Genomic DNA, 144,179 nt, shown 5'->3' with positions numbered 1-144,179 from the left:
AAAACTTGCAGTGAACTTTCCTGGTGGTCCAGTGGTTAAGACTTCACCTTCTAATGCAGCAAGTATGAGTTAAATGCCTGGTGGAGGAGTTAGCATTCCACATGACTTGTATCCAAAGAAACCAAAAACATAAAACAGAAGCAATATTGTAACAAATTCAATGAAGACTTTAAAAGCTGTCCACATTAAACAAATCTTAAAAAAAAAAAAAAAAGCTTATTGAAACTATTTCAAGTAATGAAAAGCACACAAAGGTGAAAACCAGTGAAGGCATTAAAAAATTTGGAGAAATTTTATTAGCAAGTGAAATTTAGTGAAGAGAATAATACATTTAAGATATATATATATATATATATATATATATATGTATATATGTATAAATAAATTAAATCTGAAATGTTACTTTTTATATTAAGGCTACAATGCTTCTTTTCAAATTAAATATTTCCCAAATACAAAGTACTTAGATTTCATTTTAAATAGTAATGCTCATATACAATGATCTTCATTTTTATAAATACTTATGATCAAACATATGAAGATATATGATATTAGCTAAAGACTCATTTAGTGGTCAGTTGCTTCAGAAAAGAAGTAACTCCTCTACAAAATCCAATCTTTAGTGATCAGGTCAGAGAATTCTAAAAAGAAAGTTTATTTAGGATAAAAACATATTGTGGTAGGCAATAAAATAACTGTAAACAAAAACAAGAAAGAGGAATAACCTAACATAATTTTCTATGAATTTATAGGGAAAATTTTAAAATATATATTAAATATGTATATAGTTTTTAATTGGAAGATAATGGATTTATAATATTGTGTTGGATTATGCTATACATCAACATGAATCAGTCATAAACCATAATATACATATATACCTCATAATCCAAAATATGAAACAGTTTATTCTGAGGAAATCACTAAAAATGACCTGGTGTCACTTGCCTTATGGTATCAAAGTTATCACTTCATTATCTATTTAGAAGGACCTCATCTCAGAAAGGAACTGTAAAATCATGTCTTTATTGAACCTAGGTACAGAGGTACTTCCCATGGTATTTTACAATAATTACTGAATCCATAAAGATACAGTATTTAGAGACTGACAGAGCTAGTGGCATTTACTTTCTGAGAAAACTTATGGAAAATCAGTCAAATTGATTAGTTTGTAATGATGCAGAATGCAAATGCTAAATGGGTGCCTGGAAAAATAATTTAATAAAAAAGAATGAGACATGACCATGTATAATCATAATGGCACATGGAACATTTGTAATTAAAGTGATTACAAAGAGTAGGCTGATGTGGAATCAGTGGAGGACTAAGCTTCATAAAGTCAGGATTCTACAATGGATACTTTTTGCCTCCTATGCCAGTACACCTTTGAAAAGTACTACCAATCATTCCCTGTACTTAATGCTGAAGCATAACTGGAATTACAAGAATAACAATCCTCAAAGAAAATTTATACAAGTAGCTCAGGAATAGGAATGACATGTATTTTAAAAGGCCTAAAATTCAATGCATAAACTAAATATTTATTTTTTTTTCTTTTTTTTTTTAGTTTTTTATTTTTTAAATTTTAATATCTTTAATTCTTACATGCATTCCCAAACATGAATTAACATTAGTCTAAATAGAAAGCATCTAATACATGTCATATGTCTCAAATACCAGCTTACTTTTTCCCTGAAAACAAAATTTATGTTTTTGTAAACAGAAGGATATGGTTTCTATTTTTACATATAATAATAAAGATGTGTACACAGAATATGATATGTATTTTTGCTTGGTACAGTTTTACTAAGTGAATTTTCTTTAACAAAATCTGTTTTATGTCTTTATCTCAAGATCAGAAATCTCTATGAATGTGATAGAACAATAGCTTTTTCTTATGTATATAAATTGTCTTCCAAACTTTGGATTGAAGTGGTTAATATAAAACTTTAAATTAGAATATCAAAATAAAACCCATAAAACCATTAAGGATAATGATAATTCATTGATAAGAAAGAGGAATAAGCATAAAATATAATTATTGAAATGAATGTGGAGAATATCTTTTCAAATTGCCAGATTTTTTTTTAACATGATCACTGTCAACATGCTAGAAAATGTGAACAACCGTTAGTTAAAGGTGAATGGTAATTCAGTCTCACTAAATTGAGTTAGTCACATTATAGTTGTCCTTCATATCAACTCCAATTCTGACTTTTCCCTGCTTACTTATATGCTATTCACTTATATTTCTATAGGTCTCCCTGCCTCTCCCATAACTTGCCCTACTCCCAACACCTAGAATAGTATTAGTCATGGAAAAGGCACTCAGTACTTATGTGATGAATAAATGTGTAATAGTTAAGGCTTCTCTAAACTTGGTGCTAGGTAGTTAGAATAGGAAAAAGGAGTCCAAAATACCAGTGGCTAAAAGACAAAGAAAGGAAAAAGCCCACAAAAATAGAACAAAAGTATGTCTGAGGACTGGAGTGAGAACTTCCAGTGAAACAAACAGCCCTCCTGGATTGCCCAATTTACATAGGGCAGGTTCGGGAGAGGAGAACAAACATATAAAAAGAAGAGCCATAATTGAGCTCCTCTCTTCTTTTGGGTCAGCCCACCCTCACGCCTTGAGGATGTATTTTCCTTTGCTTGCCTAATAAAACTGAGCTGTAATCAAGCTGTAACACTGGTCTGCCACTTCAAATTTTTGCTGTGGCAAGACGGAAATGAGGAAATTACACACTCTCGCAACTCTCTGGTGCCATTATTTGGACTTAACCTGGCTGAAACAACCTCAATGGGGCCAAGAACACCAGAAACCCAACTCAGCGAAAGGTCTCATGATGGAAGCTGATCGCAAAGAAAACCCAGCACAGGGGAAGTGACAAGAAGCCCAGTGTGCTGGAAACCAGGACAGCTAAAACAAACTCACCAGAAAGCTTACATGGCTCAGTCTCAGATTCCAGAAGATCTTCAGTTAAAGCAGGAGGTCCTCACTCCCATAGCTGGAAGGACATATGGCTAACAAAATCTTAATTCCTTTACAATCTCTTGTTTCTTGTTTCCTCAAACCCCCTTTGAACAGGAGGGTGGCAGTGGATGCAACTGAGGGACTCTGGTAGGGGATAATCCCCAGTGTGTCCTGAAGGTTCTACTATCTGGCTGAGTGCTGAAGAATTGATGCGTTTGAACTGTGGTGTTGGAGAAGACTCTTGAGAGTCCCTTGGACTGCAAGGAGATCCAACCAGTCTATTCTGAGGGAGATGAACCCTGGGATTTCTTTGGGAGGAATGATGCTAAAGCTGAAGCTCCAGTACTTTGGACACCTCATGCGTAGAGTTGACTCATTGGAAAAGACTCTGATGCTGGGAGGGATTGGGGGCAGGAGGAGAAGGGGACGACTGAGGATGAGATGGTGGATGGCATCATGGACTCGATGGACGTGAGTCTGAGTGAACTCCGGGAGTTGGTGATGGACAGGGAGGCCTGGCGTGCTGCGATTCATGGGGTCGCAAAGAGTTGGACACGACTGAGCGAATGAACTGAACTGAACTGAACTGAACTGATGCCTTAGTAGCTGTTGCTTAAGTGGGTGAGGGTCCTTCTGTCCTTAATCTTCTATGTGCCAAGGATCAGGCCAATGAAAACTGTGAGCATGGGTCAGGTATTTAGCAGAGTTTCTGGCAGGTTATGAAGTGGATTCCTTGGCACGTTTTTCCCATTGCTTTTTCCTTCCATCCTTCAGCTCCTCTCTCCATCTATGACACTGCTTACAAAATATTGGGCAGGTAATCATCTTTAGGAGAAGGCAATGGCAACCCACTCCAGTATTCTTGCCTGGAGAATCCCAGGGATGGGGGATCCTGGTGGGTTGCAATCTATGGGGTTGCACAGAGTCAGACACGACTGAAGCAACTTAGCATCATCATCATCATCTTTCCATTTCTAAAAAATGTGCTTGAAACCGTTTGCCTAAGATTGGGACTCAAACCCACGTGGCAGGGACTCTGTTCATGTCATATCCAGCTCAGGTTCTTGATGTCTCATCAAAAAAATTCAGTGAGAGACACAGTGATAGGTAAGAGGTAGATTTGTTCAGATTCAGAGAGACTCACACTCCACAGGGTATGGGGAGTTGCAGGAGGGCGAGTGGGCAGCCATGGAATGTGGTGTGTTCAGTTTTTTATGAGCTAGATGATTTCATATGCTAATGAGTGGGAGGAACATTTCAACAATTGGGGAATCACCCAACTGACAGTGCCTTGGAACTGTCCTGGCACTCCTGGGTGTCATTTAGCTTGCAGATAGAGGATCAAAGTTTAGTTGAATTTGACTTGTCATCTTGGGCCCATTTGATTTTAATCAGTTTATGTTATGCCCTTGAGCTATGTCATGTTTTCAAAAGTTGTGCCCTACCCTCTTCCCTCCTGTTTAATGGTCCTTTCCCTAGGCCCGTCCAAGTCCACATGTTGCTTCTACAATCTACTGGAAGGATAACTAGAAAATAGCTGGCCCTTGGGAGGGAAATACTGTGTAATATCCAATCCCTCTAGATATTCAGGCCGTCTTCCATGTTTCTTACAACATGTGCAGCAACAGCATCTCTCAGCAAACCCGCTAGGGCAGGCACACAATGCCTCTAGAAGTCCATCCGTGGGTTGCATTCTTTCAAGGGCAATTTAGCTTCCAGGGATAGTGTTTACCACTTTGAGAGTTTCCCTGAAGGCCTTTTTGGCCCAAACCCTTACCACCCTTCTCCTGAAGTTACAAACATACCCCTGGATCAAATCTCCACTCTACTTTTATGAGACATCTGGTTTGTTGTCTCTTATCAATTTGTCCTTAAGCCAGTTACTAAATCTTACAACAAGGACCCTGCCCCACTGTAGGCAACATAGCTCCACCCAACTTATTATTAAAATACTCTTAATGCCCCTAACAGGACCAGAGACAACCCACTTCTTTGTCGTTACTTCTGTTATTACCTAATGCGGGTCTATGACAATGAAATTTTACCATTGGAAACACCCCTCTTTACCATTGGAAACACCTTTTAGGAGGACTAGGGAAGAAATCAGTGGCTCACATTCCCTCAGAGCAATAAGAGGATAAGGCTTATGGCTGTTTCACCAGGTTCCCAGTCTCAGGGTATAGGCTTGGATTGCTTTACATCATAATATCTATTCCCATCCACGGTGCACAAACCAGCAATGAGTTAAGATTACAACCCTTAATCCTACCCAGCACTGGTCATGCTGGAAACCTTGGGGACTCCCAAGTCTAGTCCTGGGCTCCCAGACGGTTGACCTGCCTCAACCTGCCTAGGGATCTGGTCCTTGGAAGGTGTGACAACCTGCTGCTTGGGGATCTGCTAGCCCAGGCGTTTTAGGAGATCGACACACCTCAACATGTCCAGGGACCCAATTCTTGGGAGGCCGACATAACTCAACCTGCCCAGGGATTCGATCTCCCAGAGGTTGTCATGCCTCAACTTGCCTGGGGATCTGCACACTCACCCGAGGATACCCAGCTCTCAGGTTGCAACAGTACTGGGTAGGGTAAGCTTCAGGAAGACTCACCCCTAAGGAAGTCCACCCAAAAAAATAGGAGGCCTATTAGTCGTTTTTTTGTTTTTGTTTTTGTTTTGTATTAGAACACCTTTATTTTTTTTTAATTTTTATTTTTACTTTATTTTACTTTACAATACTGTATTGGTTTTGCCATACATTGACATGAATCTGCCACGGGTGTACATGAGTTCCCAATCCTGAACTCCCCTCCCACCTCCCACCCCATATCATCTCTCTGGATCATCCCTGTGCACCAACCCCAAGCATCCTGTATCCTGTATCAAATATAGACTGGCAATTCGTTTCTTACATGATAGTATACATGTTTCAATGCCATTCTCCCAAATCATCCCACCCTCTCCCTCTCCCTCAGAGTCCAAAAGTCCGCTACACACATCTGTGTCTCCTTTGCTGTATTGCATACAGGGTCATCATTACCATCTTTCTAAATTCCATATATATGTGTTAGTATAATGAATTGGTGTTTTTCTTTCTGGCTTACTTCACTCTGTATAATCGGCTCCAGTTTCATCCATCTCATTAGAACTGATTCAAATGTATTCTTTTTAATGGCTGAGTAATACTCCATTGTATATATGTACCACAGCTTTCTTATCCATTCATCTGCTGATGGACATCTAGGTTGTTTCCATGTCCTGGCTATTATAACGTGTTTTTTTTTCTTCCTCTACCTGTCACCACTATCTTTCAGATAGGGCATAACCAATCCACTTCCCGACAGACACCCTTGAGATGCCTCCTTGATAACTGGAAGTTGTTCGATCCTCTAACTCTAAGGATAAGTTGCTTAAAATTCTTTTGTGCCACTGTGTGGCCATGGTATCCTCTGGGGGATGAGGAACACTGGCCTGAGGATGGGAGTTTAAATTACAATACCATTTTGCAGCTAGACTGATTCTGAAAAAGACAAGGGAAATGGACAGAGATCCCTATGTCCAAATTTTCTTCCCGCTAAGAGATATGAAGGAACTCTGTCTTAAATATTGGATTGCTGTATACCCTAAAAGTGAGCCTACTAGACAAGGGGTGTTAGGCACAAACAACCAAGAGAAGGAAGCCTCCCATGAAGGGTCTCCTCCCATAGTTCCTGAGTTGCCTGGTGTTCCTTCCTTGTATCCAAACATGCCCCCATTTCTGGAAGCACCCCCTCCACAAAAGCCAACTTGAGTATGTCCCTTAGTTGAAACTGGAGGAGAATTTGGACCAACCCAAGTCCATAAGCCCTTCTCCCTCTTAGAACTAAGACAGATCAAACAAGACCTGGGAAGCTATACAGATGACCCAGCCAAATATATAGATACATTCCAACACATTACCTAGGACTTCCCTGGTGGCTCAGAAGGTAAAGCGTCTGCCTACGATGCAGGAGACTCAGGTTCAATCCCTGGGTTGGGAAGATCCTCTGGAGAAGGAAATGGCAACCCACTCCAGTATTCTTGCCTGGAAAATCCCACGGACAGAGGAGCATGGTAGGCTACAGTCCATGGGGTCGCAAAGAGTCGGACAAGACTGAGTGATTTCACTTCACTTCACTTCAACACATTACCTTGGCCTTTGACTTGACATGGAAGGACATCATGGTCATATTTAGTCAAACTTTATCTGACCCTGAGTGTCCTAGGGTTTTAAAGGAAGCCAGAAGTTATGCTATGGGGCTTCGCATGTTAAGTAATAAATACCCAGTGGGGGAAACTTCAGTCCCCTTCTCAGATCCTAATTGGGATTATAATGACCCTGAGCACATCTGGGAAAGGGATCATTTTCTGATCTGTATAAAGGCAGGACTAAGAGCAGCCCAGCAAAAAGTAATCAGCTCTGTCCGAGTCTCAGCAAGAACTCAGGAGCCCAGTGAGAACCCTATTGCCTTTCTGGAAAGGGTAAAAGAGGCCTTACAAAAGTTTACCAATCAGGACCTAGATTCTTATGAGGGACAGGTGATTTTAAAGGACAAATTTCTATCCCAGTATGCATCAGATATCAGGATAAAGTTACAACAGTTACAAAGAAGGACCCTGCTGCCTCTTTAGATGAGATGGTCCAGACAACCACCAATAAATACCTTTTATAACAGAGAACAGGAGAGGGAGGCCAAGTCCCAGGACAGGGAGAGGAAAAAAAAAAAAAATAAGGCATGCCCAGATGCTGGCCGCCTCCAGGGAAGCCCTATGGCAAACCCTGAGTTCTTAAAGGACAAGGCACAAGGCAAATGCCTAATCTGTAGACACTGGACCAAAGGGTCCAAACAGTGACAAATCTCCTAAAACAGCTTGCTACAAATGCCATCAGTTGGGACTTTGGGCAGCATTTAGCCCTTGGGACCCAAGAGCCTCAAGGTCAAACACCAAGCTTTCCCTCAGGATGGTTCAACAGGACTGAAGCTCCAGTCAACCTGCTGGTTACAGATAACTAACAGAGGGCTGGTGCAAAGGGTGCAGCTGGATGTGGCAGATAAGTCTGAGAATTTGGTTGGCACAGGGGCTACCTGTTCTGTCCTGACCTCCTACTCCGGAGGCTTCTCCTTGCAAACCTGTACCATTTTGGGTGTTACAGGCAAAACCAATTACAAAAAGATTCACCTGAGCGTTTCTTTGCTGGTGCTGGGATGGACAAATATTTTCCCACCAGTTTCTGGTGGTCCCTAAGTGTCCTACTCCGTTATTGGGAAGAGATGTACTCACTAAACTGGGGACCACCCTTGTAATGGGAAACTTTTCAGCCCCTAGAGCCCTACAGCATCTGGTTACCACCGAGAAACCCATTACACCCTCTCCAATAGGAAGGGACCAAAAACTATGGGAGTGCAAAATTAACCCCCTGGTGTGGGACCAGGGGACCCCTGGACAATTGCACCAACCAGAACCAGTCATAACCTACCAGTCATCATTTTCCTCCAAGATCCTACTCAGTTTCCAAACTGGAAACAATACCCCCTCAGAAGAGAAGCTCAGGAAGGACTACAGCCTTTAATAAATAAATTCCTTGCCTGTGGGCTATTGATCCCACCATTTCACCGTGTAACACCCCAATCCTCCCTGTAAAGAAAAAGGACGGGAGCTGGCAAATGGTTCAACATCTCTGGATCATAAATGAAGCTGTAGTTTCCCTCCATCCCACAGTACACAATCCCTATGTAATCTTGGGGAAAATCCCACCCAGTGCCAAGTGGTTTATAGTCCTGGATTTCAAGAACGCATTCTTTTGCACACCATTGGCTAAAGAATCCCAATATCTTTTTGCCTTTGAGTGGAAGGCTCCAGGAGAAAAACACAAACAGATGATTTGAACAGTATTACCTCAGGGGTTCAGAGATAGCCCCCACCTTTTTGGGCAGGCTGTTAGCTGGGATCTCCTAGATCTAGACCTGGGACCTAATAGGAAAATATTACAATATGTAGATGACCTACTAATCTGCTCTCTGGATGAGAAAAATGTCCAAGGACATGCAATTCAGGCTCTAAACTTTCTGGGAGAGAGGGAATATAAAGTCTCCCATGCTAAGGCGCCGATTGTCAAGACAAAGGTCACTTACCTGGGAGTTCAGATTTCACACAGGTCCGAGAGGCTGTCCTCTGATTGAGTAGAAGGAATCCTCCAGTTACCCTCCCCCATGACTCAAAAACAATTGAGATATTTCCTGGGGCCTACCTGGGTATTGTAGAATCTGAATACCCAACTATGGTCTAATTGCCTAGCCCTTATATGAAAGCTTGAAGGGACAGGATGATTCAATCACATTGATGTGGGGAACTCTGCAAAAGAAGGCAGAGGCTACACTAAAATAACCTTAACTCAAGCACTCATCTTGACTTTGCCAGACCCAGAAAAAGCATTCCAACTTTATGTCCATTAAAAGAAAGGAATAGCCTTGGGAATGTTAACTCAAAAGTTGGGACCTGAGTCCCAGCCTGTGGCTTACTTATCCAAGAGGCTCAACCCAACTGCCTCCCTGGCTTTGAAATCTTGCCGTTATTGCAGTCCTGATAGAAGATGCTTTAAAACTCTCTCTTTTTTTCTGGGGGCGGGGTAACAAACTAGTTATTTTTAACAGCCACTAAGTGAAATAGCTCCTAAATGGAAGACACCATTTATGGATATCTGATCAAAGTATCCTCAGATATCAAGTAGTGCTGATGGAAAATCCAGGCCTAATTATATCCCCTTACGAGGTTCTTAACCCAGCCACCCTCCTGCCTACCCCTGAGGGCTCTCTCCCCTTTCATTCTTGCTTAGAAACCTTGGACCACTGGACAAAACCCCGAGAGGAATTGTCAGAAGATCCTCTGACCAATTGTGAGGAAATCTGGTACACTGATGGAAGCACCTTTGTCTTGGATGGAAAAAGAAGGGACAGATATGCAGTAGTCTCTAATTTTGAGATGAGAGAAACTAAACCTTTGCCACCAGGTACTTCAGCCCAATTAGCTGAGCTCATAGCCCTGACTCAAGCTTTAGAGCTGGGAAAAGGAAAAAGAGTAGCCCATTTACACTGTCTTCAAGTATGCCATTCTGGTGCTATATGCACATGCTGCTATTTGGAAAGAAAGAGGTCACTTGACCATCTGAGGGCCCCCAATCAAGTATGGTGATCAAATCCTCAGGATCTTGGAGACAATCCATCTGCCCACTGAAGTTTCAGTCTCCCACTACAAAGGATGTCAAAAAGGGAACACAGAAGTGACACAAGGGAATCAAGTAGCCAATCAGGTAGCTAAGACAGCAGCATTACAAAACAGCAACCTAATAGTGGTTGCCCCTTAGTTCCACAGACTGATTTTCCAGAAACTCCTTCATATACTGAAAGTGAGGCTCTTAAAGCTAAGAGTGAGGGCTTTCAAGAAGATCATATGGGGTAGTTTCAAAAGGAGGGACTCTTTTTCCTGCCTGGAAACTTCCAATGGAAGTTGTTTAACTCCTTACATCACTCATTGAGGGGGAAAGGCCCTCCAAAGATTACAGGAAAAGTCCTTCAGAGGAACAGACCTCCAAATGATCATAGGGCAAGTGGTCTCCTGTCCCACTTGCCAATCAAACAACCCCCAAGGAGCTCTAAGACCCCAGCTGGCTCAGCCCGGCAATGACGTGGGACCTACCCAGGACTGGCAGATGGGATTCAGACAGATGCCAGTTTCTCAAGGGTATAAATACCTATTAGTCATGATAGATACATTCACAGGATGGATTGAAGGTTTCCCACCTGGACTGAGAAGGCTGAGGAGGTGGTAAAAAATGGCTCCTTGAAATCATTCTGAGATTTGGTCTACCCAGGTCATTAAAAAGTGACAATGGGACATCATTTACTTCTAAGGTAACACAAAGGGTCTCTAAAGCATTGGGCATTACTTACTATCTCCATTGTACCTGGAGGCCTCAGTATTTAGGAAAAGTAGAAAGAGGCAACTAATTGTTAAAACCAGCGATAAAAAAGATAACCCAGGAGACCTCCATGGGATGGAAGGAGGCTTTACCAATAGCTCTCCTCAACACCCATATTGCCCCTAAGGAGCAGGTTGGTCTTAGTCCATATGAGATGCTATATGGGAAACCTTTTGTTTATATCAATGACCTCTTCCTAGATCCAGAGGCTGAGATCCTCTGGTCTTATACCAAGGCCACTGGGAAATTCCAACAATTTATATGCTTGGGGGTGTCAACCAGGACCCAAAAGACTAAAGAGCCATCACTATATGCTCCAGAGATTCAAGTCCTAATTTAAGTCTGGAAAGATGGGTCCCCAAAGGCTCAACTCTAGTTCACATGGAAGGGCCCCTCCCCTATAACACTTTCTACCCCCACAGCAGTCAAGGGTACCAGGATATGACTCCTGGATTCACTATTCATGAGTCAACCATGGAAGAAAACAGAAGAGGACACTCAATACACCTCTGAGCCCCTGAGAGAGCTCAGATACCTATTCAGGACTATAAATGAGTACCATTCTAATGAACACCCTCAAAATTAAGTTTCTGGGGATAAGATTTCTCAGGATAGCTCTGAAGAGCCAACACAGGTTGGCAGGGGTTGTACTCCAAAATAGACAAGAGATAGATCTCCTAATCCCTGGACAAGGAGGAACTTGAGCCATCTTGAATGAAATGTGTTGTTTCTGGGTAAATAAAGTTAAAGAAAGTCTTAGTTAAGCTAAGTTAAAGAAAGTCTCACAGTCAAGAAAAACATTCAGATCATGTACGATCTCAAAGAATGAGCTAGAGAATTCTTGAGGTCGCTACAATATCTCTTTAGGGGCTCCTTCTCCTGGCGAGATGTAATTTGGGGTTGGCTAATGCCCCTACTAATCCCTGTTATCACCATATTGATCTTGCTTATGATTGCTCCATGTATTATCAATTGTCTAACCCGTTTTGTCTCTGCCCAGGTCAACAAACTACAACATGCAAACCAGTTCAACAAGGGTATATCAAACTACCTCTGACCATGGAAAATATCACTCACTCTTGGATGGACACCACTATAAGGACTCTGAGGCTTGAGACTAGCAAGAAGGGGAGGCCCAATGCCTCTCACCATCCCAGCTCACCAGGAAGTAGCCAGAGAGACCTCAATGCCCCTATTTCCAAAGAATTGGGTCACCTGTCTCTTGAGGGGGGATGTTAAGTTGTTAGAATAGGAAAAGGGAGTCCAAAATCAGTTCAGTTCAGTTCAGTTCAGTTCAGTTCAGTTCAGTTCAGTTCAGTCACTCAGCGGTGTCCGACTCTTTGCGACCCCATGAATCGCAGCACGCCAGGCCTCTCGGTCCATCACCAACTCCCGGAGTTCACTCAGACTCATGTCCATTGAGTCGGTGATGTCATCCAGCCATCTCATTCTCTGTCATCCCCTCTTCCTCTTGCCCCCAATCCCTCCCAGCATCAGAGTCCTTTCCAATGAGTCAACTCTTTGCATGAGGTGGCCAAAGTACTGGAGTTTCAGCTTTAGCATCATTCCTTCCAAAGAACACCCAGGACTTATCTCCTTCAGAATGGACTGGTTGGATCTCCTTGCAGACCAAGGAACTCTCAAGAATCTACTCCAACACCACAGTTTAAAAGCATCAATTCTTTGGCGTTCAGCCTTCTTCACAGTGCAGCTCTCACATCCATACATGACCACTGGAAAAAATAGGGTCGCCTGTCTCTTGAGGGGGGAATGTTAGGTTGTTAGAATAGGAAAAAGGAGTCCAAAATAGCAGTGGCCAAAAGACAAAGAAAGAAAAAATACCACAAAAATAGAACAAAGGAATGTCCAAGGACCAGAGTGAGAGCCTCAAATGAAATAAACACCCCTCCTGGTTAGCCCAATTTACACAGGGCAGGTTCAGGGGGAGGAGAAAAAAGGTATAAAAAGAGGAGCCAAAATTGAGCTCCTCTCTTCTTTTGGGTCAGCCCGCCCTCATACCTGGAGGATGTATTTTCTTTTGCTTGCCTAATAAAACTGAGCTGTAACCAAGCTGTAACACTGGTCCACCACTTCAAATTTTTGCTGTGGCAAGACAGAACTGAGGAAATTACACACTCCCCCAACATTAGTATACCCAAAAGAGAATTTGTAATTTCCCCTTCAGTTTACTCCCAAATCATTGTTACTATTCATGAAGACAGAAGTCTTGGTGTCATTCTTGTACATTTCTTTCCCACTCACATCTAGTCTTTCTATCTGTGGATTGTATCTTGAAATCTATTGATAATCTAAACACCTATTACTGTCTCTACTGCTACCACTCTGTGTCCTGCCTGGACTGTAGTAACTTCTAAAATGTCTTTCTTTCCCTCTGTTGCTCCTTCTATAATCCATTGTTCAAACCAGAGTTACACAAATGTGTACAAACCTTCCAATGGCTGACCATCTCATTTAGACTATAAACCCAAGCCTGTTCTGACTCCTCCTTCCCCACATATCCTACCCGCCCCCTCCTCCCCACCTCACAAGTACACTGGGCTCCATCATTATTGCCACATGCCCTCCACAAGCATACCAATATAACTTTCTCAGGTGCTTGATACTTCCATTCTGCCTGGGATGCTCTGTCCTCAGGCATCCTCATAGCTAGAAATCTCACTTGATTCAGGCTTCTGCAGGAGGGTCACCTTATCAGGGAAGCCTGCCCAACTACCTCACCTAAAAGAACAACTCTCCCCAGGCTGGTTCACTGTGCTCTTTGCTCAGCTTGTTTTGTCATTCTTTTGACAGTTATGGCCAGTAGATATTTACATATTTATTCAATTGTCCTTTTATTTTTGATCCCTATCTTCTGCCTGAGACTTTATTCATTGCAAAACCTATAGATCATATATAGTACCTCCTACATAATAAACATTCAAATAAATAGTTGTTGAATGAGGAAATAAATGACTGAATGAATTATGGGAAGAGCTTCTCAAAGAGACTAGCTAATATTTTTGAGAACTCCCTAAGTGTTGTCTTGGTGGGTGGCGGGAGGTGGGGGGGTGGTGCAGGTGGGCACTATATGTTCTGCTTGGCTAACTACTACTACTGAACATTATATTGCTTTTCTGCTGGACAGAATTTACTCTACTTCTGGATATAGTTGGCTGCTATTACTACACTATCAGAGAGGGGTTGGTCCGTTGCCCATCAGTCACTCTTATTTTAAGCCTAACTACCAAAACTGAGACAAGACAGTGACATTTAACCTTAGATTATTGAAGACTGGATGACAATAAACAAGATATCTGATACAGAAAGTACTACTAAATTAGGCTATATTAGCATGAGAATCAAATATTGTTTTATTATTAGTTATATATTTTAAATATTATGGCTTAATATTTACCTATTTACTATTTAATAGAATCTATAAAAACACTTTGACCACTTCCTGATCAGTGCTAGGATCCTAAAATAATTTAGGTCCACTTACCACTTTTTTGGCTTCTGTGCTTTCCTTAATGTGTGTGTGGGTGTGTGTGTGAAAAATTCAGTTGACACTTGAAAAACATGGATTTGAACTGCATGAGTCTATTTATTTGTGGATTTTTCTCCAGTAGTAAATAACACAAGACTGAAAGGAAGGTCTGTGGTTAGTTCAACTGTGAACATGGGACCATGGATGTGGGGGAATGGCTTGTGTGGAAGGCCAACTATTAATTATATGCTGATTTTCAAGTATATTGTTCAAGGTCCACTGTATATTAATTCTACATATATTTAGCTTCCAGGAAGTTATGTTTAATGCTTTGAACAGATATATTTATTTACATTTACCCTAATGCTTACCCTTTTAGTTATTATATTCTTTCATGCAACCAAGGTTATTTTCTTCTAGTCTGAAAGAATCAATGTTATTTTTACAATTGGTTTATCGGCAGTATATTTTAATTTTTCTGAAAACCTCTTTATTTTGCTTCTCTTTGGTAAAACATATATATTTCTTGAGTTGTTTCTTTTAACAACTCAAGATTGCCTTTTGATGTCACTAATTTTTATTTTAAAACTCAGCTTTTATTATTTTCTTATTTTGAAAGTAATTTGCTTTTTAACACAGGCTATTTATATTTGTGTCTTTAGTTTCTAGCAGTTGCATTATATTTTAAATGCTTATTTCTTAGAATTTAAAGTTTGAAATTTGTAATGTTTCTTAACTAGTTTGACAAATCCAGTCTACTATTTTGACAAAATTGCTGCATCTTTCTTTCATTGGTATTATGTGACTCTACATTTACATGTTTGCTAAAGCATTTCAACTTATTTTATATGGAACAACAGACTGGTTCCAAATAGGAAAAGGAGTACATCAAGGCTGTATATTGTCACCCTGCTTATTTAACTTATATGCAGAGTACATCATGAGATACTCTGAGCTGGAAGAAGCACAAGCTGGAATTAAGATTCCCGGGAGAAACATAAATAACCTCAGGTATGCAGAGGACACCACCCTTATGGCAGAAAGTGAAGAGGAACAAAAAAGCCTCTTGATGAAAGTGAAAGAGGAGAGTGAAAAAGTTGGCTTAAAGCTCAACATTCAGAAAATGAAGATCATGGCATCTGGTCCCATCACTTTCTGGGAAATAGACGGGGAAATAGTGGAAACAGTGGCTGACTTTATTTTGGGGGCTCCAAAATCACTGTAGATGGTGATTGCAGCCATGAAATTAAAAGACGCTTACTCCTTGGAAGAAAAGTTATGACCAACCTAGATAACATATTGAAAAGCAGAGACACTATTTTGCCAACAAAGCTCCATCTAGTCAAGGCTATGATTTTTCCAGTGGTCATGTTTGGATGTGAGAGTTGGACTGTGAAGAAAGCTGAGCTCCGAAGAATTGATGCTTTCGAACTGTTGTGTTGGAGAAGACTCTTGAGAGTCCCTTGGACTGCAAGGAGATCCAACCAGTCCATTCTGAATGAGATAAGTCCTGGGATTTCTTTGGAAGGAATGATGTGAAAGCTGAAACTTCAGTACTTTGGCCACCTCATGCGAAGAGTTGAATCATTGGAAAAGACTCTGATGCTGGGAGGGATTGGGGGCCAGAGGAGGAGGGGACAACAGAGGATGAGATGGCTGGATGGCATCATTGATTCGATGGACATGAGTCTGAGTAAACTCCAGGAGTTGGTGATGGACAGGGAGGCCTGGTGTGCTGCGATTCATGGGGTCTCAAGGAGTCGGGCACGACTGAGTGACTGAACTGAACTGAACTGTGCCCTTTTTATATTTTTCCATCTTTTTATAACTTCTTTCTGTACTTCAACTTGATAGTTTTTTTGTCCTTTCCCAGTTCCCTAATTTTCTCTCCTCCTTTGTCTGTTATTTATATTGTACTTTTTTGTTATTTATGTCATACTTTTCAGTTTGAGAAAATCCATTTGATTCACATCTATAGATTCCAGTTACCTAATTAAAATGTTCATCTTTCTGTTTTCTTGATCATATCTTTTATGGTCATTTTAAACCAGTGGAATCTGATAACTCAAATATCTGCATTTCCTATGATTTTATCTCTACTCATTTTTTGTATTTTGGTCATTTAATCCTGCTTTCTATGTGAGATGATATATGTTTTTGAATTTTGAACATTTTTTATGAAAAACTAATACTCCAAATGAAGGTATATCCCTCCAGAAAGAATTTGATTTTCTCCTAAAGTTAGAATACTGGCAGCTCATCTTAATGCAATCAAGGCTGAGTTTCAGACTTTGTAAAGGGATGTTCTTTCTCTGATTTGCCTTAGTCCTGAGGCATATCCGTGAAGGGGTCTCAGCTGAAAGACTAGACTGCTGCATAGGACTCTCTCATTTTTCATGCTCTGAACTTTAATCTCCAGCTCGTCTTCATTTGTAGACTGTAGGAATTCCTCCTCAGACTCTTAGCACCTTGCCAGCTCATTTTGCTTTTCTCAGGTCACAGAATGCTGGAGTGGGCAGTCACCTTGACAAATGATTGCAGGTAGAATACTAGGTTGAGCTCCTTTAAATTCTGTCTCTCCAGCCCAGCAAACTGTGAGCACTCTTTTTGATTGACCTCAGTCTCCAGTGTAGTGTACTGGAATATCTCCTAAGGGAATAGAAGAGCCTAGAAGAGCCTTAGGAAGCACCTTGATGTGCTTCCATTCTCTTAAGATTTTAACCTATCCATATCTGGTTGTACTGTTTTATCTGGACATCTCAAAGAGCTTACCGGTTTTGTTTGTTTTGTTTTATTTTTGCATGTTTGCTTGTTTTTGGTTGCTTAGTTTGTATTTTATTGAGACTTGTTGCTCACTCCAGGAAGGCTGAGGAAAGCTGACCAGACAATTTGGATTTGAATAGTATTTTATACAGGTCATCACATCTCCAGTTCACATTTTTCTAGAAAAATAACTAGTTGTGGTTTTTAGTTTTGCTAAAAGAGACTTCTTAGACATTGAGTGTAAACATCTTTTAAACTTTTATTCAGTTTTATTTTCCCATTTAATACATACTGATAAATTTTAATTTTTGTGTTGTTAAAGAATCTAGTGCAGTAGTTTTGGCAGATATATAAGGTAGGTGGATTCTATGGGAAAAATACTATTTACAATTTAAAATTAATAGTTTCATCTTATATTTATCAAGGCTATACAATTCTGAGGGCCTGCTATTATCAGGAGTCCCCTGCTTTGTATATATCTATTCATATTTATTTTCTACCTCTTTTCATTGACACAGTTTCTTCATAGACTTTAACGGAGGAGCTCCCAAATTTGTAAAGTCACTGTCACTATTTTTCCCTAAATTAAGGCCATCTCTTCTTTTGGAACTAAGGTCAGGCTTGGGAACATAATACTAATCTTTAGTATGACTTTCTCTCTGCATGACCATGAAGCTGCTGGAGAGGAAAAAAGCAAAGCAACAAAGCAGGTCAATGGCATTAGATATGAAAGGAAAATCCTCTTTGCAGGCTCCCTAGAAAATCAGACACCATGTCAGGATTAACTTGACACCTGATAAAGCAGAAAGTTATTGAAGTGAACTTTCCACATGTTTTTCTCATTTTCTGATTTTAACTTTTCTCCTAAAAGAATAGATTTTCAGCTAAACAAGGTTAAATTACTGAGAAAATGAGTCAAAGTAAATAAATATCAATTAAGAATGGTGAAGAAATTACTAATAATGATTAATATCTGGCTTTAGAATAATAGTGTTTAAATTTAAATCTTCAATTTGAAACCTATTGACTTTAATAAATTTATTCAAACTTTCCTTCTAAACTTCAAAATACTTCTTTCAAAATAGGCATAGAATACCATCCATGTATAATGCTCTATACTGTTTAAATAAATAAAGCCCTGAATAAAATAACTAACACATAATAGGCTCTCAACAAATGTTAGATATCATGTTCATTATCTCCTCAGTGCCCATTACTAGGGATATAAGTGGTAAAATATAAATTACCTATTTTCAAAAAATCAAATATGCTTCTTGTAGTTTCAGATTCCTTTTACATTCTATTTCCCAATTAAGAGTGTTATGTTAGGTTTAATTTGCATCTTCCCTTAATCTTTTTTTTTTTTTTTTGAAAATCAAGTCAATAGAAGTAACATTTGATTTTGATTAAGGAAGCAGTAACTATTAAAATTTTGTTTTCTCTTTGCTGATGCACAAATCATAATTATCTTGTCATGTGTCACTAAAAGCACTGACAAGGTGGTAATAAAGCTTTGCAAGTTTAAAATAAACTCATTTTTTTTTATTATCAAGCCTGTGAAATCTTGAGATTTTAGTCAAGTAATATTTTAAGGAATAATTGAAATAAATAAAATCTAGTGTCAAAGCACCTTGCTTTCAAAGTTATGGTGTTATTTGGGTAGGTATTAATAATGCCTTCCCACACCCAATACAAGGTAGAGCATATGGTGCTCACTAAACTATTGTAAAATCTAAATTAAATGAGGTTTCAGACAGCTGTAGCTAGGACATAAATGACAATAAAAGAGATATAAATAAGCAATCCTAGAACGATGTTTACATTTAAATATCTTGGCTTAGGCTAAGAAATAGGTGTCAATCACCGTGTATGTGTGTGTTCAGGTGCTAAGTCAAATCCAAGTCTTTGTGACCCCATGAACTGCAGAATATCAGGCTTCCCAGACCATCATTATCTCCCATAGTTCGCTCAAACTCATGGCCATTGAGTCAGTGATGGTATCTAAAATCATCTCATCCTCTACCACCTCCCCTCTCCTTTTGCATTAAATCTTTACCGCATCTGGTCTTTTCCCATGAGTCGGTTGTTTCCATCAGGTGGCCAAAGTATTGAAGCTTCAGCTTCAGCATCAATACTTCCAATGCATATTCAGGATTGATTTCCATTCAATTCAGTTCAGTTGAGTCGTTCAGTAATGTCCGACTCTTTCGACCCCAAGGACTGGAGCATGCCAGACCTCCCTGTCCATCACCAACAGCTGGAGCTTGCTCAAACTAATGTCCATCGAGTCAGTGATGCCATCCAACCATCTCATCCTCTGTCATTTCCTTCTCCTCCTCCCTTCAATCTTTCTTAGCATCAAGGTATTTTCTAATGAGTCAGTTCTTTGCATCAGGTGGCCAAAGTATTGGAATTTCAGCTTGAGCATCAGTCCTTCCAATGAGTAACCCAGACTGATTTCCTTTATGATTGACTGGCTTTATCTCCTTGCAGTCCAAGGGACTCTCAAGTCTTCTCTAACACCACAGTTCAAAAGCTTCAATTCTTCAGCACTCAGCCTTCATTATGGTCAAACTCTCACATCTGAATACTGGAATACTGAATACATGAATACTGGAAAAACCATAGCTTGACTATATGGATCTTTGTCAGAAAGTGATGTTTCTGCTTTTTAATTTTGTCTAGGTTTGTCATAGCTTTCCTTCGGAGGAACAAGCATCTTTAATTTCATGACTGCAGTCACCATCTGCAGTGATTCTAGAGCCCAAGAAAATAAAATCTGTCACTTCTTCTCTTTTCCCTCTTCTCTTTACCATGAAGTGTTGGGGCCAGATGCCATGATCTTTGTTTTATGAATGTTGACTTTTCAGCCAGCTTTTCCATTTTCTTCTCTCACCCTCATCAAGATGTTCTTTAGTTCCTCTTCTGACATTAAAATGGTATCATCTGCATACCTGAGGTTGTTGCTATTTCTCCCAGAGATCTTGGTTCTAGCTTGGGATTCATCCAATCTGGTATTTCATGTGATATACTCTTCAGATAATTTAAATAAACAAGGTGACAATATACAGCCTTGACAAGCTCCTTTCCCAATGTGGAACCAATCCATTGTTCCATGCCCAGTTCTAACTGTTGATTCTTGGCCTGCAAACAGATTTCTCAGGAGGCAGGTAAGGTGGTCTGGTATTCCCATCTCTTGAAGAATTTTCCATAGTTTGTTGTTATCCACAGTCAAAGACTTTAGCATAGTCAATGAAGCAGTAGTAGATGTTTTTCTGGGATTATCTTGCTTTTTCCATGATCCAGAAGATGTTGACAATTTGATCTCTCATTCCTCTTCCTTTTCTAAATCCAGGTTGTACATCTGGAAGTTCTTGGTTCATGTATTATTGAAGTCTAACTTGAAGAATTTGAGCTTTACCTTGCTAGCATGTGAAAAGAGTGCAATTGTATCTTAGTTTGAACAGTCTTTGGCATTGCCCTTCTTTGGGATTGGAATGAAAAATGATCTTTTCCAGTCCTGTTTCCATTGCTGAGTTTTTCATATTTGCTGGTGTATTGAGGGCAACACTTTAACAGCATCATCTTTTAGGATTTTAAATAGTTGAGCTGGAATTCCATCATCTCCACTAGCTTTGTTTGTAGTAATGGCTCTTAAGCTCTGCTTGACTTCGGACTCCAGGATGTCTGGCTCCAGGTAAGTGACCACAGCTTCATGATTATCTGGTTCATTAAGACGTTTTTTGTATAGTTCTTCTGTGTACTCTTGCCACCTCTTCTTAATTTCTTTCACTCCATTAGGTCCTTACCATTCCTGTCTTTTATTGTGCTTATCTGTGCATAAAATATTACCTTGGACATGTATTTCCAATTTTCTTGAAGAGATCGCTAGTCTTTCTCATTCTATCATTTTCCTTTATTTCTTCTCAGTGTTCACATACAGAGGCTTTCTTATTTCTCCTTTCTATTCTCTGGAATTCTCTATTCAGTTGCGTATATCTTTCCCTTTCTCCTTTTACTTTCACTTCTCTTCTTTTCTCAGCTATTTATAAGGCCTCCTCAGACAAGGACTTTGTCTTCTTGCATTTCTTTTTCTTGTGACAGTTTTGGTCTGTCTACCAGACCTAATCCATTGAATCTATTCATCACCTCTACTGCATAATCATTAAGGATTTGATTTAGGTCTTACCTGAATGGCCTAGTGGTTTTCCCTACTTTTTTTGAATTTAAACTAAATTTTGTAATAAGGAGCTCATGATCTGAGCCACAGTCAGCTCCAGGTTTGTTTTGGCTCACTGTAAAGCTAGTGGAGGTGATGGAATTCCAGTTGAGCTGTTTCAAATCCTGAAAGATGATGTTGTGAAAGTGCTGCATTCAAAATGCCAGCAAATTTGGAAAATTCAGCAGTGGCCACAGGACTGGAAAAGGTCAGTGTTCATTCCAATCCCAAAGAAAGGCAATGCCAAAGAATGCTCAAACTACCACACAATTGCACTCATCTCACACGCTAGTAAAGTGATGCTCAAAATTCTCTAAGCCAGGCTTCAGCAATACATGAACCGTGAACTCCCTGATGTTCAAGCTGGTTTTAGAAAAGGCAGAGGAACCAGAGATCAAATTGCCAACATCCGCTGGATCATGGAAAAGACTCTGATGCTGGGAGGGATTGGGGACAGGAGGAGAAGGGGACGACAGAAGATGAGATGGCTGGATGGCATCACTGACTCGATGGACGTGAGTCTGAGTGAACTCCGGCAGTTGGTGATGGGCAGGGAGGCCTGGCGTGCTGCAGTTCATGGGGTCGCAAAGCGTTGGACACCACTGAGTGACTGAACTGAACTGAACTGATAGAGCTTTTACATCTTTGGCTGCAAAGAATATAATCAACCTGTTTCAAATGCTTATTTTCCATCTATATATTTTTTCAGTGAGGTGTCTATTAAGATCTTTAGCTTATTTTCTTAGTCTTTTGTTTCCCTATTGTTGAATTTGTGGGGTTTTATGTATTTTGGATAATAGTCCTTTATTCAATAGTCTTTTGAAAATACAGTTGTCCCTGGAACAATGAAGGAATTGGAGGTCCAACCTCCATGCAGTCTAAAAGCTTTGTACAGTTTTACAGGTAGAATTTTGTATCTACAGCTCTTCATCCATGGATTTAACCAACCACAGATCATGTATACTGGAGCATGTATCTAAGTGAAGAAAAAAAAAAAATCCAAATGCAGTTCAAAATTGTGTTGTTCGAGGGTTCACTGTATTTTCTCCTATGATTTACTTATAGAATTTATTTCTACTTACTTGAAATGCTTTGGAGAAACATGCAAACAAGTCTGAAATGACACACTCTCACCTATTGACTTTGATTAACTTGAGATTTCCACTTCCGGGGTGTCTGTATTAGTTTCCCATTGCTGCTGTAACAAATCATTACAAACTTGGTGGCATAGAACAATACAAATTTATTCCTTTATATTTCTGGAGGTTGGAAATCCAGAATATATCTTATGGGACTTAAGTCAAGGTATCAGTTTTTAGATTTTCTAGGCGATAACATATTTACATAACTTTTCCATAGCTCATAGTCTATAATACTTTAATTTCCTGCTTCTGTTGTCTTGTGTCTTACTGCTGACTCTGATTTTCCACCTTCCTGTTATAAAAAATCTTATGATTACATTGAGTCCACCTGGAGTATTCAGGATACTCTCCCCAACTCAAAATCTTTAACTTAGTTATATTTGAAAAATTCCTCTTACCATAAAAATAACTTTCACAGGATTGAGATATAAACATCTTTTGAGAGAGTTCATTTTATTTAAGTTTTTAATTAATTCTTATTGGAGTACAGTTGCAATGCAGAAACCTGGGTTTGAACCCTGAGTCACCTCAGAAAAGGGAATGACTACCCACTCCAGTATTCTTGCCTGGAGAATTCCATGGACAGAGGAGCTGGGCAGGCTGTAGTCAATAGAGTCGCAAAAAGTCAGACATGACTGAGTGACTAACACTTTTTTAACATGGTTGCTTTACAAAATGTGTTAGCTCCTCCTGTGTAGCAAAATGAATAAGTTATATGGTGGCTCAGACAGTAAAGAATCTGCCTGCAATGCGGGAGACCTGGGTTTGATCCCTGGTTTGGGAAGATCCCCTGGAGGAGGGCATGGCAACCCACTCTAGTATTCTTGCCTGGAGAATCCCAGTGGCAGAGGAGTCTGGTGAGCTACATACAGTCCATGGGGTTGCAGAGTCAGACATGATTGAGCGACTAAGCAAGCTCACACACACACACACACACACACACACACACGCACTCTTTTTTTTATTTCATTCCAGTTTAGGTCACCACAGAGCATTGGGTAGAGTTATCTGTGCTATACAGTAGGTTTCCATTAGTTATCTATTGTATACATAGTAGAATATATATGTCAGTCCCAATCTCCCAATTCATCTCACCACCACCCCTTTCCTGACAGGGTTCATTTTAAAAGCCTCCTCTGTGGTGACAGAGACTCAGGTTACATAATTAAATCTGGAGAACTGTGGTGGTGGGAAATTTGGCCAATTTTTCTCATAGGACATGTTTTCCTGCATGTTATCCTAGTAGAGAGGTCATTGATCCTCATTCAAGTAGTAATGCTAGTGTCTGAGGCAAAAATCACAATTTTGGCCATGTAGGGTGAGAGATGTTAGACACAGAGGTGCACTCTGATGCCAGGGAAAGAAATGACAGAGAGCAACTTAGGGACGTATGTGTTTTGGCTATGAAACCAGGCTGTGGCTGTGCTAGTACATTCTAAGCACCCAAATAACATAAAATTACTTGCTAAAATATTGATATTACATTAGACAAAATTCTTGAGACTGTCAAGGAGCACTACAAAATCAAGATGGTTTTGGATATGAACAGAGAGGAAAAAATTAATTTTGTATTAGAACCAAGCCTAGTTATGTGAGTAGCCAGAGTAATTTAACATTAGGGGAGAGTGAGGTTGCAAGGTGGAAAAGGGCACACTTAAGAGCCTTATTGAGGGAAGAACTGTGGCCAGCAATTTTTAATCTTCTAATTACAAATCTTAACATTCTCTTTTAACATTTTACTTCATTATAATTTAATGTCTTATTGCAAGAAGAGTATCAATAGGTATTTTTCTTACTCATTAAATTTTCTATGGCCATTTAATTTTAGGAAAATTAAGTGTTTTGAAGAAATAGTCAATAAATTATCATTTTATTTACCTGTCAGAAAAATTAGTTCATTTCTTAGAAATTATTAATTATGCTAACTAGAACTTATGAATACATACAATTAGCTGCATATGGCCTAATTTCTTTCAGCAGGAATCATTTGCAGTTTTCATGGAATTTATGTTAATTATTCATAACTTTGATGTTCTTTATAAAAATGAATTGCTCTTATCCATTCTATTACTTTTTGAATTAAAATATTATTTACAGAAACTCATTATATAATAATTTTTCTAGAAATATAATTCAGAACCTAATGCATTTTTATTCCTCCAGCAACTTCTTAAATCTTACATCAGAGTAAATTTGACACCAAAAAAACACACCTTCATTTAATCAGTCTTTCATATTGCAAACTATTTCTGATCAGTAAGTCAGTCACCTTGGTTTCATCTTGTGGTTAATGTCTTTATCACTCCTATATTTTCATAAATATCAATAAGAATATCCTCCAAATAGATAAGTAAAATATAAGAAATATATTTAACTTGGGATATGAGAAGAAAATTCATGTTTAAAATACAGAGCTTTAGTGTTTTATAAATAGCCAGTGGTGTACAAGTAAGTTCAATTCTCTGCCAAGTGTCCCTGAATATAGTCAACATCAACTCTTTTTAAAATTCGGATGATATCCCTTATAATATATATATTTTCATACTAGAGAGTGTATGGCCCTTTATATCTGAAAATATCCTTTAAATATTTGAATTTCTAGGAAATTGTAAAAAGGACTGAGCAGTACAAGCTAGAAAAAATAATCCATTATATTAATAGCTATTCCAAGGCATTCTGATTATGGGAAATTTTCAGGTAAGGTTGGTACAAGATCCTCTAATCTAGATTTGTTCTCTCTAACTTTAACGTGCATACAGACCACCTCAGGATCATGTTAAAGAGCAGAGTGCAATTTAGTACGTCTGGAGTGGCACCCAAGAGTCTGTATTCCTAACAAGTTTTCAGATGATCCCACTGTTGATGGCCTGAGGGCATTTCTAGCCTGTGGGCAATGTGAGCATGCATCACATCTCACACTCTAATGGGCCGGCTCATGGGTGATGTCACACCTCTAAAAAATTCTTCTGTAATTGGTCTATGGCAAGTGCTGGGCATTTAAACTTTTAAAACTATTTCAGGGCTAATGAACCTAATGGGTTGAGGAACAGTGCTGAAGAGCAAAGCAGTGATTTAGAACATTTTATAAAACTTTTGAGAAGTTTTGGTGACTAAAATTACAAAGTTCATCTATTTCAGGGCTCTGAAACCCTGGATCTTATATACCTCTAATGGTTGCCATGCAAGCAAGAATAGTTCTAAAGCCCTAGTACAGTCTTGAAATAAACACACTTTGGGCAGATAATACTTTTAATTGAGACAAACTGACCCTAGGAACAAGTTATTAATGCTCATTGTCCCTTCTCCATCATTAGCAGACATCAGTGGGTGGATTGGTATAAGAGGAGCAAATTAATACCTTGTGTGATAATAACTGAACTAAATCTGAATATTTCTTAAACCTATTTGCACAATTTTAATGTACCTGTGATTTAGTAATCTCCTTGGAGTGCAGTTTTAAACTGTTGGCTCCCTTGGTTTGGAAACCTGTATGTGGTTTATAATCTGGTTAATTTAAATTGATTCTTTCCCTATGTAACCAATCAGCAATTACGGTTTTCAGAGTCCAAAGGGAGAAGATGTGTATTGGTTGTGGAGAATCAATGTCTTTAAGTATAAAAATACAAACACAAAGACAAAAACAAAATGAAAATAATAACAACTTATCACTAGTCACCTCAGAAAACAGACTATAGCATTGTTGGTTACATTATTCTAAGTTTTTGTTGTTATATAGCAGGTGCATCTGTTTATAAATTCTATACTTGACAATGGTAGTTGACAGTGAAATGTTTCATTCTGTCCTTAATAATAAAACATCTTCCTTTCCCCTTCCCTTATGTTAGCTAAGTGATCTTTTTTATTTCCTCCCTCCAAGAAAATGAAAGTTTATCATGCTTTATAATTAACTTGAAATAAGGTTTGTTTATTTAATTTATATGCAGAGTATATCATGAGAAATGCTGGGCTAGATGAAACACAAGCTGGAATCAAGATTGCTGGAAGAAATGTCAGTAACCTGAGATATGCAGATGACAAGACCCTTATGGCAGAAAGTGAAGAACTAAAGAGTCTCCTGATGAACATGAAAAAGGAAAGTGAAAAAGTTGGCTTAAAACTCAACATTCAGAAAACAAAGATCATGGCATCTGGTCCCATCACTTCATGGGAAATAGATGGGAAACAGTGGAAACAGTATCAGGCCTTAGAAAGCATAACTATGAACAAAGCTAGCGGAAGTGATAGAATTCCAGTTGAGCTATTTCAAATCCTGAAAAATGATGCTGTGAAAGTGCTGCACTCAATATGCCAGCAAATTTGGAAAACTCAGCAGTGGCCACAGGACTGGAAAAGGTCAGTTTTCATTCCTATTCCAAAGAAAGGCAATGCAAAAGAATGCTCAAACTATCGCACAATTGCACTTATCTCACATGCTAGTAAAGTAATGCTCAAAATTCTCCAAGCCAGACTTCAGCAATACGTGAACCGTGAACTTCCTGATGTTCAAGCTCATTTTAGAAAAGGCAGAGGAACCAGAGATCAAATTGCCAACATCCGCTGGATCATGGAAAAAGCAAGAGAGTTCCAGAAAACATCTATTTCTGCTTTATTGACTATGCCAAAGCCTTTGACTGTGTGGATCACATAAACTGTGGAAATTTCTGAAAGAGAGGGGCATACCAGACCACCTAACCTGCCTCTACATGCAGAAACCTACATGCAGGTAAGGAAGCAACAGTTAGAACTGGACATGGAACAACAGACTGGTTGCATATAGGAAAAGGAGTACATCAAGGCTGTATATTGTCACCCTGCTTATTTAACTTATATGCAGAGTACCTCATGAGAAACACTGGACTGGAAGTAAAAAAGCTGGAATCAAGATTTCCAGGAGAAATATCAATAACCTCAGATATGCAGAGGATACCACCCTTATGGCAGAAAGTGAAGAGGAGCTAAAAAGTCTCTTGATGAAAGTGAAAGAGGAGAGTGAAAAAGTTGGCTTAAAGCTCAACATTCAGAAAACAAAGATCATGGCATCCCGTCCCATCACTTCATGGCAAATAGATGGGGAAACAGTAGAAATTGTGTCAGACTTTATTTTTGGGGGCTCCAGAATCACTGCAGATGGTGACTGCAGCCATGAAATTAAAAGACGCTTACTCCTTGGAAGAAAAGTTATGACCAACCTAGATAGTATATTCAAAAGACATTACTTTGCCAACTAAGGTCTGTCTAGTCAAGGCTATGGTTTTTCCTGTGGTCATATATGGATGTGAGAGTTGGACTGTGAAGAAGGCTGAGCGCTGAAGAATTGATGCTTTTGAACTGTGGTGTTGGAGAAGACTCTTGAGAGTCCCTTGGACTGCAAAGAGATCCAATCAAACCATTCTGAAGATCAGCCCTGGGATTTCCTTGGAAGAAATGATGCTGAAGCTGAAACTCCAATACATTGGCCACCTCATGAGAAGAGTTGACTTATTGATACTTATTGATACTTATTGATATTGACTCTGATACTGGGAGGGATTGGGGGCAGGAGGAGAAGGGGATAACCGAGGATGAGATGGCTGGATGGCATCACAGACTCGATGGACGTGAGTCTGAGTGAACTCTGGGAGATGGTGATGGACAGGGAGGCCTGGCGTGCTGCGATTCATGGGGTCGCAATGAGTCAGACACGACTGAGCGACTGAACTGAACTGAACTGAAAATCACTGCAGATGATGATTGCAGCCATGAAATTAAAAGACGCTTACTCCTTGGAAGGAAAGTTATGACCAACCTAGATAGCATATTGAAAATCAGAGACATTACTTTGCCAAAAAAGTTCCGTCTAGTCAGGGCTATGATTTTTCCAGAGGTCATGTATGGATGTGAGAGTTGGACTGTGAAGAAAGCTGAGTGCCAAAGAATTGATGGTTTTGAACTGTGTTATTGGAGAAGACTCTTGAGTCCCTTGGACTGCAAGGAGATCTAACCAGTCCATCCTAAGGGAAATCCATTCTGAATGTTCATTGGAAGGACTGATCCTGAAGCTGAAACTCCAATACTTTGGCCACCTGATGCGAAGAACTGACTCATTGGAAAAGACCCAAATGCTGGGAAAGACTGAAGGCAGGAGGAGAAGGGGACGACAGAGGATGAAATGGCCGTATGGCATCACCGACTCGATGGGCCTGAGTTTGAGTAAACTCTGGGAGTTGGTAATGGACAAGGAGGCCCTGGCGTGCTGTAGTCAATGAGGTCGCAAACAGTCCGATACAACTGAGCAACTAAACTGAACTGAGCTGAGGGTTTACCTATTTAAGGCTAATTTTTAAATTTCCGCATATAAAGTATTACATCTAGAGATTGCTATACCTTCTCATGATATAATCCAATAGCTTTTGAATTTAAGCCAAACAAATTATTTTAAATAGTATAAACTGAGCCATCACTAAGGGCATTGAAAATTATCTGGTATAGAGTGAATTTTTAGCATTATTAATCTCATACTGAATCTGTACACTTAGCTGGACTCAGCGTGTTATTTGGGGGAAAAATGTGCATACTACCCATTCCAACAGAACTCTCCATTTTTCAGTCCCAGATTTTGCTCTTTTCCACAAAATAAAAATGTATAACTGGGCAGCCTCTGTCTCAGGGTAGCTGGAGCAGACTGTAGAGAATGAACAGTAAGAGAAATACGGTAACAAGGTATATTGGTTTGTTGTGGCTGCTGTAACAAAGTACCACAGACTAGATGACTTAAACACAAATTGTCTCCCAATTCTGGAGGCTAGAAGAAGTCCAAGATCAAACAGTTGGCAGGGATGAATTCTTTGGAAAGCTCTGAGGAAGTGTCTGCTCCATGCCTCTCCTAGTTTCTTATAGTTTGCCAGCCCTCTTTGGTGTTCCTTGGTGTGTAGATGCGTGTGCATGCGTCTCCAATTTTTTTCCTTTCATGAAGACAGCAGTCATTTTGGATTAGGGCCCACCCAGATGATCTTATTTTAACTTGATTATCTCTATAAAAACCTCATTTCCAACTATAGTCACATTCTGGGGTACTAGAGGGTAGGACTTCAAGATACAAATTTTGGGGGGACACATTTCAAGCTATGCATGAGTAAGTGCTCAGAGTGTCTGACTCTTTGTGACACCACAGACTGTAGCCCACCTGGCTCCTCTGTGCATGAGATTCTCAAGGCAAGAATACTGGAGTGAGTTACCATGCCCTTCTGCAGGGCTTCTTCGCAACCCAGGGACTTAACCCATGTCTCTTAAATCTCCTACATTGTGGGCAGATTCTTTATTACTGAGCCACCAGGAAAGCCCCATTTCAAGCCATAACACAAAGAGAAGTATTTAGGGTCATCTGTTCCTAAGGATTAGCTGGTTGAAAATTCAGTTATGACAGCAAAAGGAGACCAAGACTCCTTGGTTTTATGAGGGAAATTCTACATACCTAACTTCCACTAGCACCTTGGTTGAAAGATTTATTATTAACACACATCAAATATGGATACTATATGGTTAGCATTCTTCTAAGTACTTTTCATCATCTTTTCCACACAATCACACTAGGAGCTCATTGTTAAGAGGACGAAACAGATACAGAGAAGTTAAATAATTTGCTTGGGGTCACAGAGTAGGGGGCAGGGCCAAAATTCAAATCCAGAGAATCTGATGCTAGAGGCTTCATTCTTATCCACAATGAGAGACTGCGGTGACCTGACTTGTATCCACTGAGAGAAGGAGACTCAGTGTTGACTGAGCAATGACTGCTTTCAAAGGTTTCCTATTACAGCTCATGGTCTATTACTTGTGTTATGTTTAAAAGGAATTATTTCCTACCGCTTGACAAGGACTATATATTAAACACTAATGACATCCTCTTTTAAGTTAAATATACATGGTGTAGGAGAAGGCAATGGCAACCCACTCCAGTACTCTTAGCTAGAGAATCCCATGGATGGAGGAGCATGGTAGGCTGCGGTCCATGGGGTCACTAAGAGGCAGACATGACTGGGCGACTTCACTTTCACTATTCGCTTTCATGAATTGGAGAAGGAAATGGCAACCCACTCCAGTGTTCTTGCCTGGAGAATTCCAGGGACAGAGGAGCCTGTTGGGTGCTGTCTATGGGGTCACACAGAGTTGGACACGACTGACTTAGCAGCAGCAGCATACATGGTGTAGATTTTGTTTGACTTATTTTGGACCCTTAATTATGTCAATTCATTGAATTGAAAGAAAAATGTGAATAACTTAAAGAGTGCAGCAAAACTCAGTAAGTAAAAATGCCCTTAAAAAAAGCATCTTGTTGTTTTGAATTTAAAAATGCATTAAAGTTAAAAACAAAGATGCTTAGTCTCTTTACAGAATATAGGTAATTGTGAAATTAGTGAAATGGTAATTTAATTTTTTTTTTTTTACAATGAGGGCAGCAAACTCAAGGCAAGAGCATAATACCCAGAAGGATATTTACTGGTTATTTACAAGAATTATTCTCCTTACTACACTGGTACTATTTTCTTCCCTGACATCTGTAATTCTCTTGGAATCAGTCATGCAAAGATCAGTGAACAGGGGCACTGCACATATGATAAAGAGAGATTTGAAGATATTTCCTCAGAGGCAGGGAATTTGAAGACAGAATAACAGATGAGTTTCTAACGAAAGGAGTTGGGAAATTACCTAATTAGTGCTTTTCCACAGAGGTGGCAAATGTGACACTAGGGCCCTTTGGGAGTCTGGACTGTGAAGAAGGGAAAACATGCAGCTCTGTGAGCAAGCCTAGTAAGAAATATGAAAAACAAAATAGCAAAGTAGCAAAATAGGTAAATCCATAGAGTAATATTTCTTTATCTTGTCCCAAGAGATACAGTCTTTTCTCTGTCTCTTAAAACAACATTCATCATATTTATGTTAATTCTAACATGGTGGTGGGGGTTGTCTGTTTTTCACTTAGTCCAGAGAGCTTGCATTAGAACCTGGGTTCATGGCATCATTAACACTGGTGAAGAAATGTCAGAAGCCCGGTCTGGAAAAGGAAAAAGTAAAAAATAAAGGATGAAGTATGGGGATCAGAAGAGGAAGGCAACAAGTCTCAGGTAGACAAGCTGATACAAACTACAAAAAGAAAGGTTCAGGTTAGGCTGGGAGTCACAGATCAAGTGCATCAAAACCATGTGTTTGAAAACCCTGCAAATACAGCAAATGACTATGTCACGTATTCAGGCAAAGAGAAACCTGAAGATCTGTCAGCAATAAAGGAGCAAGGAAAGCAGCAGGAGAAAACAAGGACTCACCATTAGCAAACACAACCTTGCTAAGTGAGGCAAAGGCCTGCTCTAGAAGGCAATGGCACCCCACTCCAGTACTCTTGCCTGGAAAATACCATGGACGGAGAAGCCTGGTGGGATGCAGTCCATGGGGTCGCTAAGAGTCGGACACAACTGAGCAACTTCACTTTCACTTTCCACTTTCATGCATTGGAGAAGAAAGTGGCAACCCACTCCAGTGTTCTTGCCTGAAGAATCCCAGGGATGGGGGAGCCAGGTGGGCTGCCATCTATGGGGTCGCATGGAGTCGGACACAGCTGAAGCGACTTAGCAGCAGCAGCAGCCCAATACTTGGGTTTGTTTCTGTGGATCAGGAGCTAATCTATAAGAATAGCTAGCCTAAGGTTTGTAGGTGGAGAGAATTAAAAACATTTCATTAGCAAAACACTTGAGGCAAAGTAATTGTTTGCAAACTTAGGAAAAAAAAAGATAAAAAGAACACATTCTTTCTCATGTATGTATTGTGGTCATTTGTGCCCCACTCTTTGGGACCCCATGGACATCCATGGGATTTCCCAGGCAAGAATACTGCAGTGGGTTACCATTTCCTCTTCCAGGGAATCTTCCTGACCCAGGGGTTTAACCCACATCTCTTGTGCCTCCTGCACTGGCATGTGGATTCTTTACCACTGTGGGAAGACCTCTTTCTCATGTATTAGGCTCTTAAACTTTATCCAAAGATATGTTGAATGTTGGTGGAGCAGAAGGGGCAGTGAGAAGACTGTTTCAGAAGGCAACATGTAGGCATTTGTTTTATAGGAAATATATTCTCAACCAAAAGAATTGAAATGTAAGATGAATAAGACTCCATTCTTTTCATTTTGGCTATTTCTCCTAGTGGATCCTGAAAGCATCAAGTTACCTGTTGGTTAGCTCTTTCAGTCTAAACCATCCTGTGGTACTCAGGTCAGGGTTCACTGGAGCTATGTAAATGTTTCTATCAGCTCTCTTCAGTCACCAAGATGTCTTACTAAATGGTGTGCATGCTGAATTGTTTCAGTTGTGTCCAGCTCTTTGCAACCCTATATACCTAGCCTGCCAGGCTTCTCTGTCCATGGGATTTCCCAGACAAGAATACTGGAGTGGAGTGCCATTTCCTCCTCCAGGAGATCTTCCCCTCCCAGGGATCAAACCAGCATCTCTTACATCTCCTGCATTAGCAGGCAGGTTCTTTCCCACTAGTGCCACTTACAAGAAGTACAGAAACCTGAGAGCAATTTTGTAAAACCAAAGTGTCTACGGATTCTGATTCTAATAATAGAATTATAAGGCACTCTGAGAAAGGGAATGTGAAGTTAATTTTTTTTTTTCATGACCTGGTATCAACATATCTCTCCAATCTAATCACTGGTTATTTGTTTAATTAATTCAGCAATAGCCTCTGCTCTTGCAGAAACAAAACTCATGTCTTGCCCTGTTGCTATTAAGGTTGAGCATACACATCATATGCTACAGTTAGGAAGATATTGTGCTTTTTTCCCTGAAATAACAACAAAATTCAAAGTCACTCTTACTTTCACTCCAAAAGAAAGGACAACTTGGCATCTGTGGGTTTCTAACAAAACACATATATCCCTGACTTTTCAGTTATTAGTATTTAAGACAGAGAATAATCTTTGTGAATATAATAATCATGTGAGAAAATTCTTGTGTTCACACATGAACTGGCAAGCTATAGACTGCAATATTGATGATATTGTGGGTTTTTCTCCTTTAAACAACTAGTGCATTTTAAAATTATTTGGCAACTCAATTTCTTATTGCTCTTTTGTTTTATGAATGCTTTGTTTTTTGCCTAATACTGAGATTTCCTCGAATACTGTTCACTCCCCTGGATTCTCTGCCACATACTTTCTTACTGCTGTGTTTGGTTTATACTGTTAACTTTCCCTGGATTTTTCTTTCTCTGTGTTTCAGTGAAGCAAACTCCTATCAATTCTTCATGGTCCAGATTAAATCTTGCCACTTCTAAGAAAATTTCAGATTTTGCCTCATTCAACAATGTTCCAATACTATTTTGTTAAACCTACATTGTCTTATGACTACTCAGTTATAAATTTTTATTGTTTCTTTTTTTTTATTTGACATTTTATCTATTATGAAATAATCACTATGATAGGTCCAGTGACTGTCTGTCCCCATACAAAATTATTATTGTATTATTGACAATACTCTTTATGATGCATGTCATATACCCAAGGCTTCTTTTATAACTGGAGGTTTGTACCTCTTAATCCCTTTCCCCTATTCTCCACCCCACACACCAGTACACCAAATATTAATTTATTCTCTGTATCTATGAATCAGTTTTCACTTTCCTTTTTTGTTAGTTTTATTTTCTAAATTCCACATATAAGTGGCATCAAATGGTATTTGTATTTCTGTCTGAATTATGTCACTCAAAATAATACCCTCAAGAAACACCCATGTTTTTCAAATGACATAATTTTTTTTTTAATGACTGAGTGACAACCCATTGTATGTATATCCCATATTTTATCCATTCATCTGTCAGTGGCACTTACTTTACTTCCATATCTTGCTAACATTGGATTACATATATCTTTTAAAATCAGTGCTTTTGCTATTCGAGGTTTTTTTGTATTTCCATAAAAATCTTGAAATTATTTATTCTAGTTCTGTGAAAAATACCGCTGGTAGCTTAATAGGGATTGCATTGAATCTGTAGATTGCTTTGAGTAGTATTCTCATTTTCACTGTATTGATTCTTCCAATCCAAGAACATGGTATATTTCTCCATCTATTAGTGTCCTCTTTGATTTCTTTCATCAGTGTTTTATAGTTTTCTACATATAGGTCTTTAGTTTCTTTAGGTAGGTATATTCCTAAGTATTTTATTCTTTTCATTGCAATGGTGAATGGAATTGTTTCCTTAATTTCTTTTTCTACTTTCTCATTATTAGTGTATAGGAATGCAAGGGATTTCTGAGTGTTGATTTTATATCCTGAAACTTTACTATATTCATTGATTAGCTCTAGTAATTTTCTGGTGGAGTCTTTAGGATTTTCTATGTAGAGGATCATGTCATCTGCAAACAGTGATAGTTTTACTTCTTCTTTTCCAATTTGGATTCCTTTTATTTCTTTTTCTGCTCTGATTGCTGTGGCCAGAACTTCCAAAACTATGTTGAATAGTAGCAGTGAAAGTGGGCACCCTTGTCTTGTTCCTGACTTTAGGGGAAATGCTTTTAATTTTTCACCATTGAGGATAATGTTTGCAATCTTGAGAAAGAAGAATGGAACTGGAGGAATCAACTTGCCTGACTTCAGGCTCTACTACAAAGCCACAGTCATTAAGACAGTATGGTACTGGCACAAAGACAGAAATATAGATAAATGGAACAAAATAGAAAAGCCCAGAGATAAATCCACACACCTACGGTCACCTTATCTTTGACAAAGGAGGCAAGAATATACAATGGAGTAAAGACAATCTCTTTAACAAGTGGTGCTGGGAAAACTGGTCAACCACTTGTAAAAGAATGAAACTAGATCACTCTCTAACACCACACACAAAAATAAATTCAAAATGGATTAAAGATCTAAAAGTAAGACCAGAAACTATAAAACTCTTAGAGGAGAACATAGGCAAAACACTCTCCGACATAAATCACAGCAGGATCCTCTATGATTGACTTCCCAGAATACTGGAAATAAAAGCAAAAATAAACAAATGGGATCTAATTAAAATTAAAAGCTTCTGCACAACAAAGGAAACTATAAGTAAGGTTAAAAGACAGCTTTCTGAATGGGAGAAAACAATAGCAAATGAAGCAACTGACAAACAACTAATCTCAAAAATATACAAGCAACTTATGCAGCTCAACTCCAGAAAAATAAACGGCCCAATCAAAAAATGGGCCAAAGAACTAAATAGGCATTTCTCCAAAGAAGACATATGGATGGCTAACAAACACATGAAAAGATGCTCAACATCACTCATTATCAGAGAAATGCAAATCAAGACCACAATGAGGTACCACTTCACACCAGTCAGAATGGCTGTGACCCAAAAGTCTACAAGCAATAAATGCTGGAGAGGATGCGAAGAAAAGGGAACCCTCTTGCACTGTTGGTGGAAATGCAAACTAGTACAGCCACTATGGAGAACAGTGTGGAGATTCCTTAAAAAATTGCAAATAGAACTGCCTTATTACCCAGCAATCCCACTGCTGGACATACACACCAAGGAAACCAGAATTGAAAGAGACACATGTACCCCAATGTTCATCGCAGCACTGTTCATAATAACCAGGACATGTAAACAACCTAGATGCCCATCAGCAGATGAATGGATAAGAAAGCAGTGGTACATATACACAATGGAGTATTACTCAGCCATTAAAAAGAATGAATTTGAATCAGTTCTAATGAGATGGATGAAACTCGAGCCGATTATACAGAGTGAAGTAAGCCAGAAAGAAAAACACCAATACAGTATACTGACACATATATACGGAATTTAGAAAGATGGTAATGATGACCCTGTATACGAGACAGCAAAAGAGACACAGATGTATAGAACAGACTTTTGGACTCTGAGGGAGAGGGAGAGGGTGGGATGATTTGGGAGAATGGCATTGAAACATGTATACTATCATGTGAGAAACGAAGTGCCAGTCTATGTTCGATACAGGATACAGGATGCTTGGGGCTGGTACATGGGGATGATCCAGAGAGATGATATGGGGTGGGAGGTTGGAGGGGGATTCAGGATTGGGAGCTCGTATACACCTGTAGTGGATTCATGTTAATGTATGCCAAAACCAATACAGTATTGTAAAGTAAAATAAAGTAAAAATAAAATAAAATAAGAAAAAAAATAAAATAAAATCAGTGCTTTTGTTTTCTTTGATCTAATACTCAGAAATGAAATTGCTCAATCATACTGTAGTTTGCTTTTAATTTTGCGTGTAATCTCCATGTAACTTTTCACAGTAGCTGCAACAATTTGCAGTTCTACCGATAATGTTATTGTGGTTGTTGGTCAGTTGCCGAGTCATGTCCTGCTCTTCGTGACCCCGTGGACTGCAGCACATCAGGCTTCCCTATGCCTCACCATTTCCCAGAGTTTGCCCAAGTTCAGGTCCACTGAGTTGCTGATGCTGTCCAACTACCTTATCCTCTGTCGCCCCCTTCTCCTCTTACCCTCAATCTTTCCAAGCATCAGGGTCTTTTCCAATGAGTCAGTGGTTCATATCAAGTAGCCAAAGTATTGGAGCTTTAGCTTCAGCATCAGTCCTTCCAATGAATATTCAAGGTTGATTTCCTTTAGGATTGACTGGTTTGATTTCCTTGCTGTCCGACTCTCAAAAGTCTTCTCCAGCACCACAGTTCAAATGCATCAATTCTTCAGCATTCAGCCTTAATTATGGTCCAACTCTCACATCATCTGTACACATCTACTCTAAAAACCATATTTATCTGTATCAGTCTGGTCTGTCTCAAATCTATATAATTAACAAAGATTATCCTTAAATTATAATAAATGTTAGTTATTGACATAGATTATCCTTAAATTATAATAAGTGTTAGTTGTTCAGTTGTGCCCAACTCTTTGTGACCCATGGACTATAGCCTACCAGGCTCCACTGTCCATGGGATTCTCCAGGCAAGAATACTGGAGTGGTTAGGCATTCTCTTCTCCAGGGAATCTTCCTGATCCAGGGATCAAACCTGGGTCTTCTATACTGTAGGTAGCTCCTTTTCCATCTGAGCCATTTAAGATATAATATATAGGGTTAAAATAAATATGTTTAACATATTAATATTGCCTTTGCTTAGCCTAAAATATCAACTTTTAAAAATATTATAATATCCTAAATATGTTATCTTTTCTTCCTTAGACAGATTCCTGCTTTTTAGCTATAAGCTTCGCTAGTAGTACAATTAAATTGGATATAATCACTTTCTGCTTCATCGTACTTGGGTGTGTAAGAGGGAGTGGGACCATTGTAAAGAACACTAAGGACCTTAGGAATAAATTTATTTTTAATTAGAGTCAAATTTGGAATGCATGATTAATATTCATATAAAGTAAAAGCATCCATTCATATAAAATAAACAACACATGGAACAACACTGTTTTCCCTGGTGGCCCCGAGGTTAACGCGTCTGCCCACAATGTGGGAGACCTGGGTTTGACCCCTGGGTTGGGAAGATCCCCTGGAAAAGGAAATAACAACCCACTCCAGCATTCTAACCTGAAGAATCCCATGGATGGAGGAGCTTGGTGGGCTACAGTCCACAGGGTCGCAAAGAGTCGGGCACAACTGAGCCAACAGACTGGTTCCAAATAGGAAAAGGAGTACGTTAAGGCTGTATATTGTCAGCCTGCTTATTTAACTTATATGCAGAGTACATCATGAGAAACGCTGGGCTGGAAGAAGCACAAGCTGGAATCAAATTGCCAGGAGAAATATCAATAACCTCAGATATGCAGATGACACCACCCTTATGGCAGAAAGTGAAGAGGAATTAAAAAGCCTCTTGATGAAAGTGAAAGAGGAGAGTGAAAAAGTTGGCTAAAAGCTCAACATTCAGAAACAAAGATAAGGGCATCTGGTCCCATCACTACATGGGAAATAGATTTGGAAATATTGGAAACAGTGTCAGACTTTATTTTGGGGGGCTCCAAAATCACTGCAGATGGTGACTGCAGCCATGAAATTAAAAGGCGCTTACTCCTTGGAAGGAAAGTTATGACCAACCTAGATAGCATATTCAAAAGCAGAGATGTTACTTTGCCAAAAAAGTTCTGTCTAGTCAAGGCTATGGTTTTTCCAGTGGTCATGTATGGATGTGAGAGTTGGACTGTGAAGAAAGCTGAGCGCCGAAGAATTGATGCTTCTGAACTGTGGTGTTAGAGAAGATCTTGAGAGTCCCTTGGAATGCAAGGAGATCCAACCAGTCCATTCTAAAGGAGATCAGTCCTCGGTATCGTTTGGAAGGAATGATGCTAAAGCTGAAATTCCAATACTTTGGCCACCTCATGTGAAGAGTTGACTTCTTGGAAAAGACTGATGCTGGGAGGAATTGGGGGCAGGAGGAGAAGGGGATGATAGAGGATGAGATTGCTGGATGGCATCACCAACTCAATGGACATGAGTTTGAGTGAACTCTGGGAATTGGTGATGGACAGGGAGGCCTGGAGTGCTGCAATTCATGGGATCACAAAGAGTCAGACACGACTGAGTGATTGAACTGAACTGAACACACATTCCATAATTTGCTCCGTGGTAAACACTGTGTTTCTATTTTTTACAGATAAAGAAATAATGCTATCCAAGTCAGAATAAAAATTCAGCAATTGGGTAGTACTTTATGTTGGCTCAAGGAAGTGTTAAGTGGTTAAGTATGTGAGTGCTAGTGTTAAAGACTATTTGCTTCCAAATTCCGACTTTATTTTTTACAAGTTACATGACCTTAGTCAGTGATTGAAATTGTTATGTTTTATTTTATGAAGAATTTAGAGAAGTATATGACAAAAAGAAAGCCCTCGGTGTTAGCTATTTTTATTTCAAGCTACTATTATTTCAATCACAGAATGTTTAAAACAGAATGTCCTCATAGAAATTCTCTGATTTGTTGGTTCTGGCATTATTTGTACATTCTCCACATTTTGAATCCAAAGCCAATTCATGAATCTTCAGAACTGATACAATTCTGGGAAAGATACTCCTATCTATCTATTTATTTTATTTTATTTTAGTATAATGAGTTCTCAAAGCTCCCCTTTAGCCACTGATTGTTGTAATAGTCATAACATTCCAGTTTTGCTTTATTTGGTATTTTTGTTATAGTTTTAATTTAGAATTTTCTATAACATTAATAGGAAATTGAATTTGTTTCAATTCATGTTTGAGTTTCACTGAGCAACTAGTTAGTCCAGGCAACATTACAGATTACATCTGTAATTCTGTATAGAAAAGTTTAGATTCAGTCTCCAGATGAATTGATGGTATGTGCTTAATTGTAATCTTGCTTTAGAATATGCATCTGATACCAGTTCACAAGAAGCTAATAAGTATGACCATTTACAATTTTCAAAGTTCATCATTTAGAAAGTTGAAACACACTAACTTCAGTTATATCTATCACAAAATAGCACACAATCAACTAGAAAGTTAATATCAATACTTCATTCTACCCACTTTCTCTCTCACACACTCTTTTTTTTTTTTTTTTAATCAGGAGTTGGCAAGAAACACATCTTGGGAGAAACGCACAAACAAAAATTAGCACTAGTGAAACCAGTAGGAGGTTAGCACAGCAAAGTGCAAGGTCATTCATTGTATGGACAGACATGCCACAAAAGCCGACAATGGGCAGCCTCTGCGTCTACCCTCTGTGCCGATCTAGTTAGAAACACACCTTTGGTCCTATGATTTATTAATATAATTGTGAATTGTCTGTGGCACTATCTATTGCCATAATGTTTCAACTACAAAAACAATTGACCACGAAAGCCTGTGTATACCTACTAGTGTACATATGTGTACACATGCACTCTCTCTCTCTCTCTCTCTCTCTCTCTCTCTCTGCCTGTCTCCATAAGCTTTAGTTATTCTTCCCACATGATACTGGCCAAGTTGTTGAGCTTTTCATGTCCTTTGCTGGATTATGATGTCTGTTTAGAAGGAAAAGCACTTTTTCTAGTTTCAGTTTAATGAAGTGCTACTCATATTAATGTTTGTTGGGATATGTCATCTTGGAATTCCAGTGGATCCAACTAGTTTGTTTTATTAAACTTAACCTGAGATAATGGTGATCCCAGTCATGCCAAAAAACGATTGCCTATATCAATGTAAATGTTGTTTTAAATTTGAGGTTACTTTGTAAGTGATTTAGAAACTATCAGAAAATTTGTCTCTATATTAAAGAAAGTGAAGTCGCTCAGTCGTGTCTGACTCTTCGAGACCCCATGGACTCTAGCCCACCAGGTTCCTCCATCCATGGGATTTTCCAGGCAAGAGTACTGGAGTGGGTTGCCATTTCCTTCTCCAGAGAATCTTCCCGACCAAGGGATCGAACCCGAGTCTCCAGCATTGTAGGTAGGTAGACGCTTTACCATCTGAGCCACCAGGGAAGTCCTATACTGGGACCCAGAAAAGCAAAAGGACTAAAAAATACTTAAGAAGTTGGCCAGAGGTACAAAGCATCAAAGAACAATAATTTTAAGTGAAAATGGGGTAGAAGCTAAATCCAAATTAGTGCTTTGGCATAGAGAATGGAATGGAACATTTATTGGAATATAAAATGGTCTATGTAGACAATGTGTTAAACTCTGGTAAAATAATGGTGACTGTAAAGCATATACTAAGGAAGCAAAAGTACAAAAGAAATATAGGTTTTAAAACTCCAACTTTCATATAATTTAAGAAAGTGTTTATTCTGAGACAGGAATATATTTCATAATTCACTAAATCTTGCCTTTTAATTTTTTTTAGAGGAGAAAAACCTATTTTTTTTCTGAGAGTTTTTCTTGTTTCATTTATCCACAAATGAGCCTATTCTTGAAGTCATGTCTACAAACAAGGTTGACTTAATGCAAATCTAGACTGTAGTCTAAAATTTGGGTTTAAAAATGCTAAACATATGCTTCAAGCTGAACTATAACTCCACAGCTTTCCAGATCCCCAATCTAGTCATAATTTTTTTTTAGAAAAGATATAATTTGAATAAAATGCTTACATTTGATTCAGTATCATGATACTGGAGTTTTAATAATATACCTATTAGGGTGATGAAAATATAGAATAGAAAATGTAGAAAAGGCAAGGAAACAACATCAGTGTAGGATATATACAGAGAATTATGCTCTCCAAATATAGCAAACTGTAATGCAATGCAATTGTTAGCAATTGGCAGAACATTAAAAAAGAAGATATTATAGGAATTAAGATATGAGAACCATGGAGAAATAAATGAAGCCAATCGTAGTAGTAATTTTCAGAAGCCTTGTTTTGTGAAATTAGCATCATGCATGTATATCCTGTTTATATAAAAATAAGTGCATATTAAAAATTTATACAATGTAGCAAAAAAATTGAATCACTTAAAATTCCACATCTTAATGATTATCAGCCACATATTACTTAATTCATATATCTCACTATGTTTATATACATTTTATAAACATACACACACTATCATACACACAAATGTCTATACACACCCCTCTGCAAATGGAACTGAGAGTCCATGTTGTTTCTTACTTGTGGGCATTTCTTATCAATCCTTTTGTATTCTCCCACATTTTCTGCTCTCACTCCTAGATCTCCAACAGGTATCCTATATTGTACATTTGTTGTGGATCTCTTTCCTTTGTCTTCAACAATAATGTGATTATATATAAATTATACATTTTGAATTTTTATTATTTGTTTTATAAACATAGGATCAGTATCATATGTAACCTTCTCTTTTATCATGCTTTGTCATGTTTTCTTTGTGGGGAGGACTTGAAAGTTAATTATAGAAATCACTCCCTTTCAACTGGCATAAATTTCTTTATTTTGTGGCTGCACAATAATCTATTATATAAACTTATTACTATTTCTCCAAGTGATCTTTATAGGAAAGTATTTTTATTTGATCTTCCCTTTCTTATATGAATGTTTCTGTAAGGTATTTACCCAGTAGGAATATTTTCCATTTAATTTCAATATATATTGCTAGATTAACTTCCAAAAAATTATTTTCAAAAAAGCTATTTTTCCCCACAATGTAATCAGAATATTACTTTCCCTGAATATCATCTAACAATGGCTGTTATCCTTTTATTTATTTATTTTTGTAGAGAAATGATACCACATCTTTAACTTGTGTGAAATTAAGCATCTTTTACTATGCTTTGAACTGTTGGATTACTGTTGCTTTAAATTGCCTACTAATAGCATTTTTCACTTTTGCTAATAAGTTCTTTGTCTTTTAATCTTTGAAGGAGATTTTTAAATATTACAGATATTATTTTGATCTGTTCTTTGTGCTGAAAATGCTTTTTTCTTAACCTGTCATTTATTTTTGCCGTTGCTTATTTTTTCACTATTATTATTATTATTATTATTTTACTGGTACAGGCATTTACTTTATTATTATATTTTATTTTTTTTTCTATTTTAAATTTTTATTTGTACTTTATTTTGCTTTACAATACTGTATTGGTTTTGCCATACATTGACATGAATCTACCACAGGTGTACATGAGTTCCCAATCCTGAACCCCACTCCCACCTCCCACCCCATATCATCTCTCTGGATCATCCCCGTGCACCAGCCCCAAGCATCCTGTATTATGCATCGAACATAGACTGGCGATTCGTTTCTTACGTGATAGTATACATGTTTCAGTGCCATTCTCCCAAATCATCCCACCCTCTCCCTCTCCCACAAAATCCAAAAGACTGTTCTACACATCTGTGTCTCTTTTGCTGTCTCGCATACAGGGTCATCATTACCATCTTTCTAAATTCCATATATATGTGTTAGTATACTGTATTGGTGTTTTTCTTTCTGGCTTACTTCACTCTGTATAATCGGTTCCAGTTTCATCTATCTCATCAGAACTGATTCAAATGTATTCTTTTTAATGGCTGAGTAATACTCCATTGTGTATATGTACCACTGCTTTCTTATCCATTCATCTGCTGATGGACATCTAGGTTGTTCACATGTCCTGGCTATTATAAACAGTGCTGTGATGAACATTGGGGTACACGTGTCTCTTTCAATTCTGGCTTCCTCGGTGTGTATGTCCAGCAGTGGGATTGCTGGGTCATAAGGCAGTTCTATTTGCAATTTTTTAAGGAATCTCCACACTGTTCTCCATAGTGGCTGTACTAGTTTGCATTCCCACCAACAGTGTAAGAGGGTTCCCTTTTCTCCACACCCTCTCCAGCATTTATTGCTTGTAGACTTTTGGATTGCAGCTATTTTTCACTATTATTTAGAGTATATATCTTTGTCCCTATAGTTTTGGGTTTCCTTATTTGCATTAAAACTCTCCCAACATCTAAAATATATATTTATTGTTCTTCTAAAGTATGTTCCTGTATATGTTTTATTGTATACATGTTTATACATTGCTATAGGTATCTACATTATATTGGTTATACATTCTTCTGAAATATAAGGTATTATTTTATTTGATTATAAAATATATGTAAATTAAGGTTCAACTTTATAACATTTTAGCAAAATATGACCATTATCATCATAAATTAACTATCTATATAAATAGTAAGATATATTGTTAGATTCTATGTTAACCTATGCATCTACTTGTCTATTCCCAAACTAGTACCATCTACAACCACAAACATACACACTTTTTCCTGGCATGGCATATAATTAAGGAAGCTGGCATAGGGTTCAAATTATGCCTGGGTAAGTTATAACATATATGACATTTGATGAAGCATGTAACCAACTGTGCTTCAAATTCCTTTTGTTGCCTAATATTAACATATAGCTTTAAACATGCGCATGCATGTTAAATTGCTTTGGTCATACCCCACTCTTTGTGACTCCAGGGACTGTAGCCCACCAGGCTCCTCTGTCCATGGGAATTCTCCAGGCAAGAACACTGGAGTGGGTTGCCATGCCCTCCTCCAGGGTAGCTTCCCAACCTAGGGATGGAACCCATGTCTCTTATGTCTCCTTCATTGGCAGGCAGGTTCTTTACCACTAGTGCCACCTGGGAAGCTCAGCTTTAAACACACAATTGATTATAATGACATAACAATACCTAAGTCTATATGGTGATCACATGAACTCATTCATTTACTTATACATTTACACACTGTATGCTCTCTATACATTATATATATTGTCAAAGCTTTTGTTCATCTGTAGTTTTTCATCTTTCAGGTTTTGCCTGCATCATGAGTTTCTCTCCTGACGCTTTTGGTCTCTAGGTAGTGTAGCGGATGCTATGTTTCGCCCTGATGTCCTTTCTGGTTGTGGCAGCTCTCATTTATCTCATCTCCCAGATATTGGAGATGTTGGCCATCAATGTCTTTCAGCTGAGTACCTCACAAGTACTTTCTCACCCAAAGCATTTCCTCATTCAAGACCATGCTTCCTCCAAGGGGAGGAGTATCAAGAAGGGTGTGCATTAAGCAGGGTCATGCAGAAGGAGATGTTATGTGGTCATAAAGAGGAAGGTTCCAGTCTGCCTCACAGTGGGCTCTGGTACTTGGATATCCCCATAGTGTTGTGCTAAGCTGGCCTGTGGGAATCAGACTTTTACACCCATTTGTCAATTATTCATTAGCTATGGACTGCTCCTGGAAAGAGAAGTGACATTAGGCTAGGCAGACATCTCTAGTTACAGCGTTTTCTGAAGAGGGCTGACAGCTGAGAGCAATATTCTGGAAAAATTTCCAACACCTGAGGCAATGTCTTTCTGAAGGAGAATCTGACTGACACATCGCCACAGTCCACACTTTGTGTGGTTCAGATCCACTGCTTTAGATAGGTTATTCAGGCAGCAACTTCAGGCTTCTGGTGAGCGTCCTTTCCAAGGAGAAACTTTTTAAAGAATAAGCTTAGTGGGTTCAACAACAGCCCTTACCACTAAAGCCGGTCTCAGGGATGCAAGTAAAGCTCTCTCCCCCTCTAGCCTTTCTAAGCTTCCCTCACCCTCAGCTAGTACTCTGCTCATCTCAGTGTCATCCAGGGCCCTAATCCATATCCTCTTTCCTCAAATTTCTGAACCATACCAGACTCTAATCGGGTCTAGGCTGCTGCCATTGTTCATATACAGTGAAAACTGGAAAAAGGAGATCTGATGAGAAAATTAATACAAACGATTCCTCAGTTTCTAACTGGGGATGGGACATGTTATATCAAATGTAAAAAACAAATGAAATATTCAGTAAGGATTTTTTCTTATAATACTCACTTAGAAAATACTTAATATTCTTCAAGCTGTGAGCTACTGTTTTATCAATAGTAATAGTCATTTCAAATAGTTAACATATTGTATAGATACAAATATTTTGCCTTTATGGGTAGTTACAGTGGAGTGGGGCATTTTTAAGTGTGCATGTACCACAGTTTAGCTCAGAAGTGCTTACTAGTTAGACAAAGTTCAAATAATCCTACCATACAAAGATACTGGAGAGCTTTTTATTCACCAAGAGACATGCAAAGTATTTTTAGAATTATCTGTGTCTTGCAGATGCTCTTAAGCCACAGAGAAAATTATTTAATGGGGAATTTATATCTCATAAAGGATTGTGCAGCTGAAACTGGACTGCATGACTGACCACTGATTTAGGTAAAATCCAAGTGAAACCACATCTACGTGAGATCATCTGCCAGTTCTCAGGGAACACGTGCATGTCACTCAATACCCCCTTGCTGTTGACTGTGTGTTTCATCTGACAGACATATGTAGGCTCCCCTGGGGCCTGATCCTGGGGCCCTGGCTAGAGGGAAAGATAAAGACAAATGAATATTTACGTTTGGAAGCATTCTTGAATCAGATCTCTGGCATATTGGATTAAATGGCTTAACAATTGATAAAAAAAAAAGCATTTCTTAGAGAAGCAGCCCTTACATATTTTTCAGGGATCTCTCAAGAAAAGAAAACTAGGTAACTACTTCCATCAGAGTACACAGAAGGAGAACAGAAAATATTTCGTAAAACTGTACCAGATCAATGTTTTCTCAATTATGGTCTATAGTTATAATTAGAGTCTACAGAGGTTTTCCAAATAATAAAATAATGGCTTTCTTTAAAATATGTACAAATATATTTGAAGAATTGAAAACATAAAATAACAACAAAAATCATTGGTGAATTTAGGTTAAGATAATCTTGGGAACACTATTCATATATCTTAAATATATAAAATTCAAATGCTAGAAATTACAGTGATTTATTTTGTGGTGCTAGAAAGCAAAAGCCATGAGATGAGGAGGAGAAATAATAAAATAACACTGAGTGTATTCACTGTAACATAATTAAGTACTTGACAAGTTATAGTGCATGAACCATCACTTATTCATTAATTTTTAGTATAGTCATTTTTATGATTTTATGTAATTATCTAAAAAATGTTTTACCAGCCTTAAAAAGAACTCAAGCATAGATAAAAATAAGTTACACAGCATATTTAAGCTCTCTTATCACTTGGTGTCAGAAACGTGGAAGAAAGGTTGGAAGGTGAGGGAATAACAGCATATGGCAAATATAAGATGCAAATTGGACATTAAATCTTATTCCAATAAATCAATTAAGCAAGGCAATCTATTGAAGAGAGAAGCTGAAGATTTCCTTTGTAAAGGGTGATCACATTTCTGATTCACACATTCCTTCTTAAACAGATTTTGTTTCCTCATACTCTTAGATCTGGAGAAGGCGATGGCACCCCACTCCAGTACTCTTGCCTGGAAACTCCCATGGACAGAGGAGCCTGGTGGGCTGCAGTCTATGGGGTCCCTAGGAGTCGGACACGATTGAGCGACTTCACTTTCACTTTTCACTTTCATGCATTGGAGAAGGAAATGGCAACCCACTCCAGTGTTCTTGCCTGGAGAATCCCAGGGACAGGGGAGCCTGGTGGGCTGCCATCTATGGGGTCGCACAGAGTTGGACACGACTGAAGCGACTTAGCAGCAGCAGACTCTTAGGTCCTTTGTCAGCACTATCTTATCTCAAACAAGATTTTTTTATTTTAACTTGTTTTTCCATTTTACTTCAATTAACTTTGTTAGCTTATTTTCACTTTCTTAGTGTTACAAAATTAAATAACACTCTGTCAACATTTCTGCTACTGTTAAGCACATGATTATTGCCACATAATTATGTAATATTTTTCCTAGTCTTCCCAGGAAGACTGATACATATATCAGCCAAGGTCCCAACAGAAAACAGTTCACTAAGAATCAGTAGATGGCAGTTATTAGATGATTCTTTAATAACAAAGGATCATTTTCAGAGGTGCAATCAAGTCATTCTATTGAGGACAAAGTCAGCTCATGGTGACACCGCAGAAAAGGAATAAGATAAATGCCCTGACTTAACTGTCTCTTTAGTATTCCTTCATTCTTTCAGTCATCTTCCTTATCTTTCTCTTAGCTTCTTGGGAAAAAATTCCAAAACTTAGAAATAAAGCAAGAAGAAGAATGCAGGTCTTTTCAGTATCAAATTGGAGTATTATTTAACAAAACTTCTAAAGAGTTATTTATTTCTCTAAGAACATACAGCAGTGTTTGACCTTAATTCTTTATTATCCATTTGAGGCTGAGACTGTGAACCTGAATGTTAGGTTCAAGATTTTTTTGTCTGGTATAGAATAAATTATTTCAGTCTGTTGGAAAATATAATCTATATTGCATACTCCTGTAAGACATTCATATTGATTTTCACTTTAATTAAGGAATTGAAAAATATCATGGACACCTTTCATTCTACTTTGTGTGAGGCTAATTTTTAACTGAACCTGGTTAGAAATCAGAGGACACTGGAGCCCTGTTCACATAATCCGTACAAGTTGGCCTTGGGGCAGAGAGTAAAGTGGAGAAGGAGAGATCATAAATCTAAAAGAAGAAATGAAAGATATTCACCCCAATTACAATCTTTAACCTTATACATATGTTTCACAGAAGGAGGTAAGTAGAAAACATCTTTGTGACTATGCAGCTATAGAGGTTCCTTGATTGGAAAGGTGACCTCATTAGAAGGAGGAGTTTCCAGAGGCTCATGGCTGTTATCAGATGGTCCTGATGAACTAACTATGACCTACTGAGCTCTATTTTTGTTTAGCTATCGAAAGAAGGAGTGGTGATGGTAGTGAATGAACTTCCAGAGGCAGCCGCATTTATCTTTCACTAAACAGAAGAGTCTCCATCATCTCTGATTAATTACACATCTTGAAATGGGGCATCAATAAGATTTCTTTCTACTGGGTCAGTTGGAAAGACACATGTCCAATTGTGAGGAATTTGCATTATGAGCCTCTTTCCAGGACAGCTGAAAAGTCCCCATGCATGATCTCTCCATAACACAGTGGTGAGTGATGAGTTCCACAAGGACCCAAGAGTGTTAGTTACTCAGTCATGTCTGACTCTTTGTGACCCCATGGACTGTAGCCTGCCAGGCTCCTCTGTCAATGGGATTTTCCAGGCAAGAATACTGGAGTTGATTGCCATGCCAATCTCCAGGGAACCTTCCTAACCCAGAGATGGAACTCAGGTCTCCTGCATTGCAGGCAGATTCTTTATCATTTGAGGTACCTGGGAAGCCCCCACAAGGACCCTGGACCACCGTTTTATAATTAAAACTAACATCACTGGAAGAAAAGAGTAGATTATCAGTATCTAATTTCACTTTTCTCAGTGTGTCCTCTTCTAAATAACATGTTCATCCATCTGCTGAGGTCCTATGAAATGTTCATGAGCAAGCTGTAGTCAAAGCAGGCATTAAATGAACTGTTCATTCATGATACCTAGGCAGACAAGAAATACAGTGGACAAATATACAATTACTCTTTGCAAAAAAGGGAGCAGGAAAATGTTTCTTAAATTTTTCCAAATCTGTGAACTTAGGTAAGTGTTATCTAGAACCTCAACCTAGGCAGAGGTGGGTAAGGCCAAGTAATTCTTATTTTTGAATTTTGTTTTTTAGGTTAACTTTCAATAGATTCCAGAGTTCCATTAATCAGTCAGATTTTGCCCATGCAAATGTTGTCTAGGTGGTAAGACAGCTTCCTGATGCTTTCTTTATTGCTGTCTACTCAGAATCCTCTCCATGTCACAAGATTTTGTGTTAAAAAGAGGCCCCATTTTAGAATAAGGATGTCAGGTTGAAGGTCACAACTTCTTTTTTAGTGAAACAATCTTTTTAGGATCTAGCAGTAGTTTAGCATCAACTTCCAGCAGAAGCCTTCAAGTCCACAAGTCTAAAGACAAATGAAATCCTGTTAAGTCTTTATCCCATATTCTTGATCACCTGTGGGTTTTACCATATACATCTATAATTTCTTGTGATATGAAGGAGAGAAGGTACTATAGTATTTGGACTTCTCTTAACTCTTCTTGCTCTCATGTCAATAACGGCTCTCTCCAAAGTCATTGATTATAGTGGCTATTGCAAAATTCCCAAGTACTGGATATTCTCCCTAAAATAACCAAAAGGCCAATAAAATGTTGTGACTCTTTTTGTGAGTCATTCTTCTAAAAAGTAAATAGGACCAGTTGTTTATTTGTGAAATCTAATGGCACATAGTTAATTTGTGATAAAATTATTACTTGGATGTCACAGAATATGTCTTTTTTGTTTTTCTATCATTCAAGGCTAATCTAGTCTCAGGTATGCTTGGTGGCATGCAATACAGCAATACCAATGATCAAAAAGTCATCACTGTAAATCTATCTGCCACTGTGATAGTATTGGTCCAGCTGATTGATAATATATTGATAATATGGGTAGCTAGGTGAAGGCAAACCAATTTTATATTTCTTCTCAGAATTAATATAAAATCTAAAATGTTAGTAATACAAAAATTTGTAAATGAAATCCAACTATTGACAGCACTTTTATTCATTGTTACAAAGTTGTGTACTCAGGGAAAAGGCAGTTATCACATTTTTACCTGAGCCTTTATCATCCACTGTATGTTTCCAAGTAGCAGTACATTTTGCTGGGCAAACAGGCTGTTAAACTTGATCTAATTCTTCTGAGAGAAACTGTAACACTTTTTAATTTTCTTAGTGGAAAAACTGTGTCATTTACACAATTGAAATAAGCTTTGGTGGCTCAGATAGTAAAGAATCCGCCTGAAGTGTGGGAGACCTGGATTGATCCCTGGGTTGGAAAGATCCCCTGAAGGAGGGCACGGCAACCCATTCCAGTATTCTTGCCTAGAGAATCTCCATAGACAGAGAAGCCAGGTGGGCTAGAGTCCATGGGATCACAAAGAGTTGGACATGATTAAGCACAGCACAGGTTGTTTGTAAAACATAATACATTATGCTGACCTTGCTCTAAAGCACAGACAGTGGGCACAATGTTTGCATTCAATAAAAATACAATAAGACTTAGGCCTTGTCCTTCTTTATCTGATGCCAATCTTTTTCTGAAGCCCAGTTTCAGTTTTGTCATTAGCTTTTTCATAATTTTTATTATGTCTTTAAGCAATTACTAGAGGCCACAACTTGGTCAAATTTATCTATTGAGTTTTATCAGTTCATTAATTTTGTGTACTTTGGATGTGTCCCCAAGAACTTGGGCTCCTTTAAATTTGTATGAGCAATCTCATCTTTGAGGGTTCTTACATTGTAGTCAATCTAATCTTCTCTCTAATTGTTTGCTTTAGCAATTTAGCAGCTGGCAGATTTCCTGTTCTTGAATGACCATTATTTTTCATTCTGATGGCTGATAGACTCCTATGCTGTCTACCCCCAACACTCTGGGGCTTGAAGAAAAAAATTCTGAGGATCTGTTAGAATCTATCCTCTTGGTCTTCATAATTCCTCCTCAAATTCATGGGCTTGAAAGAAACACCTCAAGAACCCCTCTGTTAGAAACTGAGCTAGCAGTCACCAAAACCACATTGCTCCTTTTTGTGTTAATATCTTTATCTTTTTGTCTCTCCCTTACTCATGCCCTGCTTCTGTCCTTACCAGTGAGGTTTATTACTCCCACAATAGACAAATTAAACATTGTCATTACAGTGAAAAACAAGATAGGATTGAAGTGAGTGAAGTAATTACATTTATTGAAACTAATTGTCATATAATGAGTTAGTGCCATGTGGAGAAGTATAAATTAGGAATTATTAAGAAAATCGATAAACAAAAAAGTAGTAAAGCTCACTCAACCCTTCAGAATTTCATAAGCTCACAGGAAATGCTGGGCATGTTATATATGTGCAATGGCCAAAATTCCAATAAATAGAAATCTCATCTGTAATCATTTAGATTATTCTAACATTGGCCATAGATATTTCACTCCTGGCTAAAATAAGATTTATAGCCATGTTTTTGTTAAATCAAAGTTTTTAAAGTCACCATTTGCACTGTAATTAGCTTGAGTAGTGTAGATGTGCTCCTAACTTGTTTCAAATAAGTAGCCAATATTAAGTCAAAATAGCATTGATGGTATGTTTCAAGTTTGCTTATTTCCATAATGGTTGCAAACATATATGAATTATTAACACTACATTTTAATTTTTGGAGAACTTTATAAGGAAAATGATAAAATGAGTGAAAATTCTAAAAAGGGAGAATACTTCATTTAAAAAAAAATTTTAGAATCAGTGAAAATCAAAGCAAGATAGATAGAATGAAAACCACACCTAGTCAATGATAGTCAAAATACTGAAATCCAAACGAAGAAAAAAGCAGCAGCTTCAGAAGCACACACGTAAGATAGATGGCTGAATTTACAATAGACTATGGAAGACAGAAGCAAATTGCATGACATTTTAAAACTACGGGAAAATCATTTTAAAGCTCTACTAAACATAATATTCCCCACTCAGAAATCACCTTCAACAATGAAGGTGAAATAAAGATTTCAGAAATGCAGAAGCTCAGAGAGTTAGTTGCCAATAAACAGGAATCACAAGGAATACTAGATATTATTTTTTTCAGGCTGAATGAGAATGATTCCAGATAGAAACCCTGGAATGAGTAGTATGTGGAATAACACAAAACTACTGGTATTTAATGTAAAAACATAAAAAATGTATTGAAGGATTTTATTTTATTTTTTAATATAAATTTATTTATTTTAATTGGAGGCTAATTACTTTACAATATTGTAGTGATTTTGCCATACATCAACATGAATCCACCGTGGGTGTACACGTGTTCCCCATCCTGAACCCCCCTCCCACCTCCCTCCCCATACCATCCCTCTGGGTCATCCCAGTGCACCAGCCCCAAGCATCCTGTATCATGCATCAAACCTGGACTGGCAATTTGTTGCATATATGATATTATAGATGTTTCAATGCCATTCTCCCAAATCATCCCACCCTCTCACTCTCCCTCTCCCACAGACTCCAAAAGACTGTTCTACACATCTGTTTCTCTTTTGCTGTCTTGCATACAGGGTCATCATTACCATCTTTCTAAATTCCATATATATGTGTTAGTATACTGTATTGGTGTTTTTCTTTCTGGCTTACTTCACTCTGTATAATCGGCTCCAGTTTCATCCACCTCATTAGAACTGATTCAAATGTATTCTTTTTAATGGCTGAGTAATATCCCATTGTGTATATGTACCACAGCTTTCTTATCCATTCATCTGCTGATGGACATCTAGGTTGCTTCCATGTCCTGGCTATTATAAACAATGCTGCGATGAACATTGGGGTACACGTGTCTCTTTCAATTCTGGTTTCCTCACTGTGTATGCCCAGCAGTGGGATTGCCGGGTCATAAGTCAGGGATTTTAAATCTACATAGATGCACCATTTTTTTTTCTTGTTTCCCATTCCCTTGTTCCCTTTCCTATCATGTATCAATTATCTGAATATTCTGTAGCATTCAGTTTTAATTCATCTATTTGCTTTTTAGATATATCTCTATGCATTATCTTTAAATGCTTGCTTTAAAATTTCTGTATATATCCTCAGAATTACTTTGTACTATTTTATATAAAACGGGCTTCCAGGGTCGCTCATTAGTAAAGAATCCACCTGCGATGCAGAAGATGCAGAAAATGCTATGGCTTCAATCCCTGGGTTGGGAAGATCCTTTGGAGCTAGACATGTCAACCCTGTCCAATATTCTTGCCTTGGAGAATCTCAGGGACAGAGGAGCCTGGAGGGCTACAGTCTGTAGGGTTGCACAGAGTCAGACGCAACTGAAGTGACTGAGCATGCATGCACATTTCATATAAAACATAGAATATTATTGTTAACTGACCCCTTTTACATTATGGTTATCATACACCATTTTCGCTCTTAATAGTCATGTACATTTCAAAGAAATTTGCTCAGTGGTAAAGAATCCACCTGCCAATGTGGTAGATGTGAGTTGGATCTCTGGGTAAGAAAGATCTTCTGGAGTAGGAAATGGCTATCCACTGCAGTATTCTTGCCTGGAAAAATCCATGGACAGAGGAGCACGGTGGGCTACAGTCCATGGGGTTGTAAAGAGTCAGACACAACTGAGTGACTGAGCATACATGCATACATAAGAGAAACAGTACAGCTGTTAAACTTCACCTTGATAGTTACCATTTCTGAAGTTCTCCATTTCTCTGAATATCATTTTTGATCTGTTATTTCAGATTATACAAATTAATATTGTATATGTATATTATTTACCTCTTCTTCAAATCAGTTGGCAAGAATACTGGAACAGGTTGCCATTTCCTCCTCCAGGGGATCTTCCCAACCCAGGGATTGAACCCAGGTCTCCCGCATTGCAGGTGAATTCTAAATTGTCTAAGCTACCAAGGAAGCCTGTATGTGTTACTTATCCCATCTTCAAATTAGTATAAATCTACCTTTAGTTGACTGATTCTTTTCTCTGTCATTTATATTCTGCTATTAACACATGCAATAATTTTATTGAAGACATTTTATTTTTGATTTTCTACTTCTCTGCTAAAATTCCTTAAATAATTTATCAATTTTGATAATGTCTTTCCTTACTTCCTTAGAAATAATTAAGACAATAATCTATTCCTGCCTGATAATCCAACATCTAGATTATCTTTATGTTGATCTCTGTTGAAGGTCAGGTTCTATTATTTGAGTGTTGTGTTATTTAAATGTCAGGTGTTCTAAATATTATTAATAGTATGTTAGGGAAACAAAACTGAATTCTCTTTTTAAATTATTTTATTTTATTTTTTTATTTTTAGGTTTTTTTTTCTCTTTATTTATTATTATTATTATTTTTTACTTTACAATACTGTATTGGTTTTGCCATACATTGACATAAATCTGCCATGGGTGTACATGAGTTCCCAATCCTGAACCCCCCTCCCACCACCCTCCCCATATCATCTCTCTGGGTCACCCCAGTGCACCAGCCCCAAGCATATTGCGATGATTTTGCCATACATCAACATGAACCAGCCATAGGTAAACATGTGCCCCCCACCATCCTGAACCCCCTCTCCCACCTCCCTCCCCACCCTATGCCTCTATGTTGTCCCAGAGTACTGGCTTTGGGTGCTCTTCTTCATGCCATCCAACTCACACTGATCATCTGTTTTACATATGGTAATGTGTATATTTCAATGTTATTCTCTCAAATCATCCCACTCTGTCCTTCTGCTACTGAGTCCAAAAGATTATTCTTTACATCTGTGTTTCCTTTGCTGTCCTACAGGTAGGATCATCAGTACCACCATTTAAAATTCCATATATATGCATTAATAGGCAGTATGCATCTTTCTCTTTCTGACTTATTTCACTCTGTATAATAGGCTCTAGTGTCATCCACATCATTAGAACATCATCAAATGCATTATTTTTTATACCCAAGTAATATTCCAATGTGTATATGTACCATAATTTCCTTATCTGTTCACCTGCTGATGGACATGTAGGTTGCTTCAATAGCCTAGCTTTTGTAAATAGTGCTGCAATGAACATTAGGGCCCATGCGTCTCTTTCAGTTCTGATTTCCTCAGGGTATATGCCCAGCAGTGGGATTACTGGGTAGTATGGCAGTTATATTCCTAGTTTTTAAAGGAATCTCCACCCTGGTCTCCATAGGTGCTGTACCAGTTTACCTTCCCACCAACAGTATGAGCATTCCATTTTCTCCACACATTCTCCAGCATTTATTGTTTGTAGACTTTTTGATGATGGCCATTCCGACTGATACGAGATGATACTTCACTGTGCTTTTGATTTGCATTTCTATAATAATTATGTCGGGCATCTTTTTATGTGTTTAGTCATCTGTATGTCTTTTTTGGAGAAATGTCTGTTTGGGTCTTTTGTCTACTTTTTGATTGGGTTGTTCATTTTTCTGGTATAGAGTTGCATGAGTTGCTTGTATGTTTTGGAGATTAATTCTTTGTCAGTTGTTTCACTTACTATTATTTCCTCCCATTCTGAGGGCTGTCTTTTCACCTTGCTTATAGTTTCCTTTGTTTTACAAAAGCTTTTAAGTTTAATTAGATCCCATTTGTTTATTTTTGTTTTTATTTCCACCACTCTGGGAAGTGTGTCATGGAGGATCTTGCTGTGATTTACGTCAGTGAGTGTTCTGCCTATGGTTTCCTCTAAGAATTGTATAGATTTTGGTCTTACATTTAGATCTTTTAGCCATTTCAAGTTTATTGTTGTATATGATGTTAGAAAGTGTTCTAGTTTCATTCTTTTATATATAGTTGACTGGTTTCCCCAGCTTGTTGAAAGAGACTGTCTTTTCTCCAACGTATATTTTTGCCTCCTTTGTCAAAGATAAGGTGTCCATTAGTGTGTGAATTTATCCTTGGACTTTCTATTTTTTTCCACTGATCTATAGTTCTGTCTTGTGCCAGGACCATACTGTCTTGATGACTGTAGCTCTGTAGTATAGTCTGAAGTTAGGAAGATTGATTCCTCCAGTTCTGTTCTTTCTCAAGATTGCTTTGGTTATTTGGGGTCTTTTGTATTTCCATACAAATTGTGGAATTATTTGTTCTAGTTCTGTGAAAAATACCATTGGTAATTTGCTGATGCAGGTACCATGTTGAATGTTATGCTTTCCAGACTCAGGGGACAATTAAGCTGATAATATGCCTTTTACTCTGGATAGATACAAGTGTCTCAAACTTCAGAATAGCATTCATCAAAAAATTTTGTTTTAATCTTTGTGTATGGAGAGGCACTTTTTCATTTTGCATAAATAATTAAATGTAATAATATAAATAATATATTTGATTAAAACTTACCTAATAGTGCTAGGTATTTACAAATTATGTAAAAATAATTATAGATTGAAGTTTAATTCTTTCTCTTTCATAGAAGACTGCTGCTGTTACTGCTAAGTTGCTTCAGTCGTGTCCAACTCTGTGCGACCCCATAGATGGCAGCCCACCAGGCTCCCCTGTCCCTGGGATTCTCCAGGCAAGAACACTGAAGTGGGTTGCCATTTCCTTCTCCAATGCATGAAAGTGAAAAGTGAAAGTGAAGTTGCTCAGTCATGTCCGACTCTCTGTGACCCCATGGACTGCAGCCTACCAGGCTCCTCCATCCATGGTATTTTCCAGGCAAGAGTACTGGAGTGGGGTGCCATTGCCTTCTCTTCATACCATACTAGATCTATTCAAAACCACTTCAAAGTTTTTCAGTAGTCTTTATGTTATCATAATAAACATGTGAATTTGTATTGACTTAAATATGAAGTCAACCATTGTCTATGGTGTCCTGTTAACTCTTTTTAAGGCAAAAACAGAAACCAATATGTGAGCTTCAGACTTACATAATGAAATATACTATTAATCATTTCCAATAAACATACACTTGAAATTTAATATATTTTAAAATGCAATTTGACCTACTTTATGCATTTTTCTGAAGCGCTTTGCATAAGTAGTAATATATTATCAATATATGGGAATAGTATTGAAAAAATAAAGGAAACTGAAACTCTGTCATATTTCACATATAAACATTCTAATTCTAGTGTCCTATCATGTCAATTGAACAATTCAATAATGAAGTAAGAAGTATAATGCCTATCTGCACTTCACACAGTATAATTTCTCTTCACTGCAAACATTCTGAGTGTTACATTTTTTAAATCTCTATTTTTAAATTTTTATTAGAATATATTGGACTTATAAGTTTGTGTTACTTTCAGGTGTACAGTAAAATGAATCATCAATATGTGTGTGTATGTATATCCATTCTTTTCAGATATGAGTTGTTACATTTTGCAGTTTTCTTTGTATCCAAAAATCAATTTCCTGAAAATGCTTAATTTACAAAATTCATTTTTTTACATGCCTAATATTCCTTACCAAGATTTTGATGATAGAGATATTAAGAAAAATATAATTTGGGTTTTTATATAGCAAAATATTATACATATATGCATATAAAATATTTTGATGTACTTGGAAGTAATTGAATGGAGGTACACCAAGTTTTATAGGTGGATATTTGAGTATGATGATGTTTTATAATAGTATTAAAAGGCATGAAAATATGAAAATCTAACAGATTATATAAAGAGCTCTAAAGATGAACCAAACATAAAAAAATTACTGAAACAATAGATTCAGGTATATCCCATATTCAAGGATTGAAAATAATAATAAAAATATCAATTAATGCTAATGTTAAAGCAGGAAAGAATTCCAGAGAATGTTCATAACAAGGTGAAAATAACCCAATGCCTATAAATATTAGACTGGGCAAATGTATTCAGTATAGCCATAAAATTTTGTATATGTTAATTTTGGGGGGTAAATATATATTTATGGTATATATGAATAATTTTATATTATATTATGTATGTGTATATATGTTACAATGAAAATGAATACCTGTTACTCAATGGACGTGAGTTTGAGCAAGTTCTGAGAGTTGATGATGGACAGGGAAGCCTGGCATGCTGCAGTTCATGGAGTTTGCAAGGAGTTGGACATTACTGAGTGACTGAACTGAACTGATTATTATATTTCACAAAATAAGTATTAGGTTGGGTGAAAAGTTCTTCCAGTTTTATTCACGTTACTCACTTTTGTCCAACTCAATAGATACCACAAAGAAAATTTTTAGTGACAGTTTACACAGAAATGATGGAGAAGGCAATGGCACCCACTCCAGCACTCTTGCCCAGAAAATCCCATGGATGGAGGAGACTGGTGGGCTACCGTCCTTGGGGTCCCACAGAGTCGGACACAACTGAATGACTTCACTTTCACTTTTTATTTCATGCATTGGAGAAGGAAATGGCAACCCACTCCAGTGTTCTTGCCTGGAGAATCCCAGGGACGGGGGAGCCTGGTGGGCTGTTGTCTCTGGGGTCGCACAGAGTCGGACACGACTGAAGTGACTTAGCACCAGCAGCAGCATACACAAATGAATATTTATTGTAAAAATCCCGAAAACAAGAATACATGCAGTTGTTATAGGAACGTTAACCTTTGGGGAAGGGCCCATAATTAGGAAATTTGAAGTTGGTTTCTGAAGAGTTGCAATACCCTCTTTCTTCATCCTCATACTGGTTAAAACAATGTTTATTTTGACTAATTTCATCAAGTTTTCCACTTATGTTCTACCTATGTTGTATGTATTTTTATAAAGGTATCAGTTCAGTTCAGTCGCTCAGTCATGTCAGACTTTGCGACCCCATGGATTGCAGCATGCCAGGCTTCCCTGTCCATCACCAACCCTCAGAACTTGCTCAAACTCATATGCATCAAGTTGGTGATGCCATCCAACCATCTCATCCTCTGTCATCCCCTTCTCCTCCTGCCTTCAATCTTTCACAGAATCAGTGTCTTTTCCAGTGAGTCTGTTCTTCGCACCCACTACTTTTAAAAGTAGTGGAGTTTCAGCTTCAGTATCAGTCCTTCCAATGAATATTCAGGACTGATTTCCTTTAGGATTGACTGGTTTGATTTCCTTGCAGTCCAAAGGACTCTAAAGAGTCTTCTCCAATACCACGTTCAAAAGTTTCATTTCTTTGGCACTCAGCTTTCTTTATGGTCCAACTCTCACATCCTTACATGAATACTGGAAAAACTGTAGCTTTGACCTTTGTTGACAGCTTTTTAATATGCTGTCTAGGTTGGTTATAAAGGTATACTGCACTTAAATTTTAAAATAATGTTTATGTAAAAGCAGTGCTTTGAAAATTAGAACTCTTGTGCAGTTCTTTTGGGAATATAAAATAATGTAGCTTCTGTGAAAAAATGTATAGTGGTTCTTAAAAAAGATACACAAAGAATTACCATATGATTCAGAAATTCCACTTGTGGTTATAAATCCAAAAAAACTGTGGATATAGGAACTTGAACAGATATCTCTATACTGAAGTTCACAGAAGCATTATTCACAATAGGCAAAAGTTGTAAGCAACTTAAGTGCCCATGGACAGATGAATGGATAAACAAAATGTGGTATATACACACAATGGGATATTATTCAGCCTTTAAAATAATGTTCTGACATATGCTAAAACATGGAATAATCTTGAGCACATTATACTAAATGAACTATATCAATCATAAAAGGACAAATATTGTATGATTCTACTTATGAAAAGTTTAGAGTAGTCCAATTCACAGAGATATGAAGTGGAACAGTGTTTGTCAGGGCCTGGAAGGTGGTGGGGTTGGAGAAATAGTATTTAACAGGAGCAGAATTTCAGTGTGGGAAGACGAAAAATTTCTGGGGATGGATGCTGGTGATGGCTGCACAATGTGAATGTACCTAATGCCACAGATCTGTATACTTAAAAATAGTTATGTATTTTTTTCCATAATAAAAACCTTAGGATAAACTAAAAGCATGATTAGGGATAAAAGTAAGAAACATAAGGAGATATGTACTACAATGTACTTTTAAAATTGTATGCATGAGAACATATCCCCAAATTTGTAAGAACACATGCAAAATGAATTTGTTAATATGAATATCTTTCTATGGAAAGGGCCAAGAGAAATGAGGCTGGGTATGGGGTTAAAGGGGAAAATATAATAACTGTAATTAAAATGAGAGAAGAGCCTTTTGTGAATGATAATAATGGGACATGAACTGAAGAGGCTGATTAAACCTTCTATGCTTGAAGACAAAAGGAGCAATGATTAGGTTAGTAACATTTTTGTCAAGTTTAAAGGGACCTTGAAATAAACAATATAGTGTACAAATATTAGTTATTATAATCTTCACTAGCACACCCTTATATTTGGTAAGGATTGGATTGGAGAGAAATTATATTGTTTCTGCCTTAGAGAACCTCTGAAACATTAGTATCAAAGTAAATAGAACAGAGAAATAGTTGAGCTTTATTTAATAGGTTAATTTAAATAATTGAGTAATTTAGTGTTTCCCTAAGAATGTAAGGGCTTCCCGGGTAGCTCAAATGGCAAAGAATCTGCCTGCAATGTGAGAGACATGGGCTCCATCCCTGGGTTGAGAAGATCCCTTGAAGAAGGGAATGGCAACCCAGTATTCTTGCCTGGAGAATTCCAAAGGCTCTCTGCTTCAGCACTGATGATTTTAGTTTAGATATTTACAATGTAATTCTAGAAAAAGCTTAATGTGAATAAAGAATATATGGACAATTATCAAAGTAAAACTCCCAAAGCTTTTATTTATTTACTCAGTTTTCAGCCTACATTTACTAAACTTTGATTATAAGAACTAGGTTTTATCTCTTATTAATTTTATTGGCATATAGTTGCTTTACAATGTTATATTAGTTTCTGTGGTATAGCAAAGTGCATCAGCTATATGAAAACATATATCTCCTCTTTTTGGATTCCCTTCCTATTCAGGTCACCACACAGCACTGAGTTGACTTATCTGTTCTAATTTACAGCAGGTTCTCATTGGTTATCTATTTTTTACATAGTAGTGTGTATATATCAGTCCCAATCTTCCCATTCATCCTACCCTCTCTTCCTCAATTAGTATGCATATGCTTGTTCTCTACATCTGTTTCTCTATTTCTGGTTTGTATATAAGTAATTGGTTCTATTTTTCTCAATTCCACATATAAGCAATGTTATAAAATATTTATTTTTCTCCTTCTGACTTACTTCACTCTGTGTAACAGTCCCTAGGTCCATCCATATCTCTGCAAATGGCACATTTTTTGTCTCTTTTTAAAGAAGAACATAAATTTTCAAATTTAAGTTAAAATAAACTTTAAAATACATGGTTAGCATATTGTGTATTACCAGAAGTTTTATTTGCATGTTGAATTATAAAATCATTAAAAGCCAGTTTTTATTATACAAGTTTTATATATATATATACATATATATATATATATTTGAAGTTATAGGTTAGTGGCAAAATTAGGGAGATTATAATAAGAGGGATTAGACAAACATAAACTTTTGCTTCATTGTCAGCTGGCAGTTTCTTTCCTTTATTTATTGCTTTCTTCTTTCTTTCAATCATAGAGATGCAATGATATAAAAATGAATTTAGTGATATCACTTCATTTCATCTGGTGACTGTACATGGTGTGACATTTCTTTCTTTTTCAGTTCTTTTATAAACATTCAGAATTTTGCCTTTAGTAAATAGTAAACAAGCCAAACTGAACAACAACAAACAAACCAAACCCACTTATGTTGAGAAGGTACATTGTATAGATACTTAGCACATTGTGAACACTTGGCATGTAACTGGAACATACTTGTCAGAGCAATTTATGTTAGAAGGAGAAAAAGAGCAAAGTATAGGAAAGAAAAAACATCAAATCTTGAGAAAAGTTATGCGGTTTGACTCTATACAAAAACATAAATGTGTGTGTGTTGTTGGGGGGGTGTTAAACTTTAATGCTGTGTCATTCCAAAAATAAAATTTCAGGGATCTTATTTCTTTTAGCCTCATCAAATTAAATAGATACTCATGATTTACTTTGAAAGGCCCATTATATGTATCATATACATATATTTGTATAATATATAATTATACATATATAATTACATATCTATATACATGTAATTATATATCTACTAAATGATCCGTAAAGAACAAAAAATAATAGTTGGATTCTGTCCCTTTAAATAGTACTACAAGCTCAAATATGTTCCTACCTAATCAACAGTAAAATTAGTTTCCACCCAGAAGGTATTAAGCAAAGATGCAGCAAGCTGGTTGCCTGAGATTAAAACTCTGGTGAGCCAAATCCAGGAAATGTGAATGTAAAGAACACAGCCCTGCTTGCTAGTCTTTAAGACTCTATCTGGTTGTTTGCCATGGATTTAAGACTTTCTCGGTTGCTCACAGTCCAGAGTCCAGATACTCTTACTCATAGCAATTCCATATTGGTTTTTTTTTTTTTTCCTTTGATTCTTTGTTTAATTATTGGTGCATGTGAGGTTTACAAAATATACACTATACAATGTGATTTGGAATTAAAGTCAATAATTACCCTATATATTCTACAAAGCAGTTCCAAGCAAGTACCACATCCTCATACATTGCTTGATACAGTAAACTGGTATCTAATTTAAGGTGGGAGCTGAGGAGTGGCATAACTTGGTTTGTGTTTCATTTTCTAAGAGTACAGATGTTTAAAAATTGACTGGAACTTCTGATTTTGGGTTTGCTAGTTGTTTAAAATCAATAGCAAGTCCACTTTCACCTTTTTCAAATGCTCTTATGATAAAAGCTCAAATGGCTAAGAGCTGTGACTTTTAAACTGTTTCAAGCAAAATGTCAAAGGAAATACAATATGTTACATTAAGGCTGATTGTCTTCCTAAAATCTCCCTCTATTTTTACAAATTCTTCTCTTTTTCCTGTTTCTTACCATTCTTCTGTATTTGTCTGGGACTGTTTTGAAATATTTTGTACTTTAGCGAATTATCGCTTTATACTAAATACTAGGAAACAATTACTCACCCAATGGTGCTGACAAGCAGCAAATTTACAACCCTTGTTCTTCTTTGGTATTTACTGTATTCTGTTTGTTTCAACAGGCTTGAGGACATTTCTAATTATTGTCTTGCTCTCAGCCCAAGATGATCATATTCCAAAGTTAAACTAATGTACTTCCTGCCCAACTGGTTTTATTCTCTAGTTACCCCTACATAATTAACTTTGCACATTTCTTCCTTCTTGATTATTAAAAATTAGAGACCTTGGCATCATTTTATTTATTTCCTTTCATTATTTTCAGGTAATAATCTTAGAGAAAATTGAAATAATGTTTTTCCTTTGTGCATCCTTGGAATTGTACCTTATTTGTCTATTTTCTCCTCGCCATCTTAGTTCTCGTTTTTATAACTCCATCCAGTGGTTTTTCTACAAGCTCTCTGATAGAATTTTCTTAGACCAATTTATCTGAAACCACTAGTAAGATTTTTTTTTTCTAAACAAGCTTTAACCTATCAATTTCTGTAGGAAGATGTATGAGTTTTCTTGTCTGAGTCTGAAATTTATTTATTTATTTATTTATTTATTATTAATAATATTATTAATAATAATTATTAATTTATTACTTGGTATTTATTCACTTTTATTCTATATTGTACCAAATTGGAAAGATTGCCCTAATTGGAAAGATTACTTGGCAAAACAATGCTGTTTCTGGATGTATATATTCTTCATTTTCACAGATTATTTACACTTTTAAGACTAAGTATTTTCTTACTTTAATGGGAACTTTATTTTCTATGTTTCAGGTTAATATCTAAATTCCTTATGTACTACGTCTTGCAATCACCGTTCTTTGCATTTTTGTAACCCTCATTGCAGCTATAATCAGTACCAAATTGCATTACTTTGTTGTTCCTAGTTTTACGATATTTCATCAGATTGTTGACTATATCAAAATAGAGTAACAATTTTTTATTTTGGTTCCAGAGAATCTCAGGGACGGGGAAGCCTGGTGGGCTGCCGTCTATGGGGTCGCACAGAGTTAGACACAACTGAAGGGACTTAGCAGCAGCATAGCATATATCATGAATTGTATAGAGAGACTCTTGGTGTTTAGTGGATTAATAATCTATTTATTCAGAACTCATTTATATACACCAGCTATTCACAACCTATAGTGGCATCTTGGAAATTTGAATCTAGAGGACAGTCACTGGTTATCTCAAATAGAAAATATATCTTTGATAGTTTATAAGTGACATTCTTGTTTATATAATACACTCTCAGAGGAAAAATTATGGTGACTGTGAAAGATCAAAATGAAGATCAATGTTCACATTGCTCTTCATCTCCTTTCAACATAATGCATCTTTAAGTTATTGTAGTGTAGGTAAGGTCAGGGCTTCAACAAGCAACTGAGTATGCCTAATAGTAGCCCTCTGAAAGTGAAAAGTGAAAGTGAAGTCGCTCAGTCGTGTCTGACTCTTTGCGACCCCCTGGACTGTAGCCTACCAGGCTCCTTCCTCCATGGGATTCTCCAGGCACAGACAAGAATACTGGAGTGGGTTGCCATTTCCTTCTCCAGAGAATATTCCCAAACCAGGGATCGAACCAGGGTTTCCCGCATTGCGGGCACACGCTTTAACCTCTGAGTCACCAGGGAAGCCTTAATAGTAGCCCTCTAGTGGCCACTGGATTCTAGAAGGTAAAAGATAGTTTTCGGAGGATATTAAGAATAGTCTATTATTGTTGTAGAGATGATAAATTTAATGTAAAAATTTCCCCAAATTTTTAGTTAACTGAAGTGGAAGGCAACCAGATGATGGGATGTAAAAAGGGAGATTTCTCCCTTAACCTTCCAGGAACAAACATTATTTGGGGCTTAAAAAATATTCATGCTTAATATTATTCTTTTCTCAGATAATTTCTATAAATTAGTGCCTGAGTACTAGCAAGGCTTATGTTACTAAAGTGAATATTTGCAGGCTAAGAAACATGTTGAACAAAGCTGAATATGAGTAAAATTCTCAGTTTGAGTACTTGGTGCCTGCCAGAATTGATACAGTCTTCACAACATTAGAATTGATGATCATTGTCATAAGTTTTTTCTTAAATCTCCCTAAGTGCTTAGTAGTAAATCTATCATTTCACAGATACTACCAAGAAGATATTTTGAGAAGGAAATAGTTGTCTATTCCATCTTATCACATAGAACTGGAGATAAGGATTTTTTAAATATAAATTCTAAAGAATACTTATTATTATAAAGGTGAAATTGAAATTCTAACAGCTCAAGCAAAACTGGGAAAAAGGTCTTTTCAGGCAAGTGATTCCATAACATCACTGCCATCCTCCCTGCACACTCCAGGCCTCTCACAAGCCCCTGAATACTGTTGGGCTTACAGAGATGTTATAGTAGCTCTGTCTGTGTAAGGTTGGCACAGTCCACAAAAGTACTCAAAACAGAACTATATAGCTTCTCTTACCTTCATTACTTCAGGGCTGTGCATTTGGCACATGAGTATGTATGAACAAAACTATTGAATCACAAAAATATATACATACTTTTCCTGCCTTTTCATTTGCAAATCACTGGGGAACAGGAATACATCAGCTAGACAAAATGATAAAATCTAATATTTATGAACCCAGGATTTGGACATTGTATTATTAGAAAACCAGTACTATTATATTTTATGGAAATGAATCTGTCTGTCACCAGAAGCCAACATTCTGCTTGGGCAGCAGTATATGTAAGCAGAGCCACCTATGTTTGGAAGTATTCTCAAACATAAAGTGAAAAATTTGATGGACACTTATGCCCTAAGGCATGTTATCACAGTTTACTTTTCTTTTTAAAGACAGTTTATATTTTATTACATAAAATATCATTAATATAATCACATCTTGACAATAGCTAAGTTTTATTACAGGTGCATACAAAGGGCTGTTCTTGTTTCTTATTTATTTAGCCTATTTGCCATCACCACATTGATTTTAGTCTAAAAAGCTAGAGTCTCAGGAACATATCAAATTTGATTCAAACTATCAAATTATGCAAATGTCAGACGTTTATGGAGAATTAGAAATTAGACAGTTGTCAAAATCAGCCTCTGAATTCATCTTTTTTTCTTAGATTTTAGTGGTTCAGCTACACAGGCTAGTTGCTGGTAGTAGCAGAAGATATGTCAACTTCACCAGAGCTCTCCAAGCCATGAGGAAAAGCTAAGAACCTCACGGTTTACTTCTTACTCGAGGAAACCAGCTGTATTCTGAGATTTACTTGTATAAAGATCCTCAGAGTTTCCCTAGTGGGAATGAGGCTAGTCCTCTTAACATAGTGGTCATTTGAAACTTACCTCTGAGTACGCTTTTTCTTCTTTCCTGTCTCAGTCTTCCCACTCAGTCACTACTGTTTCTCAAAATCACTTCCCAAAATAGCATAGCTGAATCTGGTCCTTGCCTCAGGGTGAGTTTTTAGAGGGAAATGAGGGCACACATTACCAATAAAATGGCCCCACTGAGAAACTACAAATGGATTTAAAATTTAGTTTTAGAGAAATAAGAAAAATCTCTGACTCTTCCTGGGTGTTACTTTGTATGATGGATTATAGGAAACACTGTTTAAAAAATGATCAAAAATAATCTCCTAAGCAGCTATCACTGGAGAAGCAATAAATGTATAGAATAAATTACTGATTTTCAAAAGTAGGTTGACAATTTTGAAATATGAAAACCCCAATGGCATTCTTACCCTCCTGTAATGATGTGTTTTAATGATACAAACAATGACTGAGCTATCATTCTTGTTCTAAATTGACAGCTCATTTAGAACATAAACTGCAAGTTACTAAATTTGATCTCCTGGGCTCCAGCTCAGGAAACAGCATGTAGGAAACACTTGTTGAATCAATCAGTTACTATAAATAAACTCTAGAGTATAAATCAATTCTAGTTATGTTAGCCATAACAATAGCAGTAGGGTCAGCTCCTTTGATCATCCATCTGTTGAGCCAGTTTCTTGGGTATTGACAAGGAAAGCACCACAACTAACTTTTTTTTTTTTTCTCCTAGAAGTAAGTTTGCCATGCACTTAGCAAGGATTCTCAAGGGTCTTGGTGGATCTTCAGGAATTCATTTATCTGTTTTAAATATATGATTGGTATTTGGACTTTCCAGCTACCAACTTTAAAAGATGAAAGTTAAAATTTAGTACAAATACAATAGCTTATTTCCAGAATGCAAAATAACCCTAAAAGAGTGCTATTTCACTCTAAGCAGCATAAGTTTATCTAGAAAAGTTATTTTTGCCATATTTTAAGAACTTATGCTGCAGATCATACATATGCTTATGAACGAGATTCACCCCTATGTTTTTCTTTTAAATTTTTTTTTTCTTTTTTTCTTTTTTTTTTTTATCTTTTTTTTTCTTTTTTATTTTTTAAATTTTAAAATCTTTAATTCTTACATGCATTCCCAAACATGAACCCCCCTCCCACCTCCCTCCCCATACCATCTTTCTGGGTCTCCATTTATTCAGCAATGTTTTTTAGTGCCTATTGTATAATGTCACTGTACCAGAAATCTGTGACACAGAATTTAATAAAATATAGTACTTGTCTTCTAGAGGCTTAGAAAGGAATCTAGAGAGAAATACTGTAAACATAATTATAATAAAAGTAATTAATCTTTTATTAGTTACATAAAGTGAGCTCTGGGAGAATAAGAGAGTGACATTTTACAAATAATTCTTATCTATTTTCTTCATTAATGTTTATATTTATTATTTTTCTTTCTTTTTTTTAATTTTTATTTTTACTTTATTTTACTTTACAATACTGTATTGGTTTTGCCATACATTGACATGCATCTACCACAGGTGTACATGCGTTCCCAAACATGAACCCCCCTCCCACCTTCCTCCCCCTAACATCTCTCTGGGTCATCCCCGTGCACCAGCCCCAAGCATGCTGTATCCTGCATTGGACATAGACTGGTGATTCGATTCTTACATGATAGTATACATGTTTCAATGCCATTCTCCCAAATCATCCCACCCTATCCCTCTCCAATTGAGTCCAAAAGTCCACTATACACATCTGTGTCTTTTTTGCTGTCTTACATACAGGGTCATCATTCCCAACTTTCTAAATTCCATATATATGTGTTAGTATACTGTATTGGTGTTTTTCTTTCTGGCTTACTTCACTCTGTATAATTGGCTCCAGTTTCATCCATCTCATCAGAACTGATTCAAATGAATTCTTTTTAACGGCTGAGTAATACTCCATTGTGTATATGTACCACTGCTTTCTTATCCATTCATCTGCTGATGGACATCTAGGTTGTTTCCATGTCCTGGCTATTATAAACAGTGCTGCGATGAACATTGGGGTACATGTGTCTCTTTCAATTCTGGTTTCCTCGGTGTGTATGCCCAGCAGTGGGATTGCTGGGTCATAAGGCAGTACTATTTGCAATTTTTTAAGGAATCTCCACACTGTTTTCCATAGTGGTTGTACTAGTTTGCATCCCACCAACAGTGTAAGAGGGTTCCCTTTTCTCCACACCCTCTCCAGCATTTATTGCTTGCAGATTTTTGGATCACAGACATTCTGACTGGTGTGAAGTGGTACCTCATTGTGGTTTTGATTTGCATTTCTCTAATAATGAGTGATGTTGACCATCTTTTCATGTGTTTGTTAGCCATCCATATGTCTTCTTTGGAGAAATGTCTATTTAGGTCTTTGGCCCATTTTTTGATTGGGTCATTTATTTTTCTGGAGTTGAGCTGCATAAGTTGCTTGTATATTTTTGAGATTAGTTGTTTGTCAGTTGCTTCATTTGCTATTATTTTCTCCCATTCAGAAGGCTGTCTTTTCACCTTTACTTATAGTTTCCTTTGTTGTGCATAAGCTTTTCATTTTAATTAGATCCCATTTGTTTACTTTTGCTTTTATTTCCAGTATTCTGGGAGGTGGATCATAGAGGATCCTGCTGTGATTTATGTCGGAGAGTGTTTTGCCTATGTTCTCCTCTAGGAGTTTTATAGTTTCTGGTCTTACATTTAGATCTTTATTCCATTTTGAGTTTATTTTTGTGTGCAGTGTTAGAAAGTGATCTAGTTTCATTCTTTTACAAGTGGTTGACCAGTTTTCCCAGCACCACTTGTTAAAGAGATTGTCTTTACTCCATTGTATATTCTTGCCTCCTGTGTCATAGATAAGGTGTCCATGTGTGTGTGGATTTATCTCTGGGCTTTCTATTTTGTTCCATTGACTAGATTTCTGTCTTTGTGCCAGTACCATACTGTCTTAATGACTGTGGCTTTGTAGTAGAGCCTGAAGTCAGGCAAGTTGATTCCTCCAGTTCCATTCTTCTTTCTCAAGATTGCTTTGGCTATTCTAGTTTTTTGTATTTCCATACAAATCTTGAAATTATTTGTTCTAGTTCTGTGAAAAATAACGCTGGTAGCTTGATAGGGATCACATTGAATCTGTAGATTGCTTTGTGTAGTATACTCATGTTCACTATATTGATTCTTCCGATCCATGAACATGGAATATTTCTCCATCTATTAGTGTCCTCTTTGATTTCTTTCATCAGTGTTTTATAGTTTTCTATATATAGGTCTTTAGTATCTTTAGGTAGATATATTCCTAAGTATTTTATTCTTTTCGTTGCAATGGTGAATGGAATTGTTTCCTTCATTTCTTTTTCTACTTTCTCATTATTAGTGTATAGGAATGCAAGGGATTTCTGTGTGTTGATTTTAATTGAAATTTATTTCACTGTTATTTTTTGGAATAGACCTAGAATGTTCCTATGAAACATGAAATAAAAAAACAAAACCAAGATATATTATTCAGTTCAGTTCAGTTCAGTCATTCAGTCGTCTCCGACTCTTTGTCACCCCAAGAATCGCAGCACACCAGGCCTCCCTGTCCATCACCAACTCCCAGAGTTCACTCAGACTCACGTCCATCGAGTCAGTGATGCCATCCAGCCATCTCATCCTCTGTTGTCCAGTTCTCCTGCCCCCAATCCCTACCAGCATCAGAGGAGGTCAGCCCTGGGATTTCTTTGGAAGGAATGATGCTAAAGCTGAAACTCCAGTACTTTGGCCACCTCATGCAAAGAGTTGACTCATTGAAAAAGATATATTATTAGTTTATTCTATATTTGTTTGCCATGCTCTTTACATTAATGTCTATTTTCAGAAGTATTATTATATTATTTGTAGAATCTAATACTTTTGCTCCATATGGTAAACATACTGGGTTTTGTAAAGCTCCAATTGTAAGCATAGTACAAAAAGCTCAATTTTAGGAAGAGTAGTGCAACTAACACTCAAGTCAGAATCTCTCTAGGTTTAAATTCCCTCCCACTTAAAAAAAAATAGATGTCAATGGGTTTGTCAGGATTAAGGTACAGTGGGTATAGGGAATTTTTTAAAAATTAATTTATTACAGCACAGTGGTTATAGAGAATTTTGACATAGATGGAGAAGCTCTACAGAGTCAACAAAAACAAGACCAGGAGCTGACTGTGGCTCAGATCATGAACTCCTTATTATCAAATTCAGACTCAAATTGAAGAAAGTAAGGAAGAACACTAGACCATTCAGATATGACCTAAATCAAATCCCTTATGATTATACAGTGGAAGTGAGAAATAGATTTAAGGGCCTAGATCTGATAGATAGAGTGCCTAATGAACTACGGAATGAGGTTCGTGACATTGTACAGGAGACAGGGATCAAGAACATCCCCATGGAAAAGAAATGCAAAAAAGCAAAATGGCTGTCTGGGAGGCTTTTCAAATAGCTGTGAAAAGAAGAGAGGTGAAAGGCAAAGGAGAAAAGGAAAGATATAAGCATCTGAATGCAGAGTTCCAAAGAAAAACAAGAAGAGATAAGAAAGCCTTCTTCAGTGATCAATGCAAAGAAATAAGGGAAAACAACAGAATGGGAAAGACTAGAGATCTCTTCAAGAAAATTAGAGATATCCAGGGAATATTTCATGAAAAGATGGGCTCGATCAAGGACAGAAATGGTATGGACCTAACAGAAGCAGAAGATATTAAGAAGAGGTGGCAAGAATACATGGAAGAACTGTACAAAAAAGATCTTCACGACCCAGATAATCGTGATGATGTGATCACTAATCTAGAGCCAGACATCTTGGAAGGTAAAGTCAAGTGGGCCTTAGAAAGCATCACTATGAACAAAGCTAGTGGAGGTGATGGAATTCCAGTTGAGCTGTTTCAAACCCTGAAAGATGATGCTGTGAAAGTGCTGCACTCAATATGCCAGCAAATTTGGAAAACTCAGCAGTGGCCACAGGAGTGGAAAGGGTCAATTTTCATTCCAATTCCAAAGAAAGGCAATGCAAAAGAATGCTCAAAGTACTGCACAATTGCACTCATCTCACACGCTAGTAAAGTAATGCTCAAAATTCTCCAAGCCAGGCTTCAGCAGTACGTGAACCGTGAACTCCCTGATGTCCAAGCTGGTTTTAGAGAGGGCAGAGGAACAAGAGACCAAATTGCCAACATCTGCTGGATCATGGAAAAAGCAAGAGAGTTCCAGAAAAACATCTACTTCTGCTTTATTGACTATGCCAAAGCCTTTGACTATGTGGATCACAATAAACTGTGGAAAATTCTGAAAGAGACGGGAATCCCAGAACACCTAACCTGCCTCTTGAGAAATCTGTATGCAAGTCAGGAAGCAACACTTAGAACTGGACATGGAACAACAGGCAGGTTCCAAATAGGAAAAGGAGTATGTCAAGGCTGTATATTGTCACCCTGCTTATTTAACTTCTATGCAGATTACATCATGGAAACGCTGGACTGGTAGAAGCACAAGCTGAAATCAAGATTGCCAGGAGAAATCTCAATAACCTCAGATATACAGATAACACCACCCTTATGGCAGAAAGTGAAGAGGAACTAAAGGGCCTCTTGATGAAAGTGAAAGAGGAGAGCGAAAAATTTGGCTTAAAGCTCAACATTCAGAAAACGAAGATCATGGCATCCGGTCCCATCACTTCATGGGAAATAGATGGGGAAACAGTGAAAACAGTATCAGACTTTATTTTTTTGGGCTCCAAAATCACTGCAGGTGGTGACTGTAGCCATGAAATTAAAAGATGCTTACTCCTTGGAAGAAAAGTGATGACCAACCTAGATAGCATATTCAAAAGCAGGGACATTACTTTGCCGACAAAGGTCCGTCTAGTCAAGGCTATGGTTTTCCTGTGGTCATATATGGATGTGAGAGTTTGACTGTGAAGAAGGCTGAGTGCCGAAGAATTGATTCTTTTGAACTGTGGTGTTGGAGAAGACTCTTGAGAGTCCCTTGGACTGCAAGGAGATCCAACCCGTCCTTTCTGAAGGAGATCAGGCCTGGGATTTCTTTGGAAGGAATGATGCTAAAGCTGAAACTCCAGTACTTTGGCCACCTCATGTGAAGAGTTGACTCTTTGGAAAGACTCTGATGCTGGGACGGATCGGGGGCAGAAGGAGAAGGGGACGTCAGAGGATGAGATGGCTGGATGGCATCACTGACTCGATGGATGTGAGTCTGAGTGACCTCCGGGAGTTGGTGATGGACAGGGAGGCCTGGTGTGCTGCGATTCATGGGGTCGCAAAGAGTCGGACACGACTGAGCGACTGAATTGAACTAGAAGGCAGTAATTTTGGCCAATACTGTCACAATGTTGATAGAAATGTAAAGAATTTTAAACTTCATGTAAACAATCATCTGTGCCAAAAATAGCTTATGAGTTACACATATTTTATCTATTATGTCATAGGTCTCAAATACTCATTGCTTTAGTTGGAACTCTAATTCAAGCTTTATATAGCTTCTATTTTTATCCTTAATATTCTTTCTGATTCTACCACTTGTCTTATTTTCATTTTGTCCTCTTGTATCAGAGCCTCTAAATATCTAAACAAAATATGTTAGTAAGAAATAAGCTATGATATGCTTTTCAACTGAAATGTTTAAATAATTTTGCTTAATAGAATAAGCTAACATCCTTGAAGTGAGAATAAAAAGAGCAGGAACGTTGTTATATTTAATTTTTGTTCACTTTTTTCCAGAATATTAGCTAACATTCTTCTTTTCTTTTGTTATATGTCACAAATAAGATTAAGGATTAACTTTATAATGAGAATTTTAATGACCTTTAAAAATTAATAAAAACATGATTTTTCACAATTTACTAAATACTATAGGATATCATATCCTCTTAAATAGTAAAGAAATCTGACAATTTTAGCCATAGTTTGAATTCATACTATATGGACAAGTTTTATAAAGAAAGTAAAAGTGAAAGTGTTAGTCACTCAGCCATGTCCAATTCTTTGTGACCTCCTAGACAGTAGCCTACAAGGCTCCTCTGTCCATGAAATTCTCCAGGCAAGAATTCTGGACTGGGTAGCTATTCCTTTCTCCAGGGAACCTTCCACATCCAGGGATTGAAGCTGGGTCTCCTGCATTTCAGTCAGATTCTTTACCAACTGAGCCACCATGGAAGCACTAAATGTGATAAATGTGTCCTTTAAGATATATAACAGGCCTGCTTGGCAAACAAAGGGCCATTTAAATAAAAACATACCTTGTATAACTATAATTATTTGTAATAGTACTCACATTTGGAATCAGTTATTATATTTTCTTGAGAGAAACATAATTTATAAGGTGGTTGCTGCTGCTGCTGCTGCTAAGTTGCTTCAGTCATGTCCTACTCTGTTCGACCCCATAGACAGCAGCCCACCAGGCTCCCCCGTCCATGGGATTCTCCAGGCAAGAACACTGGAGTGGGTTGCCATTCCCTTCTCCAATGCATAAAAGTGAAAAGTAAAAGTGAAGTTTTTCTGTTGTGTTTGACTCTTCGTGACCCCATGGACTGCAGCCTATCAGGCTCCTCTATCCATGGGATTTTCCAGGCAAGAGTACTGGAGTTACAATTACTTAAAACACAATATTAAATTTAGGGAACAAGAATAATAACCAATTAAAGGAAAAGATAATCATACAAATGATAATATATTAAATGGAATTTGCATAATATTTTCTTGTCTATGAAATATACACATATACACACAGTAGAGAAATAATATATATATTTTTTACATTTAGGAAAGTAAGATAATACCATGCTCTGAGGCTTAGAGTAGGCAGAATAAACTAGAAAATAGTGAAAGGGGCAAGCATGGATATCTCCCAAATGCTTTACAAATATGGAGTGATTATTCTGTTTCATTCATAAAAAATTCCAAGTGCCTGGAACGGTGTCTGACACAGAGGAATGAATGAATGAAGGCAGAAGTTAGAGGGCTGTTGGGTAGACTTAGGGTGATTTCACATAAGGCTAACTGACTTTTTTTTACCAATTCGTTTATATTGATACATGACAGACATGCCAAGTTCAGTTCTTCAGCAAAATTATGACAGAATTCATAATGTACTTTTAGCATCATTTTCAGATGGGCTGAAAGGAAGATTTGGCATCTTGTACTTGGATGTTTCCTGAAGTAACTTCAGGTGGGGCAGTGCTCATATCACCTTCAGTGGTAGATTTGGGGTTAACATTTTCTCTGACCATGTTAGTGAGATTTAACATGTGTGAGATATTGGTACTGAGTAAATGTACCACCTTTACATGATTAGACTCTTCCAATGTCTAGATTTGGGGGGAAGTATTGGAAATTATGATCATGGCTCACCATCAAGCCCAGAACTACCAAAACCGCTGTTTTGTTTTTCTAAATCTGACATCCTGCATTTAGTTTCAAAATTAAAGATTTAAATAATTGTCATTATTTAAAGAAAAGCAGAATGTAAATTAACTTAATGAGATGGAAATGAGAGACAGGCTTTTAATTAAAGAATTAACACTGAATTTTTAACCTAATAGATGGATTTACATGGTATATTGACTCACAGAGTATGTTCATTTAAACCTTATTTGAAACTTAGAAAAAATTTAATTCTATATGGTAGATGCAAATATATTAGTTATTTCAGAATTATATGGACAGAAATCCCTATAGGATAATACAAAAAAAAAAAACCACCTAATTTATGAATAAATATTTTCCAAAGGAAAGGATCCAATGTAATTTTAGCAAACAATGAATAAAGACATCCATTCATTTACTGGAAAAGCTGTACAAAATAAACTACTAGAATTCTGTTAGCAGATGTTTAACTGGTTTAAAGATAATTCTGGAATGTTTACTTTACTGTTGTGAGTATAACTAGTCATGTTGTTTTTTAGGATGAGACACTATTATACAAATATTTGGAAACCATCTATTTTCTCAGCCACTGGAATCACTTTCCTACTGGTTTCTTTTCTAAGAGCTGTTGAGAAATTATTTTCCATTCCTGTATCTACTATACTTTTTGATTTTTTAAACTAGAATTAGTTTCTTTAAAAATGTTAAGACATTCTTTCTAAACATATAAAATGCTTTCCAAAATTAAAAATAAAGTGTGGTATAAAACAAAAAAGTAATAGTAGAACCTCATAGGATTTTGGTTAGTTTAAATAAGATAGATATGAAAAGTATATAGCAGTAAGTAATCAACAAATATGCAGATATCTCAGATATGCAGATGACACCACTCTTATGGCTGAAAGTGAAGAAGAACTAAAGAGCCTCTTGATGAAAGTGAAAGAGGAGAGCTAAAAAGTTGGCTTAAAGCTCAACATTCAGAAAACTAGATGATGGCATCCGGTCCCATCACTTCATGGCAAATAGGTGGGGAAACATTGGAAACAGTGGCTGACTTTATTTTTTTGGGCTCCAAAATCCCTGCAGATAGTGACTGCAGCCATGAAATTAAAAGACACTTACTCCTTGAAAGGAAAGTTATGACCCACCTAGACAGCATATTAAAAAACAGAGATATTACTTTGTCAACAAAGGTCCGTCTAGTCAAGACTATGGTTTTTCCAGTGGTCATATATGGATGTGAGATAATGTGAAGAAAGCTGAGTGCTGAAGAATTGATGCTTCTGAACTGTGGTGTTGGAGAGGACTCTTAAGAGTCCCTTGGACTGCAAGGAGATCCAACCAGTCCATCCTAAAGGAAATCAGTCCTGGGTGTTCATTGGAAGGACTGATGCTGAAGCTGAAACTCCAATACTTTGGCCACCTCATGCGAAAAGCTGACTCATTGGAAAAGTCCCTGATCCTGGGAGGGATTGGGGGCAGGAGGAGAAGGGGACGACAGAGGATGAGATGATTGGATGGCATCACTGACTCAATGGATACGAATTTGGGCGGACTCCAGGAGTTGGTGATGGACAGGTAGGCCTGGCATGCTGTGGTTCATAGGGTCGCAAAGAGTCAGACACGACTGAGCAACTGAACTGAACCGAACTGAAAAATAATAGTTAAAATAATACTGAAGTAATTTAAACTACCAGAGATCTTAGAACTGGGGGGAGAAAAGTTCTAATACATTGTGAGATCCATATGTGTAATACGTTTATTGTTTTTGTGTGTATACTTCTTCCCCATCACATTGCTATTACATTCTAAAAAAAAAAAAAAAAAATGGTGGAAATCTAATTTACACATCCTTCAACCTTAGTTACCCACATAGTTTATTCATCATAACACAAAAAGTGATCTTTAACACAGGCTAGATTTATCTGATCCCTTCCTGTGCATAAATTTGCTCTTTGTAATCCTTTGAGATACATAAGTTTATTCTAAAGTTCTATCTGTATATCTGCTTAAAACAAGAATCTAGCATAGATTCAGGTTTTATTTACTTGTCTAATTCCTCGTTTTCAAGTTTTTGTATACTTCAAGAGAGAGAATAACATTTTGAATATAAAAGTATCTTCTTTAATTTTACTTATTGAAAATGTATTTAATATTTATATTGTATCTCTCTGAACCCCAAAATGTATGTTTGTGGTTTTCTTGGTATGGTTTCATATTTACTGAATAGATTTTTTACTTCCTTTTTATAGCAGTAATAGAACCTTGGTTCAGCCAATCCTTTTCAAAAAAAACTAAAAATAATTCATGATGTAAGTTTAAATGATGATTTTTATTCTATTTTCAATATACAGATAATTTAATTTGACATCAACTCATTTTTTTTAATGAGAACAAATATTTCATTGGCTGAAACAAAAGTTTACTTCTTACTATGCTTATTAGTTTCTTTTATTTCTCTTTCTCTCAAAGAATTATAGATAAAAATATAATAAATTTTAATGTATAATTATAATACTAAATAGATGTTAGGCACTCAGTCTAATCTTCCTAGAATAAAATACTGTATATATTGTTTATTAGCTCTTTGAAATTGCCACATGTTTAACATTTTTCTAATAGTCAATTTCCTCAGCTTTAAAATGAAAATGATATCCATATTGAAATTTGTATTATAAGAAAAAATGCACATATCTGTACAGAATTATTTGCTTAAAATAAGAACACATTAATTTTATGCATATATAATATATAATGACTTAAAATTATCTTTCAGCTATATAGCAGTATCTAATTCAACATCTGTGTACACTACAAGTGATCACCACCAAGTCTAGTTACCATCCATCACCATGCAGTTGGCCTCCTCACCTATTTTGCATACTTAACAACTCTTTTTCCTCTGGTAACCACTAATCTGATCTGTATATCTATGCGTTTGTTTTTATTTATTTTGTTTGTTTCTCTGTTTTACTTTATTATATTCTGCATATAAGTGAAATCATATGGTATTTGTCTTGCTCCATCTGACTTATTTCCCTTAGTGTATAATATCTTCAGGGTCACCCTCGTTATTACAAATGGCAGAATTTCATTCTTTTTTATGACTAATATTCCATGGTGTATTTATGTCACATCTTCTTTATCCATTCACCCACTGATGGGCACTTAGGTTGCTTCCAAATCTCAGCTATTGTAAATAATGCTTCAGTGAGCCTAGGGGTGCATGTATCTTTAAAAATTAGTGTTTTTATAGTCTTTGGATAAATATCCAAAGTAGAAGAGCTGAATCATTTGTAGTTTTTTATTAAGTTTTTAAGAAATCATCATACTCTTTTCCATAGTGGCTACACCAATTTACATTCTCACCAACAGTGCACAAGGGTTCCTTTTTCCCATTCTCTCTAACATTTGTTATTTCTTATCTTCTTAATGCTAGCCCTTCTAACAAGTGTGATATCTCATTGTGGTTTTGATTTGCATTTCTGAGATAGTGATGTTGAACATCTTTTTATGTATTTGTTGGCCATGTCATTGTCTGCTTTGGAAAAATGTTTGTTCAGATCCTCTGCCTATTTTTTTCAATTTTTCAACTGTGTTGTTTTTCGTTGCTGGGTTGTACAAGTTGTTCCTATATTTTGGACACATATTTTCTTCAATCCAGGTTTCCTTTTATCTTTGATGATGGTTTCCTGTGCTGTGCACAAGCTTTTTAGTTGGTTGTAGTCCCGTTTGTTTACTTTTGCTTTTGTTTTCATTGCTTTGGAGTCAGATCCACAAAAACATTGCTAAGACTGCTGTCAATGAGGTTATGGGATTTTTTTTTTTTTAGCAATTTTATAGTTTCATGTCTTACATTCAAAGCTTAAGCAGTTGTTAGTTAATTTTACTGTATAGTATAAGATGAGGTCTATTTTTTTTTCTTTGCATATGGCTATCCAGTTTTCCCAATACTCTTCCTCAAAGAGAGAGACAGCCCTTTCTTCATTGTATACATTTGTCATACATTAATTGTCCTTATATGTAAAAGTTTATTTCTAGATTCTCCATTCTGTTTCACTGATCTGTCTTTGTGCCAGTAGTGTACTATATTATTATTGTATAGTTTGAAATCAGGGCATGATACCTCCAGCTTATTCTTTCTCAAGATGTTTTGGCTATTTGGCAATCTCTTGTGGCTGGCATACAGATTTTAGAGTTATTTGTTCTAGTTCTATGAAATATGCCATTAAAGTTTTGGTAGGAATTGTATTAAATTTGTAGATTGCTTTGGTAGTAATGAGTTTAAAATATTAATTATTCAAATTCATGAACACTGAATATATTTCCATTTACTATTGGTGTCTTCAGTTTCTTAGTTTTCAGGGCAGAGGTCTTTCATCTCCTTGTTTATTCTTAAGTATTTTATTCTTTTTGATACAATTATAAATGAGATTTCTTTCTTCATTTCTCTCTGTGATAGTTCATTATTAGTGTATACAAACACCACTGACATCCATGTATTAATTTTGAATCCTGTGATTTTACTGAATTTGTCTTATTAGTTCTAACAGTTTTTTGATGGAGTCTTTAGGATTTTCTATATATAGTATCAGGTCTTCTGCAGATAGTGACAATTTTCCTTCTTTTTTCCTTCCTTTGTATATTTTTATTAATTTATTTTTCTTGCTTAATTGCTGTGGTTAGGATTTCCAAAACTAGGTTGAACAAAAGTTATTAGATTGGGCATCTTTGCCTTATTCTTGATCTTAGAGGAAAAGCTTCCAGTTTTTCATTGTTAAGTATGCTATCTGTGGGTTTGTTAAACATGGTTTTTACTATGTTGAGGTACATCCCTCTACACCCACTTTGTTGACATTTTTTTTCATAAATGGATATTGAATTTTATCAAATGCTTTTCCTAATATTTTTGGAACTCAAAACCTGGAGTTCAATTTTGTAGTACTATAACTATTTAGAAATGTCAAATTTAAGATATGTTATATCCTGACCTCCAGGGAGGAAGTTTAAAAGTGAGGCTCCAACTTGTTACATTTTTTATGAATTAAGTGTGACATATCGTCATACATTCTGACCAGTTACACATGATTCCTTTGAGCTATCCAGCATACTCCTATACCATGTTGCTGATATATCTAAAAATGGGCCTCTAACATTTTTCTTGTGCTTACTCACGAAATGACTTGCCTGAGCCTCTTTTAGACTGTTAACCCTGATTTGTTCCTCACATTCTGAGCTTCTGTCTTCTTGATTTATTGTTTAATGTCAGTTTTGCCAAGCTCACAGTCTTGGCTTTTAAGTTTATTTTACCACACATGACTTACTTTCCTAATGATTTTCAATTTAGAATTTTATTTCTACCACCCTGGAGATATTTCTGTAGTCCATGGGTTGATAAATTGTATTTTACCCCATTACAGGTGATATTTCCACTGATTTTCTGTTAGAACTGTGAGCAGAATTTAGATATATTCCACTTACTTATATTTTACAAAAACGGCATTTGAAAATCTAAAAATTAGTTTGGCTTCGAAGTGGAATTCAGTAAACAAGTTTGTGAAATGAAGTGAAAATATTAGTCACTCAGTCGTGTTCAACTCTTTGCAACCCCATGGACTATAGTCCGTCAGGATCCTGTCCATGGAATTGTCCAGGTAAGAATACTGGAGTGGGTTGCCATTTCCTTCTCCAGCAGATCTTCCTGACCCAGGGATCAAACCCAGGTCTTCTGCATTGCAGGCAGATTCTTTACCATCTGAGCCACCAGGGAACCCTAGCAAATAATGTACTAGCAAACCCAACTTTCACTCTATACTACTCTCCCTGGGAATCTTGCCCATTTGTCCATAATCATTTTTACTCATACTCTAACCACGATTCTGGAATCCTTGAAGAGATTATAATGCTCTCTTGCTTCAAGAAACATTGACCCATTTTCAAAAATAGTTCTTGCTACTGCTCCTTATGCTAGATATCTGGATCTATGGCATGAGTTTCTCATTACTCATTCCCTCCTTTTTTTGGTTTCTTAATTCATATTGTTCATTCTCTGTATGTAGATTTTTAAAGAGGAACATGCTGTAATTACATAAAAATTGTACTTCATGAACATTTAATGCATTTCTATAGAACCTTAGAGTAAAAGGAAGAATATTAAATTATCAAACCTCATAATCAAAGCCCTCTGTTCTTAGATACTTGCTTCTTTCTGTTGCTAAATATAAGCTGAAAACTATATTTTCATGTAATCTTTTCAACCTTGACTTTGCATTTCCACCTAGTATGCTTTCATGGTTGCCTGACCTTTCAAGCTTATCTTGCTATCCTAGATACTTATTTGATCTGAGTACTTAGAATGGTCTGCTTGTATGACTTTATCCAACTTTACTAATCCTTGACTTTGAACAATCTTTTGATTTGGATTTGTGTCATTCCAGCACATTTATCTGATTAGATATCAAATGTTATCTGTATCATCAATAATCTATAGGTTTGCTTGTTTCATTGGATTATTGGGCTTGATTCTTTCCATAGCGCCTGACTCTGTCTACATTTATTAACTATATAATTTTAAATAGTAATTTTAATACATAAAACTGGGTCGAAATTATTACCACTAGAAGATAGCATTTTAATTAAAAGGAGAACAGGTCTATATATATACAATTATAGATATTAAGAAAAATTCTATTTCAAAATCTATTAAATTAGTGATGTTGATAGATAATTTTATAGTTTATGATCAATTTAGTTTCACTTCTTTGGCACTGAAGCTAAGCAGAATTTTGCTTTTTGCTACATAATTATTATTAATATTAAATAAGCTTAGGCATGGGATGATAGAATTGGTATTGTTTTACAAAGTGTGAAAATTACTGAAAGACTTTTTACTGTCTTCCTCACCCACCCATCAACAGAAAAAATGTCATCTTTATTCATTATTAAGTATACATTAAAATTAAGGATCAATAAGTTTTAATTTAATCTACTTTATTTAAATGTTTTTTAAGACTTTTTAGCTGAAAGGTAGCAGATATTTTCCCTATTGCAGCTTACTAAAGTTTCAAATTGTATTTGACACATTTTTCTGTAGTAGTCAAAGGCATTTTCTGTTGCAGCCTATAATCAAAGCTTAGCATACTTAGAAAAAGTGCTATAACCACATTATTTCTGTTAAAGCGGGCTTGACTACTGTGAAGAAAAATCTGGTCTAGAGAACTTAAATGGAGAGAGTTTGCATTTGATTGCACATTGGTAAAAATAATGAAATCATCCCTCTCATACCAATAACTTCAAGAAAGGAAGAAAAAAAAAGATGAAATGCCTGGTAAATTCTATATGCCAAAGCCTTTGACTGTGTGGATCATGATAAACTGGAAAATTCTAAAAGAGATGGGAATATCAGACCACTTGACCAGACTCTGAGAAAACTGTATGCAGGTCAAGAAGCAGAAGTTAGAACTGCATTTGGAACAACAGACTGGTTCCAAACCAGGAAAGGAGTACGTCATGGCTGTATATTGTCATCCTGCTTATTTAACTTATATGCAGAGTACATCATGAGAAATGCTTGGCTGGATGAAGCACAAGAATCAAGCTGGAATCAATATTGCCAGGAGAATAATCAATAACCTCAGATATGCAGATGACACCACCCTTATGGCAGAAAGTTAAGAAGAACTAAAGAGCCTTTTGATGAAAGTGAAAGAAGAGAGTGAAAAAATTGGCTTAAAGCTCAACATTAAGAAACTAAGATCATGGCATCTGGTCCCATCACTTCATGGCAAATATATGGGGAAACAGTGAGAGACTTTATTTTGGGGGGCTCAAAAATCACTGCAAATGGTGATTGCAGCCATGAAATTAAAAAACGCTTGCTTCTTGGAAGAAAAGTTATGACCAACTTAGATAGCATATTGAAAAGCAGAGACATTACTTTCCCAACAAATATCCATCTAGTCAAGGCTATGGTTTTTCCAGTAGTCATGTATGGATGTGAGAATTGGCCTATGAAGAAAGCTGTGTCAAAGAATTGATGCTTTTGAACTGTGGTGTTGGAAAAGACTCTTGAGTCTCTTGGACAGCAAGGAGATCAAACCAGTCCATTATAAAGGAAATCAGTCCTGAATATTCTTTGGAAGGACTGATGCTGAAGCTGAAACTCTAGTACTTTGGCCACCTGATTCAAAGTACTGACTCATTTGAAAAGACCCTGATGCTGGGAAAGATTGAAAGTGGGAGGAGAAAGGGACGACAGAGAATGAGACGGTTCGATGGCATCACCGACTCAATGGGCATTGAGTAAACTCTGGGAGTTGGTGATGGACAGGGAGGACTGGTGTGCTTCAGTACATGGGGTCGCAAGGAGTTGAACATGACTGAGCGACTGACCTGACCTGAACTGAAATTCTGTATAATATGACAACGAGAAAAAATTAAGACTTGCTAATTCAAAATATATAATATTGAATCATGTAGTTCTTCATTACTGGCTTTTATAGCTTTTCCTTATTGCCAGATATGAAGTAAAAGAAAGCCAGAATTCTGCAGATACATTCTCCTTGAATTCTGTAGATAATTATTTGATACAAATGAAACAAAGCAAGCTTTCCATGGACAAGTATTTTTTTCCTTAGTAGTTTATTCAATGATTTTTAAAGTTCTGTAATTGCTTAATATTAGTTTAATGAGGAAAAATATTTGAAGTAATTCATTTATAAATTTATTTTATATGATGCTGCAATTGCTTCTTGACATTGTTTTAGCAATCCATCCTCTTTTTCATATTTTTTAGTTTGTGGTTAATGTGCATTTTCTTGCGACACACTGAAGATAATTCAGAGAAATTCATTGTTATTTGGCAACATTGCAAGCCATTAAAAATATGGTTGCCCCTTATTTGGTGAAGTAAAGAAAGAAAACCCAAAAGATTAAAAAAAAAAACAAACAAACCTGAAACCTAATAGGGTATTTTTGAAGCTTAGTAGAGCTGTAGACATCTGAAAATAGCCATTAATACTGTTAACCCCAGAATTCTCTCTCTCTCTCTCTCTCTCTCTCTCTCTCTCACACACACATGTGCACAGGCACACGTGCACACATGCACACATGCATACACACACACACACACACACACACACACACGGAATAATAACCCCATGAATCAGATACAAGTTTATTACCTCCTGCACGAAGGAAGAGGACCAACTTAATAAAGTCTTACTAATGTCTCAACAAAAGAAGCCTGAGAATTTTATGGAGACTTGGGATCTGGATTTCAGTGGCTTACAGTGAGTCTTTCACTTTTGGAAATCTGAACTCAATTGGGTGAATTGTATAAGTTTTGGACTGGAAGATCTTGAATAAAATTTAGTTAAATAAAGAGTTGTTTAATAAGAAAATGTTTTGTTCATTTGAAGGAACTAGTGCCCTGAGAAATAGGCTAATATGTGCAGTCTATCTTGAAAAAATCAATTAGGGGAAATTATTGACACATATAATGAAATTATTCGCTGGATTACATAAGTATCTGAGGAAAAAAATTCTGGAGCAAACAGTTGTCATGTTGATGTATGCGGCTTTGATTTTTTTGTCCTGATTGTTAAACTGAAAGTTTAATGTATTTTTAATTTAGGAAATTTTATTTCACATTCACCCTTTGTGGCCATTATTTAGGCTGAACTGGAAATTACACCATTATATCAGGAAACTGTCAAGAACCATGAAAGATATGTGATTTTACCACATGTCAGTCTAACAAGTGAGCCCACTACTAACTTGGTGTTAGAGGACACAAGATTCTGGATTAGAGGTGAGGGACTTTATTATTCATGGGAAATAAACAGTAACTAGAGCAGTTTCCTGTACTTTCCAAAGCTTGAAAGTGAAAATGTTAGTCACTCAGTCTCTTCTGACTCTTTGTGAAACCATGGACTGGAGCCAGTCCATGGAATTCTCCAGGCAAGAATACTGAAGAGGCCATTCCCTTCTCCAGGGGATCTTCCTGACCCAGGGACTGAACCCTGGGTCTCCTGCATTGCAGACGGATTCTTCACCATCTGCCCAGGGAACCTTTCCAAAGCCTATAGAGAGCTAATAGTGATCAAACTGACACTGATGGGCTAAAAAGAAAGTGGGCCTATTCAGTAAATTGCATTGCAAGAAAGGAACACTGAGCTTGAGGAATTTTACTTGTATAGCAAGTGGAAGAAAGCTTGCTCCTGGTCTAATAACCCATCAATCAGCGTGATATGCTTTTGGACAAACTCAAATTTTCATATGGGTATGTAACATTGTTGACCATTCTGATTAACACTGCAGGCAAAAGTTTACTCTTGCTTTTTACTTTACTTCATAAAGTATTTCATTGTAGACAACATCAATGAATTATAAGCAGCATTCTGAGGCAGCATTGACCTTAGCATATGCCAGAGTCCCAGACTCAATCAACTGTGAATAAGTTGAAGGAGATAGTTCAGTTCAGGTCAGTCGCTCAGTTGTGTCCGACTCTTTGTGACCCCATGAACCACAGCATGCCAGGCCTCCCTGTCAATCACCAACTCCTGGAGTCCACTCAAACCCATGTCCATTGAGTCGGTGATCCATCCAGCCATCTCATCCTCTGTCGTCCCCTTCTCCTCCTGCCATCAATCTTTTCCAGCATCAGGGGCTTTTCAAATGAGTCAGCTCTTCTCATCAGGTGGCCAAAGTATTGGAGTTTCAGCTTTAGCATCAGTCCTACTAATGAACACTCAGGACTGATCTCCTTCAGGATGGACTGGTTGGATCTCCTTGAAGTCCAAGGAACTCTCAAGAGTCTTCTCCAACATCACAGTTCAAAAGCATCAACTCTTCTGCACTTAGCTTTCGTTATAGTCTGACTCTCACATCCATATATGACCACTGGAAAAACCATAGCCTTGACTAGGCAGACCTTTGTTGGCTAAGTAATATCTCTGCTTTTTAATATGCTATCTAGGTTGGTCATAACTTTCCTTCCAAGGAGTTAAGCGTCTTTTAATTTCATGGCTGCAATCACCATTTGCAGTGATTTTTGAGCCCCCCCAAATAAAGTGTCTCACTGTTTCCCCTTCTATTTGCCATGAAGTGATGGGACCGGATGCCATGACCTTAATTTCTGAATGTTGAGCTTTAAGCCAACTTTTTCACTCTCCTCTTTCACTTTCATCGAGAGGCTTTTTAGCTTCTCTTCACTTTCTGCCATAAGGGTGGTGTCATCTGCATATCTGAGGTTATTGATATTTCTCCCAGCAATCTTGATTCCAAGAATATGCTGGATTGTGCTTTCTACAGCCCAGCGTTTCTCATGATGTACTCTGCATATAAGTTAAATAAGCAGGGTGACAATATACAGCCTTGACGTACTCCTTTTCCTATTTGGAACCAGTCTGTTGTTCCATGTCCGGTTCTAACTGTTGCTTCCTGACCTGTGTACAGGTTTCTCAAGAGGCAGATCAGGTGGTCTGGTATTCCCATCTCTTTCAGAAGGAAATAGTAGTAGGTGTCATTTCAGAAAACCAACACGTAGTGAAGGTGAGGCTATCATCCATTACAACTGTTTTCATTCTTCTTCAATCCAATGGACTAAGAAAATATCATTCAGGTTTTCTCACCCATTGCAAGTATAACTTCATTTTCAGTTCATATAAGTTTCTTATGTGTTTTATGAACTACTGTAAAAAGCAGAAAAGTATTCAGTATACTTTGTAAGATATATTAATAACATGTCAAGTTTAGAAATATACATGATGTAATTCATTTATTTGTTTTAGAGGTTATGGAAACAAAATAATGCTACTTATCATTTATAATAAATACAATGAGTAGATAGACCTATTATTTTCAAAATTAGGAGTATGATAGAGGGCAGAGTAGTTTTTGATAAAGCTGTGTATATGTACCCTGCTCTGGTATTTGATTTTTATTGATAATTGACTACTTAAAATGTAAAAATCATAAGAAATTAATTTCTCATTTGACATAATGACTAAATATATTCTGGGCTTCCTTGGTAGCTCAGACAAGAAAGAATCTGCCTGCAAAGCAAGAGACCTGGGTTTGATCTCTGAGTTTGGGAAGATCCCCTGAAGAAGGCAACAGCTTCCCACTCCAGTATTCTTGCTGGGAGAATTCCAGGTATAGAGGAGCCTGGTGGGCTATCATACTTGGGGTCATGAAGAATCAGACAGGACTGAGCAACTAACACTTTCACTTTCAGGCTTTGGAAAGCTAAAGTAAATAAATTCTTATTAATGTAATGAAAATACTATACAATAATACAAATTAACTGATCTGAAATTAATATCTGATTAAAATTTTTTAAAAATGAACTTATAATTGGTTTAGAAATAACTTTCTATAATATAATTGGATTGTTTATTTATCTGCTGGTTTTATTCAGTATGTTTTTAAACATATGATATTTTAAAAATACCCTAGTTCCTTTAAAAAAGTATCTGTTAGCCAATACTGTCTTAGGAAATAAAAATAAAAGTCAGTTTTAGGATTAAGTCTCTCCGTATTCCTTTAAAATAACAATCTCTCATAAACATATGTTATTTGACCAGGAGAAGTATGGTGGAGTAAAGAAACTAACTTCTGCTTCTCACCACATGATCTGAAATCAGAGTATTCAAGCATATACCATACTAGATTGTGCCATTTCATCCTTCCTCTCTAACAGAAATAGTTATTAGATAGAAAAATATAAGGCCCATGCTGTTTTATGGAATTTTTAATAATCCAATAAACCTAATACATAGTTTTGCTGATGATAAATATATCATGTTGGTAGTGTCCTTTTCACTCAATTCTTTCTTCTGATAGTCTGAAAAAAATTGAGAGACTTAGATGTACAATCAGTTCAGTTCAGTTCAGTTCAGTTCATTCGCTCAGTCGTGTCTGACTCTTTGCAACCCCATGAATCGCAGCACGCCAAGCCTCCCTGTCCGTCACCAACTCCTGGAGTTCACTCAGACTCACGTCCATTGAGTCAGTGATGCCATCCAGCCATCTCATCCTCTGTCGTCCCCTTCTCCTCCTGCCCCCAATCCCTCCCCAGCATCAGAGTCTTTTCCGATGAGTCAACTCTTCGCATGAGGTGGCCAAAGTACTGGAGTTTCAGCTTTAGCATCATTCCTTCCAAAGAAATCCCAGGGCTGATCTCCTTCAGAATGGACTGGTTGGATGTACAATAAGATGGCTAAATATCATTATGTTAAATGTGCTGGGTGGGAAATGAAGTAGATTGCTGAAAATTGGTTTTTAGTATGAAGATTTCTCAAAAGAACTTTTTATGTTGAAAGTTATGAATGACTCACACAGTAACTCAAGAGTCTAGTCCAACACTAACAGTTTTGAATGCTCCAAAACTTTTGTCAAATGATTAATTCTAAATAATGTTACATAAAATTATCATTTCCTTTCTTGGTCATAGCTCAATTGAATATGCTAATATTAATGCATTTTCAGGTGGTGAAAATTATAAAGTGGCCATTTTCATACTCTTTCTCTTATATTTGGCTTTAACTTACAGACTACACTTTGTGGATTTAAAATATAATATCAGAATAATTATCCAAATAAGATAGAATTAATATAATTTCTGTATGCCCTCCAACATTTCTTTATTACAGTTCCTGTGTTTCTCTTCATTAAGAAAAGTTCTAATTTCTTTAAAATATTCTCTCTGTAATTGCTGCTTTTGAGCTTAACATATTTTCTGATAAATAAGCTAATCATGAAATTCATGTAATCATTTACTTCAAGAAGAAATGTTCTTTTAGACTGGTAGTATAGACAACTGAAAATATAACAAAAGTTCATTTTCTAGCAATTCTAGTAACCCAGGAGATAAATTTATAATTTATCAGGAAGCTGAAAACAGACAGTACAACTTTTGTTCCAATATGAGATCCCTAATTGTATACCAAGTTTGAGTCAGAGGGATGCTTCTTGTTTTATTTTGTTTTACATAGCACAGTATGCATTTTGTATAGATCTTTTTGTTTCATGTACTATAAGAATTGATACTGCTTCTGGTTCTGATTACTTTTTCACACTTGAGTTATAAAATGCTTAGTAGTGGGTAGGAGATATGTTGTTTCTCATGTAAAAGGAAGAACAGTGTGATAACCTTCATTCATTCTATGCTAAACTATTTGTTCATTCAACTGCAGATTAGCACCACTAGTGCAGGAGAGCTCGCCAAACACACTCACTTAAATTGCCCTCATTATCTTGGTAGACATCATTACCTCTCAGTTCTATACCTGCACCACTGGTTGTCTCCTTAGTATCCTTTTGTAAACCTTACAGAACTCTTTGTCTTCTGTTTTATAGTATATATCAATGTTATGAACAAAGGCATCATTGCTCTATTTTCGAACACTCCATTTTTATTATTGTTTGTTTTGTTTTGTTTCAGTAGGATAGCTTCTGATTTCTTTATAAAACTTTTAAGAAACTCACTTGGCAACATTTCACTACTGAGCTCCTCTTCATTACTTTGTAAGAAGAATCATAATCCTAAAAACTTTTATGTTAAGATGTTCAATACATGCTTATTTTTATTACTCTTTTATAAAGCATTTTTAAGGTGGTTCATTTAATTGGTTTAATTACTGTTGTTTTGCATCAGGAATTGACAATTGGTTCTTCTATATATCCTCAGGTCCTCAAATGACTCTTCTTATGTACTTTTTCATTCATTTATTCAGTAGCTTTTTAAATTTTTTTATTATTTTATCAATTTACTTTTTGTGTCATTCATTGGTAATAGAAACTAGTATATAAAAAAGAAATCTAAGAATATACCAAACATAACAAGAGTGGAAAAAATGTGATAAAATGACATTTCTAATTTCAAATTAGTTGTTTATGATGAAAATCAGAGATGAAAACAAGAAAGCTGTGGAATATGTAAAAGTTTCAGAAAGTTGGACGGGTAAGAAAAGGAATTACTTTAATTAGAAAATATAAATGAATGCACAATTCTTTAGAATTTCCTCAAAAGCATAATGAATATTTTCTGAAGTAATTTGTACTTTTAAAAATTCATCAAGTGATACCATGGAAGATGGTAGAGTAAGAAAGTTCCATGGGTCAGTTACTCAACTGAACTGGCAAGAACTCCTAGCTTTGGTTATTTTAGAAGTATAAAGTCTAGTTCAGCACTTGCAGTGTCCAGTAGAGGCTTGATCTAAAAACAAACAAACAAACAAAACAGGTACATTTCACTGAATTTTTACATTTAACATAACATCTACAATTCCATGCTCCTGGCTCTATGCTAGGTAGATATAGAAAATGTGGCCCACGTTCCTAATACAGCTTGCTGATGCCAGGATGAGCAATAAGAACCCAGTCTTTCAAAACCTGAATTGTGTGTTTTGATCTGACAGTTTGCTGAGAGATCAACAAAGAGTCTAGCTATTTCAACCTGATGAGGTTGAAAAAGCTTCCTGGTAAGATACTGTTGAAAGAATTTAAAGCAACAGAATGTTTTTCTTCTCTTATTGGATCCAGGCATTTAAAGAAATCTTTGTCAGGTCACTCACTAACTGAATGCAGACACAATGATGCGTATGTCAAGGGATAAAGTCCTTTCTATGGTTTCCCAGGTGGCACAGTGGTAAAGAATCTGGCTGTTAGTGCAGGAGACACAAAAGATGTGGGTTCCATCCTTGGATCAAGAAGAGACCCTGGATTAGCAAAAGACTACCCACTCCGTATTCTTGCCTAGAAAATTCCATGGACAGAGGAGCCTAGAGGGCTACAGTCTTTGAAGTGGCAAAGACTCAGGCACAACTGAGCGACTGAGCACACAGTCCTTGCTAAATAATTCAAAAAATCACTAAACAAGTGGATGACTACAGCCCTCAATAAGCAATAATAATATTCTCTAGGAAGAAGCGAAAATGTTGTTTCAAGTGTTGAAGTGAAGTGAAGTCGCTCAGTTGTGTCCGACTCTTTGCGACCCCATGGACTGTAGCCTAGCAGGCTCCTCCCTCCATGGGATTCTCCAGGCAAGAGTACTGGAGTGGACTGCCATTACCATATTACAATATCAGAAATAGTTTTTGTAAAAAATTATAAAGCAGTCAGAAAAACAGAAAAGTGAGGCCCATTCATGAAAAGAAATATAGTAAGATCTCTGAAGAATCCCAGAAATTGGACTTCCTAGAAAAAGAGTTTAAATTACCTTCCTTAAGTATGCTCAAAACACTGAAGGACAAAGAACTAAAAACAATCAGGAGAACCATGTTGAACACATAGGGATACCAATAAAGAGATTTAAAAATTGTAATTTTTTTGTTGAAATGGACATATTTTTATGGGTCACAAACTACCAAAGTTGTTTGAAAAGGAAATATGTCACCTAAATAGCCCAAAACTTATTAAAAAAAATAATTTGTTACAGGTTTTCCCATTAAAATTACCTCAGGCAAAAATGTTTTTCCTAATGAATTGTATCAAAAACTTTAGGAGCAAATAACAAGAATTATATAATACTCTTCCATAAAGAAAATGAGGACAGGAGAGTAGCTCACAGCCAGAAATTGAGACCAATATTATGAAAACCGAAGACATTATAAAAATATAAAAGTGGAGAATAATGCAGTCATGACATAAACTTGAAATTTCATAACACAATGTCAGAAAAAGATAATTCTGTAATAGATATATAGTAGAAATACATAATGACCAAGTGATTTTAGTCAATGGAGGTAAGGTTGGTAAATATTAGCAGATTAATAACTGTACTTAAAGCCCAACATTCAGAAACTAAGATCATGGCATCTGGTCCCATCACTTCATGGCAAATAGATGGGGAAACAGTGGAAACAGTGTCAGACTTTATTCTTTTGGGCTCCAAAATCACTGCAGATGGTGACTGCAGCCATGAAATTAAATGACGTTTACCCCTTGGAAGGAAAGTTATGACCAACCTAGATAGCATATTCAAAAGCAGAGACATTACTTTGCCGACTAAGGTCCGTCTAGTCAAGGCTATGGTTTTTCCTGTGGTCATGTATGGATGTGAGAGTTGGACTGTGAAGAAAGCTGAGTGCTGAAGAATTGATGCTTTGAACTGTGGTGTTGGAGAAGACTCTTGAGAGTCCCTTGGACTGCAAGGAGATCCAACCAGTGCATTCTAAAGGAGATCAGTCTTGGGTGTTCTTTGGAAGGATTGATGCTAAAGCTGAAAGTCCAATACTTTGGCCACCTCATGTGAAGAATTGACTCTTTGGAAAAGACTCTGATGCTGGGAGGGATTGGGGGCAGGAGGAAAATGGGATGCCAGAGGATGAGATGGCTGGATGGCATCACCAACACAATGGACATGAGTTTGGGTGAACTCTGAGAGTTGGTGATGGACAGGGAGGCCTGGCATGCTGCAATTCATGGGGTCACAAAGAGTTGGACATGACTGAGCTACTGAACTGAACTGAATCACTGTAAAATATCATATTTCTATTTTGAAAGAGTAACACTTATCTCAATGCATGCAGATAAAATATTTTCCACAATTTAACAGCCATTTATAGTAAAAACAGCATTTGAATAGTGGTAATCTGATAAAAGGCATTTGCAAAACCCTATAGTTAAATTATATTTATATAGCGAAAGACTGACTTATTTTCACCTAAAATATTAAAAAAAAAAAACAAAAACAAAAAAGGAAGGGGGAAGGAACTATGCTCTGTTACTGCTACTTGAGAGAATAATTCACTGCTTTGTTATCTTGGGATATATTTTATCTAGAAGTTTGGAACAAGTTTCAAGTTGATGTTATTAGAGGCGTGCATTTGCATTTATCATCTGTTGAGTTTAATTTTGTGGTTACCACGTGTTTTGGTTTTATCAGTTAGAGCCATAGCAATACTGAGAGGGAAATGGCAACCCACTCTTGTACTCTTGTTGGGAAACTCCCATGAATAGAGGGGCTGGCAGGCTACAGTTCATAGGATACATAAAGAGTTGGACATGACTGAGCGACTGAACACACACATAGCAATACGCTGTCATTCTGTGGAAGTTATTTGTATTTGAGAACTTCATAACCCAGTTCTCAGCTTCCAGCTACTAAGACATTCTTCATTTTCCCTCTGGCAATGATAAGAATATGTAAATATGCTCATAGTGTCTTTATTATATATTAATAGATGAAATTACATTCCTAATTGAACAACAAAATGTCAATTTTTATTTATAACACTTAGACAATACTCTTTTATAGTAATTCACTGAAAATGGCACAGAATGTTAACAACTTTCTGGTCTAGTTCTTGGGTAAAATAATGAAGATTTAATTTAAAATAATGGTTATAAAGTATAACATGTGGTCAGGGCCATACTTGATGTGCAGCATTTAGTGGTTCATTCTTGGGTTCCTTCCACAATAGATATAAAAGGTACTTTCCTATGTATCAGATGGCATATTCTGAAATCACCATGCTGCCTTGCAAATGGTCAACAATCACATATTTGTTACTCTATGTTTTGCTTTAAATTCATGAATCCATAATCTTATTATGAAAATGATGATATTTGAATTGCTCCTTTTTAATAAGATGCAAATTTGAGAATATTGAGTTTTATCAAGAATGTAATGAAGCATGAAGTCCATGTTCCTTGTTATCAAAAATTACGAATGTATATCTAGCAATTATACTCAGAGGACACAATTTTTAATATTTAAAATGTATCAAAAGTTGAATCCCATATACCTAAACTTAAAGAGAATTTTAGACAATTGGAATACTGTATATTTTAAGCAAGGAGTAATTGGGTTAACTTGTAATCTGAAATATAAGAAATATGATAGTAATAATTGCAATAATAATAACCTAATATGGCAGTAGTGGATGATGAATTAGTCATGGCCAGGATATTCAGGAAGATTACCTGGAGGCTATTTCATTGTGTCAGGAAAAAAGATGCAGAGAATTTAACAAAGCACAAGTTAAGGCATAAAGAAGAGAAAAAATAGTTTGAGAAATATGTAGGCAATAGAAGAGAAAGAACTTTGCCAAAGAAATGAATAGATTGAATTCTGAGGACATAATGCTAAGTGAGACAATTCAGTCATGAAAAGACAAATACTGATTCCACATATATATTACCCGCCTTAAAAGGTAATGTCCAATTCATTGATGTGGGAAGTAGAATGAGAGTGATAAGGGGTGAAGGAGAGGGAAGAATGGGAGATCTGTTTTTTAAAGTATGGAGTTTCAGTTCTATAATCTAAAAAGTTTTCTAGAAATGGAATAGGGTGATGGTTGCAATAACAATATTAAGTGCATTTAATATCAAGGAAGTGTACATTTAAAAATGGTTAAGATGAAAAATTGTGTTATGTATATTTTGCCAAAACAAAAATGTTTTATTAAAGAAGATAGGTGGTAGAATAGAATGGAATAGAAATATATGATATGAGACAGTATGTTATAAAAAGTCAGCAAAATCCCTTTATCCAACCAACAAATATTTATTGAATACCAAGTAGTTTAGTTTCACAGGACAGAAGTGCATTTTTCCTTAAGACTATACATAAAATTGGGAAGACAGATACAAAGATAACGAGAGGGAGATATAAACGGTACCTCCTGTGAAAAGTCTGGTGTCTTTTTGAAGTACAAGGTGAAATTATTCTTTCACTTAAAACAGGAAAGAAGTAGGTTTCAAATTGTTAATAATTATGTACAACTGTGAAAAGTGAATTTAAGTATAGAAAAGCTTATAGATTAAATATGACCACTTAATATGCTGTCGCTTCTGTCATGTCTGACTCTATGTAACCCTGTGGACCCTATGGACTGTAGCCTGTCAGTCTCCTCTGTCCGTGGGATTCTCCAGGCATGAATACTGGAGTGGGTTGCCATGCCCTCCTGCAGGAGATCTCCCTGACTCAGGGATCAGAACCACATCTCTTGGATTGGCAGGTGAGTTCTTTATTGCTTGGGCCACCTGGGAAGCCCTCCACTTACTACAGTAAGTGATAATACGTTGTATAAATGAAGTAAAGGAGTAAACCAAAAAGTTATGTACAGTAAGCAAATTGTATTATATCTCTTTGGGGTAGGAAAAGCACATTCAAAAGGAGAGATTCTAAGGCTTTGCTTGAAGTGAAGTGAAAGTCACTCAGTCATGCCTGACTCTTTGCAACCCCATGGACTATACAGGCCATGAAATTCTCCAGGCCAGAATACTGAAGAGGGTTGCCTTTGCTTCTCCAGGGGATCTTCCCAACCCAGGGATCGAACCTACGTCTCCCACATTGCAGGCAATTCTTTACCAGTGGAGCCACCAGGTAAGTCCATCAAGGGCTTTGCTTAGAAGAGACTTATAAAAAGATGTAAATTTAAAAAGTTCATGATACATACATTTTCATACTTTGTGAGAAACAAAAAGAAAGTAAAGAACAATAGTTACAGAAAAGGAAAATAAGTGAGAGATAAAGAGATTCCTAAAATGTTAGCGGAACACAAAATTACTCAAGTGACCCTACAGATATCTCAGAGTCTATAACTGAAGATGACTATAAACCAGGAAAACAGAAGCAGTCTCTCTCTCCCAGTATCACTTCCTGATAGTAACATTATAAGGAAACCCATATCAGCTTTGCACAGCTTTTTGACACAGAGCTTAACAAGCTCTGCCAAGATATTTGTGATTTCTGCCACTCAAGTATCAGGAAAAAGAAGCTTGATGACTGTAATTTTAAAAGGGATAAAATGTGGTAAAAGCTAACCAGGGTTGTATTTTTGGGGGAAGATGATGTTAAATTTAATGGATTACCTTGGCTGGGCCATGGCACCCAGTTTCCTGGTACACATCAGTCTAGGTGTCACTATGCATATTTTTAAAGTACTATATTTTTAAAGATCTATATTTATCACATATATATTATATGTTATATATATCTATATATATCTATATATCTATCTATCTATATCTATATCTGTATCTATATATATATATATATATATATTTGGCCACATGGCATGTAGTTCCCCAAACAGGGCTCTGCAGTGGAAATGGTCTTAACCACAAGATCCCCAGGGAAGTGCCTATAGAATTTTTTTAGATGTAATTAACATTTTAATCAATTGACTTGAAATATAGAAGATTACCTTTTTAAAGTGGGTGAGCTGTATCCAATCAGTTGAGAGCCTTAACTTCCATATACCCTTCAAAGTACAGAATGCAACATTAACCTTTTCCTGAGTCTCTAGCCTAGGGCCCCATCCTGCATATTTTGAACTTGTCAGCTCTCAGAGTCTTGTGAATCAATTCCTTAAAATAAATCTCTGTCTTTCCTCTGTCATACCACTGTGTATGCGTATTTGTGTACACACATCCTATTCTGTTTCTCTGGAGAGCCCTGTCTAATACAAGCACCCAGAATAATAACTCAAATAGTGATGTGAAATTCTAACACAAAAATGAAGAGATTAAACACTACTGATTTAATGAAATGTCTTCATGTACTTTAATTATATAGGGTAATGTTTGTCAATAGTATTCCCATGATACATTCAAGTGAATAAACTAAAGACAAAAAAAAAAAGCAAAAATAAAAACATAGTTTCAGGGTCTAGTAAATTGGAAAACACAACACTGATTGCCCTCAGTACAGATTCATCTTACGTATTAGATTTCTATGTGCTGTACTCGTTGTTTCAGTTACAATGACTCTTTGGGACACGATGAACTGTAGCCTGCCAGGCTTCTCTGTCCATGGGATTTTCCAGGCAAGAATCCTGCAGTGGGTTGCTATGCCCTCCTCCAGAGGATTTTCCCAACCAGGGGATCTAACCCTCATCTGCTTTGCAGGTGGATTTTTTCACCCACTGAGCCACCTGAGAAGCCTATTAGACTACTATAGGTATAGGAAATCTTGCAGTAAAGAGAAATGACTTAATTTAAACTAAAAGGTTTCTGGGCTTCCCAGGTGGCTCAATGGTAACAATCCAGCTGCCATTTCAGGAGACGCAGGAGACACGGGTTCAATTCCTGGGCCAAAAAGATCCCCTGAAAGGGGAAATGGCCACCCACTCCAGTATTCTTGCCAGGAAAAATCCAGGGACAGAGAAGCCTGATGGGCAATAGTCGATGGGGTCACAAAGAGCCAGACACTACTGAATGCATACACACACATCTTTTTTTATCTTTGTTCACATAAATAAACTGACATGGTGTAACACTGTGACAATCCTTGAAAAATATGAGATGCCTGTTTAACTGTCAATAAGTACAATATATCTCAAGGAAATTAAATGCTTGCCTATATTTCATAGTGTGATCTTTTAAGGGCTCAATATATAAGGTATCAAAGTGGGCAGTTTCTGAAATGTATCACTTTTTCTAGTGCTTATGTATCATTTCCTGTATTTATGGAGAATGGATTTTTTAAAAGTTTTCTTCATTTCATGGAGTAATGTGACATTTTGTTTAAGTGCATTAATTTATTTTTAAGTGTATTTTTTCTCTTTTTTCAATCCTTCCAGGACTTTAGTGATTACTGAAGCATGCAATAGTTTTCCGAATTAACCAGGGAGCTAGTTTAACTTATAGTATGGCTTGCACCCTTATGAAAAATTCTACAAGATATCCCTAAACTATGTTAAATTTAAACCTAAAGCAAACATAGCAAACTGACAGTCCATGAGTCCACCCTGCCTTCAGACTGTTTTGCATTGCCAGGTCAATTCAGTTTTCTATAAACTGAATTTAAAGGACTTACACAATAAATTCTCCACTATACCTTAATCACCAATAGGCTGATTTGTGTGAAACAACAGATTGAAAGATACAAACAATTGCATTCACTTTCTGATTCCTGAAATAATTAGAGCAGTGGTTTCTCAAAAGTGATTCCAGGACCAGCATTTTCAGAATAGCCTTGGAACTCGTTAGAGAGACAAAATTATAAAATACCTCTTATAGTTGAAAGTCTGTATCTTTTTATCAATTTTTCCTTGCTTTCCCTTCCCTTTTAGCCCCAGGCAACCACTTTTTAACTCTCTGTTTCTATGAGGTTCATGGTGGCTGCATGGGCACAGGAGGGCCTAGAGGAGCTACTTCACGTTCAAGGTCAGGAGGGGCGGCGGTGAGGAGATACCCTCATCCAAGGTAAGGAGCAGCGGCTGCACTTTGCTGGAGCAGCCGTGAAGAGAAACCCCACATCCAAAGTAAGACAAACCCAAGTAAGAAGGTAGGTGTTGCAAGAAGGCATCAGAGGCCAGACACACTGAAACCATAATCACAGAAAACGAGTCAATCTAATCACACTAGGACCACAGCATAGTCTAACTCAATGAAACTAAGCCAACCCATGGGGCCACCAAAGACGGGGTACGGGGGCGGTCAAGGTGGAGAGGTCTGACAGAATGTGGCCCACTGGAGAAGGATATGGCAAACCACTTCAGTATTCTTGCCCCATGAACAGTATCAAAAGGCAAAATGATAGGATACTGAAAGAGGAACTCCCTAGGTCGGTAGGTAGCCAATATGCTACTGGAGATCAGTGGAGAAATAACTCCAGAAAGAATGAAGGGATGGAGCCAAAGCAAAAATAATACCCAGCTGTGGAAGTGACTGGTGATAGAAGCAAGGTCTGGAGCTGTAAAGAGCAATATTGCATAGGAACCTGGAATGCTAGGTCCCTGAATCAAGGCAAATTGGAACTGGTCAAACAGGAGATGGCAAGAGTGAACGTCAACATTCTAGGAATCAGTGAACTAAATTGGACTGGAATGGGTGAATTAAATTCAGATGACCATTATATCTACTACTGTGGGCAAGAATCCCTTAGAAGAAATGGAGTAGCCATCATGGTCACAAAAGGGTCCGAAATGCAGTACCTGGATGCAGTCTCAAAAACGACAGAATGATCTCTGTTCATTTCCAAGGCAAACCATTCAATAACACAGTAATCCAAGTCTATGCTTCAACCAGTAACACTGAAGAAGCTGAAGTTGAACAGTTCTATGAGGACCTACAAGACCTTCAGAACTAACACCCCCAAAAGATATACTTTTCATATAGGGGACTGGAATGTAAAAGTAGGAAGTCAAGAAACACCAGAAATAACAAGAAAATTTGGCCTTGGAATGCTGAATGAAGCAGGGCAAAGACTAATAGAATTTTGCCAAGAAAATGCACTAGTCATAGCAAACACCCTCTTTGGACAACACAAGAGAAGACTCTACACATGGACAGCATTAGATGGTCAACACCAAAATCAGATTGATGATACTCTTTGCAGCCAAAGATGGAGAAGCCCTATACATCAGCAAAAACAAGACCAGGAGCTGACTGTGGCTCAGATCATGAACTTCTCATTGCAAAATTCAGACTCAAATTGAAGAAAGTAGGGAAAACCGCTACACCATTCAGGTATGAGCTAAATCAAATCCCTTATGATTATACAGTGGAAGTGAGAAATAGATTTAAGGGCCTAGATCTGATAGATAGAGTGCCTGATGAACTATGGAATGAGGTTCGTGACATTGTACAGGAGACAGGGATCAAGACCATCCCCATGGAAAAGAAATGCAAAAAAGCAAAATGGCTGTCTGGGGAGGCCTTACAAATAGCTGTGAAAAGGAGAAGTGAAAAGTAAAGGAGAAAAGGAAAGACATAAGCATCTGAATGCAGAGTTCCAGAGAATAGCAAGAAGAGATAAGAAAGCCTTCTTCAGCGATCAGTGCAAAGAAATAGAGGAAAACAAGAGAATGGGAAAGGCTAGAGATCTCTTCAAGAAAATTAGAGATATCCAGGGAATATTTCATGAAAAGATGGGCTCAATAAAGGACAGAAATGGTATGGACCTAACAGAAGCAGAAGATATTAAGAAGAGGTGGCAAGAATACACAGAAGAACTGTACAAAAAAGATCTTCATGACCCAGATAATCATGATGGTGTGATCATTCTTCTAGAGCCAGACATCCTGGAATGTGAAGTCAAGTGGGCGTTAGGAAGCATCACTATGAACAAAGCTAGTGGAGGTGATGGAATTCCAGTTGAGTTATTTCAAATCCTGAAAGATGATGCTGTGAAAGTCCTGCACTCAATATGCCAGCAAATCTGGAAGACTCAGCAGTGGCCACAGGACTGGAAAAGGTCAGTTTCATTCCAATCCCAAAGAAAGGCAATGCCAAAGAATGCTCAGACTACCACACAATTGCACTCATCTCACACGCTAGTAAAGTAATGCTCAAAATTCTCCAAGCCAGACTTCAGCAATAAGTGAACCGTGAACTTCCTAATGTTCAATCTGGTTTTAGAAAAGGCAGAGGAACCAGAGATCAAATTGCCAACATCTGCTGGATCATCAAAAAAGCAAGAGAGTTCCAGAAAAACATCTACTTCTGCTTTATTGACTATGCCAAAGCCTTTGACTGTGTGGATCACAATAAACTGTGGAAAATTCTGAAAGAGATGGGAGTACAGACCACCTGACCTGCCTCTTGAGAAACCTATATGCAGGTCAGGAAGCAACAGTTAGAACTGGATATGGAACAACAGACTGGTTCCAAATAGGAAAAGGAGTACGTCAAGGCTGTATATTGTCACCCTGCTTATTTAACTTCTATGCAGGGTAGATCATGAGAAATGCTGGACTGCAAGAAGCACAAGCTGGAATCAAGATTGCCAGGAGAAATATCCATCACCTCAGATATGCAGATGACATCATCCTTATGGCAGAAAGTGAAGAGGAACTAAAAAGCCTCTTGGTGAAAGTGAAAGTGGAGAGTGAAAAAAGTTGGCTAAAAGCTCAACATTCAGAAAACTAAGATCATGGCATCTGGTCCCATCACTTCATGGCAAATAGGTGGGGAAACAGTGGAAACAGTGTCAGACTTTATTCTTTGGGGCTCCAAAATCACTGCAGATTGTGATTGCAGCCATGAAATTAAAAGACACTTACTCCTTGGAAGAAAAGTTATGACCAACCTAGATAACATATTCAAAAGCAGAGACGTTACTTTGCTGACTAAGGTCCATCTGGTCAAGGCTATGGTTTTTCTTGTGTTCACGTATGGATGTGAGAGTTGGACTGTGAAGAAGGCTGAGCGCTGAAGAATTGAGGCTTTTGAACTGTGGTGTTGGAGAAGACTCTTGAGAGTCCCTTGGACTGCAAGGAGATCCGACCAGTTCATTCTGAAGAAGATCAGCCCTGGGATTTCTTTGGAAGGAATGATGCTAAAGCTGAAACTCCAATACTTTAGCCACCTCATGCGAAGAGTTGACTCATTGGAGAAGACTCTGATAGTGGGAGGGATTGGGGGCAGGAGGAGAAAGAGACGAAAGAGGATGAGATGGCTGGATGGCCTCACTGACTCGATGGACATGAGTTTGAGTGAACTCCGGGAGATGTTGATGGACCCGGAGGCCTAGTGTGCTATAATTTGTGGGGTCACAGAGCCGGACACGACTGAGCGACTGATCTGATCTGATCTGATCCTTTTTATTTAATCTTCTACACTGTAACTGATACCATACAGTTTTCATCTTTCTCTGTCTGGTTTATTTCTCTTAAAGATGTAAATTCTTGTGCCACCTTACCAGTCTTACTGAATTAGAAACTCTGTGAGTGAGGTCCAGAAATGTCTGCCTTTATAAGCTATGAACATACTCAAATATTCCCTAAATGATTGTGAGTTATCCTCTTATCCAAATTTTGGTTAAAATCATTTCAAATAGTAAAAGGTGAAGATCTCTATGAAACAGACCCTTTTCTTTCCTCTTATTTTCCTTTTTCCCTAATGGAGTCTTTCTCAAAATGTGCTCCTTTAGAGCATCCAATTATGTGAACACATGAATAAATATGCATCAATGCCCTGAGGTACTATTAAAGGAACGTTTGTCTAAACCACTATATCTTAAAATGCTTGACATTGAATCATTTTTCCCCTACCAGTAATATCTACTAATTTTCTAAGGGTCAAATAGTTCCTCTGGGGAATTATCTCTTTCTTTGTATACAACTTTCCTGGGCAGTCAGTGAAGAATGTGATGTAAAACAAACTAAAATAATCATACTGTCTTTTAGCAATTTGCATGTTGGGACAAGAATTGTTATAGTTACAACTGGTTCATTCCTTTATTCATTTGTGTTTCAAGATGACCACAGCATATTTCCTTGAAAGTAAGACCTTTTACTTATTTCCAACTATCAGCTGAAAGAGGAGAGTGAAAAAGTTGGCTTAAAACTCAACATTCAAAACCGAAGATCATGGCATCCGGTCCCATCACTTCATGGCAAATAGACGGGGAAGCAAAGGAAACAGTGACAGACTGTATTTTGGGGGGCTCCAAAATCACTGCAGATGGTGACTTCAGCCATGAAATTAAAAGACACTTGTTCCTTGGAAGAAAAGCTATGACTAACCCAGACAGTATATTAAAAAGCAGAGACATTACTTTGCTGAGAAAGGTCTGTCTAGTCAAAGCTATGGATTTTTCAATAGTCATGTGTGGATGTGAAAGTTGGACCATAAAGAAAGTTGAGTACTGAAGAGTTGATGCTTTTGAACTGTGCTGTTGGAGAAGACTCTTGAGAGTCCCTTGGACTGCAAGGAGATCCAACTAGTCAATCCTAAAGGAAATCAGTCCTGAATATTCATTGGAAGGATTGATGCTGAAGCTGAAACTGCAGTACCTGATGTGAAGAATTGACTCCTTGAAAAAGACCCAGATGCTGGGAAAGATTGAAGGCAGGAAGAGAAGGGGACATCAGAGGTTAAAATGGTTAGAAGACATCACTGACTCTATGCACACGAGTTTGAGCAAGCTCTGGGAGTTGGTGATGGACAGGGAAGCCTTGCATGCTGCAGTCAACGGGGTTGCAAAGAGTCGGACATGACTGAGTAACTGAACCAAACTGAATTGAACTTACTGCTAGGAAACTTGAAATAGTTACCCACCTGCCAGGTTTAGCATCTGATGAACACCATAACATCCTAAGCAATTTTGTAGCTCTCTTTATAGAAAAATGGCTCTCTGATAGTAATTTAGATGATTATAGCATATTAAGCAGCAATACAAAACCATGTTATTATTGATTATATTTTAATCGCTTTTTGATCCTGCTTGTACCAGTTCATATAATAAATGTGTGTGAAAATTGGGTCCAAAGCTTGTATACATTAGTCAACTTACTTGTATCAACAGCACAGAAATAGTATTTTTATTTTAATTTTATTGAAGTACAGGTGATTTACAATGTGTGTCAGTTTCAAGTGTAGAGCAGTAATTCAGTTATATGTATGTATATTCATTCCTTTCTAGATTCTTTTCCATATAGTTTATCATAAAACATTGAGTAGAGTTCCCTGTGCTATACAGTAGATCCTTCTTGGTTATCTATCTTATATATAGTAGTGTGTGAATGTTAATCCTAAACTCCTGATTTATCCATCCTTGCTATGTTTCCCCTTTATTAACTATAAGTTTATTTTTAATATCTATGTCTGTTTCTGTTTTGTAAATAAGTTCATTCATATCATTTTTAAAAATTAGATTTCTTATATGACCAACATCATATAATACTTGTCCTTCTCTGTCTGACTTCACTTAGGATAATTGTCTTATAGGTCCATCCATGTTAAGTGAAATGGGATTATTTTGTTCTTTTAATGATTGAATCTTATTCCATTATATGATACTCAGCTATGAAAAGAACAAAATAACTATATGACACCACTCTAATGGCAGAAAGTGAAGAAAAGCTAAATAACTTCTTGATGAGGGTGAAGGAAGAGACTGAAAGAGCCGGCTTAAGATTAATATTAAAAACATAATAACTATGATCATGGCATCTGGCCCCATTATTTCGTGGCAAATAGAAGGGGAAAATGTGGAAGCAGTGACAGATTTCCTCTTCTTGAGCTCCAAAATCACTGTGGATGGTGACTGCAGCCATGGAATTTGAAGATGATTGATTCTTGGCAGGAAAGCCATGAAAAACCTGGACAGAGTGTTGAAAAGCAGACATTACTCTGCCGACAAAGATCCATATAGTCAAGGCTACGGTCTTCCCAGTGGTCACGTAGAGTTGTAAAAGCTGGACATAAAGAAGGCAGAATGCCAAAGAATTGATGCTTTCAAATTGTAGTGCTAGAGAAGACTCCTGAAAGTCCCTTAGATAGCAAGGAGATCAAACCAATCAATTTTAAGGGCGATCAGCCCTGAATATTCACTGGAAGGGCTTTTGCTGAAGTTCCAACACTTTGGTCACCTGATACACACAGACAACTCATTGGAAAGATCCATGATGCTGGGAAAGATCAAGGGCAGAAGAAAAGAGGGCATCAGAAGATGAGATGGCTGGAAAGTATCATTAATGCAATGAACAGGAACTTGGGCAAACTCCAGGAGATGGTGAGAGGTAGGGAGCCCTGGCATGCTGCAGTCCATGGGGTTGCAAAGAGTTGGACATGAATGAATGACTAAACAAAAATATTCCATTGTATGCCTATATTAATGTAACACATCATCTTTATCTATCCCTCTGCCAATGGAAAATTAGGTTGCTTCCATGTCTTGGCTAGTATAAATAGTTCTGCATGAACATTAGTGTGCAAATATTTTTGAATTATGATTTTCTCTGGATATATGCAAAGGAGTGGGATTGTTAGATCATACGGTAGCTTTATTTTTAGTTTTTTTAAGGAACCTCCATACTATTCTTTCATCATGTTTTCACCAATTTACATTGCCATCAACAGTGTAGGAGAGTTCCCTTTACTCCAAACTATTTATAGCATATTGTTTGTGGATTTTTTGATGACTATCATTATAATTGATATGAGATGATACCTCATTGTAGTTTTGATTTGTGTTTCTCTGATAATTAGTGACATTGAGTATGTGTTCATTTACTTTTGGACATTTGTACGTCTTCTTTGGAGAAATTTCTATTTAGATCTTCTGCTCATTTTTGATTGGGTTATTTTTTGTTGGCTTTGTTTTGTTTTATATAGAGCTGTTTGTTTTGGACATTAATCCCTTACCAACAATATTACTTGCAAATATTTTCTCCCATTTTGTGGGTTGTTTTTATTTTGTTTATGGCTTCCTTTGTTGTGCAGAGACTTTTAAATTTAACTATGTCACATTTGTTTATTTTTGCTTTTATTTTCATTACTGTAGGAAGTGGATCAAAGGAGACATTGCTGCAATTTAGGTCAAAGAGTGTTCTACTTGTTTTCTTCCAGGATTTTTGTGATGTCCAGCCTCACATTTAGGTCTTTAATTCATTTTGAGCATATTTTGTATATGGTGTTAGAGTATGCTCTAACTGATTTCTTTTACATGAATTTGTTCAGCTTCCCCAACACCATTTATTGAAGAGACTGTCTTTTCTCTACTATATATTCCTGCCTCCTTTGTCATAGATTAACTGACTATAGGTGCATGGATTTATTTCTGGACTTTATATCCTATATCACTGAGGCATACGTCTGTTTTTCTGCCAGTATTATACTGTTTTGATTACTGTAGCTTTCTGGTATAGTCTAAAGTCAGGGACTATGATTCTTCCAGCTCCATTTTCCTTTCTTAGGATTGCTTCCACTATTCAGGGGCTTTTCTGTTAACATACAAATTGTACAAAAAAAATTTGTTCTAGATCTGTCTAAACGGCTATTGACAACTTGATAGGGATTTCACTGACTCTGTAGATTGCCTTAAGTAGTATCATCATTTTGACTATATTGATTCTTTCAATTAAAGAACATAGCTTATCGCTCCATCTGTTTGTGTCACCTTCAAATTCTTTCATCAACATCTTAGAGTTTTAAGAGTATGGTTCTTTTTTCTCCTTCAGTTCAGTTCAGCTCAGTCGCTCAGTCATGTCCAACTCCTTGCGACACCATGAATCGCAGCACACCAGGCCTCCCTATCCATCACCTGCTCCCAGAGTTCACTCAAACTTTTATCCATCAAGTTGGTGATGCCATCCAGCCATCTCATCCACTGTCATCCCCTTCTTCTCCTGTCCCCAATCCCTCCCAGCAACAGAGTCTTTTCCAATGAGTCAACTCCTCACATGAGGTATGGCGAAGTATTGGAGTTTCAGCTTTAGCATCAGTCCTTTCAAAGAACACCCAAAACTGATCTCTCCTAGAATGGACTGCTTGGATCGCCTTGCAGTCCAAGGGACTCTCAAGAGTCTTCTCCGACACCACAGTTCAAAGCATCAATTCTTCAGCGCTCAGTTTTCTTGACAGTCCAAATCTCACATGCATACATGACCACAAGAAAAACCATACTGACTAGATGGACCTTTGCTGGCAAAGTAATGTCTCTGCTTTTGAATATGCTATCTAGGTTGGTCATAAGTTTCCTTCCAAGGAGTAAGCATCTTTTAATTTCATGGCTGCAATCACCATCTGCAGTGATTTTGGAGCCCCCAAAAATAAAGTCTGACACTGTTTCCACTGTTTCCCCATCTATTTGCCATGAAGTGATGGGACCAGATGCCATGATCTTAGTTTTCTGAATGTTGAGCTTTAAGCCAACATTTTCACTCTCTTCTTTCACTTTCACCAAGAGGCTTTTTAGTTCCTCTTCACTTTCTGCCATAAGGGTGGTGTCATCTGCATATGTGAGGTTATTGATATTTCTCCCGGCAATCTTGATTCCAACTTGTGCTTCTTCCAGTCCAGCATTTCTCATGATCTACCCTGCATAGAAGTTAAATAAGCAGGGTGACAATATACAGCCTTGACGTACTCCTTTTCCTATTTGGAACCAGTCTGTTGTTCCATGTCCAGTTCGAACTGTTGCTTTCCGACCTGCATATAGGTTTCTCAAGAGGCAGGTTAGGTGGTCTGCTATGCCCATCTCTTTCAGAATTTTCCACAGTTTATTGTGATCCACACAGCCAAAGGCTTTGGCATAGTCAATAAAGCAGAAGTAGATGTTTTTCTGGAACTCTTTTGCTTTTTTGATGATCCAGCAGATGTTGGCAATTTGATCTCTGGTTCCTCTGCTTTTTTAAAACCAGCTTGAATATCAGGAAGTTCATGGTTCATGTATTGCTGAAGCCTGGCTTGGAGAATTTTGAGCATTACTTTACTAGCGTGTGAGATGAGTGCAATTGTGCGGTAGTTTAAGCATTCTTTGGCATTGCCTTTCTTTGGGATTGGAATGAAAACTGACCTTTTCCAGTCCTGTGGCCACTGCTGAGTTTTCCAAATTTGCTGGCATATTGAGTGCAGCACTTTCACATCATCATCTTTCAGGATTTGAAAGAGCTCAACTGAAATTCCATCACCTCCACTAGCTTTGTAGTGATGCTTCCTAAGGCCCACTTGACTTCACATTCCAGGATGTCTGGCTCTAAGTGAGTGATCATACCATCATGATTATCTGGGTCATGAAGATCTTTTTTGTGCAATTCTCTTGTGTATTCTTGCCACCTCTTCTTAATATCTTCTGCTTCTGATAGGTCCATACCATTTCTGTCCTTTATCAAGCCCATCTTTGCATGAAATGTTCCCTTGGTATCTCTAATTTTCTTGAAGAGATCTCTAACCTTTCCCGTTCTGTTGTTTTCCTCTATTTCTTTGCATTGATTGCTGAGGAAGCTTTTTTATCTCCTCTTGGTATTCTTTGGAACTCTGCATTCAAATGGGTATATTTTTCCTTTTCTCCTTTGCTTTTCGCTTCTCTTCTTTTCACAGCTATTTGTAAGGCCTCCCCAGAGCCATTTTGCTTTTTTGCATTTCTTTTCCATGGGGATGGTCTTGTTCCCTGTTATTTAGGTCATACCTGAATGGTCTAGTGCTTTTTCCTACTTTTTTCAATTTAAGTCTGAATTTGCCAATAAGGAGTTCATGATCTGAGACACAGTCAGCTCCCAGTCTTGATTTTGCTGACTGTATAGAGCTTCTCCATCTTTGGCTCCTTGGTTAGGTTTATTCCTATATATTTTATTCTTTTTTGATATAATGGTAAATGAGATTACTTCCTTAATTTCTCCTCTGATCTTTCATTGTTAGCATGTTAGTAATGCAGCAGGTTACTGTGTATTAATTTTGCATCCTGCAACTTGACTGAGTTCATTGATGAGCTCTAGTAGTTTTCTGGTGGCATCTTTAGAATTTCTATGTGTAATGTCATGTTGTCTGCAATGACAGTTTTTTTCCAATTTGCATTCTTTTTATATCTTCTTCTTCTCTGATTGCTGTGATCAGGACTTTCAAAATTATGCTGAATAAAAGTGCTAACAGCAGATATCCTTGTCTTGTTTCTGATCCATGGGGGAATGCTTTCAGTTTTTCACCACTGAGGATGATGCTAGTTGTGGGTTTGTTATTGTGGCCTTAATTATGTTAAGGTAAGTTCCCTCTGTACCTATGTTCTGGAGATTATTTTGTCTTAAATAGGTACTGAATTTTATCAAGAGCTTTTCTGCATCTATTGAGATGAAGAAATAGTATTTTTAAATTGTAGACTTGATGTGTGTGTGTGTGTGTGTGTGTGTATGCATGTATACATTAGTTGCTCACTCATGTCCAACTCTTTGCAACCCCATGAACTGTAGCCTGCCAGCCTCCCCTGTTCATGGAATTATCCAGGCAAGACTACTGGAGAGGGTTGCCATTTACTTGTCTAGTGGATCTTCCCGACCCAGGAAATGAGCCAGGTCTCCTGCACTGCAGGCAGATTCAATACCATTTGAGCCACCAAGGTAAATTATTAAGAATATTTGAGCCAATGTGATTATCATAGGTGTCTTGTGGAAAGATGTATTATCCCAGTAGGCATCCATCCATTCGATATATGTTAATAAAAAGATACTCCTCTGGCTTCAAAGAGTTTGCAGTCAATGTAATAGGTAGGATACATGTTTTAATAGTAACAAGAATTCAAGATAGTAAAACTTTCTTTATTCTGAGAACACAAGCAAAAGTAACACTTGGAGGGGGCTCTAGCTTCCAAAATAAACCATAGTTCATTTCAGTTGCTCAGTCATGTCCTACTCTTTGTGGCACCATGGACTGCAGCATGTCAGCCTTCCTGGCCCATCACCAACTCCCAGAGCTTGCTCAAACTTGTGTCCATCAAGTCAGTGATGGCATCAAACCATCTCATCCTATGTCATCCCCCTCTCTTCCTGCCTTCAATCTTTCCTAGAATCAGGGTCTTTTCCAATGAGCCAGTTCTTCACATTAGGTGGCCAAGGTATTGGAGTTTCAACGTCAACATCAGTCCTTCTAATGAATATTCAGGACTGATTTCCTTTAAGATTGACTGTTTGGATCTCCTTGCAGTCCAAGGGACTCTCAAGAGTCTCCTCCGACACCACAGTTCAAAAGCATCAATTCTTCAGTGCTAGCTTTCTTTATAGTCCAATCTCACATCCATACATGACTACTGGAAAAACCATAGCTGTGACTAGATGGACCTTTGTTGGCAAAGTAATGTCTCTGATTTTTAATATGCTGTCTAGGTTGATCATAGATTTTCTTCCAAGGAGCAAGTGTCTTTTAAATTCCATCCTAAAAACTGTATAGAGAGCAACTGGGCAAAGAATTGGGAGAAGAGTACCAAGAGGGATATTTCTGGTGATGTAATAGTTCTGTGTCTTGATTATGATGGTGGTTACTTAAATATATGTATGTGATAAGTTATGTGGAATGCTCTTATATAAACCCACAGACACATACAAGTGAGTACATGCATAAAGCTGAAAAAAATACTAATTTTAACTTCCTGGCTTTGATAATGTGGTATAGTTATATAAGATATTATACATGATGGAAACTGGGCAACAGATTTATGGGGCTTCTGTACTAGTTTTGCAACTTTGTGTGACTCTCTAGTCCTTTCAATATAAAAATGTGTTTAACCATCAAAACAAGAAGGTAGCAAATTTCTTTAGTGTTATCAAGAGACAGTGTATGTGAGTCTGATGAAGCAAGGCATAGATTAATATAAATTCAATAAACACTTATTTGGCACTTGTCTGCCAGACTCTGCAGTGTGTTTCACATATATTACTGCTCTTAATTTCTACAACAAACATATCAGTTTACATGGATGGAAGCTAAAGGTACTTAGAATTAAAAGAAAATGATTAAATCCTACAAACAAGCAGGAAGATTTTAAAATTCTCTACTTCTCAACCACTTCATATCCTTTCCCTCAAGACATGCACACACACACACACGTTTGCCACTCAGATTTTGACAACTATCTTAAAGGTAGACTATTTTGAATTTTTGCTGTTATTGTGCTGAATTGTGTCTGCTCAATACACATATATCGAAGTCGTAAACCCAGTACTTCAGAATGTGAATATATTTAGAGTTAGGACCTTTAAAGAGGTAAAAATTAAGGCCGTTAGGGTGGGCCCTAATCCAATCTGACTAGTGCCCTTATAAGAACAAATCTGGACACAGAGACATTGACGCTGCACAAGCATAGAGGAGAGAGCACCAGGGAGAAGCAAATTATCTGCAAGCCATGGGAAAAGGCCAAAGAAATCAACCCTGCTAATGCCTTGTTCTTGAACTTCTAGTCTTCAGAACTGGAAAATACAGAATTTTGTTGCTTAAGCAATCCAAACTTTGGTATTTTGTTCTAGCAACCCTAGCAAACTAATACACTTGCATATTGATTTTTCTTTTGCTATTTCTTAACTTTGCTCATTAGCCTTCAAATCTTAATGTGCACCAGAATTACTTTATAAGGCTTTATATTGAAGACTATAACATAGAACTCCACATTCAAGAGAATTATGATATTAATTTTGAATATATAAAATGCTTGCTTTACAATCTGATTTCACCATACTAACCTTGCATTAAATGGATTCTACTATATCTCAAGATAACTGTTTCATCTTTAAGTAAACTGACTAATAATAAAACACAGTTTTAGTTTCCAAGATATGTTATTCGTTTTCACAGTAAATAACATAAATGGAAAGTATTAAGGCTCACCGAAATAAAATTGTTAGCCTGTCTCTAGAAGTTTGGTGGTTTGTACAGTTCCTTAATCTGATTAAAGAATTGAGTCATTATCTTGATTTCAGAGATTTTTGTGTGTGTGTGTGTGTGTGTGTGTGGACAGGCAAAGCTATTCTTTGTCATCAGAGGCTTATTAAAGCATACCATCTGAACAAAAGGTCGATAATGAAAATGTGGCCCACCACCATTTACAGAAAATGAATATGTTTTGGTTAAGATGTGATAATGCCTTGTCACTTGTTCTCTTGTATGTGGCCAGCTAAAATTCTGGAAGAGTTTGCTGATGTAAAACTGCTCTAAGTCCAGAAACAAGAACTTGACTTTTCATCACAGACTAAACATCTGTAATTATTCATTACCATGCTTTTTTATAACTTTAGTGCCTCAGTTCAGTTCAGACCTCATGGACTTCAGTACACCAGGCTTCCCTGTTCATCACCCTCCCAGAGCTTACTCAATCTCATGTCCATTGAGTCAGTGATGCTATCCAATCATCTCATCCCCTGTCGTCCCTTTCTTCCCCTGACTTCAATCATTTCCAGCATCAGGGTCTTTTCAAATGACTCAGTTCTTTGAATCAGGGGGCCAAATTATTGGAGTTTCAGCTTCAATATCAGTCCTTCCAATGAATGAATATTCAGGACTGATTTCCTTTAGGATGGACTGGTTGGATCTCCTTGCTATCCAAGGGACTCTCAAGAGTCTTCTCCAACATCACAGTTCAAAAGCATCAGTTCTTTGGTTCTCAGCTTTCTTTATAGTCCAACTCTCACATCTATACATGACTACTGGAAAAACCATAGCTTTGACTACATGGACCTTTGTTGGAAAAGTAATATCTATGTTTTTTAATATACTATCTAGGTTGGTCATAGCTTTTATTCCAAGGAGCAAGCATCTTTTAATTTCATGGGTTCAGTCACCATTTGCAGTGATTTTGGAGCCCCTCAAAATAAAACCTGTCACTGTTTTCATTGTTTCCACATCTATTTGCCATGGAGTGATGGGGCCAAATACCATGATCTTAGTTTTCTGAATGTTGAGATTTAAGCCAACATTTTCCCTCTCCTCTTTCACTTTCATCAAGAGGCTCTTTATTTCTTCTTCCCTTTCTGCCATAAGGGTGGTGTCATCTGCATATCTGAGGTTATTGATATTTCTCCCAGAAATCTTGATTCCAGCTTGTGCTTCATCCAGCCCAGCATTTCTCATGATGTATTCTGCATATAAGTTAAATAAGCTGGGTGGCAATATACAGCCTTGACATACTCCTTTTCCTATTTGGAACAAGTCTGTTGTTCCATGTCTAGTTCTAACTGTCTCTTCTTGACCTGCATCATGCTAAATCACTTCAGTTGTGTCTGACTCTTTGCAACCCTATGGACTGTAGCCCACCAGGCTCCTCTGTCCATGAGATTCTCCAGGCAAGAATACTGGAGTGGGTTACAATGCCCTCCTCCAGGGATCTTCCTGACTAGAGAAAGAACTCATGTCTCCTGTGTCTCCTGCATTGCAGATGGATTTCTAACCACTGACCCACCAGGGAAGCCCCTAAGTGCCTCTTCAAGTACCTACAATTTGATTGCTTTAGCATACTTGTTACTATTATGCCCAATATGTCACTAACTGTTTAGAGTGTTGCATTAAATAATTCACACACGCCATTTGAGTTTCAGTGATATTGTCTGTATAATTGTCTCTGTCTAGATGATCCTAACCCTCAGTGTGACTATATTTGGAGATAGGGCTTTTAGGGTGTTTATTAAGGTTAAAGGTGACATAAGAGTGAGGTTCTAATCTAATAGATTAGTGTCCTTATAAGAAGAGTGAAAGTCTTCCCACGTGGCACAAATGTTAAAGAACTTGTCTGCCAGTGCAGGAGATATAAGAGACGTGGCTTCAATCCTTCTGTTGGAAAGATCCCCTGAAGGAAAGCAAGGCAACCCACTCCAATATTATTGCCTAAAGAACTCCATGGAGAGAAGAGCCTGATGGGCTACAGTCCATAGGGTCACAAAGAGTTGGACACGAGTGATGTGACTTAGCACACCAGCAAGAAAAGGAAAAGACACCAATAGTTTCTTTGCATAGAAAAAGGCCATCTGCAAGCCAAGAAGACAAGGTTTGCTGCTGCTGCTGCTGCTGCTGCTGCTGCTGCTAAGTCGCTTCAGTCATGTCCAACTCTGTGCGACCCCATAGACGGCCTCCTACCAGGCTCCTCTGTCCCTGGGATTCTCCAGGTAAGAACACTGGAGTGGGTTGTCATTTTGTTCTCCAATGCATGAAAGTGAAAAATGAAAGTGAAGTCGCTCAGTCATGTCCGACTCTTCGCGACCCCGTGGACTGCAGCCCACCAGGCTCCTCCGTCCAAGGGATTCTCCAGGCAAGAGTACCGGAGTGGGGTGCCATTGCAAGACAAGGTTTAGGAAAAACTAAATTTTCTGGCACTTTGGACTTGTAACTTCCAAAGACATGGAAACATACATTTCTGTTGTTGAAGCAAACTGGTATTTCATATTTTATCATGGCAGTCCTAGTACACTAACAAGACATCTCTACTTGTAAAAGTATACTTTTGTTGAGGTGAGGTGAAGTCGCTCAGTCGTGTCTGACTCTTTGCGACCCTATGGACAGTAGCCTGCACCAGGCTCCTCCATCCATGGGATTTTCTAGGCAAGAGTACTGGAGTGGGTTGCCATGCCCTAAATCTGAGATATCTAAAGATAAAATTAAATTATAAGAAATTTAATACAATCAGTAAAAGAAAGAGATATTTTTAAAATACTATGGACCTTCTATTGTTTATACTAAAAATATCATTATCAGACAGTATACATGGAATTTCATTTTAGATGTGAGTTTTCTTATATTTCTAACTGTCATTACATTTTACATCACAAGCATTTTGTTTTCTGTTTTTTTCCTAGACAATTAGAACCTTTTAATTGCATCTAAACTATTCATTAGATGATAATAAAATTATAGACTGGCTTAGTGGAAATTTCCTTTGCAGCAAGATGGTTTCAAGTTAGTACAAGAGTAAGATAATTATTGACTGTAAGTTAAAAAGCATATGCAGCACATTAAATGGAGACAAAGAAGCAAGAATCAATATTGTTGACTCCACATAGAGCAAAATAATTAGGGATATGAATTTGCAAAAGGCATAAACACTAAAGACATATCATTTACCTCTGGTTGCAAAGCAAGATCTTGTGGGAACCTTATCAGCAGTATCTCTGCCTCCTTTTCTTAAGATTTTCATTTTGTGTAACAAAAACCTTCAGGGAGTAAAAATCTGAAAGAAGTTGCTGTTTCAGCTTCTCTGTCCTTAGGTAACGATGACCTAAGTAGAAACATTAGAATGATTTAGGCCAGCAGCCGGTAAAATGTTCAGACTCTCACTTGCCCTAGATGCCTCTTGACTCCAATGAAGCTACTGGTTCAGAAAAGAGTCTCAAGACTGCCATGACAAAATATGAAATACTAATTTGTTTAAATAGTCTCAAGTGTCAGGAGAAACTTGAGTGAACAGACTTTAAATTCAAGTGGCTTAGAAAGATAAGTAAACTCTTATAAGAATTTTAACAATTAAAATAAATAAATTTATATTAAAAAAGAATTTTAACACTATCAAATATTAAGCACATGAAAGAAATCTAAACCCAAAATAGCTATAATCATCCAGAAAGTAGAAGGTATATGTTTATTATTTGCCAGAAGTAAAACTCAATAAATTTATTCATGCTATTATGTAAAGTTATTCTAAATACTTTAATTCATGTGAGAGAAAACATCTGTATTTTCTATCCTGTCAAGTAAATTCATTTGTAGATGAGAGTTCAGGGATAATTATTAAAACATCAGTTTTTGTTATGGAACATCAGTCTCATAAAAGGAGATACTGAAATCATATGTAATGGAATATGAAATATTCTTGAAGACTCTTAATTTCTTATTTAAAAGTCAGTGCCAAATTGAAAAAAAAAAAAGTGTGTATTAAATTCAGAGTCAGCACCTCTGCACCAGTCTTGATTAATGACAGAGTCACTCACTTGATAGTCTTCCCACTGAGATAGTGAAGCATGGAAGTAAAATGCTGATTACACACCTGCAAGGGCTTTCTATTCAACCTTCGGGGTCTTGCTAGAATGCTTCATGATCATGACCACTGTAATCGTTACCTCCAATGAAAAGAAAAGTAGAGCAGCTAGTGTTGATAAAACTAGTTACGTTGTCCCCTACACCAGGAAGATCCTGTATATAATATTCTCTTTGATTAAATGGTCATGACTTCCATCTTTATTAACGGCAACAAAATTTAGATGAACAAAATTATCTACAGTGTGGTCATGGCATCTGGTCCCATCTCTTCATGGGAAATAGATGGGAAACAGTGAAAACAATGTCAGACCATATTTTGGGGCTCCAGAATCACTGCAGATGTGATTGCAGCCATAAAATTAAAAGACGCTTACTACTTGGAAGGAAAGTTATGACCAACCTAGAAAGCATATTCAAAAGCAGAGGCATTACTTTGCCGACTAAGGTCCGTCTAGTCAAGGCTATGGTTTTTCCTATGGTCATGTATGGATGTGAGAGTTGCACTGTGAAGAAATCTGAGCGCCAAAGAATTGATGCTTTTGAACTGTGGTGTTGGAGAAGATTCTTGAGAGTCCCTTGGACTGCAGGGAGATCCAACCAGTCCATTCTAAAGGAGATAAGTCCTGGATGTTCTTTGGAAGGACTGATGCTGAGGCTGAAACTCCAATATTTGGCCACCTCATGTGAAGAGTTGACTCGTTGGAAAAGACCCTGATGCTGAGAGGGATTGGGGGCAGGAGGAGAAGGGGACAGCAGAGGATGAGATGGCTGAATGGCATTACCTACTTGATGCATATGAGTTTGGGTGAACTCCCGGAGTTGATGATGGACAGGAAGGCCTGCCGTGCTGCTATTCATGGGATCTCAAAGAGTCGGAGATGACTGAGTGACTGAACTGACTGACTGACAGTGTGACAAACATATAAAAGCAAAGGGAAGGCATCAAGATTGTTTCCTATTTCTATTTGCCTTAAATAGTCCAAGAAACCAACTGTATGCTGGAACACTGGAGTGTATAGGTTCTGTTTATAAAATGACTCTGTTAGGTATTTTAAACTTGCACAATATACATACTTTATATTTAGGCTGTATACTGGATCTATTTTCAGGAAAAGTCAAAACTGTAATGAGAAAAAGGGAAATGAGTACAGGCAAATGAGGTAAAAGAAGTCTGGAAAATAAAGCAAACAGCAAGAGCAGAAATAAGTTGGAGGAATAGAAGGAGATGTATAAAAAAGTTAAAATTATTATTCACAGTAGAGCAGCAATCTCATACATGAATGCATTTCATTTTTTAATTTTTTAAAAAAATAATTTTCCTGAAGGATAATTTGGAAAATTGGAGTCACTTAAAAAAGTTCAGTGACATTAACAATAGACATGTTTACAAGAGGGAGTTAATGTCTATGACAGTAGTTAATGTATGTTAGGTGATGACAAATCTGCTACGTAGTGTTCTATGTTTATTGTTTTATTGTTCCTCCCTAAACAGTCTGCTTTTCTGCTTTCTGTTTCATTACGTTCTTGACTTTTACTCGTTCTCACTCATGCTCAATTATTGAAAGATTTGTATCAAAAGAAAATTTAATTCTATTTAAAATGTGCATGATAAAAGTATTTTCATCAAAAGGAAAATTGAAGACAATGGAAAGCATTGAAAAAAAAATCTTATGTGTCTTTCAAAAACTATATTATTGTGTTCTAAAATAGCCATTACTTATAACATACTAAAATTTAAAAAAGCAAAACAAAAATTTTAAGTAAAAATGTTTTATTTAAATGAAACATTTCAATAAAGCTGGAATTTTAATTTGAGGGAAAATTAAATAAATGTTAGTAAATGTGTAAAATACTTTCTAGTATCAAATGTCCATTGACTGGTGGACATAGTGAACTAATAATACTTTTCTGACATCTTATGTCTCAGCTCAGTTGTTCAGTCATGTCTGACTCTTTGTGACCCCATGAACTGCAGCATGGCAGGATTCCCTCTCCATCACCAACTCCAGGAGCTTACTCAAACTCATGTCCATAGAGTCAGTGATGCCATCCAAACATCTTATCCTCTGTAACCCTACTGTTCTTGCTGCCTTCAATCTTTCTAAGCATCAGGGTCTTTTCCAATGAGTAAGTTATTCTCATCAGGTGGCCAAAGAATTTTTCTTCCAAGGAGCAAGAATCTTTCAATTTCATGGCTGCAGTGATATTTGCAGTGATTTTGGAGCCCACAAAATGGTCTGTCACTATTTCCATTGTTTCCCCATCTATTTGCCATGAAGTGATGGGACCAGATACCATGATCTTCATTTTTTGAATGTTGAGTTTTAAGCCAACTTTTTCACTCTCCTCTTTCACTTTCATAAAGAGTCCCTTCAGTTCTTTTTCACTTTCTGCCATAAGGGTGGTGTCATTTTTCTATCTGAGGTTACTGGTATTTCTCGCGGCAATCTTGATTGCAGCTTGTGCTTCATCCAGTCTGGCATTTCTCATGATGTACTCTGCATATAAGTTAAATTTGCAGGATGACAAAAACAGCCTTGATATACTTCTTTCCCAATTTGGAAGCAGTCTGTTGTTCCATGTCGAATGTAACTGTTGCTTCTTGACCTGCATACAGATTTCTCAGGAGGCAGGTAAGGTGGTCTAGTATTCAGATCTCTTGAAGAATTTTCCACAGTTTATTGTGATCTACAAAGTCAAAGGCTTTTGCATAATCAGTAAAGCAGAAGCAGATGTCTTTCAGGAATTCTCTTGCTTTTTCTATTCCCAACAGATGTTGTCAAACTGATCAGTTTCTTATGCCTTTTCTAATTCCAATTTGAACATCTGAAAGTTCATGGTTCATGTACTGTTGAAGCCTGGCTTGGAGAATTTTGAACATTACTTTGGTAGCATGTGAGATGAGTGCAATTGTGTAGTAGTTTGAACATTCTTTGGTATGGCCCTTCTTTGGGATTGGAATGAAAACACCTTTTTTCCAGTTCTGTGGCCAATGCTGAATTTTGTAAATTTGCTGACATATTGAGTGCAACACTTTCACAGCATCATATTTTAGGATTTGAAATAGCTCAACAAAAATTGCATCACCTTCACTAGCTTTGTTTGTAATGATGTTCCTAAAGCCTACTTTACTTCTCATTCCAGGATCTCTGGCTCTAGATGAATGATCACACATCATCCTGGTTATCTGAAACATGAAGATCTTTTTTTGTACAGTTCTTCTGTGCATTCTTCCCACCTCTTCTTAATATCTTCTGCTTCTGTCCATACCATTTCTGTGCTTTATTGTGCCCATCTTTACATGAAATAGTCCCTTGGTATCTCTAATTTTCTTGAAGAGATCTCTAGCCTTTCTCATTCTATTGTTTTCCTCTTCTGCTTTGCATTGATCACTGAGGAAGACTTTCTTATCTCTCCTTGTTATTCTTTGGAACTCTGCATCCAAATGGGTATATCTTTCCTTTTCTCCTTTGCCCTTCACTTCTCTTCTTTTCTAAGTTATTTATAAGGCCTTGTCAGACAATCATTTTCCTTTCTGCATTTCATTTTCTTGAGGATGGTCTTGATTCCTGCCTCCTCTACAAGGTCACAAAACTCTGTCCACAGTTTTTCAGGCACTCTGCCTAACAGATCTAATCCCTTGAATCTATTTCTAACTTCCACAGTATAATCATAACGGATTTGATTTAGGTGATACCGGAATGGTCTAGTGGTTTTCCCTACTTTCTTCTATTTAAGTCTGAATTTGGCAAAAAAGAGTTCATGATCTGAGCCACAGTAAACTCCCAGTCTTGTTTTTGCTGACTGTATAGAGCTTCTCCATCTTTGGCTTCAAAGAATATAATCAATCTGATTTCAGTATTGACCATCTGGTGATGTCCATGTGTAGAGTCTTCTCTTGTGTTGTTGGGAAAGGGTATTTTCTATGACCAGTGTGTTCTCCTGGAAAAACTCTGTCACCCTTTGCCCTGCTTCATTCTGTACTCCAACGCCAAATTTGCCTGTGACTCCGGGTATTTCCTGACTTCCTACTTTTGCATTCCAGTCCCCTATGATTTAAAGATATGGGAATCCCAGACCACCTGGCCTGCCTCTTGAGAAACCTATATGCAGGTCAGAAAGCAACAGTTAGAACTGGACATGGAACAACACACTGCTTCCAAATAGGAAAAGGAGTACGTCAAGGCTGTATATTGTCACCCTCCTTATATAACTTATATGCAGAGTACATCATGAGAAACTCTGGGCTGGAAGAAACACAAGCTGAAATCAAGATTGCCAGGAGAAATATCAATAACCTCAGATATGCAGATGACACCACCCTTATGGCAGAAAGTGAAGACGAACTGAAAAGCCTCTTGATGAAAGTGAAAGAGAAGAGTAAAAAAGCTGTCTTAAAGCTCAACATTCAGAAAACGAAGATCATGGCATCTAGTCCCCTCACTTCATGGCAAATAGATGGGGAAACAGTGGAAACAGTGTCAGACTTTATTTTTTTGGGCTCCAAAATCACTGCAGATGGTGATTGCAGCCATGAAATTAAAAGATGCTTACTCCTTGGAAGGAAACTTATGACCAACCTAGATAGCATATTCAAAAGCAGAGACATTACTTTGCTTTGTCCGTCTAGTCAAGGCTATGGTTTTTCCTGTGGTCATGTATGGATGTGAGAGTTGGGCTGTGAAGGAATCTAAACACCCAAGAATTGATGCTTTTGAACTGTGGTGTTGGAGAAGAGTCTTGAGAGTCCCTTGGGTAGCAAGGAGATCCAACCAGTCCATTCTAAAGGAGATCAGTCCTAGGTGTTCATTGGAAGGACTGATGCTGATGCTGAAACTCCAATACTTTGGCCACCTCATGAGAAGTGTTGACTCATTGGAAAAGACCCTGATGCTGGGAGGGATTAGGGGAAGGAGGAGAAGGGGATGACAGAGGATGAGATGGCTGGATGGCATCACCGACTCAATGAAGAAGAGTTTGTGTAAACTCCTGGAGTTGGTGATGGACAGGGAGGCCTGCCTGCTGTGATTCATGGGGTCGCAAAGAGTTGGACATGACTGAGTGAGTGAACTGAACTGAACTGGTGATGGAAAGGACATCTTTTTTGTGTGTTAGTTCTAGAAGGTCTCGTAGGTCTTCTTAGAACCATTCAACTTCAGCTTCTTCAGCACTACTGTTTGGGGCATAGGTTTGAATTACTGTGATATTGAGTGTTTTGCCTTGGAAATGAACAGAGATCTTTCTGTCATTTTCGAGACTGAATCCAAGTAATGCATTTCAGAATTTTTTGTTGACTATGAGGGCTATTCTAGTTCTTTTAAGGGATTCTTGCCAGCAGTAGTAGATATAATGTTTATCTGAATTAAATTCGCCCATCCAGTCCTCTTTAGCTCACTGACTCCTAAAATGCTGATGTTTACTCTTGCCATCTTGTTATGTCTACATCTCCATTTATACAAATATGAGTAAATAATGTTGCTTGTATTACAAAATCTTCCTCAGTCACCATTTTCCATGCTAATTTATTACTGTTTCTAGCATTACAAATTGGATTATGTATAGAAAGAATCAAAAATTTTGTCTACCATTGAGAAATAATATTCTGCTGTGCAAGAAATTACAGCATTCTTGTTGTGAAGGATTGATGAGTTAATGAATTTGTCTTATTTACTCAATTTTGCTGCTTAAATTATCTCTGCATACAGTCCTAAGTATTGTCTGTTTTAACATAAGCAAAAACACCATCCATAAACAAACCCAACAACTGAGCCAAGTCACTGTGGTTTCTAAGGATATAGGACAAGAGATATGGAAAGCAGCAATCGAGAGATTGAAGGGTATTAGTTACATAAAGAATATTTTTGATTTCAGGCAGTATGCCAGTTCTGAGCACCAGCTTGGAAGCAGCAAATGTTTTTGTATGTTATTTTTAAAAAATATTTTTTGCATATATGCAATATATAAAACCTTCTATGGATATCAATGTTTCCTAAGGCCCTTCTGACTTCACACTCCTGGATGTCTGGCTCTAGGTGAGTGCCCAGATCATTTTATGGTCAATTTGGAAAATACAGCAGTAGCCTCAGGACTGGAACACATCAATTTCCATCCCAATTCCAAAGAAGGACAGTGGTAAAGAATGTTCAAACTACTAGACAATTGTGCTCATTGTGCTAGTAAGGTTATGCTAAAAAATCCTTTAAGCCAGGCTTCAACAATACTTGAATCGATAACTGCCAAACATATAAGCTGGTGTGTAAAAAGCCAGAGGAACCAGAGATCAAATTGCCATTTGTTAGATCACAGAGAAAGCAAGGGAATTACAGAAAAATATCTATTTCTGCTTCATTAACTATGCAAAAGCCTTTGACTGTGTGGATCACAGCAAACTGGAAAATGCTTAGAGTGATGTGAATACCGGACCATCTTACCTGTCTCTTGAGAAACCTGAATGCAGGTCAAAAACCAATGGTTAGAAACTTACATGAACTGACTAGTTCAAAATTGGGGAAGGGTTACAACAAGGCTGTAAATTGTCACCCTGTTTATTTAACCTTGGAGAAGGAAATGGCAACCCACTCCAGTACTCTTGCCTGGAGAATCCCATGGAGGGAAGAGCCTGGTAGGCTACAGTCCATGGGGTCACAAAGAGTCAGACATGACTGAGCGACTATGTACACAGAGTACATTATGTGAAATGCCTGGCTAGATGAGTTACAAGCTGGAATCAAGATTGCCAGGAGATATATCAACAACCTCAGATATGCAGATGATCCCACTTTAATGGCCGAAAGCAAAGAGGAAGTAAAGAGCCACTTGATGAAGGTGAAATCAGAGAGTGAAAAATCTGGCTTAAAACTAAACATTCAAATAACTAAGATCACGGTATCTGGTTCCATTACTTTATGGCTAATAGAAAGGGAAAAAGTGGAAGCAGGCACAGATTTTTTCTTATTGAGCTCCAAAATTACTGTGGATGGTGAGAGTTGGACCATAAAGAAAGTTGAGTGCTGAAGAACTGAAGTTTTCAAATTGGGCTGGGGAAGACTCTCAAGAGTCCCCTGGACTGCAAGGAGACCAAACCGGTCAATCCCAAAGTTAGTCAACCCTGAATATTCATTGGCAGGACTGATGCTGAAGTTGAAGCTCCAATATTTTGGCCACCTGACGTGAACAGTCACCTCATTGGACAAGACTTTAGTGCTAGGAAGGATTGAAGGCAAAAGGAGAAGAGAGTGGCAGAGGATGAGATAGTTGGAATGCATCACTGACTCGATGGACATGAACTTGAGCAAACTTTGGGAGAGAGGGAGGGACAGGGAGGCCTGGTATGCTGCAGTCCATGGGGTCACAAAGAGTCCAACATGACTTAGCGACTGAACAAGAAACGATGCCAAGATAAGGGTCTTTTGTGTCTAGGCCTGTGGTAGAGTTCCATTAAGTACTGTCAGTTATTATTACATTAGGATTATTATTATATTAAGAGGCCATCAAGTGTCAATGTGACATGAATCACTGATTTACGAGCTGTATGTTCCAAAGACTTTCTTGGTTAAGACTATTGCAGAAGAAAAGAGAACAAACTGGGATATTAACAATTCACTCTGTTATTAACAGCTCTGGTAGCACAGCTCTGGCTTTATCTGACTAGACATTTTTCTGAGAGGGATATTGTCTTCAGTGTTTTGGTTTTTTTTTTAATATTGTTGAGAGTTTTTATTATGTACAGATATTCTGTTGAGTAACTTTTCAGCATCTGAGCTTATCATGTGATTTTTATCCTTTGTTTTAAGCTAATCAAATTTTTGAAAAATTGTTGAAATATATCATAAATGCAACTAGAAATAAACTGAGATTTGCAGACTGAAATCACAGAAAATATCAAATATATAGTCATACTGATCTATGAGTTTTTAAAACCATTGCATTCATTACTTTAATTTTTTGGATGATAGACACTTTTTGATGTTACAGGGTTGGACTTATGAATTTTGTTCCTAGTTTTAATAGATAGCATAAGGTATCATTTAATTCCTTATCTCTCAAAGCAGCTGCATCTTTCAGAGCTCTTTGTATTGAACTGTTATTTGAATATGAATACAAGCTGTTAATTTCACAGCTATTTCCATTATTCTTTGCTTTTGCTAGGAATGAAAGCTTAAATGTTAGGAAAAGGAACAAGGTATGAGTCAACTAAAATTTTTAAATCAACAAAAAAGAAAACAACGTGTTGTCTATTCATATGAGGAGCTGTCAGAAACCAAAGGAAATGCATAGGTTTTATTGTTTAACTTTAAACTATAGATCCTCAAAACACTTATTCAAGTTTGGAATAAGTTTAATGTATGTAAATAAATGCTTATAAAAATTGTGAATTTCATTCCTGGACTTAACTGAAAATATTAGAGATCCCTAAAATAGCATTTAGTTAATGATAGTCTAATCAATTTAGTAATGTGCAAGTCTATTGATTAATCAAGAAATAGAATATTTCAAATGAATTATTATAGCAAGTATTGTTTCCAGAGGGAGAGTTGACAGTGTGGTGAGAAAGGTGAAAGGGAATAAGAAAGGGTTGTCTTGTGGAAAAAGATCATCATGAAGAACACAAACTTGGTCCATTTCATAATTGGGTTGTTTTATTATTGTTATTGAGTTATATGAGTTCTTTTTATACTTAGAATATTAACTCCTTGTCTGATATGTGATTTGCAAATATTTTGCCTCATAAGCTGTCATTTAGCTATTTATTTGTGATGTTTCATTTGAGGTGAGAAAGCTTTTTAGTTTGATATAGTTCTACTTGATTTTTGCTTTTGTTGCTTGTGCTTTTGGTTTCACATATAAAAAAATAATGGCCAAGATCAATCTCAAGGAGCTTCTTTCCTAAGTTTCTTTTTTTCTTTTTTTTCTTTTTTTCTAGGAGTCTTTTATGGTATCAGGTCTTACATTTAATCCTTTAATCTGTCTTGAATAATTTTTAAGTGATGTAAGATAGGAGTCTATTTTTATTTTTCTGCATCTGGTTATCCAGTTTTCCCATTTTTTCCCCTTTTCACCATTTGTTGAAGAAACTATAACTATTCTTTCTCCATTGGGTGTTATTAATTTCCTTGTCAGACATTAGGTCTGAGATCTCTATTATGTTCTATTGGTCTATGTATCTATTTTTATCCCAGAATAACACTTGTTGTTACTTTACCTTTGTAATATAATTTGAAATCAAGATGCTTCCAGCTTTGTTCTTCTTTCTTAAGATTAGCTTGACTATTCAAGGTCATATGGTTCCATACAAATTTTAGCATTATTTTCCTGTTTCTGTAAAAAATACCTTTGGAATTTTGATAGGGATTGTGTTAAATTTATAGATGACTTGGGTAGTGTGGACTTTAACAATATTAATCCTTCTCACATATGAACACTATTTAGATATTTTTCTAGAGAAGACATCCTGCTGGTCAATAGGTACTTGAAAAAATTACTCACCATAACCAATCATCAAGGGCATGTAAATAAAAACTATAGTGAGCTATCACCTCACACCTGTTAGGCTGGTTATCTCCAATAAATCAAGAAATAAGTAGAGTTGCTGAAGATGTGGAAAAGAGGGAACTCTTGTACACTGTTAAGAATGCAAATTGTTTCATTCACTGTGGAAAACAGTATGGAGATTCCTCAAAAATCAAAAACAGAACTACCATATGATCCAGCCATTCTACCTCTGGCTATATACTCACAGGAACCAAAAACAGGACATCAGAGATATATATCACATCCATTTTATCACAGCATTGGTCAAAACAGCTAAGATATGGAAAGAACCTAAGTACCAATCAACAAATGAACGGATAAAAAAGATGTGGTGTATAGATACACAATATAAAATTATTCAACCATGAGAAGGAAGGAAACCCTGTCATTTTGACAACAGGGATAGACCTTGATGGCATTATGCAAAGTGAAATGAGTCAGACAAAGAGAAATGTGGTATGATATCACTTATATGTAAACTATAAAGAAAGCCACACTCATAAAAATAGAAAGTAAAAAGGTGACTTCAAGGGACTGGGTGCTGGAGAAATAATGGAAATGTTTAACGTTACAAACTTGCAACAAGTAAAAAAAAATGTCTTTGAGATCTAATGCACAGCATAGTAATTATAGATAACAATAATATACTATTAAATTGAAAGTTGCTTGGAGATATTATTTCCACCAAAAAAAAAAAGGAATAATAATTATGTGATGTCTAGTCAAGGCTATGTTTTTCCAGTAGTCACATATGGATGTGAGAGATGGACTGTGAAGAAAGCTGAGCGCTGAAGAATTGATGCTTTTGAACTGTGATGTTGGAGAAGACGCTTGAGAGTCTCTTGGACTGCAAGGACATCCAACCAGTCCATTCTGAAGGAGATCGGCCCTGGGATTTCTTTGAAAGGAATGATGCTAAAGCTGAAGCTCCAGTACTTTGGCCACCTCATGCGAAGAGTGGACTCATTGGAAAAGACTCGATGCTGGGAGGGATTGGGGGCAGGAGCAGAAGGGGATGACCGAGGATGAGATGGCTCGATGGCATCACCGACTCAATGGACATGAGTTTGAGCGGACTCCGGGAGGTGATGATGGACACGGAGGCCTGGCGTGCTGCGGGGTTCGCAAATAGTCGGGCACAACTGAGCGACTGAATTGAACTGAACTGAACTGAAATGAAGGGATTAGCTAATGTTATGATAGTAATCACATTGCAACATGTGTGTATCAAATCAACACTTTGTATACCTTAAACTTTGTTGTTGTCATTCCGTCACTAAATAGTGCCTGACTCTGTGACCCCATGGATTGCAGCGTGCCAGGCTTCCCTCTCTTTCTCTATCTCCCATAGTTTGCTCAAACTCATGTCCAGTGAGTCATGATGCCATCCAACCAGCTCACCTTCTGTTATCCCCTTCTCCTGACCTCAACCCTAAACTTATATAGTCTTATATGTCAATTTTATCTCAATTTAAAAAAAAGATATAGTCAAGTTGTTTCTACAGAAAAGCAATCAAGCTTGTTTTAACTCTAGCCTTACATATGTGCAATATAGAAAAATGGTACAGATGAACATATTTGCAGGGCAAGAATAGAGATGCAGATGTAGACAATGAACTTATGGTCACAGGGGAAAGGAGTAGGTAGGATGAATTTGGAGATTATGATTAACATATATACACTACCACTAGTAGCTCAGGCAGTAAAGTGTCTGCCTGAAATGCAAGAGACCAGGGTTGGAAAGATCCCCTGGAGAAGGAAATGGCAACCTACTCCAGTGTTCTTGCCTGGAGAATCCCATGGACAGAGACTGGCAGGCTACAGTCCATGGGGTCATAAGAGTCAGACATGACTGAGTGACTAAGCACACACACACATACACACTACCATGTGTAAAACAGATAATTGTCAACTCTTTCCTAGTGCAATATGCTCTGTGATGACCTAGATTGGTGGGATGGGGGTGTGTAGGAGGGAGTGGATATATGTATATGTATAGCTGATTACTTCGTTGTTACAGTAAAAACAACACAACATTGTAAAACAATTATATTCCAATAAAAGTAAGTAAAATAAGCTCTAGAATTTAGGGCACCTAGTTGTGGGTAACTATCCTCTTGTTAAATACTTACTTATTCATTTTTGTTTTTTCTATTTTAATTATGTTTATATATTATATGTACATATATATATATATATTTCTTTTCAGTTGTGTTTTTTACTCAAAAAAACAATCAATAGCCAAATAACTGAGACCAAGAAGCCTTTAAAGTTTCCCTCAGGTTGACGTAAACTGTATATCCTTGTGCTTACTTAAATTCTCTCACATCCAAAGACTGAATTGGTGCTTAAGGTGATAGCCATGAATTATTCCCTGTTTCTTATAGATGCGATATTACTATTCTGATATAAAGGAATTAATTTGAAAAATATTAACGTAGGTTTATTTCTGTTATGGATCAGCTAACAATGTCCAACTCCTTTTTAGGAAAACCACATGCCAAGTCATAAAATGATCACACTATTTTTTTAGAAGAAAAATATTTACAAATTCTCAAATGTATCTATGGAAATCTGTCTACATTTATTTTAAGATTCTTCTGACCCTTATCTCATATTGGAAGAAAAATCAATTTAAAGGAAATGCCATAATAAAAAGCTAGAGGTTCAAAGATTGGTAGTAAATTATGGAAGAAATTACTTTTTATTCACATGATTTTCTAATTTTTAATATGAATAAATAGTTAAAACTAAATGAGCATTAACTGCATGTTTTGATCCTCAGTCATGTTTTCCTGGGAAGAACTCAATTAGTGTAAATTATTTTTAAAAAATAAAATAACGTTACTTGTGTTTCAAGTCAGGCTGTGACACTAACCATCATTTTGTGTTACTAATTAGAATATTATCTTAATATAAATTTGTGCTATCATTTTAAAATGATTTTTATTGTAGCTATAAACTTACCATTATGTTATTCTTTAAAAAGATTTTCTTTGAAGTAAGGAAGATAAAATTCTCTAGGAAAATAATAAAATTGTTTTATTTTGTTTTATAACTTTTGACCAGTTTTTGTCATTGACTTTTTCTTATATTTTTAATTAGATAATTGCTTTACAATATTGTGTTAGTTTTTGTCATACATCAGCTTGAATCAGCAAACAGGTATATATATGCCCCCCCTTGATATTTTTAAATGAATTATTTCATGATAAAATTATAACTTTTTTCTTCTGATAGATTGATATTGTCTTTTAAAATTGAATATTAGTGACTTTTAAGCCAGAAATAGAAGAGTATGTGTTTTGACAATAAATTACCAAGAACAATTCCCGTTCTTAGCAATATCATTATCTCATATTAGCCATGTATACCTCTTTGAACATGTACTTGAAGTGACTATATATCTTGTGGATTATACATTGACTGAGTATGTTAGGTGTGGGTTTATCATATGCAACCTTTATTATGTTGAGATAGTTTCCCTCTTTGAGACCCCATGGACTGTAGCCCTCCAGGCTTCTCTGTCCATGGAATTCTCCAGGCAAGAACACTGGAGTGGATTTCCATTCCCTGCTCCAGAGGAACTTTCCCATTCAGGGATCAGATCCTGGACTCCTGCATCACAGACAGATTCTTTACCATTTGAGCTACAGGGAAGTTCAGAGTCAAAGCAAAAGTCACTCAGTGTCCATCCGTTTGCGACTCTATGAACTATACAGTCCATGGAATTTTCCAGACCAGAATACTAGAGTGGGTAGCCTTTCCCTTCTGCAGGGGATCTTCCCAACCAGGGATCGAACCCAGATATCCCGTACTGCAGGCAGATTGTTTAACAGCTGAGCCACAAGGGAAGTCCATATAATCCATGGGGCTACAGTCCGTGGGGTCACAAAGAGTTGTACAAGACTGACACTAACCATACAACACACACAGCTTCCCTCTATGCCCCCTTCTGGAGAAATTTTTTATCATCAATAAATGTTGAATTATATCAAAAACTTGTTCTTCATCCATTGAAATATCATATTGTTTTTATTCCTTAATTTGTTGATGTGATGTATCACATTGATTCTTTTGTGAATATTGAAAAATTGTTGTATACCTGGGTTAAATCCCATTTGATTATGATATCCAATCTTTTTATTGTGTCGTTGGATTTGGTTGAGGTTGGATTTGTGTTGAGGGTTTTGCATCTTTGTTCTTCAGTGATATTAGCCTGTAATTTTCTCTTTTTTTGTTATCAGGGTGATGGTAGCCTAATAGAATGAATTCATAAATACATCCCCCTCTTCAATTTTTTAGAATATTTTCAGAAGGATAGGTGTTAACTCTTCTCTAAATGTTTGGTAAAATTCAGCTGGGAAGCCACCTTGTCTAGACTTTTGTTTGTTGGGAGCTCTTAAGTTATTGATTCAAATTCGGTATTGGTAATTGGACTGTTCATGTTTTCTATTCCTTCCTGATTCAGTCTTTGGGGTTGTACCTTTCTAAGAATTTGTCCATTTCTTCTAGGTTGTCCATTTTACTGGCATATAATTGCTCACAGAAGTCTTATAGTACTTTGTCTTTTTGTGCTGTCAATTGTAACTTTTTCATTTCTGATTTTTTAAATTTGTGCCCTCTCCTTTTTCTTCTTGATGATCCTGGCTGAATTTTACCAATTTTGTTTGTCTCTTCAGAGAACGAGCTTTTGGTTTTATTGAACTTTTCTATTGCTTTCTTCATCTCTATTTCATTTATTTCTTCTCTGATCTTTATGATTTCTTTCTTTTACTAGTTGGGTTTTGTTTGTTCTTTCCCTTGTTACTTTCGGTGTAAGGTAAATAAACTCATTTTATGATAAACGTTGAAGTGCTTTGCCAAAATAGTGTTATATCTTTATGTCTGGTCTCATGCACCTGTCCCCTCAGCTTATTCTTCACTCTATTATATACGAAGAAATAGATTGGAACTTAAAAACCTTAAAGACTACTGACTTCTGACATTAAAAGATTAATAGAATGTTATGCTTTGCTTTATCTTGTAATTCTTGTGGCATTTGTTGTATTGCTGTCTGAACTGTATGTAAACTGTGAATATGCTGAGTGCTGACATTCTTCTGACATATTCATTTGCTTACAAAGACACTCTGTGACATACTCTCACAACAAATTCTAATATTCCAGGGTAGTGGGAAGAGACCTAAATGTACTGTCTTAGCCCATTCAGGTATATTAAAAACTGGGTAGCTTATAAATGACAAAAAGTTATTTCTCATACCAGGGAGACTGGGAAGTTCAAGATCAGGGCTACAGTAGATTTGGTATCAGTGAGAACCTGCCTTCCAGACAGATATATTTTCACCATAAACTCACACTGCAGAAGGGAAGAACTAGGTCTCTGGGGTCTCTCTAATAAAGGCACTAATCTCAATCATAAGGGTTCCTCCAATGACCGAATCCTTTCTCAAAGACCACCTTCTAATGTTATCACACTGAGGTAGGATTTCCACATATCAGTTTGAAGAGGACACAAACATTCAATCTACATGTACTATTAAAGCATAGTGTATGAACATTGCTAACTGTTTATAACAAATGTCTGAGCAGGAGAATTGCTACTGAACTCCCAGACATGAAATAATATGATGGGCAAAGCCTAGATTTGATAGGTAGAGTGCCTAATGAACTATGGAATGAGGTTCATGATGTTGTACAGGAGACAGGGATCAAGACCATCCCCATGGAAAAGAAATGCAAAAAAGCAAAATGGCTGTCTGGGGAGGCCTTACAAATAGCTGTGAAAAGAAGAGAAGCAAAAAGCAAAGGAGAAAAGGAAAGATATAAGCATCTGAATGCAGTGTTCCAAAGAATAGCAAGAAGAGATAAGAAAGCCTTCTTCAGCGATCAATGCAAAGAAATCAAGGAAAACAACAGAATGGGAAAGACTAGAGATCTCTTCAAGAAAATTAGAGATACCAAGGGAACATTTCCTGCAAAGATGGGCTTGATAAAGGACAGAAATGGTATGGACCTAACAGAAGCAGAAGATATTAAGAAGAGGTGGCAAGAATACACGGAAGAACTGTACAAAAAAGATCTTCACGACCCAGATAATCATGATGATGTGATCACTAATCTGGAGCCAGACATCCTGGAATGTGAAATCAAGTGGGCCTTAGAAAGCATCACTACGAACAAAGCTAGTGGAGGTGATGGAATTCCAGTTGAGCTATTTCAAATCCTGAAAGATGATGCTGTGAAAGTGCTGCACTCAATATGCCAACAAATTTGGAAAACTCAGCAGTGGCCACAGGACTGGAAAAGGTCAGTTTTCATCCCAATCCCAAAGAAAGGCAATGCCAAAGAATGCTCAAACTACCGCACAATTGCACTCATCTCACATGCTAATAAAGTAATGCTCAAAATTTTCCAAGCCAGGTTTCAGCAATACGTGAACCATAAAGTTCCTGATGTTCAAGCTGGTTTTAAAAAGGCAGAGTAACCAGAGATCAAATTGCCAACATCCGCTGGATCATGGAAAAAGCAAGAGAGTTCCAGAAAAACATCTATTTCTGCTTTCTTGACTATGCCAAAGCCTTTAACTGTGTGGATCACAATAAACTGTGGAAAATTCAGAAAGAGATGGGAATACCAGACCACCTAAACAGCCTCTTGAGAAATCTGTATGCAGGTCAGGAAGCAACAGTTCGAACTGGAAATGGAACAACAGACTCTTTCCAAAGAGGAAAAGGTGTACGTCAGGGCTGTATATTGTCACCCTGTTTATTTAACTTATATGCAGAGTACTCCATGAGAAATGCTGGGCTGGAAGAAGCACAAGCTGGAATCAAGATTTCTGGGAGAAATATCAATAACCTCAGACATGCAGATGACACCACCCTTATGGCAGAAAGTGAAGAGGAGCTAAAAAGCCTCATGATGAAATTGAAAGAGGAGAGTGAAAAAGTTGTCTTAAAGCTCAACATTCAGAAAATGAAGATCATGGCATCCAGTCCCATCACTTCATGGGAAATAGATGGGGAAACAGTGGAAAAACAGTGTCAGACTTTATTTTTTTGGGCTCCAAAATCACTGCAGATGGTGACTGCAGCCATGAAATTAAAAGATGCTTACTCCTTGGAAGAAAAGTGATGACCAACCTAGATAGCATATTGAAAAGCAGAGACATTACTTTGCCGACTAAGGTCCGTCTAGCCAAGGCTATGGTTTTACCTGCGGTCATGTATGGATGTGAGAGTTGGACTGTGAAGACGGCTGAGCGCTGAAGAATTGATGCTTTTGAACTCTGGTGTTGGAGAAGACTCTTGAGAGTCCCTTGGACTGCAAAGAGATCCAACCAGTCCATTCTGAAGGAGATCAACCCTGGGATTTCTTTGGAGGGAATGATGCTGAAGCTGAAACTCCAGTACTTTGGCCACCTCATGCGAAGAGTTGACTCATTGGAAAAGAGTCTGATGCTGGGAGGGATTGGGGGCAGGAGGAGAAGGGGACGACCGAGGATGGGATGGCTGGATGGCATCATGGACTCGATGGACATGAGTCTGAGTGAACTCCGGGAGATGGTGATGGACAGGGAGGCCTGGCGTGCTGTGATTCATGGGGTCACAGAGTGGAACACGACTGAGCAACTGAACTGAACTGAACTGAAGCACTCTATATTTTCTAATGCCAAAGACCAGAGCTTAGTTTGGCACAGTAGGCTAGAGAACCAACAGTTCTTGGTGCACAGGACCAGAAGATGCAAAGAAAGACCACTCTTACAGATGCCCTTTCCACTGCCCACTCCCCCTTTCCAACTCTGACAGGTGAACTTTTACATTTTTCTTTCTGTAGAATTAATCCTTTCCCATTGGAAATACTTTTATTTGGGCAAGAAATCTTGGAGAAAAAATGTGACCGTGTAATAAATTTGAGTACTTTGAGATATTTGTCTTCACATTTCTATCAAGATTTACGAAAAGTGGTAAAGCTGACCTCTGACAGAAGCCCCTTTAATGCGTGATAACTCCAATTACCAGTTAAATGGGAAGAGATTTAAATTTACCAGTAAATTTTTCATTTGGTCTTAGATCTATCTGTAGATTCCTAGACACCTAGCCTTTATCCAGTGTTAAGGTACTATGGGCTTAGCTTCTCAGGATGCCTTCTTAAAGACTTCTTGTGACATATGTCTTATGCCCCAGTTAGTAAGGATTTATTTATAATCAGAGTCTTCTTTAAATATCATAAAAACAAAAGTTACTCATATAAAAACAGAACAATTTGCGAGAACTACAAATCTCAAGCAGTTGATAACATCCTTTTCAGGTAAAAAACAGTAGCTTAACATTTTCACGGCTAGTTCATTTTTATATAATTTCAAAATAATATGACAATGTCATATATCTTTCTTTTCATTCCTGTGAGTTAGGCTCAGTCAATATATTCTTTGTTTAGTATCATTTCAAAAGTGTATAAATTTATTTTGATTAATTAATTTCTTATAGGAAATATTTCTTAATTTCTTTTACTTAAAGCTTGCTTAAAAAAACTTATAATCAAACTTATGTAAAGTTTGCAAGAATAGTTTGGTGAACGTCTATATGTGTGTTTCTATGTATTCAACAATTTTAATCATTTTGTTGTATTTCTATATCCTTTCCCCCCTCCCTTTATCTCTATGATATTTTTCACCTTTGCCTGAGCCATTTGAGAGTAAGATACAGACATCATGACACATTATCCTTTAATAATTCAGCCTATAACTCCTAAAAACAAGGACATCCTATCACATGTTTATAGTATAATTGATATATTCAGTGAATTTAGCATTGATATAATCGTATCCATACTCCAGTTTTGCCAATTATCTGAATAATTTCCTTTGAATAATTTTTTCAATCTAGGATAATTCATCTTATTTATTCACATGTGTCTTTAGCCGTATTTCCCCGTGAACAATTCCTTAGCTTTTCTTCATATCACATGACACTTGATATGTTGACAAGAGTATATGAATTGGTCTCATTGTTTCATCATAATTAGATATGCATTTTTGGCAAGAATTCTACAGAAATACATTGTGTCCCTACAACACTTTTGGGGACCATTGAGATATTCAGTTAAGGTGGCATCTCTCATGTCAATATATTAATAAATGACATGTTGGAGATAATTTGAGACTGTTTAAGCATCCTGTTCCCCATCGAATTTTAACTGATGGTTTTAGCATAGATAATTCTTGACTGAATCAGAAATGCAAAATGGTTGCATGGAAATTTTAAAAATTATTCTCATACCTGCTTTTATTTTTTATTAATTTATCAATAAGCACTATTAGTATAATCCACTGTATTCCATTATGTTTACTATACAGTTTCATCCTAAAGTTAACTCAAAAATGGCCTGTGAGGGCAATTTCAAACTGACTTTTCCCGTTTTATTTTTAAGCATTTTCTTTCTTTCCGGACTTATTTTCTTACTTTCCATTAAAAAAAAAAAAAAAAGTCCCACTGAGACGACCTAGAGGGATGGTACGGGGAGGGAGGAGGGAGGAGGTTCAGGAACACGTATATACCTGTGGCAGATTCATGTTGATGTATGGCAAAACCAATACAATATTGTAAAGTTAAATAAATAAATAAAAATAAAAAGTAAAAAAAAAAAAAAAAAAAAGTCCCAGGCTTATTTTATATGCTCTCTGCCTCAGCCTTGAAATTAGTAATTTCTCCCAAATTCATTGTTCTTTTAATTGGAGAATGTATTTTGAAAAGCAAGATATGATTGTTAGTTGTGTTCACTCCTATTGGTTGGGTTTGCACTTAAATTCTTTTAACACAGAGAACTTACAGGTTTATAAATTGGTAGGAAGGTTCGTAGATGGATAGATGAGTGGATAGATAAGATTTTTTTTATATAGATCAGAAGTTTATACTGATATCTTTAACAACAAACCAACATCACAATATTATCACCATCTTAACCAACCCATTCCTATTTGCATTATCTTTAATATGATCATTAGTTTCTCATAATGTCAAAACATCTACTTATTTGCTTAATTCTACAATATGTATAACCTTACTGTGCAGAAAATAGTTACATAGCTGACCTAAACTGCTGTCTTTGAAAAGTCCTACTTTCAAAGTTAGCTCTTTGGTGGCATCTATGAACTCGGACTTCAGAGTGTTCCTCTTACTGATAAGAGTTATTCACTGTGTCAAAAGTGTTTGTGAAAGAAATATGGTGTATACTGAACACTTGCTCTTGAGACTTCTCAGGATTTTGAATTATTGATCCAGACACATGCCACTTATGTGACCAGGCCCAGTAAAAACCAAGGGCAATGATTCTTATATGAGCTTGACTGGTTTGCAACATTTTACATGTGTGGTCACAAATACTTACTGGGGATTTTAAGCATGTCTTGCTGATTTCACTGGGAAAGGACCTTTGGGAGATTGTCCCTGGCTTCTTCAGACTTTACTCCAGTAGACCTTTTTCTTTGTTGATTTTGCACTGTATTCTTTTGTTATAATAAAACATCAGTTCAGTTCAGTTCAGTCTCTCAGTCATGTCCGACTCTTTGCAACCCTGTGAATCGCAGCATGCCAGGCCTCCCTGTCCATCACCAACTCCTGGAGTTCACTCAGACTCAAGTCCATCAAGGTGGTGATGCCATCCAGCCATCCCATCCTCAGTCGTCCCCTTCTCCTCCTGCCCTCAATTCCTGCCAGCATCAGAGTCTTTTCCAATGAGTCAACGCTTTGCATCAGGTGGCCAAAGTACTGGAGTTTCAGCTTTCACATCATCCCTTCCAAAGAAATCCTAGGGTTGATCTCCTTCAGAATGGACTGGTTGGATCTCCTTTCAGTCCAAGGGTCTCTCAAGAGTCTTCTCCAACACCACGGTTCAAAAGCATCAATTCTTCAGCACTCAGCCTTCTTCACAGTCAAACTCTCACATCCATACATGACCACAGGAAAAACCATAGCCTTGACTAGACGCACCTTAGTCGGCAAATTAATGTCTCTGCTTTGGAATATGCTATAGTCGTGAGTAAAACTCTGTTGAATGCTGAGTCTGCCTGGGGATAGTTTTGAGAACTTCTGTGTGCATGCTAAGTCGTTTTAGTCATGTCTGACTTTTTGTGACCCTATCTCCTTTAGCCAGGGACTCCAGGCAAGAATACTGGAGTGGGTTGCCATTTGCTATTCCAGGGAATCTTCCCAACCCCAGGATTGAACCCATGTCTCTTAAGTCACCTGCATTAGTAGGTTGGTTCTTTACCACCAGTACTACTTGGGAACCCCCTGAGACACTCTGACACACCTGCAAACAGAAAATCTCTAAGTAGAGTTTTAAAAAGCATAGATCTTTTGGTCTTTAGGCTAGACTGAAGGTACATAATAAAAGACAGATTTATTTTCTTTCTGCTTTTTGTCTTGAAATTTTTGTAGATTTTCAGAATTACAAAAAGAGAGTTCCACATATTTTTATCTAGTTTTCTCTAATAGTTATATTTTACATAACTACAATACAATGTCAGAAGAAATTGGCATTGGTATAATGTGTATATAATTCTGCACCTTTTATCATGTATGTAGATTCATGTAACTACAGTGACAATAAAAATCCAGAAGTATTGGAGATCCAATTCAGATTGCTCATTTTGGAATTATATCTGACCCCCTCCTTACCACCATGGACTGTAGACTATCAGACTTCTCCATCCACAGGATTTTCCAGGAAAGAGTACTGGAGTGAGTTACATTTCCTTCTCCAGAGGATCTTCCCAACCCAGGGATCAAAGCTGGGTCTCCCACACTGTAGGAAGATGCTTTACCATCTGAGCCACCAGAGAAGTCTCCAACTCTGGCAAGATTGATCTATTTTTATCTCTATCATTTTGTCATAATGAATGACAACCCTGTATGCAAGACAGGAAAAAAGACACAGATGTGTATAACGGACTTTTTGGACTCAGAGGGAGAGGGAGAGGGTGGGATGATTTGGGAGAATGACATTCTAACATGTATACTATCATGTAAGAATTGAATCGCCAGTCCATGTCTGACGTAGGGTGCAGCATGCTTGGGGCTGGTGCATGGGGATGACCCAGAGAGATGTTGTGGGGAGGGAGGTGGGAGGGGGGGTCATGTTTGGGAACACATGTAAGAATTAAAGATTTTAAAATTTAAAAAAATAAAATAAAATAAAATAAAAGTTTGACAGAAAAAAAAAAAAGAATGTTGTATAAATGAGGTCATATATGTAGTATGTGACCTTTTGATATTGGCTTCACAAAGAGTAATTCTGATGAAATCAATCAAGTTACTGCTTATATCAATGATTCATTCCCTTTTTCTTAACTAATGAAATTCATTTTTTAGAGCAGTTTTAGATCCAAAGCATAAATGAACAAAAGTACAGAAAGTTTTCATCTATCTCAGATTCACATACATATACAACCTTCTCTCTTGTTGACTTGAGGAAAATAATTTCAAATCATATCTGGCAAAAGGTTTGTACATAAAATATATAAATATTATATATATACACATATAATTTTATATATATTATTTAAATATAAATATATAAAGCATTTAAAAACACAACAAAGACAAACAGTCAATGAGATATAATTAAGGACCTATTAGAATATGTAATACAATTTTTTTAAATGTAGCTATATTAAATGCTGGTGAAGATGACAAATGGGGTCTCACATACAATGCTGGCATGAATATAAAGTGGCATAGCTATTCTGGAAAATTGAAAGTTTCTTTAAAAACATGAAAGCAAAAACATATTAACCACATGACACAGTAATTGAAATCTTGAGCATGTGTCTTAAAGATGATATCCAAACAAAAAATGTGAACATCTGTAACTTGTCATCATCTGCACGTAGCCTTTCACTGAGCATAAGGTTTTAGTTTTTATGAAGTGCAGTTTATTGGTTTTTTTTTTTAAACTCTTTACTTAGGCCTTGGGCCCACAGACTTTTCCTATTTTTTTTTTCCTATCTGAAAGTTTTATAATTTTTTATTTATGTTTAAATATGCTATCAATTTTGAGCAATTTTTGTATCAAGTGTGAGGCTTAGGTTGAGGTTTATTTTTCACCCATGGATGTACAATTGCTTCAACACAACTTGTTGAAAAGGTTACCTGCACTTCCTTCATTGAATTACATTTCAACTTTGTTAAAAAAAGAAAAATGGCTGGCTTAGAGGTAATACTGTCTGTCTCTTTCTGGCTTTCTATTGTCTTCCATTGATCTATGCACTTAATCATCTGACATAGTCTTGAATACAGCTGTTATAGATGTCTTAAAATTGTGAAGTATGATTTTTCACAGTGTTCTTTTACAAGTTGTTTAAGCTATTGAATTTTTTTTGTATTTTTTCATATAATTTTAAAGGTAGGCTTGTCTATGCCTTAAAAAAATATTTTGATAGAAATTGCTATCAACCTATTGACCAATTCTACCCATTTTCAAGGATGTAATTTGTTTTTTGCTCACAAAAATATATTGATTCATTCATTTAAAATATTTTTTTAACAACTTCTATTCTCTAAGCAAAGTCCTAAACTCAGGGTACACAGAACAAGATAGTCACAAAACAAGATGTTCCATTTATTAATCTTATATTTAATAAGCTTCTGAAATTAGGACTGGGTTTGCCAAAAGATTTGTTTGGGTTTTTCCATATCATCTTATGGAAAAATCCAAATGAAACTTTTGGGCAACCCAATATTTCACCCAGATTTTAATGCTTAAATTAAAATGGGTTTTAAAACTTGTTACTAAAAACCTGGTAAGTACAATTTTGTTGGTATTGACACATGTGAGAAATTGAACAGTTCCATAGCCTCAGTCACCTTCACATTGGACATATAGTTCTACACATATATGTCTTATATAGTGTTCCCCCTAGCTTCCACCATTCTAGGCATAGGTAGTTCAGTTCAGCTCAGTTCAGTTCAGTTGCTCAGTTGTGTCTGACTTTGCAACCCCATGAATCATATCATGCCAGGCCTTGCTGTCCATCACCAACTCCTAGAGTTCACTCAGACTCACGTCCATCGAGTCAGTGATGCCATCCAGCCATCTCATCCTTGGTCGTCCCCTTTTCCTCCTGCCCCCAATCCCTCCCAGCATCAGACTGTTTTCCAATGAGTCAACTCTTCTCATGAGGCAGCCAAAGTACTGGAGCTTCAGCTTTAGCATCATTCCCTCCAAAGAAATCCCAGGGCTGATCTCCTTCAGAATGGACTGGTTGGATCTCCTTGCAGTCCAAGGGACTCTAAAGAGTCTTCTCCAACACCACAGTTCAAAAACATCAATTCTTCAGCACTCAGCTTTCTTCACAGTCCAACTCTCACATCCATACATGACCACAGGAAAAACCATAGCCTTGTCTAGATGGACGTTTGTTGGCAAGTAATGTCTCTGCTTTTCAATATGCTATCTAGGTTGGTCATAACTTTTCTTCCAAGGAGTAAGCGTCTTTTAATTTCATAGCTGCAATCACCATCTGCAGTGATTTCGGAGCCCCCCCAAAAATAAAGTATCATACTGTTTCCACTGCTTCCCCATCTATTTCCCATGAAGTGATGGGACCAGATGCCATGATCTTCCTTTTGTGAATGTTGAGCTTTAAGCCAACTCTTTCACTCTCCTCTTTCACTTTCATCAAGAGGCTTTTTAGTTCCTCTTCACTTTCTGCCATAAGGGTGGTTTCATCTGGCATAGGTAGAGAGCTAGATAAATATAACCCCTCAAAATATGTTTGTGAATGTTTTGTATAGTTTGTACACAATATTAAACATTAAATTTTAACTTAGTATATAGTGGAGATGAGTCAAATTAAGATACAAAAAAAATATTATTTTTTTTCTCCTTTCCCCTTCCTATCTTCAAGCTCATCTTGTTCTTCACCTCCTCCTCTTCATTCTAAAAATCTAGTATTTTACTAAATATGTCATCTTTGATTTATTTAACCAGTTTTTATGTACAGGATATTATAACATGTGACAGTACAAAAGGGCCAGTTTCAGAACCAGAGAAAGTTAATCACCAGGCCATTAGTTGGACAACCTTGGATAAAAGAACAGTCTTTAAGGGGCCCAGTATTGGAGGACACAATGATGGGTAATTAGAATTAAGAATATGAAAATTGACAGACATAACTTACAGAGAATCATGCAAGAAGGGACCTTTTTCTCCTAACTTCCACATGGCAAGTGTACCTGAGCACTATAGAAGTAAATTGGAATCAAAATAGAGTAGACTGTCTTTTTTTTTTTTTTTTTTTACTTTATTTTACTTTACAATACTGTATTGGTTTTGCCATACATTGACATGAATCCACCACGGGTGTACATGCGATCCCAAACATGAACCCCCTCCCACCTCCCTCCCCACAACATCCCTCTGGGTCATCCCCGTGCACCAGCCCCAAGCATGCTGTATCCTGCATCGGACATAGACTGGTGATTCGATTCTTACATGTCTTAAATGAGGGAGAAAATATGTAGAGAGAAGTCAAACAATGACTAAATATTTGCCTGAAAATGCATATTTTAATTTGAGAGTGACTTAGAAAAAATGTTAATGATCAATAAATAATAAAACATAAGCAGTTCTTATACTATGGAAGAAATTAACAGTGATGGGATAGCTAATAATAGGCAGACAAGAATATGTCAAGTATATGACCTAAAATGTCAGTTTTGAGACAGAAGTGGAAACCTGATACAGAACAGGACTTTTCTGAGGATTGAAAAATTCACCATACATGGAACATAATTAAAAAATGGAAGAGTTAACTTATACAAAATTTGGAATTTTGTGTAAGATGAAATTTTCTGATTAATAGTATACAGTAATAGTGATAATGGATGGGGCTTCAGTTTCTTGACTATATTGTATATTGTATTATTATATTTTTAAACATAATTTTGAGTGTAAGAATTCTTTATATAATTTTAGATTATAATATATATAATTTATTATGAATGAAATAATGTTATTAATTAAAGAACCATACTGTTTATAAAGACATCTTCTCAAATGGATATTGTTACCCTTAGCTCTTCAGAATCTATGCTGCAGATTTTATTCATTTTTCCTTTTGATCTATATGTTTATACACGTCTCTATACATGTATACTATACGTAAGATAAAGATAGACATAGACATTCCTATAGCTCACCAAAATTTAACGTTCTTTACTGAGAATGTATTTATCTAAATTTATTCTTCCAGATATTTGTTTTGACCTTTTTTAGAGTGATGTCTTTCTTTCTTCTTCTACATTTATGCTTTGTAAATGTCACAATATCAATTGTTTTTAAGAACTCACTCTCTCATCTCAATATTCCTTGATATTTCAAAAACTTTCTATGTTAGAAAACCTCTCGCACTTAAAAAACAAAAACCTATGTTCTGGAACTTTTACTTTTCCTTGCTGGTTTATGTTGGAAACAGTCCTTAGGTTAAGGCATTTCTTTGCTTATCTTGGTGCCGAATGTGTTTAGGATTCTATATAAATAATATAGATTGAATCCCCCCCCCAAAATTAATATATTCAGATATTAATCTCCAATGGAATTAGTGACCCTTCCTATATAGCAAATTCCTTCCTATATGATGAATCCTTTCCATATAGTGGTCCCTCATAAAAGAGACCCAGAGGGCTAACTAGCCCTTTTCCACAGCAAGATGACGAGGAACCAGAAAGCTGGCTTTCAGAAGATATCAAATCTGTTGGCACCTTGGTCTCTGTCTTGCTACCCTCCAAAACTATGAGAAAAAAAGTTTTGTTACTGATAAGCCATTCAACCCATGGTATTTTTGTTATGGCAGCGTGAATTGACTCAAACAATAGCTAAAAGGAAAGAATATTCCTAACTGGAATATTCATAATGTGTTTGGTTTGTTTGAGATAGGAGGAGGCTAGTATGGTCTGGCAGAGAAGGCAATGACAACCCACTCCAGTACTCTTGCCTGGAAAATCCCATGGACAGAGGAGCCTGGTAGGCTGCAGTTCACGGGGTCGCTAAGAGTTGGACACGACTGAAGCGACTTAGCAGCAGCAGCAGCAGTATGGTCTGGAACAGAGAGAGAGCAGAGTCTAATGAGTCTAATGTAGATACAATAGCAAATGAACAGGAACCAGATTATATAGGTGGGCTTTCCAGGTGGCACTAGTGGTAAAGAATTGGGCTGCCTATGCGAGAGATTCTAGGACTCAGTCTGATCCCTGGGTTGGGAAGATCCCCTGGAGTAGTAAATAGCAACCCACTTCAGTATTCTTGTCTGGAAAATCACATGGATGGAGGAGCCGGCTGGCTACAGTCCATGGGGTCACAGGGTAGGAGCGTACACACTTCAGACTGTAAAGTCCTGCTGCTGCTGCTGCTAAATCTCTTCAGTCGTGTCCGATTCTGTCCGACCCCATAGACGGCAGCCCACCAGGTTCCCCCATCCCTGGGATTCTCCAGGCAAGAACACTGGAGTGGGTTGCCATTTCATTCTCCAATGCATGAAAGTGAAAGTGAAAGTGAAGTCGCTCAGTCGTGTCTAACTCCTAGTGACCCCATGGACTGCAGCCCACCAGGCTCTTCCTCCCATGGTATTTTCCAGGCAAGAGTACTGGAGTGGGTTGCCATTGCCTTCTCCAGGGTAAAGTCCTACAGAGTCCTTAAAGGAATTCATTTTTTTACTGTGAAAAAAATATACAGTCACTTCAGGGCAGTGAGGACAATGGTATGAAGGTCAATTTAAGTTTCAAAAGGTTACTCTGGATTATTCTATTTAAACTACACATGGATGGAATTGGAGGTAGGTAACGAGTAGATAAGAGAAATGTGTTTGAATATGCTTGAAATAATTCAGAATTAAAGGCTAGACTAGTGGAAGAAATAAGATGTAGTCAGAAATTGAATCTATTCTGAAGGCATTCCAACAGGATTTGTTGATAGATTGGATGCGTGGAGTGAGAGGAAAAGATCAGTAGATTCTGAGGTTTCTGAGAGAATAGTGGCAAAAGTATGTTAACGGGGAGCAAGTAAACTGTGTCAGATACTGGAGGTTAAGACTAGACTATAGGATGAGAACAGCCAACTGATCATAGTCATATGTTGCTTAATATTAATACTCATTCATATAAACTTTTCTATTAAAAAATCACACCTTAAACATACTAATTTTAGAGACTATTTTATCATGCCAAAATACATATCTAAGAAAATATTTTAATAATATATTAAATAGTATATAGAAAATTATAAATTTATAAATAGTATATAGAAAATATTTTAATAATATATTTCTGCACAAACAGAAAACTTATTTTAATAATCATCCCCTCCAAAATCCAGACTTTAATAAAGACCATTTATTTTGGACTATGAGTAATAGCATCAATAATCAGTAATTTCTACATGAAGTAGAAAATATATATGATATAATCATTGCTGACAATACCCCTGCTTGCGTATGGTAACTTATTTTACATTAACAAAATATATGCTTTATTAAAATTTTAAATTGTTTTATGATTATGATACAGTATCTCTCTTTTTCCTCAGAATAATACAAAAAAACCTCCACCCAAAAAAATGCAAAATTATAATCAAGAAAAATAACATTGCTATTAAAATATTCTTTTTATTAAAATTTAAATAAAGATCACCTAGCAAATAAAGCAATATAATTAGAGTGGTGCCACTAAATCAATAATACTACAACATCAAAGTAATAGAGGGAATTTTAACTTAAAACTTACCAGTAGAAAGGCTTATTTGAGGAATTGTAATATAAAAATTTAAAATAAGATTTAAAAACATCAAAAGACAAAGAGTAATTATGATAAATGTAGCTATATTTGAATGCATACAATATCCTGCAGGTGTGAAATTCAGACTATACTGTAATCATTAAAATAACATTTCTTTTTTGAAGGGAATAAGAAAAAGGTATTGAATTTGATGAAAATGTCTGTTAATATACAGAGAATAGTATAAAACTTTAAAGTACCATTACACACCCACATCTATTCAAAGTGAGGTTTTAATATGTTCAGCACACTAAACATTAGTATTGTTTAGTAATACTACAGTTTGTTCCTCTCATCCACAGTACAGAACACTCCAAGGTTTATTTTGAAACTATTCTTAGATGCTAAGAGGGACCAGTTAACATCTATGAAATTTTACTAACTTTTCTTCCTTAGCCATACAAAGCATTGTGATTTTAGAATAATGAACAGACAGCATGTTAATCAACTAGTGGTGCATATTCTCCTTGTGGACTAAAACATTTTTTATAAAGTATTTTATGCTTCTTGTATTTAT

Source organism: Ovis aries, chromosome 2 (genome assembly GCF_016772045.2).
Source record: "Ovis aries strain OAR_USU_Benz2616 breed Rambouillet chromosome 2, ARS-UI_Ramb_v3.0, whole genome shotgun sequence".
Classification (NCBI taxonomy): Eukaryota; Metazoa; Chordata; class Mammalia; order Artiodactyla; family Bovidae; genus Ovis; species Ovis aries.
This window is presented reverse-complemented; position numbering follows the sequence as displayed.